The following is a 143,737-nucleotide window of genomic DNA, read 5'->3' as shown; positions in this document are numbered from 1 at the left end:
ACCCCCTCCAGCCCCTACACCCCTCCCTATCTCTGTAACCTCCTCCAGTCCCTACACACCTCCCTATCTCTGTAATCTCCTCCAGCCCCTTCACCCCTCCCTATCTCTGTAACCCCCTCCAACCCCTACACCCCTCCCTATCTCTGTAACCTCCTCTCGCCCCGAAACCCCTCCCTATCTCTAACCCCCTCCAGTCCCTACACCACTCCCTATCTCTGTAACCTCCTCCAGTCCCTACACACCTTCCTATCTCTGTAACCCCCTCCAGCCCCTACACCCCTCCCGATCTATGTAACCTCCTCCAGTCCCTACACCCCTCCCGATCTCTGTAACCTCCGCCAGTCCCTACACCCCTCCCTATCTCAGTAACCCCCTCCAGCCCCTACACCCCTCCCTATCTATGTAACCTCCTCCAGTCCCTACACCCCTCCCGATCTCTGTAACCTCCTCCAGTCCCTACACCCCTCCCTATCTCTGTAACCCCCTCCAGTCCCTACACCCCTCCCTATCTCTGTAACCTCCTCCAGCCCCTACACCCCTCCCTATCTCTGTAACCACCTCCAGCCCCTACACCCCTCCCTATCTCTGTAACCTCCTCCAGCCCCTACACCACTCCCTATCTCTGTAACCCCCTCCAGCCCCTACACCCCTCCCTATCTCTGTAACCTCTTCCAGCCCCTACACCCCTCCCTATCTCCTCCAGCCCCTACACCCCTCCCTATCTCTGTAACCTCCTCTCGCCCCAAAACCCCTCCCTATCTCTGTACATCCTCAAGTCCCTACACCCCTCCCTATCTCTGTAACCTCCTCCAGCCCCTACACCCCTCCCTATCTCTGTAATCTCCTCCAGCCCCTATACCCCTCCCTATCTCTGTAACCTCCTCCAGCCCCTACACCCCTCCCTATCTCTGTAACCTCCTCCAGTCCCTACACCCCTCCCTATCTCTGTAACTCCTCCAGCCCCTACACCCCTCCCTATCTCTGTAACCTCCTCCAGTCCCTACACCCCTCCCTATCTCTGTAACCTCCTCCAGTCCCTACACCCCTCCCTATCTCTGTACCCTCTTCCAGCCCCTACACCCCTTCCTATCTCTGTAACCTCCTCCAGCCCTTACACCCCTCCCTATCTCCTCCAGCCCCTACACCCCTCCCTATCTCTGTAACCTCCTCCAGCCCCTACACCCCTCCCTATCTCCTCCAGCCCATACACCCCCCCCTATCTCTGTAATCTCCTCCAGCCCCTACACCCCTCCCTATCTCCTCCAGACCCTACACCCCTCCCTATCTCTGTAACCTCCTCCAGCCCCTACACCTCTCCCTATCACTGTAACCTCCTCCAGCCCCTACACCCCTCCCTATCTCTGTAACCTCCTCCAGTCCTAACACCCCTCCCTATCTCTGTAACCTCCAGCCCCTACACCCCTCCCTATCTCTGTAACCTCCTCCAGTCCCTACACCCCTCCCTATCTCTGTAACTCCTCCAGGCCCTACACCCCTCCCTATCTCTGTAACCTCCTCCAGTCCCTACACCCCTCCCTATCTCTGTAACCTCCTCCAGTCCCTACACCCCTCCCTATCTCTGTAACCTCCTCCAGCCCCTACACCCCTCCCTATCTCTGTAACCTCCTCCAGCCCCTACACCACTCCCTATCTCTGTAACCTCCTCTCGCCCCGAAACCCCTCCCTATCTCTGTAACCTCCTCCAGCCCCTACACCCCTCCATATCTCTGTAACCTCCTCCAGCACCTACACCCCTCCCTATCTCTGTAACCTCCTCCAGCCCCTACAACCCTCCCTATCTCTGTAACCTCCTCCAGCCCCTACACCCCTCCCTATCTCTGTAACCCCCTCCAGCCCCTACACCCCTCCCTATCTCTGTAACCTCTTCCAGCCCCTACACCCCTCCCTATCTCCTCCAGCCCCTACACCCCTCCCTATCTCTGTAACCTCCTCTCGCCCCGAAACCTCTCCCTATCTCTGTAACATCCTCAAGTCCCGACACCCCTCCCTATCTCTGTAACCTCCTCCAGCCCCTACACCCCTCCCTATCTCTGTAACCTCCTCCAGTCCCTACACCCCTAACTATCTCTGTAACTCCTCCAGCCCCTACACCCCTCCCTATCTCTATAACCTCCTCCAGTCCCTACACCCCTCCCTATCTCTGTAACCTCCTCCAGTCTCTACACCCCTCCCTATCTCTGTAACCTCCTCCAGCCCCTACACCCCTCCCTATCTCTGTAACCTCCTCCAGCCCTTACACCCCTCCCTATCTCCTCCAGCCCCTACACCCCTCCCTATCTCTGTAACCTCCTCCAGCCCCTACACCACTCCCTATCTCCGTAACCTCCTCCAGCCCCTACACCCCTCCCTATCTCTGTAACCTCCTCTCGCCCCGAAACCCCTCCCTATCTCTGTAACCTCCTCCAGCCCCTACACCCCTCCATATCTCTGTAACCTCCTCCAGCCCCTACACCCCTCCCTATCTCTGTAACCTCCTCCAGTCCCTACACCCCTCCCTATCTTTGTAACCTCCTCTCGCCCCGAAACCCCTCCCTATCTCTGTAACATCCTCCAGCCCCTACATCCCTCCCTATCTCTGTAATCCCCTCCAGTCCCTACACCCCTCCCTATCTCCTCCAGCCCCTACACCCCTCCCTATCTCTGTAACCTCCTCAAGCCCCTACACCCCTCCCTATCTCTGTAACCTCCTCCAGCCCCTACACCCCTCCACCCCTCCCTATCTCTGTAACCTCCTCCAGCCCCTACACCCCTCCCTATCTCTGTAACCCCCTCCAGCCCCTACACCCCTCCCTATCTCTGTAACCCCCTCCAGCCCCTACACCCCTCCCTATCTCTGTAACCTCCTCCAGCCCCTACACCCCTCCCTATCTCTGTAACCCCCTCCAGCCCCTACACCCCTCCCTATCTCTGTAACCTCTTCCAGCCCCTACACCCCTCCCTATCTCCTCCAGCCCCTACACCCCTCCCTATCTCTGTAACCTCCTCTCGCCCGAAACCTTCCCTATCTCTGTAACATCCTCAAGTCCCGACACCCCTCCCTATCTCTGTAACCTCCTCCAGCCCCTACACCCCTCCCTATCTCTGTAACCTCCTCCAGTCCCTACACCCCTAACTATCTCTGTAACTCCTCCAGCCCCTACACCCCTCCCTATCTCTATAACCTCCTCCAGTCCCTACACCCCTCCCTATCTCTGTAACCTCCTCCAGTCTCTACACCCCTCCCTATCTCTGTAACCTCCTCCAGCCCCTACACCCCTCCCTATCTCTGTAACCTCCTCCAGCCCTTACACCCCTCCCTATCTCCTCCAGCCCCTACACCCCTCCCTATCTCTGTAACTCCTCCAGTCCCTACACCCCTCCCTATCTCCTCCAGTCCCTACACCCCTCCCTATCTCTGTAACCTCCTCCAGCCCCTACACCCCTCCCTATCTCTGTAACCTCCTCCAGCCCCTACACCCCTCCCTATCTCTGTAACCTCCTCTCGCCCCGAAACCCCTCCCTATCTCTGTAACCTCCTCCAGCCCCTACACCCCTCCATATCTCTGTAACCTCCTCCAGCCCCTACACCCCTCCCTATCTCTGTAACCACCTCCAGTCCCTACACCCCTCCCTATCTTTGTAACCTCCTCTCGCCCCGAAACCCCTCCCTATCTCTGTAACATCCTCCAGCCCCTACACCCCTCCCTATCTCTGTAATCCCCTCCAGTCCCTACACCCCTCCCTATCTCCTCCAGCCCCTACACCCCTCCCTATCTCTGTAACCTCCTCAAGCCCCTACACCCCTCCCTATCTCTGTAACCTCCTCCAGCCCCTACACCCCTCCACCCCTCCCTATCTCTGTAACCTCCTCCAGCCCCTACACCCCTCCCTATCTCTGTAACCCCCTCCAGCCCCTACACCCCTCCCTATCTCTGTAACCCCCTCCAGCCCCTACACCCCTCCCTATCTCTGTAACCTCCTCCAGCCCCTACACCCCTCCCTATCTCTGTAACCCCCTCCAGCCCCTACACCCCTCCCTATCTCTGTAACCTCCTCCAGTCCCTACACACTTCCCTATCTCTGTAACCTGCTCCAGCCCCTTCACCCCTCCCTATCTCTGTAACCCCCTCCAACCCCTACACCCCTCCCTATCTCTGTAACCTCCTCTCGCCCCGAAACCCCTCCCTATCTCTAACCCCCTCCAGTCCCTACACCACTCCCTATCTCTGTAACCTCCTCCAGTCCCTACACCCCTCCCTATCTCTGTAACCTCCTCCAGTCCCTAAATCCGCCCTATCTCTGTAACCTCTTCCCGCCACTACACCCCTCCCTATCTCTGTAACCTCCTCCAGCCCCTACACCCCTCCCTATCTCTATAACCTCCTCCAGCCTCTACACCCCTCCCTATCTCTGTAACCTCCTCCAGCCCCTACACCCCTCCCTATCTCTGTAACCTCCTCCAGCCCCTACACCCCTCCCTATCTCCTCCAGCCCCTACACCCCTCCCTATCTCTGTAACCTCCTCTCGCCCCGAAACCCCTCCCTATCTCTGTAACCTCTTCTAGCCCCTACACCCCTCCCTATCTCTGTAATCCCCTCCAGCCCCTACACCCCTCCCTATCTCTGTAACCCCCTCCAGCCCCTACACCCCTCCCTATCTCTGTAACCCCCTCCAGCCCCTACACCCCTCCCTATCTCTGTAACCCCCTGCAGCCCCTACACCCCTCCCTATCTCTGTAACCTCCTCCAGCCCCTACACCCCTCTCTATCTCTGTAACCTCCTCCAGCCCCTACATCCCTCCCTATCTCTGTACCCTCCTCCAGCCCCTACACCCGTCCCTATCTCTGTAACCTCCTCCAGTCCCTACACCCTTCCCTATCTCTGTAACCTCCTCCAGCCCCAACACCCCTCCCTATCTCTGTAACCTCCTCCAGCCCTGACACCCCTCCCTATCTCTGTAACCTCCTCCAGCCCCGACACCCCTCCCTATCTCTGTAACCTCCTCCAGCCCCTACACCCCTCCCTATCTCTGTAACCTCCTCCAGCCCCTACACCCCTCCCTATCTCTGTAACCTCCTCTCGCCCCGAAACCCCTCCCTATCTCTGTAACCTCCTCCAGCCCCTACACCCCTCCATATCTCTGTAACCTCCTCCAGCCCCTACACCCCTCCCTATCTCTGTAACCTCCTCCAGCCCCTACACCCCTCCCTATCTCTGTAACCTCCTCCAGCCCCTACACCCCTCCCTATCTCTGTAACCTCCTCCAGCCCCTACACCCCTCCATATCTCTGTAACCCCCTCCAGCCCCTACACCCCTCCCTATCTCTGTAACCTCTTCCAGCCCCTACACCCCTCCCTATCTCCTCCAGCCCCTACACCCCTCCCTATCTCTGTAACCTCCTCTCGCCCCGAAACCCCTCCCTATCTCTGTAACATCCTCAAGTCCCGACACCCCTCCCTATCTCTGTAACCTCTTCCAGCCCCTACACCCTTCCCTATCTCTGTAATCTCCTCCAGCCCCTACACCCCTCCCTATCTCTGTAACCTCCTCCAGTCCCTACACCCCTCCCTATCTCTGTAACCTCCTCCAGTCTCTACACCCCTCCCTATCTCTGTCACCTCCTCCAGCCCCTACACCCCTCCCTATCTCTGTAACCACCTCCAGCTCTTACACCCCTCCCTATCTCCTCCAGCCCCTACACCCCTCCCTATCTCTGTAACCTCCTCCAGCCCCTACACCCCTCCCTATCTCCTCCAGCCCATACATCCCTCCCTATCTCTGTAATCTCTTCCAGCCCCTACACCCCTCCCTATCTCCTCCAGACCCTACACCCCTCCCTATCTCTGTAACCTCCTCCAGCCCCTACACCTCTCCCTATCTCTGTAACCTCCTCCAGCCCCTACACCCCTCCCTATCTCCTCCAGCCCCTACACCCCTCCCTATCTCTGTAACCTCCTCCAGTCCTAACACCCCTCCCTATCTCTGTAACCTCCAGCCCCTACACCCCTCCCTATCTCTGTAACCTCCTCCAGTCCCTACACACCTCCCTATCTCTGTAACCTTCTCCAGCCCCTACACCCCTCCCTATCTCTGTAACCTCCTCCAGCCCCTACACCCCTCCCTATCTCTGTAACCTCCTCTCGCCCCGAAACCCCTCCCTATCTCTGTAACATCCTCCAGTCCCTACACCCCTCCCTATCTCTGTAATCCCCTCCAGTCCCTACACCCCTCCCTATCTCCTCCAGCCCCTACACCCCTCCCTATCTCTGTAACCTCCTCCAGCCCCTACACCCCTCCACCCCTCCCTATCTCTGTAACATCCTCCAGCCCCTACACCCCTCCCTATCTCTGTAACCCCCTCCAGCGCCTACACCCCTCCCTATCTCTGTAACCTCCTCCAGCCCCTACACCCCTCCCTATCTCTGTAACCCCCTCCAGCCCCTACACCCCTCCCTATCTCTGTAACCTCCTCCAGTCCCTACACACCTCCCTATCTCTGTAATCTCCTCCAGCCCCTTCACCCCTCCCTATCTCTGTAACCCCCTCCAACCCCTACACCCCTCCCTATCTCTGTAACCTCCTCTCGCCCTGAAACCCCTCCCTATCTCTAACCCCCTCCAGTCCCTACACCACTCCCTATCTCTGTAACCTCCTCCAGTCCCTACACCCCTTCCTATCTCTGTAACCCCCTCCAGCCCCTACACCCCTCCCGATCTATGTAACCTCCTCCAGTCCCTACACCCCTCCCGATCTCTGTAACCTCCGCCAGTCCCTACACCCCTCCCTATCTCAGTAACCCCCTCCAGCCCCTACACCCCTCCCTATCTATGTAACCTCCTCCAGCCCCTACACCCCTCCCGATCTCTGTAACCTCCTCCAGTCCCTACACCCCTCCCTATCTCTGTAACCCCCTCCAGTCCCTACACCCCTCCCTATCTCTGTAACCTCCTCCAGCCCCTACACCCCTCCCTATCTCTGTAACCACCTCCAGCCACTACACCCCTCCCTATCTCTGTAACCTCCTCCAGCCCCTACACCACTCCCTATCTCTGTAACCCCCTCCAGCCCCTACACCCCTCCCTATCTCTGTAACCTCTTCCAGCCCCTACACCCCTCCCTATCTCCTCCAGCCCCTACACCCCTCCCTATCTCTGTAACCTCCTCTCGCCCCAAAACCCCTCCCTATCTCTGTAACATCCTCAAGTCCCTACACCCCTCCCTATCTCTGTAACCTCCTCCAGTCTCTACACCCCTCCCTATCTCTGTAACCTCCTCCAGCCCCTACACCCCTCCCTATCTCTGTAACCACCTCCAGCCCTTACACCCCTCCCTATCTCCTCCAGCCCCTACACCCCTCCCTATCTCTGTAACCTCCTCCAGCCCCTACACCCCTCCCTATCTCCTCCAGCCCATACATCCCTCCCTATCTCTGTAATCTCTTCCAGCCCCTACACCCCTCCCTATCTCCTCCAGACCCTACACCCCTCCCTATCTCTGTAACCTCCTCCAGCCCCTACACCTCTCCCTATCTCTGTAACCTCCTCCAGCCCCTACACCCCTCCCTATCTCCTCCAGCCCCTACACCCCTCCCTATCTCTGTAACCTCCTCCAGTCCTAACACCCCTCCCTATCTCTTTAACCTCCAGCCCCTACACCCCTCCCTATCTCTGTAACCTCCTCCAGTCCCTACACACCTCCCTATCTCTGTAACCTTCTCCAGCCCCTACACCCCTCCCTATCTCTGTAACCTCCTCCAGCCCCTACACCCCTCCCTATCTCTGTAACCTCCTCTCGCCCCGAAACCCCTCCCTATCTCTGTAACATCCTCCAGTCCCTACACCCCTCCCTATCTCTGTAATCCCCTCCAGTCCCTACACCCCTCCCTATCTCCTCCAGCCCCTACACCCCTCCCTATCTCTGTAACCTCCTCCAGCCCCTACACCCCTCCCTATCTCTGTAACCTCCTCCAGCCCCTACACCCCTCCACCCCTCCCTATCTCTGTAACCTCCTCCAGCCCCTACACCCCTCCCTATCTCTGTAACCCCCTCCAGCCCCTACACCCCTCCCTATCTCTGTAACCTCCTCTCGCCCCGAAACCTTCCCTATCTCTGTAACATCCTCAAGTCCCGACACCCCTCCCTATCTCTGTAACCTCCTCCAGCCCCTACACCCCTCCCTATCTCTGTAACCTCCTCCAGTCCCTACACCCCTAACTATCTCTGTAACTCCTCCAGCCCCTACACCCCTCCCTATCTCTATAACCTCCTCCAGTCCCTACACCCCTCCCTATCTCTGTAACCTCCTCCAGTCTCTACACCCCTCCCTATCTCTGTAACCTCCTCCAGCCCCTACACCCCTCCCTATCTCTGTAACCTCCTCCAGCCCTTACACCCCTCCCTATCTCCTCCAGCCCCTACACCCCTCCCTATCTCTGTAACTCCTCCAGTCCCTACACCCCTCCCTATCTCCTCCAGTCCCTACACCCCTCCCTATCTCTGTAACCTCCTCCAGCCCCTACACCCCTCCCTATCTCTGTAACCTCCTCCAGCCCCTACACCCCTCCCTATCTCTGTAACATCCTCTCGCCCCGAAACCCCTCCCTATCTCTGTAACCTCCTCCAGCCCCTACACCCCTCCATATCTCTGTAACCTCCTCCAGCCCCTACACCCCTCCCTATCTCTGTAACCTCCTCCAGTCCCTACACCCCTCCCTATCTTTGTAACCTCCTCTCGCCCCGAAACCCCTCCCTATCTCTGTAACATCCTCCAGCCCCTACACCCCTCCCTATCTCTGTAATCCCCTCCAGTCCCTACACCCCTCCCTATCTCCTCCAGCCCCTACACCCCTCCCTATCTCTGTAACCTCCTCAAGCCCCTACACCCCTCCCTATCTCTGTAACCTCCTCCAGCCCCTACACCCCTCCACCCCTCCCTATCTCTGTAACCTCCTCCAGCCCCTACACCCCTCCCTATCTCTGTAACCCCCTCCAGCCCCTACACCCCTCCCTATCTCTGTAACCCCCTCCAGCCCCTACACCCCTCCCTATCTCTGTAACCTCCTCCAGCCCCTACACCCCTCCCTATCTCTGTAACCCCCTCCAGCCCCTACACCCCTCCCTATCTCTGTAACCTCCTCCAGTCCCTACACACTTCCCTATCTCTGTAACCTGCTCCAGCCCCTTCACCCCTCCCTATCTCTGTAACCCCCTCCAACCCCTACACCCCTCCCTATCTCTGTAACCTCCTCTCGCCCCGAAACCCCTCCCTATCTCTAACCCCCTCCAGTCCCTACACCACTCCCTATCTCTGTAACCTCCTCCAGTCCCTACACCCCTCCCTATCTCTGTAACCTCCTCCAGTCCCTAAATCCGCCCTATCTCTGTAACCTCTTCCCGCCACTACACCCCTCCCTATCTCTGTAACCTCCTCCAGCCCCTACACCCCTCCCTATCTCTATAACCTCCTCCAGCCTCTACACCCCTCCCTATCTCTGTAACCTCCTCCAGCCCCTACACCCCTCCCTATCTCTGTAACCTCCTCCAGCCCCTACACCCCTCCCTATCTCCTCCAGCCCCTACACCCCTCCCTATCTCTGTAACCTCCTCTCGCCCCGAAACCCCTCCCTATCTCTGTAACCTCTTCTAGCCCCTACACCCCTCCCTATCTCTGTAATCCCCTCCAGCCCCTACACCCCTCCCTATCTCTGTAACCCCCTCCAGCCCCTACACCCCTCCCTATCTCTGTAACCCCCTCCAGCCCCTACACCCCTCCCTATCTCTGTAACCCCCTGCAGCCCCTACACCCCTCCCTATCTCTGTAACCTCCTCCAGCCCCTACACCCCTCTCTATCTCTGTAACCTCCTCCAGACCCTACATCCCTCCCTATCTCTGTAACCTCCTCCAGCCCCTACACCCGTCCCTATCTCTGTAACCTCCTCCAGTCCCTACACCCTTCCCTATCTCTGTAACCTCCTCCAGCCCCAACACCCCTCCCTATCTCTGTAACCTCCTCCAGCCCTGACACCCCTCCCTATCTCTGTAACCTCCTCCAGCCCCGACACCCCTCCCTATCTCTGTAACCTCCTCCAGCCCCTACACCCCTCCCTATCTCTGTAACCTCCTCCAGCCCCTACACCCCTCCCTATCTCTGTAACCACCTCTCGCCCCGAAACCCCTCCCTATCTCTGTAACCTCCTCCAGCCCCTACACCCCTCCATATCTCTGTAACCTCCTCCAGCCCCTACACCCCTCCCTATCTCTGTAACCTCCTCCAGCCCCTACACCCCTCCCTATCTCTGTAACCTCCTCCAGCCCCTACACCCCTCCCTATCTCTGTAACCTCCTCCAGCCCCTACACCCCTCCATATCTCTGTAACCCCCTCCAGCCCCTACACCCCTCCCTATCTCTGTAACCTCTTCCAGCCCCTACACCCCTCCCTATCTCCTCCAGCCCCTACACCCCTCCCTATCTCTGTAACCTCCTCTCGCCCCGAAACCCCTCCCTATCTCTGTAACATCCTCAAGTCCCGACACCCCTCCCTATCTCTGTAACCTCTTCCAGCCCCTACACCATTCCCTATCTCTGTAATCTCCTCCAGCCCCTACACCCCTCCCTATCTCTGTAACCTCCTCCAGTCCCTACACCCCTCCCTATCTCTGTAACCTCCTCCAGTCTCTACACCCCTCCCTATCTCTGTCACCTCCTCCAGCCCCTACACCCCTCCCTATCTCTGTAACCACCTCCAGCTCTTACACCCCTCCCTATCTCCTCCAGCCCCTACACCCCTCCCTATCTCTGTAACCTCCTCCAGCCCCTACACCCCTCCCTATCTCCTCCAGCCCATACATCCCTCCCTATCTCTGTAATCTCTTCCAGCCCCTACACCCCTCCCTATCTCCTCCAGACCCTACACCCCTCCCTATCTCTGTAACCTCCTCCAGCCCCTACACCTCTCCCTATCTCTGTAACCTCCTCCAGCCCCTACACCCCTCCCTATCTCCTCCAGCCCCTACACCCCTCCCTATCTCTGTAACCTCCTCCAGTCCTAACACCCCTCCCTATCTCTGTAACCTCCAGCCCCTACACCCCTCCCTATCTCTGTAACCTCCTCCAGTCCCTACACACCTCCCTATCTCTGTAACCTTCTCCAGCCCCTACACCCCTCCCTATCTCTGTAACCTCCTCCAGCCCCTACACCCCTCCCTATCTCTGTAACCTCCTCTCGCCCCGAAACCCCTCCCTATCTCTGTAACATCCTCCAGTCCCTACACCCCTCCCTATCTCTGTAATCCCCTCCAGTCCCTACACCCCTCCCTATCTCCTCCAGCCCCTACACCCCTCCCTATCTCTGTAACCTCCTCCAGCCCCTACACCCCTCCACCCCTCCCTATCTCTGTAACATCCTCCAGCCCCTACACCCCTCCCTATCTCTGTAACCCCCTCCAGCGCCTACACCCCTCCCTATCTCTGTAACCTCCTCCAGCCCCTACACCCCTCCCTATCTCTGTAACCCCCTCCAGCCCCTACACCCCTCCCTATCTCTGTAACCTCCTCCAGTCCCTACACACCTCCCTATCTCTGTAATCTCCTCCAGCCCCTTCACCCCTCCCTATCTCTGTAACCCCCTCCAACCCCTACACCCCTCCCTATCTCTGTAACCTCCTCTCGCCCCGAAACCCCTCCCTATCTCTAACCCCCTCCAGTCCCTACACCACTCCCTATCTCTGTAACCTCCTCCAGTCCCTACACCCCTTCCTATCTCTGTAACCCCCTCCAGCCCCTACACCCCTCCCGATCTATGTAACCTCCTCCAGTCCCTACACCCCTCCCGATCTCTGTAACCTCCGCCAGTCCCTACACCCCTCCCTATCTCAGTAACCCCCTCCAGCCCCTACACCCCTCCCTATCTATGTAACCTCCTCCAGCCCCTACACCCCTCCCGATCTCTGTAACCTCCTCCAGTCCCTACACCCCTCCCTATCTCTGTAACCCCCTCCAGTCCCTACACCCCTCCCTATCTCTGTAACCTCCTCCAGCCCCTACACCCCTCCCTATCTCTGTAACCACCTCCAGCCCCTACACCCCTCCCTATCTCTGTAACCTCCTCCAGCCCCTACACCACTCCCTATCTCTGTAACCCCCTCCAGCCCCTACACCCCTCCCTATCTCTGTAACCTCTTCCAGCCCCTACACCCCTCCCTATCTCCTCCAGCCCCTACACCCCTCCCTATCTCTGTAACCTCCTCTCGCCCCAAAACCCCTCCCTATCTCTGTAACATCCTCAAGTCCCTACACCCCTCCCTATCTCTGTAACCTCCTCCAGTCTCTACACCCCTCCCTATCTCTGTAACCTCCTCCAGCCCCTACACCCCTCCCTATCTCTGTAACCACCTCCAGCCCTTACACCCCTCCCTATCTCCTCCAGCCCCTACACCCCTCCCTATCTCTGTAACCTCCTCCAGCCCCTACACCCCTCCCTATCTCCTCCAGCCCATACATCCCTCCCTATCTCTGTAATCTCTTCCAGCCCCTACACCCCTCCCTATCTCCTCCAGACCCTACACCCCTCCCTATCTCTGTAACCTCCTCCAGCCTCTACACCTCTCCCTATCTCTGTAACCTCCTCCAGCCCCTACACCCCTCCCTATCTCCTCCAGCCCCTACACCCCTCCCTATCTCTGTAACCTCCTCCAGTCCTAACACCCCTCCCTATCTCTTTAACCTCCAGCCCCTACACCCCTCCCTATCTCTGTAACCTCCTCCAGTCCCTACACACCTCCCTATCTCTGTAACCTTCTCCAGCCCCTACACCCCTCCCTATCTCTGTAACCTCCTCCAGCCCCTACACCCCTCCCTATCTCTGTAACCTCCTCTCGCCCCGAAACCCCTCCCTATCTCTGTAACATCCTCCAGTCCCTACACCCCTCCCTATCTCTGTAATCCCCTCCAGTCCCTACACCCCTCCCTATCTCCTCCAGCCCCTACACCCCTCCCTATCTCTGTAACCTCCTCCAGCCCCTACACCCCTCCCTATCTCTGTAACCTCCTCCAGCCCCTACACCCCTCCACCCCTCCCTATCTCTGTAACCTCCTCCAGCCCCTACACCCCTCCCTATCTCTGTAACCCCCTCCAGCGCCTACACCCCTCCCTATCTCTGTAACCTCCTCCAGCCCCTACACCCCTCCCTATCTCTGTAACCTCCTCCAGTCCCTACACCCCTCCCTATCTCTGTAACCCCCTCCAGTCCCTACACCCCTCCCTATCTCTGTAACCTCCTCCAGCCCCTACACCCCTCCCTATCTCTGTAACCACCTCCAGCCCCTACACCCCTCCCTATCTCTGTAACCTCCTCCAGCCCCTACACCACTCCCTATCTCTGTAACCCCCTCCAGCCCCTACACCCCTCCCTATCTCTGTAACCTCCTCCAGTCCCTACACACCTTCCTATCTCTGTAACCCCCTCCAGCCCCTACACCCCTCCCGATCTATGTAACCTCCTCCAGTCCCTACACCCCTCCCGATCTCTGTAACCTCCGCCAGTCCCTACACCCCTCCCTATCTCAGTAACCCCCTCCAGCCCCTACACCCCTCCCTATCTATGTAACCTCCTCCAGCCCCTACACCCCTCCCGATCTCTGTAACCTCCTCCAGTCCCTACACCCCTCCCTATCTCTGTAACCCCCTCCAGTCCCTACACCCCTCCCTATCTCTGTAACCTCCTCCAGCCCCTACACCCCTCCCTATCTCTGTAACCACCTCCAGCCCCTACACCCCTCCCTATCTCTGTAACCTCCTCCAGCCCCTACACCACTCCCTATCTCTGTAACCCCCTCCAGCCCCTACACCCCTCCCTATCTCTGTAACCTCTTCCAGCCCCTACACCCCTCCCTATCTCCTCCAGCCCCTACACCCCTCCCTATCTCTGTAACCTCCTCTCGCCCCAAAACCCCTCCCTATCTCTGTAACATCCTCAAGTCCCTACACCCCTCCCTATCTCTGTAACCTCCTCCAGCCCCTACACCCCTCCCTATCTCTGTAATCTCCTCCAGCCCCTACACCCCTCCCTATCTCTGTAACCTCCTCCAGCCCCTACACCCCTCCCTATCTCTGTAACCTCCTCCAGTCCCTACACCCCTCCCTATCTCTGTAACTCCTCCAGCCCCTACACCCCTCCCTATCTCTGTAACCTCCTCCAGTCCCTACACCCCTCCCTATCTCTGTAACCTCCTCCAGTCCCTACACCCCTCCCTATCTCTGTACCCTCTTCCAGCCCCTACACCCCTTCCTATCTCTGTAACCTCCTCCAGCCCTTACACCCCTCCCTATCTCCTCCAGCCCCTACACCCCTCCCTATCTCTGTAACCTCCTCCAGCCCCTACACCCCTCCCTATCTCCTCCAGCCCATACACCCCCCCCTATCTCTGTAATCTCCTCCAGCCCCTACACCCCTCCCTATCTCCTCCAGACCCTACACCCCTCCCTATCTCTGTAACCTCCTCCAGCCCCTACACCTCTCCCTATCACTGTAACCTCCTCCAGCCCCTACACCCCTCCCTATCTCTGTAACCTCCTCCAGTCCTAACACCCCTCCCTATCTCTGTAACCTCCAGCCCCTACACCCCTCCCTATCTCTGTAACCTCCTCCAGTCCCTACACCCCTCCCTATCTCTGTAACTCCTCCAGGCCCTACACCCCTCCCTATCTCTGTAACCTCCTCCAGTCCCTACACCCCTCCCTATCTCTGTAACCTCCTCCAGTCCCTACACCCCTCCCTATCTCTGTAACCTCCTCCAGCCCCTACACCCCTCCCTATCTCTGTAACCTCCTCCAGCCCCTACACCACTCCCTATCTCTGTAACCTCCTCTCGCCCCGAAACCCCTCCCTATCTCTGTAACCTCCTCCAGCCCCTACACCCCTCCATATCTCTGTAACCTCCTCCAGCACCTACACCCCTCCCTATCTCTGTAACCTCCTCCAGCCCCTACAACCCTCCCTATCTCTGTAACCTCCTCCAGCCCCTACACCCCTCCCTATCTCTGTAACCCCCTCCAGCCCCTACACCCCTCCCTATCTCTGTAACCTCTTCCAGCCCCTACACCCCTCCCTATCTCCTCCAGCCCCTACACCCCTCCCTATCTCTGTAACCTCCTCTCGCCCCGAAACCTCTCCCTATCTCTGTAACATCCTCAAGTCCCGACACCCCTCCCTATCTCTGTAACCTCCTCCAGCCCCTACACCCCTCCCTATCTCTGTAACCTCCTCCAGTCCCTACACCCCTAACTATCTCTGTAACTCCTCCAGCCCCTACACCCCTCCCTATCTCTATAACCTCCTCCAGTCCCTACACCCCTCCCTATCTCTGTAACCTCCTCCAGTCTCTACACCCCTCCCTATCTCTGTAACCTCCTCCAGCCCCTACACCCCTCCCTATCTCTGTAACCTCCTCCAGCCCTTACACCCCTCCCTATCTCCTCCAGCCCCTACACCCCTCCCTATCTCTGTAACCTCCTCCAGCCCCTACACCCCTCCCTATCTCCGTAACCTCCTCCAGCCCCTACACCCCTCCCTATCTCTGTAACCTCCTCTCGCCCCGAAACCCCTCCCTATCTCTGTAACCTCCTCCAGCCCCTACACCTCTCCATATCTCTGTAACCTCCTCCAGCCCCTACACCCCTCCCTATCTCTGTAACCTCCTCCAGTCCCTACACCCCTCCCTATCTTTGTAACCTCCTCTCGCCCCGAAACCCCTCCCTATCTCTGTAACCTCCTCCAGTCTCTACACCCCTCCCTATCTCTGTAACCTCCTCCAGCCCCTACACCCCTCCCTATCTCTGTAACCTCCTCCAGCCCTTACACCCCTCCCTATCTCCTCCAGCCCCTACACCCCTCCCTATCTCTGTAACTCCTCCAGTCCCTACACCCCTCCCTATCTCCTCCAGTCCCTACACCCCTCCCTATCTCTGTAACCTCCTCCAGCCCCTACACCCCTCCCTATCTCTGTAACCTCCTCCAGCCCCTACACCCCTCCCTATCTCTGTAACCTCCTCTCGCCCCGAAACCCCTCCCTATCTCTGTAACCTCCTCCAGCCCCTACACCCCTCCATATCTCTGTAACCTCCTCCAGCCCCTACACCCCTCCCTATCTCTGTAACCTCCTCCAGTCCCTACACCCCTCCCTATCTTTGTAACCTCCTCTCGCCCCGAAACCCCTCCCTATCTCTGTAACATCCTCCAGCCCCTACACCCCTCCCTATCTCTGTAATCCCCTCCAGTCCCTACACCCCTCCCTATCTCCTCCAGCCCCTACACCCCTCCCTATCTCTGTAACCTCCTCAAGCCCCTACACCCCTCCCTATCTCTGTAACCTCCTCCAGCCCCTACACCCCTCCACCCCTCCCTATCTCTGTAACCTCCTCCAGCCCCTACACCCCTCCCTATCTCTGTAACCCCCTCCAGCCCCTACACCCCTCCCTATCTCTGTAACCCCCTCCAGCCCCTACACCCCTCCCTATCTCTGTAACCTCCTCCAGCCCCTACACCCCTCCCTATCTCTGTAACCCCCTCCAGCCCCTACACCCCTCCCTATCTCTGTAACCTCCTCCAGTCCCTACACACTTCCCTATCTCTGTAACCTGCTCCAGCCCCTTCACCCCTCCCTATCTCTGTAACCCCCTCCAACCCCTACACCCCTCCCTATCTCTGTAACCTCCTCTCGCCCCGAAACCCCTCCCTATCTCTAACCCCCTCCAGTCCCTACACCACTCCCTATCTCTGTAACCTCCTCCAGTCCCTACACCCCTCCCTATCTCTGTAACCTCCTCCAGTCCCTAAATCCGCCCTATCTCTGTAACCTCTTCCCGCCACTACACCCCTCCCTATCTCTGTAACCTCCTCCAGCCCCTACACCCCTCCCTATCTCTATAACCTCCTCCAGCCTCTACACCCCTCCCTATCTCTGTAACCTCCTCCAGCCCCTACACCCCTCCCTATCTCTGTAACCTCCTCCAGCCCCTACACCCCTCCCTATCTCCTCCAGCCCCTACACCCCTCCCTATCTCTGTAACCTCCTCCAGTCCTAACACCCCTCCCTATCTCTGTAACCTCCAGCCCCTACACCCCTCCCTATCTCTGTAACCTCCTCCAGTCCCTACACACCTCCCTATCTCTGTAACCTTCTCCAGCCCCTACACCCCTCCCTATCTCTGTAACCTCCTCCAGCCCCTACACCCCTCCCTATCTCTGTAACCTCCTCTCGCCCCGAAACCCCTCCCTATCTCTGTAACATCCTCCAGCCCCTACACCCCTCCCTATCTCTGTAACCTCCTCCAGCCCCTACACCCCTCCACCCCTCCCTATCTCTGTAACATCCTCCAGCCCCTACACCCCTCCCTATCTCTGTAACCCCCTCCAGCGCCTACACCCCTCCCTATCTCTGTAACCTCCTCCAGCCCCTACACCCCTCCCTATCTCTGTAACCCCCTCCAGCCCCTACACCCCTCCCTATCTCTGTAACCTCCTCCAGTCCCTACACACCTCCCTATCTCTGTAATCTCCTCCAGCCCCTTCACCCCTCCCTATCTCTGTAACCCCCTCCAACCCCTACACCCCTCCCTATCTCTGTAACCTCCTCTCGCCCCGAAACCCCTCCCTATCTCTAACCCCCTCCAGTCCCTACACCACTCCCTATCTCTGTAACCTCCTCCAGTCCCTACACCCCTTCCTATCTCTGTAACCCCCTCCAGCCCCTACACACCTCCCGATCTATGTAACCTCCTCCAGTCCCTACACCCCTCCCGATCTCTGTAACCTCCGCCAGTCCCTACACCCCTCCCTATCTCAGTAACCCCCTCCAGCCCCTACACCCCTCCCTATCTATGTAACCTCCTCCAGCCCCTACACCCCTCCCGATCTCTGTAACCTCCTCCAGTCCCTACACCCCTCCCTATCTCTGTAACCCCCTCCAGTCCCTACACCCCTCCCTATCTCTGTAACCTCCTCCAGCCCCTACACCCCTCCCTATCTCTGTAACCACCTCCAGCCCCTACACCCCTCCCTATCTCTGTAACCTCCTCCAGCCCCTACACCACTCCCTATCTCTGTAACCCCCTCCAGCCCCTACACCCCTCCCTATCTCTGTAACCTCTTCCAGCCCCTACACCCCTCCCTATCTCCTCCAGCCCCTACACCCCTCCCTATCTCTGTAACCTCCTCTCGCCCCAAAACCCCTCCCTATCTCTGTAACATCCTCAAGTCCCTACACCCCTCCCTATCTCTGTAACCTCCTCCAGTCTCTACACCCCTCCCTATCTCTGTAACCTCCTCCAGCCCCTACACCCCTCCCTATCTCTGTAACCACCTCCAGCCCTTACACCCCTCCCTATCTCCTCCAGCCCCTACACCCCTCCCTATCTCTGTAACCTCCTCCAGCCCCTACACCCCTCCCTATCTCCTCCAGCCCATACATCCCTCCCTATCTCTGTAATCTCTTCCAGCCCCTACACCCCTCCCTATCTCCTCCAGACCCTACACCCCTCCCTATCTCTGTAACCTCCTCCAGCCCCTACACCTCTCCCTATCTCTGTAACCTCCTCCAGCCCCTACACCCCTCCCTATCTCCTCCAGCCCCTACACCCCTCCCTATCTCTGTAACCTCCTCCAGTCCTAACACCCCTCCCTATCTCTTTAACCTCCAGCCCCTACACCCCTCCCTATCTCTGTAACCTCCTCCAGTCCCTACACACCTCCCTATCTCTGTAACCTTCTCCAGCCCCTACACCCCTCCCTATCTCTGTAACCTCCTCCAGCCCCTACACCCCTCCCTATCTCTGTAACCTCCTCTCGCCCCGAAACCCCTCCCTATCTCTGTAACATCCTCCAGTCCCTACACCCCTCCCTATCTCTGTAATCCCCTCCAGTCCCTACACCCCTCCCTATCTCCTCCAGCCCCTACACCCCTCCCTATCTCTGTAACCTCCTCCAGCCCCTACACCCCTCCCTATCTCTGTAACCTCCTCCAGCCCCTACACCCCTCCACCCCTCCCTATCTCTGTAACCTCCTCCAGCCCCTACACCCCTCCCTATCTCTGTAACCCCCTCCAGCGCCTACACCCCTCCCTATCTCTGTAACCTCCTCCAGCCCCTACACCCCTCCCTATCTCTGTAACCCCCTCCAGCCCCTACACCCCTCCCTATCTCTGTAACCTCCTCCAGTCCCTACACACCTCCCTATCTCTGTAATCTCCTCCAGCCCCTTCACCCCTCCCTATCTCTGTAACCCCCTCCAACCCCTACACCCCTCCCTATCTCTGTAACCTCCTCTCGCCCCGAAACCCCTCCCTATCTCTAACCCCCTCCAGTCCCTACACCACTCCCTATCTCTGTAACCTCCTCCAGTCCCTACACACCTTCCTATCTCTGTAACCCCCTCCAGCCCCTACACCCCTCCCGATCTATGTAACCTCCTCCAGTCCCTACACCCCTCCCGATCTCTGTAACCTCCGCCAGTCCCTACACCCCTCCCTATCTCAGTAACCCCCTCCAGCCCCTACACCCCTCCCTATCTATGTAACCTCCTCCAGCCCCTACACCCCTCCCGATCTCTGTAACCTCCTCCAGTCCCTACACCCCTCCCTATCTCTGTAACCCCCTCCAGTCCCTACACCCCTCCCTATCTCTGTAACCTCCTCCAGCCCCTACACCCCTCCCTATCTCTGTAACCACCTCCAGCCCCTACACCCCTCCCTATCTCTGTAACCTCCTCCAGCCCCTACACCACTCCCTATCTCTGTAACCCCCTCCAGCCCCTACACCCCTCCCTATCTCTGTAACCTCTTCCAGCCCCTACACCCCTCCCTATCTCCTCCAGCCCCTACACCCCTCCCTATCTCTGTAACCTCCTCTCGCCCCAAAACCCCTCCCTATCTCTGTAACATCCTCAAGTCCCTACACCCCTCCCTATCTCTGTAACCTCCTCCAGCCCCTACACCCCTCCCTATCTCTGTAATCTCCTCCAGCCCCTACACCCCTCCCTATCTCTGTAACCTCCTCCAGCCCCTACACCCCTCCCTATCTCTGTAACCTCCTCCAGTCCCTACACCCCTCCCTATCTCTGTAACTCCTCCAGCCCCTACACCCCTCCCTATCTCTGTAACCTCCTCCAGTCCCTACACCCCTCCCTATCTCTGTAACCTCCTCCAGTCCCTACACCCCTCCCTATCTCTGTACCCTCTTCCAGCCCCTACACCCCTTCCTATCTCTGTAACCTCCTCCAGCCCTTACACCCCTCCCTATCTCCTCCAGCCCCTACACCCCTCCCTATCTCTGTAACCTCCTCCAGCCCCTACACCCCTCCCTATCTCCTCCAGCCCATACACCCCCCCCTATCTCTGTAATCTCCTCCAGCCCCTACACCCCTCCCTATCTCCTCCAGACCCTACACCCCTCCCTATCTCTGTAACCTCCTCCAGCCCCTACACCTCTCCCTATCACTGTAACCTCCTCCAGCCCCTACACCCCTCCCTATCTCTGTAACCTCCTCCAGTCCTAACACCCCTCCCTATCTCTGTAACCTCCAGCCCCTACACCCCTCCCTATCTCTGTAACCTCCTCCAGTCCCTACACCCCTCCCTATCTCTGTAACTCCTCCAGGCCCTACACCCCTCCCTATCTCTGTAACCTCCTCCAGTCCCTACACCCCTCCCTATCTCTGTAACCTCCTCCAGTCCCTACACCCCTCCCTATCTCTGTAACCTCCTCCAGCCCCTACACCCCTCCCTATCTCTGTAACCTCCTCCAGCCCCTACACCACTCCCTATCTCTGTAACCTCCTCTCGCCCCGAAACCCCTCCCTATCTCTGTAACCTCCTCCAGCCCCTACACCCCTCCATATCTCTGTAACCTCCTCCAGCACCTACACCCCTCCCTATCTCTGTAACCTCCTCCAGCCCCTACAACCCTCCCTATCTCTGTAACCTCCTCCAGCCCCTACACCCCTCCCTATCTCTGTAACCCCCTCCAGCCCCTACACCCCTCCCTATCTCTGTAACCTCTTCCAGCCCCTACACCCCTCCCTATCTCCTCCAGCCCCTACACCCCTCCCTATCTCTGTAACCTCCTCTCGCCCCGAAACCTCTCCCTATCTCTGTAACATCCTCAAGTCCCGACACCCCTCCCTATCTCTGTAACCTCCTCCAGCCCCTACACCCCTCCCTATCTCTGTAACCTCCTCCAGTCCCTACACCCCTAACTATCTCTGTAACTCCTCCAGCCCCTACACCCCTCCCTATCTCTATAACCTCCTCCAGTCCCTACACCCCTCCCTATCTCTGTAACCTCCTCCAGTCTCTACACCCCTCCCTATCTCTGTAACCTCCTCCAGCCCCTACACCCCTCCCTATCTCTGTAACCTCCTCCAGCCCTTACACCCCTCCCTATCTCCTCCAGCCCCTACACCCCTCCCTATCTCTGTAACCTCCTCCAGCCCCTACACCCCTCCCTATCTCCGTAACCTCCTCCAGCCCCTACACCCCTCCCTATCTCTGTAACCTCCTCTCGCCCCGAAACCCCTCCCTATCTCTGTAACCTCCTCCAGCCCCTACACCTCTCCATATCTCTGTAACCTCCTCCAGCCCCTACACCCCTCCCTATCTCTGTAACCTCCTCCAGTCCCTACACCCCTCCCTATCTTTGTAACCTCCTCTCGCCCCGAAACCCCTCCCTATCTCTGTAACATCCTCCAGCCCCTACACCCCTCCCTATCTCTGTAATCCCCTCCAGTCCCTACACCCCTCCCTATCTCCTCCAGCCCCTACACCCCTCCCTATCTCTGTAACCTCCTCAAGCCCCTACACCCCTCCCTATCTCTGTAACCTCCTCCAGCCCCTACACCCCTCCACCCCTCCCTATCTCTGTAACCTCCTCCAGCCCCTACACCCCTCCCTATCTCTGTAACCCCCTCCAGCCCCTACACCCCTCCCTATCTCTGTAACCCCCTCCAGCCCCTACACCCCTCCCTATCTCTGTAACCTCCTCCAGCCCCTACACCCCTCCCTATCTCTGTAACCCCCTCCAGCCCCTACACCCCTCCCTATCTCTGTAACCTCTTCCAGCCCCTACACCCCTCCCTATCTCCTCCAGCCCCTACACCCCTCCCTATCTCTGTAACCTCCTCTCGCCCCGAAACCTCTCCCTATCTCTGTAACATCCTCAAGTCCCGACACCCCTCCCTATCTCTGTAACCTCCTCCAGCCCCTACACCCCTCCCTATCTCTGTAACCTCCTCCAGTCCCTACACCCCTAACTATCTCTGTAACTCCTCCAGCCCCTACACCCCTCCCTATCTCTATAACCTCCTCCAGTCCCTACACCCCTCCCTATCTCTGTAACCTCCTCCAGTCTCTACACCCCTCCCTATCTCTGTAACCTCCTCCAGCCCCTACACCCCTCCCTATCTCTGTAACCTCCTCCAGCCCTTACACCCCTCCCTATCTCCTCCAGCCCCTACACCCCTCCCTATCTCTGTAACTCCTCCAGTCCCTACACCCCTCCCTATCTCCTCCAGTCCCTACACCCCTCCCTATCTCTGTAACCTCCTCCAGCCCCTACACCCCTCCCTATCTCTGTAACCTCCTCCAGCCCCTACACCCCTCCCTATCTCTGTAACCTCCTCTCGCCCCGAAACCCCTCCCTATCTCTGTAACCTCCTCCAGCCCCTACACCCCTCCATATCTCTGTAACCTCCTCCAGCCCCTACACCCCTCCCTATCTCTGTAACCTCCTCCAGTCCCTACACCCCTCCCTATCTTTGTAACCTCCTCTCGCCCCGAAACCCCTCCCTATCTCTGTAACATCCTCCAGCCCCTACACCCCTCCCTATCTCTGTAATCCCCTCCAGTCCCTACACCCCTCCCTATCTCCTCCAGCCCCTACACCCCTCCCTATCTCTGTAACCTCCTCAAGCCCCTACACCCCTCCCTATCTCTGTAACCTCCTCCAGCCCCTACACCCCTCCACCCCTCCCTATCTCTGTAACCTCCTCCAGCCCCTACACCCCTCCCTATCTCTGTAACCCCCTCCAGCCCCTACACCCCTCCCTATCTCTGTAACCCCCTCCAGCCCCTACACCCCTCCCTATCTCTGTAACCTCCTCCAGCCCCTACACCCCTCCCTATCTCTGTAACCCCCTCCAGCCCCTACACCCCTCCCTATCTCTGTAACCTCCTCCAGTCCCTACACACTTCCCTATCTCTGTAACCTGCTCCAGCCCCTTCACCCCTCCCTATCTCTGTAACCCCCTCCAACCCCTACACCCCTCCCTATCTCTGTAACCTCCTCTCGCCCCGAAACCCCTCCCTATCTCTAACCCCCTCCAGTCCCTACACCACTCCCTATCTCTGTAACCTCCTCCAGTCCCTACACCCCTCCCTATCTCTGTAACCTCCTCCAGTCCCTAAATCCGCCCTATCTCTGTAACCTCTTCCCGCCACTACACCCCTCCCTATCTCTGTAACCTCCTCCAGCCCCTACACCCCTCCCTATCTCTATAACCTCCTCCAGCCTCTACACCCCTCCCTATCTCTGTAACCTCCTCCAGCCCCTACACCCCTCCCTATCTCTGTAACCTCCTCCAGCCCCTACACCCCTCCCTATCTCCTCCAGCCCCTACACCCCTCCCTATCTCTGTAACCTCCTCTCGCCCCGAAACCCCTCCCTATCTCTGTAACCTCTTCTAGCCCCTACACCCCTCCCTATCTCTGTAATCCCCTCCAGCCCCTACACCCCTCCCTATCTCTGTAACCCCCTCCAGCCCCTACACCCCTCCCTATCTCTGTAACCCCCTCCAGCCCCTACACCCCTCCCTATCTCTGTAACCCCCTGCAGCCCCTACACCCCTCCCTATCTCTGTAACCTCCTCCAGCCCCTACACCCCTCTCTATCTCTGTAACCTCCTCCAGCCCCTACATCCCTCCCTATCTCTGTAACCTCCTCCAGCCCCTACACCCGTCCCTAGCTCTGTAACCTCCTCCAGTCCCTACACCCTTCCCTATCTCTGTAACCTCCTCCAGCCCCAACACCCCTCCCTATCTCTGTAACCTCCTCCAGCCCTGACACCCCTCCCTATCTCTGTAACCTCCTCCAGCCCCGACACCCCTCCCTATCTCTGTAACCTCCTCCAGCCCCTACACCCCTCCCTATCTCTGTAACCTCCTCCCGCCCGACACCCCTCCCTATCTCTGTAACTATTATGTAGAAGAACTGCACGAGGCTGAGTGCTGTGAGCTAAAACTAATGTGAGCTTAGTCTTGTTTATTATAACTCCGGAGTGCCTCAACAACAAGGCAGCCGACCTTTTATACTGGCCTGACACGAGGTGTCCCGGTGACCATTAGGGCTCCAACTGTCGCGCCTTCTGGTGGCAAGTATGATATAGTTACATACATAACATCACTCCCCCCCCAAAGTCTTTGGTACAAGTTATTCACAAGTTGAGGCGATTCGGGGCCCTTCTCTCCCTGGTTGATCGTCTAAGTGAGTGTGTGTGAGTTGGTTGGAACATTGTTGTACTGCACCACGGCTGGTCTGACCGGACTGTCAGGAACGGTGGCTTCATCGTTGTGATTGACAGCGAGGTCGATTGCTGGTTGGGTGTGTGTTGGCGGATCGTCGATGGTGATGTCCTCTTCAAGTCGTTCCTGGTTGTCAGCAAATCGCAATTTGGTCTGATCCAGATGCTTTCTGCACGTTTGGCCATCTAACAGTTTGACTATCAAGACCCTGGTCCCCTCCTTGGCCAAGACCGTGCCCGCAACCCACTTGGGACCATGACCGTAATTCAGGACAAACACAGGGCCGTTAACATCAACGTCCGCAATACAGCCGCGCGATCGTGGTACATGTTCTGCCCGTGTCGCTGGGTTTCCACGTGATCATTGAGATCCAGGTGGATTAATGGGAAAGCGGGTTGTGGAGAGGACACAGAGAGGCTGCAGAGAGATTTGGATAGGTTAAGCGAATGGGCGAAGGTTTGGCAGATGGAATACAATGTCGGAAAATGTGAGGTCATCCACCTTGGGGAAAAAAAACAGTAAAAGAGAATATTATTTGAGAAATTACAACATGCTGCGGTGCAGAGGGACCTGGGGGTCCTTGTGCATGAATCCCAAATAGTTAGTTTTCAGGTGCAGCAGGTAATCAGGAAGGCGAATGGGATGTTGGCCTTCATTGAGAGAGGGATGGAGTACAAAAGCAGGGAGGTCCTGCTGCAACTGTACAGGGTATTGGTGAGGCCGCACCTGGAGTACTGCGTGCAGTTTTGGTCACCCTACTTAAGGAAGGATATACTAGCTTTGGAGGGGGTACAGAGACGATTCACTCGGCTGATTCCGGAGATGAGGGGGTTACCTTATGATGATAGATTGAGCAGACTGGGTCTTTACTCGTTGGAGTTCAGAAAGATGAGGGGTGATCTTATACAAACATTTAAAATAATGAAAGGGATAGACAAGATAGAGGCGGAGAGGTTGTTTCTACTGGTCGGGGAGACTAGAACTAGGGGGCACAACCTCAAAATACGGGGGAGCCAATTTAAAACCGAGTTGAGAAGGAATTTCTTCTCCCAGAGGGTTGTGAATCTGTGGAATTCTCTGCCCAGGGAAGCAGTTGAGGCTAGCTCATTGAATGTATTCAAGTCACAGATAGATAGATTTTTAACCAATAAGGGAATTAAGGGTTACGGGGAGCGGGCGGGTAAAGTGGAGCTGAGTCCACGGCCAGATCAGCCGTGATCTTGTTGAGTGGCGGAGCAGGCTCGAGGGGCTAGACGGCCTCCTCCTGTTCCTAATTCTTATGTTCGTATGGACTAGGGAGAGGCTGGTTTTGAGGGCTCTCTTCATTAACAATTGTGCCGGGGGAACCCCGGTGAGCGAGTGGGGTCGCGTCCGGTCACGGAGCAGAACGCGAGACACGCGGGAATGCAGGGAGCCGTCCGTCCGGTGCTCCGGGCTCTGCTTGATGGTTCTGACTGCCCGCTCCACTGGCCGTTGGACGCGGCCTTAAACGGGGCAGACCTGGCATTGCCTGATGCCGTTGCTGGTCCTGAACTCGTTGAATCCCGAGCTGGCCAAACACGGTCCACTGACACTGACAAGGACGTCGGGCAAGCCATGGGCGGCGAACGCGGCCCGGAGGTTTTCAATGGTGGCGATGATATCGTTACACGTTCGATCCATTTGGAGTAAGCGTCCACTGCGACTGGGGACATCTTTCCGAGAAAGAGGCCAGCGAAATCTACGTGGATCCTGGACCACGGTTTGGTGGGCCATGACCACAGACTCATCGGGGCCTCCCTTGGTGCATTGCCCAACTGCGAGCAAGTGTTACACTGGTGTGCGCATGACTGCAAGTCCGAGTCAATGCCGGGCCACCAAACGTGCGGCCTGGCGAGAGCCTTCATCATGACAATGCCTGGGTGGGCACTGTGTAGGTCGCGTATAAACGCTTCCCAGCCTCTTTCTTTTGGCAAAACCACCCGACTACCCCGAAAAGAGCCAATCCGGCTGGATGGACGTTTCTCCTTCGCCTCGGTGAAACGGCTTAATTCCACCTTGCATTTCCCCGGGAACGGCCGACCAGCTCCCATTTAGGACGCGACTTTTTACTCGTGATGGCACAGGATCCAGGCAAGAGGCAAATCAGCGGGGCTGCGCCATTTCAACCCCGAGAGCATCGGCACAGTTCCCGGTGCCTGGTCTGTGGCGGGTAACGTAGTCATAAGTGGACGATGTTAGTGCCCATCTTTGGATGCGGGATGATGCATCGATGTTTGTTCCTTTGCTCTCTGGAAACAGCGAACTCAAAGGCTTGTGGTCAGTTTCAAGCTCAAACCTCAGTCCAACGAGGTATTGGTGCATTTTCTTAACCCCATATACACAAGCTAACGCCTCTTTCTTGACCACACTATAGGCTCTTTCAGCCTTAGACAGACTTCGAGACGCGTATGCAACTGGTTGGAGTTTGCCCGATACATTGGCTTGCCGTAACACACAGCCGATCTCGTACGATGAGGCCGTCACAAGCCAGCACTAAACGCTGACATGGGTCATAGTGCACAAGTAACTTATTTGAACATGGCAGGTTCCTGGCCGCCTCAAAAGCTGTGTCTCGAGATTTGCCCCAAGCCCAATTGTCACCCTTCCGTGGCAACATGTGCAATGGCTCCAGCAAAGTGCTCAACCCGGTTAGAAAGTTACCGAAACAGTTGAGGAGTCCCAGGAACGAACGCAGCTCCGTCACATTTCTGTGGTCTGGGTGCATCCTTGATGGCCTCTGTCTTTGAGCCCGCGGGGCCTGATGCCGTCTGCTGCAATCTTTCTCCCCAAGAATTCGGCTGCGGGCGCCAGGAAAACACACTTGGAGCGTTTCAGCCCGAGTCCCACCCTGTCTCGGCGACTCAGAACCGTTTCCAGGTTGTGCAGGAGTTCGATGGTGTCACGCCCGGTGGTCAGGATGCCATCTTGAAACACAACGGCGCACGGAACAGATTTCAGCAAACTCTCCATGTTTCTCTGGAAAATGGCTGCAGCTGAGCGCATCCCAAAAGGGCACCTGTGGTAGATAAACAGTCCTTTGTGCGGGTTGATGCACGTCAGTCTTTTCGAAGATTCAGCCAGCTCCTGTGCCATGTAGGCAGAGGTTAGGTCCAACTTGGCGAACGACATCCCCTCCCCCCGCTAACGTTGCGAACAGGTCATCCGCCTTGGGTAGTGGGTACTGGTCCTGTAACAAGACTCGGTTGATCGTTACCTTGTAGTGTCCGCCGATTCTGACCGTGCCATCGCTTTTCAGCACCGGAACGATCGGACTGCCCCACTCGTTGAACTTGACTGCCGATATGATTCCTTCTCGTTGCAATCTGTCCAGTTCGATCTCGACTCTCTCCCTCATCATGTACGGAACCTCACCGAGCCTTGTGATGGACGGGCCGTGCATCGGGGCCGAGATGGATCTGTACCTTGGCACCTGTGAAGTTGCTGATGCCTGGTCCGAACAGCGAGGGAAACTTGCTCAGCACTTGAGCACACGAGGCGTTATCCACTGAAGACAGGGCTTTGATGTCGTTCCGGCTCCATCTAATCTTTTCTAGCCAGCCTCTGCTGAACAGCGTTGGGCTATCGACTGGAACAATCCACAATGATAGGTCACGCACAGCTCCATCATACGATACCTTCACTGCCACCCTTCCAATAACTGGTACGAGCTCTTTGGTGAAGGTGCGCAGCTTTGTGTTAAGCGGGCTCAGTTTGGGCCTTTGTGCCTTGCTACCCCACAGATCCTCGAAAGCCTTCTGACCCATTATTGACTGACTCGCGTCCGTGTCCGACGCCATGGATCCTGGAACTCCATTTCATTTGACTTTCAGCATTATCGGGGGGCTCTTGGTGGTGAAGGTTACGTACCCCGTACACTTCTTCCTCGGGTCGAGTTGCCTGTGCTGCGTGGTCGACGCCGGATCGATCGTCCTCTGCCACGTGGTGTGTCGCAGCACGCTTGCTCGATCGCTGGACGTGCCCCATCATTGTGCAGCCTTTGCACACGCGGTGCTTGAATCGACATTGATGGGCCCGATGATTAACCCCCCCACCCCGCCCCCGCAGGGCCAACACGCTGCTAATGGATTCACATTCACCCCCGACGGCGGACTCTTGAGCCATCGCAGGTCCTGCGGCCCCAGACGTGTAGGCCCTGCCGGACGCAGTTCGGCCTGCCAGCGACGTCAATTTATGCACAGTACCTGCCGGTGAGCTTCAACGTTTGGTCTTATCGACCCGCGGCCACGCACGCCTGGGCGGTCGCGATGGCCCCGCGCAGGGCCAAGGGTTTCGGCAACCAGCAGCTTTCGAAGGACGACCTCGTGGCCGATGCCCAGCACGGAAAAGTCCCGCAGCATTTGCCCTCAACGCAGCTCCAGAACCGCACGGTCCCGCGAGGCCTCCCAGGTCGGCGACATAATCCGCCACGCCCTGGCTCCCGGAGCCATGGTGCGTGTAACAACGATAGCTGGCCATGAGGGGACTCCCCTTCGGCTTGAGGTGGCCCCGAACCAGTGTGCACAGCTCTGTATATTCCTACTCCGTCGGTGCGAGCAGATTCTTGATGAGGCCGTGTACTTTAGGCCCACAGACAGTGAGGAGAACCGCCCTGCACTTGGCCACGTTAGTGTCTCCCCCCAGCTCGTTGGCCACGAAGTACTGGTCGAAACCCTCGTCGAAGGCGTCCCAGTCATCACCCTCTACCAATCTCTCTAATATTCCAACGGCAGCCATGGTTGCGTGAAGGTTTGTATTCTGTTACTCGTCGCCAATTGTTACGTACAGAAGAACTCCACGAGGCTGAGTACTGTGAGCTAAACGTAGTGAGACCTTAGTCTTTATTACAACTCCAGAGTGCCTAAACAACATGGCAGCGCACCTTTTATACTGGCCCTGCACGTGTGTGCGTAGGTGACCATTAGGACTCCAACAGTCGCGCCCTCTGGTGGCCAGTATTACATAGTTACATACATAACATCGGGCAAGTGCTGAGGGAGTGTGCACTGTCGGAGGGGCAGTACTGAGGGAGCGCCGCACTGTCGGAGGGGCAGTACTGAGGGAGTGCTGCACTGTTGGAGGGGCAGTACTGAGGGAGTGCTGCACTGTCGGAGGTGCCAGCTTTCGGACGAAATGTTAAACCGAGGCCCCACAATGCAGGGACACCAGGGGAAGGCCCGAGGCCCCACGGTGCAGGGGAAGGCCCGAGGCCCCACGGTGCAGGGGAAGGCCCGAGGCCGCACGGTGCAGGGGAAGGGCCGAGGCCCCACGGTGCAGGGGAAGGCCCGAGGCCCCACGGTGCAGGGGAAGGGCCGAGGCCCCACGGTGCAGGGGAAGGCCCGAGGCCCCACGATGCAGGGGAAGGCCCGAGGCCCCCACGGTGCAGGGGAAGGCCCGAGGCCCCACGGTGCAGGGGAAGGGCCGAGGCCCCACGGTGCAGGGGAAGGCCCTAGGCCCCACGGTGCAGGGGAAGGCCCGAGGCCCCACGGTGCAGGGGAAGGGCCCGAGGCCCCACGGTGCAGGGGAAGGCCCGAGGCCCCACGATGCAGGGGAAGGGCCCGAGGCCCCACGGTGCAGGGGAAGGCCCGAGGCCCCACGATGCAGGGGAAGGGCCCGAGGCCCCACGGTGCAGGGGAAGGGCCCGAGGCCCCACGGTGCAGGGGAAGGGCCCGAGGCCCCACGGTGCAGGGGAAGGGCCCGAGGCCCCACGGTGCAGGGGAAGGCCCGAGGCCCCACGGTGCAGGGGAAGGGCCGAGGCCCCATGGTGCAGGGGAAGGGCCCGAGGCCCCACGATGCAGGGGAAGGGCCGAGGCCCCACGGTGCAGGGGAAGAGCCCGAGGCCCCACGGTGCAGGGGAAGGGCCGAGGCCCCACGGTGCAGGGGAAGGGCCCGAGGCCCCATGGTGCAGGGGAAGGCCCGAGGCCCCACGGTGCAGGGGAAGGCCCGAGGCCCCACGGTGCAGGGGAAGGCCCGAGGCCCCACGGTGCAGGGGAAGGCCCGAGGCCCCACGGTGCAGGGGAAGGGCCCGAGGCCCCACGGTGCAGGGGAAGGGCCGAGGCCCCACGGTGCAGGGGAAGGGCCCGAGGCCCCACGATGCAGGGGAAGGGCCGAGGCCCCACGGTGCAGGGGAAGGCCCGAGGCCCCACGATGCAGGGGAAGGCCCGAGGCCCCACGGTGCAGGGGAAGGGCCCGAGGCCCCACGATGCAGGGGAAGGCCCGAGGCCCCACGATGCAGGGCGTCCATTAGATGTGCAGGCGGAACCTGAGCGAGCACTGCCCCATTTTGCGGCGGTAATCTGCTTCAAAGGCCTCGCTCTCAGCCACGGTGAAGTGAGTTTTCCAATCGCCAACCACTCCTGGATCGGGAGTAGGGAAAGACAGAGCGTTACCATGGTGATCGGTTCTACAGGGAGAGAGAGAGCGAGGGAGAGACGGACAGAGAGAGAGAGACAGACGGACAGAGTGAGAGAGAGAGCGAGGGAGAGAGAGAGAGAGCGAGACAGTGAGAGAGATAGAGGGAGACAAAGAGAGGGAGAGAGAGAGAGAGAGACAGAGAGAGAGATAGAAGGAGACAAAGAGAGGGAGAGAGAGAGAGAGAGAGACAGAGAGAGAGATAGAAGGAGACAAAGAGAGGGAGAGAGAGAGAGAGAGAGACAGAGAGAGAGATAGAAGGAGACAAAGAGAGCGAGAGAGAGAGAGGGAGAGACAGTGAGAGGGAGAGACAGAGAGCGAGACAGTGAGAGAGATAGAGGGAGACAAAGAGAGCGAGAAAGAGAGAGACAAAGAGCAAGAGACAGAGTGAGAGACAGAGAGTGAGAGACAAACACAGAGAGAGAGAGAGAGAGACAGTGAGAGGGAGAGACAGAGAGAGAGGGAGCGACAGAGAAAGACAGAGAGAGAAAGAGAAAGAGTGACAGACAGAGAGACACACAGATAGATAGAGAGAGATAGAGAGAGACAGAGAGGGAGAGAGACAGAGAGAGAGAGACAAAGATAGATAGATAGAGAGAGATAGAGAGAGAGAGAGAGAGAGAGAGACAAGGATAGATAGATAGAGAGAGATAGATAGAGAAAGAGAAAAAGACAAAGATAGATAGAGAGAGATAGAGAGAGACAGAGAGAGAGACAAAGATAGATAGATAGAGAGACAGAGAGAGACAGATAGATAGATAGAGAGAGAGAGAGAGACAGAGACAGAGAGTGAGACAGAGAGAGACAGAGAGCGAGAGGCAGAGACAGAGAGAGAGACAGAGAGCGAGAGACAGAGATAGATAGATAGAGAGAGAGCGAGAGATCCTGACCTTTCCTCATGAAGGGCGAGATACTGTGATCGAGGATGGCGGGGGGGAAGGAGCTGTAATTGGCCATGGGGTTGTCTTTCATCACCTGGAAGGAGGTATTCTGAGTAATGATTTTAATCTTCTCATCCGATAAATCCTTCCCCATGAACTGCATCACCTTCAGTATTTCCCTCTTCGGGTCCTGGAAAACAAGTTACAGTCAGACACTGGGGCAGCCTGTTCCCTATCGGAGGGGATTAACCCTCTCACCCCCCTCTCCCCAGTTACACACACCGGGCAGCCTGTTCCCTATCGGAGGGGATTAACCCTCTCACCCCCCTCTCCCCAGTTACACACACTGGGCAGCCTGTTCCCTATCGGAGGGGATTAACCCTCTCACCCCCCTCTCCCCAGTTACACACACCGATCAGTCTGTTCCCTATCGGAAGGGATTAACCCTCTCACCCCCCTCTCCCAGTTACACACACCGGGCAGCCTGTTCCCTATCGGAGGGGATTAACCCTCTCACCCCCCTCTCCCAGTTACACACACCGAGCAGTCTGTTCCCTATCGGAGGGGATTAACCCTCTCACCCCCCTCTCCCCAGTTACACACACCGAGCAGTCTGTTCCCTATCGGAGGGGATTAACCCTCTCACCAGTTACACACACCGAGCAGTCTGTTCCCTATCGGAAGGGATTAACCCTCTCACCCCCCTCTCCCAGTTACACACACCGGGCAGTCTGTTCCCTATCGGAGGGGATTAACCCTCTCACCCCCCTGTCCCAGTTACACACATCGAGCAGCCTGTTCCCTATCGGAGGGGATTAACCCTCTCACCCCCCTCTCCCCAGTTACACACACCGAGCAGTCTGTTCCCTATCGGAGAGGATTAATCCTCTCACCCCCCTCTCCCCAGTTACACACACCGAGCAGTCTATTCCCTATCGGAGGGGATTAACCCTCTCACCCCCCTCTCCCAGTTACACACACCGAGCAGTCTGTTCCCTATCGGAGGGGATTAACCCTCTCACCCCCCTCTCCCCAGTTACACACATCGAGCAGTCTGTTCCCTATTGGAGGGGATTAACCCTCTCACCCCCCTCTCCCAGTTACACACACCGAGCAGTCTGTTCCCTATCGGAGGGGATTAACCCTCTCACCCCCCTCTCCCCAGTTACACACACCGAGCAGTCTGTTCCCTATCGGAGGGGATTAACCCTCTCACCCCCCTCTCCCAGTTACACACACCGAGCAGTCTGTTCCCTATCGGAGGGGATTAACCCTCTCACCCCCCTCTCCCAGTTACACACATCGAGCAGTCTGTTCCCTATCGGAGGGGATTAACCCTCTCACCCCCCTCTCCCCAGTTACACACACCGAGCAGTCTGTTCCCTATCGGAGGGGATTAACCCTCTCACCCCCCTCTCCCCAGTTACACACACCGAGCAGTCTGTTCCCTATCGGAGGGGATTAACCCTCTCACCCCCCTCTCCCAGTTATACACACCGAGCAGTCTGTTCCCTATCGGAGGGGATTAACCCTCTCACCCCCCTCTCCCCAGTTACACACACCGAGCAGTCTGTTCCCTATCGGAGGGGATTAACCCTCTCACCCCCCTCTCCCCAGTTACACACACCGAGCAGTCTGTTCCCTATCGGAGGGGATTAACCCTCTCACCCCCCTCTCCCCAGTTACACACACCGAGCAGTCTGTTCCCTATCGGAGGGGATTAACCCTCTCACCCCCCTCTCCCCAGTTACACACACCGAGCAGTCTGTTCCCTATCGGAGGGGATTAACCCTCTCACCCCCCTCTCCCCAGTTACACACACCGAGCAGTCTGTTCCCTATCGGAGGGGATTAACCCTCTCACCCCCCTCTCCCCAGTTACACACACCGAGCAGTCTGTTCCCTATCGGAGGGGATTAACCCTCTCACCCCCCTCTCCCCAGTTACACACACCGAGCAGTCTGTTCCCTATCGGAGGGGATTAACCCTCGCACCCCCCTCTCCCCAGTTACACACACCGAGCAGTCTGTTCCCTATCGGAGAGGATTAACCCTCTCACCCCCCTCACCCCAGTTACACACACTGGGCAGCCTTGCAATTAAGTCTTGCTGCAGTTATATAAGGTATTGTTGAGGCCACACCTGGAGTACTGCGTGCACTTTTGGTTTCCGTATTTACGAAAGGATATACTTGCTTTGGAGGCAGTTCAGAGAAGGTTCACTCGGTTGATTCCGGGGATGAGGGGGTTGACTTATGAGGAAAGGTTGAGGAGGTTGGGCCTCTACTCATTGGAATTCAGAAGAATGAGAGGTGATCTTATCGAAACGTATAAGATTATGAGGGGGCTTGACAAGGTGGATGCAGAGAGGATGTTCCCACTGATGGGGGAGACTAGAACTAGGGGGCATGGTCTTAGAATAAGGGGCCGCCCATTTAAAACTGAGATGAGGAGGAATTTCTTCTCTCAGAGGGTTGTAAATCTGTGGAATTCTCTGCCCCAGAGAGCTGTGGAGGCTGGGACACTGAATATACTTAAGGCCGAAATAGACAGTTTCTTAACTGATAAGGGGATAAGGGGTTATGGGGAGTGGGCGGGGAAGTGGAGCTGAGTCCATGATCAGATCAGCCATGATCGTATTAAATGGTGGAGCAGGCTCGAGGGGCCAAAAGGCCGACTCCTGCTCCTATTTCTTATGTCCTGATGTCCCACCTCTTTCATGTCTTCAAAGAACACGTAGAGAATCCGATGCTTTTTCCTCTGTTCCCAGAATCCCTTCACGTGGTCATACCAAGAGCCCCAGGCCACTGAGAATGGAGAGGGGAAAGAGAGCCAAATTAGTGGCAGGATCGAAGGGGAAAAACAGGCTTTTCCCACAGGCACCGACTCTCCCCAGGGTACAGGTCCCCAGTGCACTGACTCTCCCCGGGGTACAGGTCCCCAGTGCACTGACTCTCCCCGGGGTACAGGTCCCTGGGGCACCGACTCTCCCCAGGGTACAGGTCCCCAGTGCACTGACTCTCCCCAGGGTACAGGTCCCCGGGGCACTGACTCTCCCCAGGGTACATGTCCCCAGTGCACTGACTCTCCCCGGGGTACAGGTCCCTGGGGCACCGACTCTCCCCAGGGTACAGGTCCCTGGGGCACCGACTCTCCCCGGGGTACAGGTCCCTGGGGCACTGACTCTCCCCAGGGTACAGGTCCCTGGGGCACCGACTCTCCCCGGGGTACAGGTCCCCAGTGCACTGACTCTCCCTGGGGTACAGGTCCCCAGTGCACTGACTCTCCCCAGGGTACAGGTCCCTGGGGCACCGACTCTCCCCGGGGTACAGGTCCCCAGTGCACTGACTCTCCCCAGGGTACAGGTCCCCAGTGCACCGACTCTCCCCAGGGAACAGGTCCCCAGTGCACTGACTCTCCCCAGGGTACAGGTCCCCGGGGCACCGACTCTCCCCAGGGTACATGTCCCCAGTGCACTGACTCTCCCCAGGGTACAGGTCCCCAGTGCACTGACTCTCCCCGGGGTACGGGTCCCCAGTGCACTGACTCTCCCAGGGTACAGGTCCCCAGTGCACTGACTCTCCCCAGGGTACAGGTTCCCAGTGCACTGACTCTCCCCGGGGTACGGGTCCCCAGTGCACTGACTCTCCCAGGGTACAGGTCCCCGGGGCACTGACTCTCCCCGGGGTATGGGTCCCCAGTGCACTGTCTCTCCCCAGGGTACAGGTCCCGGGGCACTGACTCTCCCCAGGGTACAGGTCCCCAGTGCACTGACTCTCCCCGGGGTACAGGTCCCCAGTGCACTGACTCTCCCCGGGGTACATAGAAACATAGAAACATAGAAAATAGGTGCAGGAGTAGGCCATTCAGCCCTTCTAGCCTGCACCGCCATTCAATGAGTTCATGGCTGAACATGAAACTTCAGTACCCCCTTCCTGCTTTCTCGCCATAACCCTTGATCCCCCGAGTAGTAAGGACTTCATCTAACTCCCTTTTGAATATATTTAGTGAATTGGCCTCAACTACTTTCTGTGGTAGAGAATTCCACAGGTTCACCACTCTCTGGGTGAAGAAGTTTCTCCTCATCTCGGTCCTAAATGGCTTACCCCTTATCCTCAGACTGTGACCCCTGGTTCTGGACTTCCCCAACATTGGGAACATTCTTTCTGCATCTAACCTGTCTAAACCCGTCAGAATTTTAAACGTTTCTATGAGATCCCCTCTCATTCTTCTGAACTCCAGTGAATACAAGCCCAGTTGATCCAATCTTTCTTGATAGGTCAGTCCCGCCATCCCGGGAATCAGTCTGGTGAACCTTCGCTGCACTCCCTCAATAGCAAGAATGTCCTTCCTCAAGTTAGGAGACCAAAACTGTACACAATATTCCAGGTGTGGCCTCACCAAGGCCCTGTACAACTGTATCAACACCTCCCTGCCCCTGTATTCAAATCCCCTCGCTATGAAGGCCAACATGCCATTTGCTTTCTTAACCGCCTGCTGTACCTGCATGCCAACCTTCAATGACTGATGTACCATGACACCCAGGTCTCGTTGCACCTTCCCTTTTCCTAATCTGTCACCATTCAGATAATAGTCTGTCTCTCTGTTTTTACCACCAAAGTGGATAACCTCACATTTATCCACATTATACTTCATCTGCCATGCATTTGCCCACTCACCTAACCTATCCAAGTCACTCTGCAGCCTAATAGCATCCTCCTCGCAGCTCACACTGCCACCCAACTTAGTATCATCTGCAAATTTGGAGATACTGCATTTAATCCCCTCGTCTAAATCATTAATGTACAATGTAAACAGCTGGGGCCCCAGCACAGAACCTTGCGGCACTCCACTAGTCACTGCCTGCCATTCTGAAAAGTACCCATTTACTCCTACTCTTTGCTTCCTGTCTGACAACCAGTTCTCAATCCACATCAGCACACTACCCCCAATCCCATGTGCTTTAACTTTGCACATTAATCTCTTGTGTGGGACCTTGTCGAAAGCCTTCTGAAAGTCCAAATATACCACATCAACTGGTTCTCCTTTGTCCACTTTACTGGAAACATCCTCAAAAAATTCCAGAAGATTTGTCAAGCATGATTTCCCTTTCACAAATCCATGCTGACTTGGACCTATCATGTCACCATTTTCCAGATGCACTGCTATGACATCCTTAATAATTGATTCCATCATTTTACCCACTACTGAGGTCAGGCTGACCGGTCTATAATTCCCTGTTTTCTCTCTCCCTCCTTTTTTAAAAAGTGGGGTTACATTGGCTACCCTCCACTCCATAGGAACTGATCCAGAGTCAATGGAATGTTGGAAAATGACTGTCAATGCATCCGCTATTTCCAAGGCCACCTCCTTAAGTACTCTAGGATGCAATCCATCAGGCCCTGGGGATTTATCGGCCTTCAATCCCATCAATTTCCCCAACACAATTTCCCGACTAATAAAGATTTCCCTCAGTTCCCCCTCCTTACTAGACCCTCTGACCCCTTTTATATCCGGAAGGTTGTTTGTATCCTCCTTAGTGAATACCGAACCAAAGTACTTGTTCAATTGGTCCGCCATTTCTTTGTTCCCCGTTATGACTTCCCCTGATTCTGACTGCAGGGGACCTACGTTTGTCTTTACTAACCTCTTTCTCTTTTCATACCTATAGAAACTTTTGCAATCCGCCTTAATGTTCCCTGCAAGCTTCTTCTCGTACTCCATTTTCCCTGTCCTAATCAAACCCTTTGTCCTCCTTTGCTGAGTTCTAAATTTCTCCCAGTCCCCAGGTTCGCTGCTATTTCTGGCCAATTTGTATGCCACTTCCTTGGCTTTAATACTATCCCTGATTTCCCTAGATAGCCACGGTTGAGCCACCTTCCCCTTTTTATTTTTACGCCAGACAGGAATGTACAATTGTTGTACTTCATCCATGCGGTCTCTAAATGTCTGCCATTGCCCATCCACAGTCAACCCCCTAAGTATCATTCGCCAATCTATCCTAGCCAATTCACGCCTCATACCTTCAAAGTTACCCTTCTTTAAGTTCTGGACCATGGTCTCTGAAATTACTGTTTCATTCTCCATCCTAATGCAGAATTCCACCATATTATGGTCACTCTTCCCCAAGGGGCCTCGCACAATGAGATTGCTAATTAATCCTCTCTCATTACACAACACCCAGTCTAAGATGGCCTCCCCCCTAGTTGGTTCCTCAACATATTGGTCTAGAAAACCATCCCTTATGCACTCCAGGAAATCCTCCTCCACCGTATTGCTTCCAGTTTGGCTAGCCCAATCTATGTGCATATTAAAGTCACCCATTATAACTGCTACACCTTTATTGCATGCACCCCTAATTTCCTGTTTGATGCCCTCCCCAACATCCCTATTACTGTTTGGAGGTCTGTACACAACTCCTACTAACGTTTTTTGCCCTTTGGTGTTCTGCAGCTCTACCCATATAGATTCCACATCATCCAAGCTAATGTCTTTCCTAACTATTGCATTAATCTCCTCTTTAACCAGCAATGCTACCCCACCTCCTTTTCCTTTTATTCTATCCTTCCTGAATGTTGAATACCCCTGAATGTTGAGTTCCCAGCCCTGATCATCCTGGAGCCACGTCTCCGTAATCCCAATCACATCATATTTGTTAACATCTATTTGCACAATTAATTCATCCACCTTATTGCGGATACTCCTTGCATTAAGACACAAAGCCTTCAGGCTTGTTTTATTAACACCCTTTGTCCTTTTAGAATTTTGCTGTACAGTGGCCCTTTTTGTTTTTTGCCATGGGTTTCTCTGCCCTCCACTTTTCCTCATCTCCTTTCTGTCTTTTGCTTTTGTCTCCTTTTTGTTTCCCTCTGTCTCCCTGCATTGGTTCCCATCCCCCTGCCATATTAGTTTAAATCCTCCCCAACAGCACTAGCAAACACTCCCCCTAGGACATTGGTTCCAGTCCTGCCCAGGTGCAGACCATCCGGTTTGTACTGGTCCCACCTCCCCCAGAACCGGTCCCAATGCCCCAGGAATTTGAATCCCTCCCTGCTGCACCACTGCTCAAGCCACGTATTCATCTGCGCTATCCTGCGATTCCTACTCTGACTATCACGTGGCACTGGTAGCAATCCCGAGATTACTACTTTTGAGGTCCTACTTTTTAATTTAGCTCCTAGCTCCTTAAATTCGTTTCGTAGGACCTCATCCCTTTTTTTGCCTATGTCGTTGGTACCAATGTGCACCACGACAACTGGCTGTTCTCCCTCCCATTTCAGAATGTCCTGCACCCGCTCCGAGACATCCTTGACCCTTGCACCAGGGAGGCAACATACCATCCTGGAGTCTCGGTTGCGGCCGCAGAAACGCCTATCTATTCCCCTCACAATTGAATCCCCTATCACTATTGCTCTCCCACTCTTTTTCTTGCCCTCCTGTGCAGCAGAGCCAGCCATGGTGCCATGAACTTGGCTGCTGCTGCCCTCCCCTGATGAGTCATTCCCCTCAACAGTACCCAAAGCGGTGTATCTGTTTTGCAGGGGGATGACCGCAGGGGACCCCTGCACTACCTTCCTTGCTCTACTCTTCCTGCTGGTCTTCCATTCCCTATCTGGCTGTGGACCCTTTCCCTGCGGTAAGACCAACTCACTACACGTGATACTCACGTCATTCTCAGCATCGTGGATGCTCCAGAGTGAATCCACCCTCAGCTCCAACTCCGCAACGCGGGCCGTCAGGAGCTGGAGGTGGACACACTTCCCGCACACGTAGTCGTCAGGGACACCGGAAGTGTCCCTGAGTTCCCACATGGTACAGGAGGAGCATAACACCCGACCGAGCTCTCCTGCCATGTCTTAACCCTTAGATACACTTAAACTGGTAATAACAATGTTAAAAGTTACTGACCAATATAAGAAGAAAAAGAAAAGCTACTCACCAATCACCAGCCAATCACTTACCCCCTAGGCTGTGACGTCACCTTTGTATCTTTGCCTTCTCCCTGTAGCTGCACCGGCACGCCTCTCGCCGACCCCGGACTCGAGCTGCTCCGAGCTCCCGCCTCCTCGACTGACTACAGGTCCCCAGTGCACTGACTCTCCCCAGGGTACAGGTCCCCAGTGCACTGACTCTCCCCAGGGTACAGGTCCCCAGTGCACTGACTCTCCCCAGGGTACAGGTCCCCAGTGCACTGACTCTCCCCAGGGTACAGGTCCCCAGTGCACTGACTCTCCCCAGGGTCCAGGTCCCCAGTGCACTGACTCTCCCCGGGGTACATGTCCCCAGTGCACTGACTCTCCCCAGGGTACAGGTCCCCGGGGCACTGACTCTCCCCGGGGTACGGGTCCCCAGGGCACTGACTCTCCCCAGGGTACAGGTCCCCGGGGCACTGACTCTCCCCAGGGTACAGGTCCCCAGTGCACTGACTCTCCCCGAGATACAGGTCCCCAGTGCACTGACTCTCCCCGGGGTACATGTCCCCAGTGTACTGACTCTCCCCGGGGTACAGGTCCCCAGTGCACTGACTCTCCCCAGGGTACAGGTCCCCGGGGCACCGACTCTCCCCAGGGTACGGGTCCCCAGTGCACTGACTCTCCCCAGTGCACTGACTCTCCCCGTGGTACGGGTCCCCGGGGCACCGACTCTCCCCGGGGTACAGGTCACTCACTCACCCTTCCCTTCCATGAAGCTCACGATGAACTCCTCCCACAGTCCGGGATCGGGTTGCGTCTTGTTCATCCGGTGGAAGTGGTAATAAGACACGGCATTGTCCTTGGCGTTGCGAGCGACATAGATCAACTAAGAACAGAAGAACAGAAGAATTAGGAGCAGGAGTCGACCATTCGGCCCCTCGAGCCTGTTACGCCATTTAATACGATCGCGGCTGACCTTCGATCTCAACTCCACTTTCCTGCACTGTTCCCATATCCCTCGATTCCCTTAATACCCAAAAATCTATCCACCTCGGCCTTGAATATACTCAAAGACGGAGCCTCCACAGCCCTCTGGGGCAGAGAATTCCAAAGATTCACCCCGCTCTGAGTGAAGAAGTTTCTCCTCATCTCAGTCCTCAATGGCCGACCCCTGACCCTGAGACTGTGTGACCCCTGGCTCTAGACTCCCCAGCCCCGGGGGGGAAACACCCTCCCTGTATCTACCCTGTCAAGCCCTGTAAGGATTTTGAGAACCTAAGAAATAGGAGCAGGAGTAGGCCATACGGCCCCTCGAGCCTGCTCCGCCATTCAATAAGATCACGGCTGATCTGATCATGGACTCAGCTCCACTTCCCCGCCCGCTGCCCATAACCCCAGTATGTTTCAATCACCTCTCATTCTTGAAACTCCAAGGTGGCCCGAGGCCCCACGGTGCAGGAGAAGGGCCCAGGCCCCACGGTGCAGGGGAAGGGCCCAGGCTCCACAGTGCAGGGGTAGGCCCAGGCCCCACAGTGCAGGGGTAGGCCCGAGACCCCACAGTGCAGTGGATGGGCCCAGGCCCCACAGTGCAGGGGAAGGGCCCAGGCCCCACAGTGCAGGGGAAGGGCCCAGGCCCCACGGTGCAGGGGAAGGGCCCAGGCCCCACGGTGCAGGGGAAGGGCCCAGGCTCCACAGTGCAGGGGTAGGCCCAGGCCCCACAGTGCAGGGGTAGGCCCGAGACCCCACAGTGCAGTGGATGGGCCCAGGCCCCACAGTGCAGGGGAAGGGCCCAGGCCCCACAGTGCAGGGGAAGGGCCCAGGCCCCACGGTGCAGGGGAAGGGCCCAGGCCCCACGGTGCAGGGGTAGGCCCAGGCCCCACAGTGCAGGGGTAGGCCCGGGGCCCCACAGTGCAGGGGAAGGGCCCAGGCCCCACAGTGCAGGGGTAGGCCCGGGGCCCCACAGTGCAGGGGTAGGCCCAGACCCCACGGTGCAGGGGTAGGCCCAGGCCCCACGATGCAGGAGAAGGGCCCTGGCCCCACAGTGCAGGGGAAGGGCCCAGGCCCCACAGTGCAGGGGTAGGCTCGGGGCCCCACAGTGCAGGGGAAGGGCCCAGGCCCCACAGTGCAGGGGTAGGCCCGGGGCCCCACAGTGCAGGGAAAGGGCCCAGGCCCCACAGTGCAGGGGTAGGCCCGGGGCCCCACAGTGCAGGGAAAGGGCCCAGGCCCCACAGTGCAGGGGTAGGCCCGGGGCCCCACAGTGCAGGGGAAGGGCCCAGGCCCCACAGTGCATTGGTAGGCCCGGGGCCCCACAGTGCAGGGAAAGGGCCCAGGCCCCACAGTGCAGGGGTAGGCCCGGGGCCCCACAGTGCAGGGGTAGGCCCGGGGCCCCACAGTGCAGGGGAAGGGCCCAGGCCCCACAGTGCATTGGTAGGCCCGGGGCCCCACAGTGCAGGGGAAGGGCCCAGGCCCTAGAATGGGCAAGGCGGGCGGGACTGGTAGTAGCCGTGTCTCTCGGGTACCATACCTTACAGCCCTGCTCCCAGAAGGACTTGGGGATGAGCTGGATGGGGAGATGCGTTTTGATCATCCTGGGAGACGTTGCTTTAGACAGTTGCTCCACCCCTGTGAAAGAACATTAACGCAAGAACATAAGGATTAGGAGCAGCAGTCGGCCATTCAGCCCCTCGAGCCTGCTCCGACACTCAATGAGATCAACGCTGACCTTCGACCTCAACTCCACTTTCCCGCCCGATCCCCATATCCCTCGATTCCCTTAATATCCAAAAATCTATCGAATTCTGTCTTGAATATGCTCAAAGACTGAGCCTCCACAGCCCTCTGGGGCAGAGAGTTCCAAAGATTCACCCCCCTCTGAGTGAAGAAGTTTCTCCTCATCTCAGTCCCCAATGGCCGACCCCTGACCCTGAGACTGTGTGACCCCTGGTTCTAGACTCCCCAGCCCCGGGGGGGAAACACCCTCCGTGTATCTACCCTGTCAAGCCCCCTCAGAACCTTTACATGTTTCAATGAGATCACCTCATTCTTCTAAACTCCAGAGAGTACAGACACAATCTACACAGTCGCTCCTTCTAGGACAATCCCCCCATCCCAGGAATCAGTCCGGTGAACCTTCGCTGCTCTCCCTCTGGGGCAAGTATATCCTTCCTTAGGTAAGGAGACCAGAACGGTGCACAATACTCCAGGTGTGGTCTCACCAGGCCCGATATAAGTGTAGCATGACTTATTTACTCTTATAAAACTTCCACCTCCGTAACATCACCCGTCTCCGCCCCTTGCCTCAGCTCATCCGCTGCTGAAGCCCTCATCCCTGCCTTTGTTACCTCTAGACTTGACCATTCCAACGCACTCCTGGGTGGCCTCCCACGTTCTACCCCACGTAAACTAGAGGTGATCCAAAACTCGGCTGCCCCCGTGTCCTAACTCGCACTGAGTCCCACTCACCCATCACCCCCTGTGCTCACTGCCCCCGTGTCCTAACTCACACCCAGTCCCACTCACCCATCACCCGCTGTGCTCACTGCCCCGTGTCCTAACTCACACCGAGTCCCGCTCACCCATCACCCCCTGTGCTCACTGCCCCGTGTCCTAACTCACACCCAGTCCCGCTCACCCATCACCCCCTGTGCTCACTGCCCTGTGTCCTAACTCACACCGGGTCCCACTCACCCGTCACCCACTGTGCTCACTGCCCTGTGTCCTAACTCACACCGAGTCCCGCTCACCCTTCACCCCCTGTGCTCAATGCCCCGTGTCCTAACTCGCACCCAGTCCCGCTCACCCATCACCCCCTGTGCTCAGTGCCCCGTGTCCTAACTCACACCCAGTCCCGCTCACCCATCACCCACTGTGCTCAGTGCCCCGTGTCCTAACTCACACCCAGTCCCACTCACCCATCACCCCCTGTGCTCAGTGCCCCGTGTCCTAACTCATACCCAGTCCCGCTCACCCATCACCCCCTGTGCTCACTGCCCCGTGTCCTAACTCGCACCGAGTCCCGCTCACCCATCACCCCCTGTGCTCACTGCCCCGTGTCCTAACTCACACCCAGTCCCACTCATCCATCACCCCCTGTGCTCACTGCCCTGTGTCCTAACTCACACCCAGTCCCACTCACCCATCACCCCCTGTGCTCACTGCCCCCGTGTCCTAACTCACACCCAGTCCCGCTCACCCATCACCCACTGTGCTCAGTGCCCCGTGTCCTAACTCACACCCAGTCCCACTCACCCATCACCCCCTGTGCTCAGTGCCCCGTGTCCTAACTCATACCCAGTCCCACTCACCCATCACCCCCTGTGCTCACTGCCCCGTGTCCTAACTCGCACCGAGTCCCGCTCACCCATCACCCCCTGTGCTCACTGCCCCGTGTCCTAACTCACACCCAGTCCCACTCATCCATCACCCCCTGTGCTCACTGCCCTGTGTCCTAACTCACACCCAGTCCCACTCACCCATCACCCCCTGTGCTCACTGCCCCCGTGTCCTAACTCACACCCAGTCCCACTCACCCATCACCCGCTGTGCTCACTGCCCCGTGTCCTAACTCACACCGAGTCCCGCTCACCCATCACCCCCTGTGCTCACTGCCCCGTGTCCTAACTCACACCCAGTCCCACTCACCCATCACCCCCTGTGCTCACTGCCCCGTGTCCTAACTCACACCGAGTCCCGCTCATCCGTCACCCACTGTGCTCACTGCCCTGTGTCCTAACTCACACCGGGTCCCACTCACCCGTCACCCACTGTGCTCACTGCCCTGTGTCCTAACTCACACCGAGTCCCGCTCACCCTTCACCCCCTGTGCTCAATGCCCCGTGTCCTAACTCGCACCCAGTCCCGCTCACCCATCACCCCCTGTGCTCAGTGCCCCGTGTCCTAACTCACACCCAGTCCCGCTCACCCATCACCCACTGTGCTCAGTGCCCCGTGTCCTAACTCACACCCAGTCCCACTCACCCATCACCCCCTGTGCTCAGTGCCCCGTGTCCTAACTCATACCCAGTCCCGCTCACCCATCACCCCCTGTGCTCAGTGCCCCGTGTCCTAACTCATACCCAGTCCCGCTCACCCACCACCCTCTGTGCTCACTGCCCCGTGTCCTAACTCACACCGAGTCCCGCTCAACCATTACCCCCTGTGCTCGCTGACCTACATTGGCTTCCGGTTAAGCAACGCCTCAATTTCAAAATTCTCCTCCGTGTTGACAAATCCCTCCATGGCCCTCGCCCCTCTCTAATCCCCTCCAGCCCCACAACCCCTGAGATGTCTGCGCTCCTCTAATTCTGCCCTCTCGAGCATCCCTGACTACAGTCGCTCAACCATCGGTGGCTCTGCCTTCTGTTGACTGGACCTGTAAGGGTACAACTATTTTCATGGAACAAGGCACAGGAAGAGGCCATGAACAAACTGTTTTAAAGTAAAAACATTTGGACTACCTGGGAGGCGAAAAGGCCCCAGCCTGAACAAGCGATGACTCATCGCCCATTAACAGCAGTCCCTGTGATCAAGGACTAAACTTTGGTTGTGCGCACAGACAAAGAGACCGATACTATCTATCTGAGCAGCCTTGGAGTTGATTGGCCGCAGGGGGTAAAACAGTTCACCCCAGAGACTACAAGTCTGCAAGAAACCAGGACAACAAAGGACCCGACGAAATGCACATTTTTGGATAACAAGGGCATTCAGGATAAGGAGTTATCTTTTGCACTGTCGACTCCGTGTGCAAATTAGTAGCCTCTCAACCTCATCAGCACAGCCAGTTGGACCAATCACCGCATCGATGCAGGCGCATTAATCGGACCCCGGCCCAGCGGGAAACTTATTCATACTATGGATATAAATATACGGACACAGAAACCCAAGGGGACAGAGAGACAGAAGGACAGGAACACTGCAGAGAATGGACAGAAGAACCACCAATCGGTCACGGAATCGACGACCACGGGCCTACAATAGCTACAGCCAGGAATGGTGATTGTATGTCTTCAGTCGATTTCTCTCAGAAGTCTAGTCCTGTAGTTTTTAGTCGGTTTTTGTTGCGTAATATAACCGACGCTGGGTTAAGCCTAAATTTTGTGCCACGTGTTGTCCTTTTGCACTATAAGTTCCGAGGTCTGAGAATCAGGTACAGTAAACAACAAACACCCTACAGGCCCCAAGCTCTGGAACTCAATCTCCGCCTCACTTTCCTGCTTTATGTTGCTCCTTAAAACCGACCTCTTTGAACAAGCTTTCAGCCACCTGTCCTAATTTCACCTTAAGCGGCTCGGTGTCAGAATGTTGAATCTCATAATACTCCTGCGAAGCTCCTTGGGATGTTGCACTACGTTGGAGGCACTATATGAATTCAAGTTGTTGTTGCACACCAACCTCCTTGCAGTAAAGGCCACGAGGCCATTTGCCGCATGGCACCACCCCAACACCGCACCGTGCAAGCTCTAAGCGCGGACCTACCTGAAAGTACACGAGCGGGAGAACAGATCTCCAGGAAGGGGCACCTCAGGTGCGTCGGAGCCCGTCGGCTTTTCAACAGGTCCCCGTCGGTGGCGATCAGGTCGACGATCTCCTGCATCCAGGTGGTACCTGGTGGAGAGAGTTTCCATCAAGGACTTTACCGGCAGGGCGGCGAGTCAGGACCAGTGCAAGGCTCTCCAATAGAGTGGGGCAGGAGTCCACAATTGTAAACTGTTTGGCTCCATTGGGATTGTGTACAGTGGGAGTGAAGGGGAAGGGGATTGGGTCCATTGGGATTGTGTACAATGGGAGTGAATGGGAAGGGGTTGCGTCCATTGGGATTGTGTCCAATGGGAGTGAATGGGAAGGGGTTTGTGTCCATTGGGATGGTGTCCAATGGGAGTGAATGGGAAGGGGTTGGGTCCATTGAGATGGTGTACAGTGGGAGTGAATGGGAAAGGGTTGGGTCCATTGGGATTGTGTACAATGGGAGTGAATGGGAAGGGTTTGGGTCCATTGGGATTGTGTCCAATGGGAGTGAATGGGAAGGGGTTGTGTCCATTGGGATTGTGTACAATGGGAGTGAATGGGAAGGGGTTGTGTCCATTGGGATTGTGTACAATGGGAGTGAATGGGAAGGGGTTTGGTCCATTGGGATTGTGTACAGTGGGAGTGAATGAGAAGGGGTTGGGTCCATTGGGACGGTGTACAATGGGAGTGAATGGGAAGGGTTTGGGTCCATTGGGATGGTGTACAATGGGAGTGAATGCGAAGGGTTTGAGTCCATTGGGACTGTGTACAACTTGAGTGAATGGGAAGGGTTTGGGTCCATTAGGATTGTGTACAATGGGAGTGAATGGGAAGGAGTTGTGTCCATTGGGATTGTGTACAGTGGGAGTGAATGGGAAGGAATTGGGTCCATTGGGGAAGTGTACAATGGGAGTTAATGGGAAGGGGTTGTGTCCATTGGGATTGTGTACAGTGGGAGTGAATGGGAAGGGGTTTGATCCATTGGCATTGTGTACAGTGGGAGTGAATGGGAAGGGGTTGGATCCATTGGGATGGTGTACAATGGGAGTGAATGGGAAGGGGTTTGGGTCCATTGGGATTGTGTCCAATGGGAGTGAATGGGAAGGGTTTTAGGTCCATTGGGATTATGAACAATGGAAGTGAATGGGAAGGGGTTTGGTCCATTGGGATTGTGTACAGTGGGGGTGAATGAGAAGGGGTTGGGTCCATTGGGACGGTGTACAATGGGAGTGAATGGAAAGGGTTTGGGTCCATTGGGACTGTGTACAATGAGAGTGAATGGGAAGGGTTTGGGTCCATTGGGAATGTGTACAATGGGAGAGAATGGGAAGGGATTGTGTCCATTGGGATTGTGTACAGTGGGAGTGAATTGGAAGGGGTTGTGTCCATTGGGACGGTGTACAATGGGAGTGAATGGGAAAGGTTTGGGTCCATTGGGATTGTGTACAGTGGGAGCGAATGGGAAGGGGTTTGGGTCCATTGGGATTGTGTACAGTGGGAGTGAATGGGAAGGGATTTGGGTCCATTGGGATTGTGTACAGTGGGAGTGAATGGGAAGGGGTTGTGTCCATTGGGACGGTGTACAATGGGAGTGAATGGGAAGGGGTTTGGGTCCATTGGGACGGTGTACAATGGGTGTGAATGGGAAGGGGTTGGGTCCATTGGAATTGTGTACAATGGGAGTGAATGGGAAGGGATTTCGTCCATTGGGATTATGAACAATGGAAATGAATGGGAAGGGGTTTGGGTCCATTGGGAGTGTGTACAATGGGAGTGAATGGGAAGGGGTTGGGTCCATTGGGATTGTGTACAATGGGAGTGAATGGGAAGGGGTTGGGTCCATTGGGATTGTGCCCAATGGGAGTGAATGGGAAGGGGTTGTGTCCATTGGGATTGTGTCCAATGGGAGTGAATGGGAAGGGGTTGTGTCCATTGGGATTGTGTACAGTGGGAGTGAATGGGAAGGGGTTGGGTCCATTGGAATTGTGTACAATGGGAGTGAATGGGAAGGAATTGGGTCCATTGGTACTGTGAACAGTGGGAGTGAATGGGAAGGGGTTGGGTCCATTGGGATTGTGTACAATGGGAGTGAATGGGAAGGAATTGGGTCCATTGGGACTGTGAACAGTGGGAGTGAATGGGAAGGAATTGGATCCATTGGGATTGTGGACATTGGGAGTGAATGGGAAGGGGTTGGGTCCATTGGGATTGTGTACAGTGGGAGTGAATCGGAAGGAATTGGGTCCATTCGGACTGTGTAGAGTGGGAGTGAATGGGAATGGGTTTGGTCCATTGGGATTGTGTACAATGGGAGTGAATGGGAAGGGGTTGGGTCCATTGGGATTGTGTACAATGGGAGTGAATGGGAAGGGGTTGGGTCCATTGAGATTGTGTACAATGGGAGTGAATGGGAAGGGGTTGGGTCCATTGGGATTGTATACAGTGGGAGTGAATGGGAAGGGGTTGGGTCCATTGGGATTTTTTACAATGGGAGTGAATGGGAAGGGGTTGGGTCCATTGGGATTGTGTACAATGGGAGTGAATGGGAAGGGGTTGGGTCCATTGGGATTGTGTACAGTGGAAGTGAATGGGAAGGGGTTGGGTCCATTGGGAATGTGTACAATGGGAGTGAATGGGAAGGGGTTGGGTCCATTGAGACTGTGAACAGTGGAAGTGAATGGGAAGGGGTTGGGTCCATTGGGATTGTGTACAATGGGAGTGAATGGGAAGGGGTTGGGTCCATTGGGATTGTGTACAATGGGAGTGAATGGGAAGGGGTTGGGTCCATTGGGATTGTGTCCAATGGGAGTGAATGGGATGGGGTTGTGTCCATTGGGATTGTGTCCAATGGGAGTGAATGGGAAGGGGTTGTGTCCATTGGGATTGTGTACAGTGGGAGTGAATGGGAAGGGGTTGGGTCCATTGGAATTGTGTACAATGGGAGTGAATGGGAAGGGGTTGGGTCCATTGGGACTGTGTACAGTGAGAGTGAATGGGAAGGAATTATGTGCATTGGGACTATGTAGAGTGGGAGTGAATGGGAAGAGTTTTGGTCCATTGGGATTGTGTACAGTGGGAGTGAATGGGAAGGGGGTGGGTCCATTGGGATTGTGAACAGTGGGAGTGAATGGGAAGGGGTTGTGTCCATTGGGATTGTGTACAATGGGAGTGAATGGGAAGGGGTTGGGTCCATTGGGATTGTGTACAATGGGAGTGAATGGGAAGGGGTTGGGTCCATTGGGATTGTGTACAGTGGGAGTGAATGGGAAGGGGTTGGGTCCATTGGGATTGTGTACAATGGGAGTGAATGGGAAGGGGTTGGGTCCATTGAGACTGTGAACAGTGGAAGTGAATGGGAAGGGGTTGGGTCCATTGGGATTGTGTACAATGGGAGTGCATGGGAAGGGGTTGGGTCCATTGGGATTGTGTACAATGGGAGTGAATGGGAAGGGGTTGGGTCCATTGGGATTGTGTCCAATGGGAGTGAATGGGAAGGGGTTGGGTCCATTGGGATTGTGTACAGTGGGAGTGAATGGGAAGGGGTTTAGGTCCATTGGGATTGTGTCCAATGGGAGTGAATGGGAAGGGATTGTGTCCATTGGGATTGTGTACAGTGGGAGTGAATGGGAAGGGGTTGGGTCCATTGGAATTGTGTACAATGGGAGTGAATGGGAAGGGGTTGGGTCCATTGGGATTGTATACAGTGAGAGTGAATGGGAAGGAATTATGTGCATTGGGACTATGTAGAGTGGGAGTGAATGGGAAGGGTTTTGGTCCATTGGGATTGTGTACAGTGGGAGTGAATGGGAAGGGGTTGGGTCCATTGGGATTGTGAACAGTGGGAGTGAATGGGAAGGGGTTGTGTCCATTGGGATTGTGTACAATGGGAGTGAATGGGAATGGGTTGGGTCCATTGGGATTGTGTACAATGGGAGTGAATGGGAAAGGGTTGGGTCCATTGGGATTGTGTACAGTGGGAGTGAATGGGAAGGGGTTGGGTCCATTGGGATTGTGTACAATGGGAGTGAATGGGAAGGGGTTGGGTGCATTGAGACTGTGAACAGTGGAAGTGAATGGGAAGGGGTTGGGTCCATTGGGATTGTGTACAATGGGAGTGCATGGGAAGGGGTTGGGTCCATTGGGATTGTGTACAATGGGAGTGAATGGGAAGGGGTTGGGTCCATTGGGATTGTGTCCAATGGGAGTGAATGGGAAGGGGTTGGGTCTATTGGGATTGTGTACAGTGGGAGTGAATGGGAAGGGGTTTAGGTCCATTGGGATTGTGTCCAATGGGAGTGAATGGGAAGGGATTGTGTCCATTGGGATTGTGTACAGTGGGAGTGAATGGGAAGGGGTTGGGTCCATTGGGACTGTGAACAGTGCGAGTGAATGGGAAGGGGTTGGGTCCATTGGGATTGTGTACAATGGGAGTGAATGGGAAGGGGTTGGGTCCATTGGGATTGTGTACAGTGAGAGTGAATGGGAAGGAATTATGTGCATTGGGACTATGTAGAGTGGGAGTGAATGGGAAGGGGTTTGGTCCATTGGGATTGTGTACAATGGGAGTGAATGGGAAGGAATTGGGTCCATTGGGACTGTGAACAGTGGGAGTGAATGGGAAGGAATTGGATCCATTGGGATTGTGTACAGTGGGAGTGAATGGGAAGGGTTTGGGTCCATTGGGATGGTGAACAGTGGGAGTGAATCGGAAGGAATTGGGTCCATTCGGAACTGTGTAGAGTGGGAGTGAATCGGAAGGGGTTTGGTCCATTTGGATTGTGTACAATGGGAGTGAATGGGAAGGGGTTGGGTCCATTGGGATTGTGTACAATGGGAGTGAATGGGAAGGGGTTGGGTCCATTGAGATTGTGTACAATGGGAGTGAATGGGAAGGGGTTGGGTCCATTGGGATTGTATACAGTGGGAGTGAATGGGAAGGGGTTGGGTCCATTGGGATTGTGAACAGTGGGAGTGAATGGCAAGGGGTTGGGTCCTTTGGGATTGTGTACAATGGGAGTGAATGGGAAGGGGTTGGGTCCATTGGGATTGTGTACAATGGGAGTGAATGGGAAGGGGTTGGGTCCATTGGGATTGTGTACAGTGGGAGTGAATGGGAAGGGGTTGGGTCCATTGGGATTGTGTACAATGGGAGTGAATGGGAAGGGGTTGGGTCCATTGAGACTGTGAACAGTGGAAGTGAATGGGAAGGGGTTGGGTCCATTGGGATTGTGTACAATGGGAGTGCATGGGAAGGGGTTGGGTCCATTGGGATTGTGTACAGTGAGAGTGAATAGGAAGGAATTAGCTCCATTGGGACTGTGTAGAGTGGGAGTGAATGGGAAGGGGTTTGGTCCATTGGGATTGTGTACAATGGGAGTGAATGGGAAGGAATTGGGTCCATTGGGACTGTGTACAGTGGGAGTAAATGGGAAGGAATTGGATCCATTGGGATTGTGTACAGTGAGAGTGAATGGGAAGGAGTTGGGTCCATTGGGACTGTGAACAGTGGGAGTGAATGGGAAGGAATTGGGTCCATTGGGATTGTGTACAGTGGGAGTGAATGGGAAGGGGTTTAGGTCCATTGGGATTGTGTACAGTGGGAGTGAATGGGAAGGGGTTTAGGTCCATTGGGATTTTGTACAATGGGAGTGAATGAGAAGGGGTTGGGTCCATTGGGATTGTGTACAGTGGGAGTGAATGGGAAGGGGTTGGGTCCATTGGGATTGTGTACAATGGGAGTGAATGGGAAGTGGTTGGGTTCATTGCAATTGTATACAGTGGGAGTGAATGGGAAGGATTTGGATCCATTGGACTTGTGTACAGTGGGAGTGAATGGGAAGGGGTTTTGTCCATTGGGATTGTGTACAGTGGGAGTGCATGGGAAGGGGTTTGGGTCCATTGGGACTGAGAATAGTGGGAGTGAATGGGACAGAATTGGGTCCATTGGGATTGTGTACAGTGGGAGTGAATGGGAAGGATTTGGATCCATTGGACTTGTGTACAGTGGGAGTGAATGGGAAGGGGTTGGGTCCATTGGGATTGTGTACAATGGGAGTGAATGGGAAGGGGTTGGGTCCATTGGGATTGTGTACAGTGAGAGTGAATGGGAAGGAATTATGTGCATTGGGACTATGTAGAGTGGGAGTGAATGGGAAGGGGTTTGGTCCATTGGGATTGTGTACAATGGGAGTGAATGGGAAGGAATTGGGTCCATTGGGACTGTGAACAGTGGGAGTGAATGGGAAAGAATTGGATCCATTGGGATTGTGTACAGTGGGAGTGAATGGGAAGGGTTTGGGTCCATTGGGATTGTGAACAGTGGGAGTGAATCGGAAGGAATTGGGTCCATTCGGAACTGTGTAGAGTGGGAGTGAATCGGAAGGGGTTTGGTCCATTTGGATTGTGTACAATGGGAGTGAATGGGAAGGGGTTGGGTCCATTGGGATTGTGTACAATGGGAGTGAATGGGAAGGGGTTGGGTCCATTGAGATTGTGTACAATGGGAGTGAATGGGAAGGGGTTGGGTCCATTGGGATTGTATACAGTGGGAGTGAATGGGAAGGGGTTGGGTCCATTGGGATTGTGAACAGTGGGAGTGAATGGGAAGGGGTTGGGTCCTTTGGGATTGTGTACAATGGGAGTGAATGGGAAGGGGTTGGGTCCATTGGGATTGTGTACAATGGGAGTGAATGGGAAGGGGTTGGGTCCATTGGGATTGTGTACAGTGGGAGTGAATGGGAAGGGGTTGGGTCCATTGGGATTGTGTACAATGGGAGTGAATGGGAAGGGGTTGGGTCCATTGAGACTGTGAACAGTGGAAGTGAATGGGAAGGGGTTGGGTCCATTGGGATTGTGTACAATGGGAGTGCATGGGAAGGGGTTGGGTCCATTGGGATTGTGTACAGTGAGAGTGAATAGGAAGGAATTAGCTCCATTGGGACTGTGTAGAGTGGGAGTGAATGGGAAGGGGTTTGGTCCATTGGGATTGTGTACAATGGGAGTGAATGGGAAGGAATTGGGTCCATTGGGACTGTGAACAGTGGGAGTAAATGGGAAGGAATTGGATCCATTGGGATTGTGTACAGTGAGAGTGAATGGGAAGGAGTTGGGTCCACTGGGACTGTGAACAGTGGGAGTGAATGGGAAGGAATTGGGTCCATTGGGATTGTGTACAGTGGGAGTGAATGGGAAGGGGTTTAGGTCCATTGGGATTGTGTACAGTGGGAGTGAATGGGAAGGGGTTTAGGTCCATTGGGATTTTGTACAATGGGAGTGAATGAGAAGGGGTTGGGTCCATTGGGATTGTGTACAGTGGGAGTGAATGGGAAGGGGTTGGGTCCATTGGGATTGTGTACAATGGGAGTGAATGGGAAGTGGTTGGGTTCATTGCAATTGTATACAGTGGGAGTGAATGGGAAGGATTTGGATCCATTGGACTTGTGTACAGTGGGAGTGAATGGGAAGCGGTTTTGTCCATTGGGATTGTGTACAGTGGGAGTGCATGGGAAGGGGTTTGGGTCCATTGGGACTGTGAATAGTGGGAGTGAATGGGACAGAATTGGGTCCATTGGGATTGTGTACAGTGGGAGTGAATGGGAAGGGGTTGGCTCCATTGGGATTGTGTACAGTGGGAGTGAATGGGAAGGGGTTGGGTCCATTGGGACTGTGAACAGTTGGAGTGAATGGGAAGGAATTGGGTCCATTGGGACTGTGAACAGTGGGAGTGAATGGGAAGGGGTTGGGTCCATTGGGATTGTTTACAGTGGGAGTGAATGTGAAGGGGTTGGGTCCATTGGGATTGTGTACAATGGGAGTGAATGGGAAGGGGTTGGGTCCATTGGGATTGTGTACAGTGGGAGTGAATGGGAAGGGGATTGGTCCATTGGGATTGTGTACAGCGGGAGTGAATGGGTAGGGGTTGGGTCCATTGGGATTGTGTACAGTGGGAGTGAATGGGAAGGGCTTGGGTCCATTGGGACTGTGAACAGTGGGAGTAAATGGGAAGGAATTGTGTCCATTGGGATTGTGTACAGTGGGAGTGAATGAGAAGGGGTTGGGTCCATTGGGACGGTGTACAATGGGAGAGGATGGGAAGGGTTTTGGTCCATTGGGACTGTGTAGAATGGGAGTGAATGGGAAGGGTTTGGGTCCATTGGGATTGTGTACAGTGGGAGTGAATGGGAAGGGGTTGGATCCATTGGGATGGTGTACAATGGGAGTGAATGGGAAGGGGTTTGGGTCCATTGGGATTCTGTCCAATGTGAGTGAATGGGAAGGGGTTTAGGTCCATTGGGATTGTGTACAGTGGGAGTGAATGGGAAGCGATTTGGTCCATTGGGATTATGAACAATGGAAGTGAATGGGAAGGGGTTTGGTCCATTGGGATTGTGTACAGTGGGGGTGAATGAGAAGGGGTTGGGTCCATTGGGACGGTGTACAATGGGAGTGAATGGAAAGGGTTTGGGTCCATTGGGACTGTGTACAATGGGAGTGAATGGGAAGGGGTTGTGTCCATTGGGATTGTAAACAGTGGGAGTGAATGGGAAGGAATTGGGTCCATTGAGATTGTGTACAGTGGGAGTGAATGGGAAGGGGTTTAGGTCCATTGGGATTTTGTACAATGGGAGTGAATGAGAAGTGGTTGGGTCCATTGGGATTATGTACAGTGGGAATGAATGGGAAGGGGTTGGGTCCATTGGGATTGTGTACAATGGGAGTGAATGGGAAGGGGTTGGGTACATTGGGATTGTGTACAATGGGAGTGAATGGGAAGGAATTGGGTCCATTGGGACTGTGAACAGTGGGAGTGAATGGGAAGGAATTGGATCCATTGGGATTGTGTACAGTGGGAGTGAATGGGAAGGGGTTGGGTCCATTGGGATTGTGTACAGTGGGAGTGAATCGGAAGGAATTGGGTCCATTGGGATTGTGTCCAATGGGAGTGAATGGGAAGGGGTTGTGTCCATTGGGACGGTGTACAATGGGAGTGAATGGGAAAGGTTTGGGTCCATTGGGATTGTGAACAGTGGGAGCGAATGGGAAGGGGTTTGGGTCCATTGGGATTGTGTACAGTGGGAGTGAATGGGAAGGGATTTGGGTCCATTGGGATTGTGTACAGTGGGAGTGAATGGGAAGGGGTTGTGTCCATTGGGACGGTGTACAATGGGAGTGAATGGGAAGGGGATTGGTCCATTGGGATTGTGTATAGCGGGAGTGAATGGGAAGGGGTTGGGTCCATTGGGATTGTGTACAGTGGGAGTGAATGGGAAGGGCTTGGGTCCATTGGGACTGTGAACAGTGGGAGTAAATGGGAAGGAATTGTGTCCATTGGGATTGTGTACAGTGGGAGTGAATGAGAAGGGGTTGGGTCCATTGGGACGGTGTACAATGGGAGAGGATGGGAAGGGTTTTGGTCCATTGGGACTGTGTAGAATGGGAGTGAATGGGAAGGGTTTGGGTCCATTGGGATTGTGTACAGTGGGAGTGAATGGGAAGGGGTTGGATCCATTGGGATGGTGTACAATGGGAGTGAATGGGAAGGGGTTTGGGTCCATTGGGATTCTGTCCAATGGGAGTGAATGGGAAGGGGTTTAGGTCCATTGGGATTGTGTACAGTGGGAGTGAATGGGAAGCGATTTGGTCCATTGGGATTTTGAACAATGGAAGTGAATGGGAAGGGGTTTGGTCCATTGGGATTGTGTACAGTGGGGGTGAATGAGAAGGGGTTGGGTCCATTGGGACGGTGTACAATGGGAGTGAATGGAAAGGGTTTGGGTCCATTGGGATTTTGTACAATGGGAGTGAATGAGAAGTGGTTGGGTCCATTGGGATTATGTACAGTGGGAATGAATGGGAAGGGGTTGGGTCCATTGGGATTGTGTACAATGGGAGTGAATGGGAAGGGGTTGGGTACATTGGGATTGTGTACAATGGGAGTGAATGGGAAGGAATTGGGTCCATTGGGACTGTGAACAGTGGGAGTGAATGGGAAGGAATTGGATCCATTGGGATTGTGTACAGTGGGAGTGAATGGGAAGGGGTTGGGTCCATTGGGATTGTGTACAGTGGGAGTGAATCGGAAGGAATTGGGTCCATTGGGATTGTGTCCAATGGGAGTGAATGGGAAGGGGTTGTGTCCATTGGGACGGTGTACAATGGGAGTGAATGGGAAAGGTTTGGGTCCATTGGGATTGTGTACAGTGGGAGCGAATGGGAAGGGGTTTGGGTCCATTGGGATTGTGTACAGTGGGAGTGAATGGGAAGGGATTTGGGTCCATTGGGATTGTGTACAGTGGGAGTGAATGGGAAGGGGTTGTGTCCATTGGGACGGTGTACAATGGGAGTGAATGGGAAGGGGTTTGGGTCCATTGGGTCGGTGTACAATGGGTGTGAATGGGAAGGGGTTGGGTCCATTGGAATTGTGTACAATGGGAGTGAATGGGAAGGGATTTGGTCCATTGGGATTATGAACAATGGAAATGAATGGGAAGGGGTTTGGGTCCATTGGGAGTGTGTACAATGGGAGTGAATGGGAAGGGGTTGGGTCCATTGGGATTGTGTACAATGGGAGTGAATGGGAAGGGGTTGTGTCCATTGGGACGGTGTACAATGGGAGTGAATGGGAAGGGGTTGTGTCCATTGGGATTGTGTCCAATGGGAGTGAATGGGAAGGGGTTGTGTCCATTGGGATTGTGTACAGTGGGAGTGAATGGGAAGGGGTTGTGTCCATTGGGACGGTGTACAATGGGAGTGAATGGGAAGGGGTTTGGGTCCATTGGGACGGTGTACAATGGGTGTGAATGGGAAGGGGTTGGGTCCATTGGAATTGTGTACAATGGGAGTGAATGGGAAGGGATTTGGTCCATTGGGATTATGAACAATGGAAATGAATGGGAAGGGGTTTGGGTCCATTGGGAGTGTGTACAATGGGAGTGAATGGAAAGGGGTTGGGTCCATTGGGATTGTGTACAATGGGAGTGAATGGGAAGGGGTTGGGTCCATTGGGATTGTGCCAAATGGGAGTGAATGGGAAGGGGTTGTGTCCATTGGGATTGTGTCCAATGGGAGTGAATGGGAAGGGGTTGTGTCCATTGGGATTGTGTACAGTGGGAGTGAATGGGAAGGGGTTGGGTCCATTGGAATTGTGTACAATGGGAGTGAATGGGAAGGAATTGGGTCCATTGGTACTGTGAACAGTGGGAGTGAATGGGAAGGGGTTGGGTCCATTGGGATTGTGTACAATGGGAGTGAATGGGAAGGAATTGGGTCCATTGGGACTGTGAACAGTGGGAGTGAATGGGAAGAAATTGGGTCCATTGGGACTGTGAACAGTGGGAGTGAATGGGAAGGGGTTGGGTCCATTGGGATTGTTTACAGTGGGAGTGAATGTGAAGGGGTTGGGTCCATTGGGATTGTGTACAATGGGAGTGAATGGGAAGGGGTTGGGTCCATTGGGATTGTGTACAGTGGGAGTGAATGGGAAGGGGATTGGTCCATTGGGATTGTGTACAGCGGGAGTGAATGGGAAGGGGTTGGGTCCATTGGGATTGTGTACAGTGGGAGTGAATGGGAAGGGCTTGGGTCCATTGGGACTGTGAACAGTGGGAGTAAATGGGAAGGAATTGTGTCCATTGGGATTGTGTACAGTGGGAGTGAATGAGAAGGGGTTGGGTCCATTGGGACGGTGTACAATGGGAGAGGATGGGAAGGGTTTTGGTCCATTGGGACTGTGTAGAATGGGAGTGAATGGGAAGGGTTTGGGTCCATTGGGATTGTGTACAGTGGGAGTGAATGGGAAGGGGTTGGATCCATTGGGATGGTGTACAATGGGAGTGAATGGGAAGGGGTTTGGGTCCATTGGGATTCTGTCCAATGGGAGTGAATGGGAAGGGGTTTAGGTCCATTGGGATTGTGTACAGTGGGAGTGAATGGGAAGCGATTTGGTCCATTGGGATTATGAACAATGGAAGTGAATGGGAAGGGGTTTGGTCCATTGGGATTGTGTACAGTGGGGGTGAATGAGAAGGGGTTGGGTCCATTGGGACGGTGTACAATGGGAGTGAATGGAAAGGGTTTGGGTCCATTGGGACTGTGTACAATGGGAGTGAATGGGAAGGGGTTGTGTCCATTGGGATTGTAAACAGTGGGAGTGAATGGGAAGGAATTGGGTCCATTGAGATTGTGTACAGTGGGAGTGAATGGGAAGGGGTTTAGGTCCATTGGGATTTTGTACAATGGGAGTGAATGAGAAGTGGTTGGGTCCATTGGGATTATGTACAGTGGGAATGAATGGGAAGGGGTTGGGTCCATTGGGATTGTGTACAATGGGAGTGAATGGGAAGGGGTTGGGTACATTGGGATTGTGTACAATGGGAGTGAATGGGAAGGAATTGGGTCCATTGGGACTGTGAACAGTGGGAGTGAATGGGAAGGAATTGGATCCATTGGGATTGTGTACAGTGGGAGTGAATGGGAAGGGGTTGGGTCCATTGGGATTGTGTACAGTGGGAGTGAATCGGAAGGAATTGGGTCCATTGTGATTGTGTCCAATGGGAGTGAATGGGAAGGGGTTGTGTCCATTGGGACGGTGTACAATGGGAGTGAATGCGAAAGGTTTGGGTCCATTGGGATTGTGTACAGTGGGAGCGAATGGGAAGGGGTTTGGGTCCATTGGGATTGTGTACAGTGGGAGCGAATGGGAAGGGATTTGGGTCCATTGGGATTGTGTACAGTGGGAGTGAATGGGAAGGGGTTGTGTCCATTGGGACGGTGTACAATGGGAGTGAATGGGAAGGGGATTGGTCCATTGGGATTGTGTACAGCGGGAGTGAATGGGAAGGGGTTGGGTCCATTGGGATTGTGTACAGTGGGAGTGAATGGGAAGGGCTTGGGTCCATTGGGACTGTGAACAGTGGGAGTAAATGGGAAGGAATTGTGTCCATTGGGATTGTGTACAGTGGGAGTGAATGAGAAGGGGTTGGGTCCATTGGGACGGTGTACAATGGGAGAGGATGGGAAGGGTTTTGGTCCATTGGGACTGTGTAGAATGGGAGTGAATGGGAAGGGTTTGTGTCCATTGGGATTGTGTACAGTGGGAGTGAATGGGAAGGGGTTGGATCCATTGGGATGGTGTACAATGGGAGTGAATGGGAAGGGGTTTGGGTCCATTGGGATTCTGACCAATGGGAGTGAATGGGAAGGGGTTTAGGTCCATTGGGATTGTGTACAGTGGGAGTGAATGGGAAGCGATTTGGTCCATTGGGATTTTGAACAATGGAAGTGAATGGGAAGGGGTTTGGTCCATTGGGATTGTGTACAGTGGGGGTGAATGAGAAGGGGTTGGGTCCATTGGGACGGTGTACAATGGGAGTGAATGGAAAGGGTTTGGGTCCATTGGGACTGTGTACAATGGGAGTGAATGGGAAGGGGTTGTGTCCATTGGGATTGTAAACAGTGGGAGTGAATGAGAAGGAATTGGGTCCATTGAGATTGTGTACAGTGGGAGTGAATGGGAAGGGGTTTAGGTCCATTGGGATTTTGTACAATGGGAGTGAATGAGAAGTGGTTGGGTCCATTGGGATTATGTACAGTGGGAATGAATGGGAAGGGGTTGGGTCCATTGGGATTGTGTACAATGGGAGTGAATGGGAAGGGGTTGGGTACATTGGGATTGTGTACAATGGGAGTGAATGGGAAGGAATTGGGTCCATTGGGACTGTGAACAGTGGGAGTGAATGGGAAGGAATTGGATCCATTGGGATTGTGTACAGTGGGAGTGAATGGGAAGGGGTTGGGTCCATTGGGATTGTGTACAATGGGAGTGAATGGGAAAGGTTTGGGTCCATTGGGATTGTGTACAGTGGGAGTGAATGGGAAGGGATTTGGGTCCATTGGGATTGTGTACAGTGGGAGTGAATGGGAAGGGGTTGTGTCCATTGGGACGGTGTACAATGGGAGTGAATGGGAAGGGGTTTGGGTCCATTGGGTCGGTGTACAATGGGTGTGAATGGGAAGGGGTTGGGTGCATTGGAATTGTGTACAATGGGAGTGAATGGGAAGGGATTTGGTCCATTGGGATTATGAACAATGGAAATGAATGGGAAGGGGTTTGGGTCCATTGGGAGTGTGTACAATGGGAGTGAATGGGAAGGGGTTTGGGTCCATTGGGATTCTGTCCAATGGGAGTGAATGGGAAGGGGTTTAGGTCCATTGGGATTGTGTACAGTGGGAGTGAATGGGAAGCGATTTGGTCCATTGGGATTTTGAACAATGGAAGTGAATGGGAAGGGGTTTGGTCCATTGGGATTGTGTACAGTGGGGGTGAATGAGAAGGGGTTGGGTCCATTGGGACGGTGTACAATGGGAGTGAATGGAAAGGGTTTGGGTCCATTGGGATTTTGTACAATGGGAGTGAATGAGAAGTGGTTGGGTCCATTGGGATTATGTACAGTGGGAATGAATGGGAAGGGGTTGGGTCCATTGGGATTGTGTACAATGGGAGTGAATGGGAAGGGGTTGGGTACATTGGGATTGTGTACAATGGGAGTGAATGGGAAGGAATTGGGTCCATTGGGACTGTGAACAGTGGGAGTGAATGGGAAGGAATTGGATCCATTGGGATTGTGTACAGTGGGAGTGAATGGGAAGGGGTTGGGTCCATTGGGATTGTGTACAGTGGGAGTGAATCGGAAGGAATTGGGTCCATTGGGATTGTGTCCAATGGGAGTGAATGGGAAGGGGTTGTGTCCATTGGGACGGTGTACAATGGGAGTGAATGGGAAAGGTTTGGGTCCATTGGGATTGTGTACAGTGGGAGCGAATGGGAAGGGGTTTGGGTCCATTGGGATTGTGTACAGTGGGAGTGAATGGGAAGGGATTTGGGTCCATTGGGATTGTGTACAGTGGGAGTGAATGGGAAGGGGTTGTGTCCATTGGGACGGTGTACAATGGGAGTGAATGGGAAGGGGTTTGGGTCCATTGGGTCGGTGTACAATGGGTGTGAATGGGAAGGGGTTGGGTCCATTGGAATTGTGTACAATGGGAGTGAATGGGAAGGGATTTGGTCCATTGGGATTATGAACAATGGAAATGAATGGGAAGGGGTTTGGGTCCATTGGGAGTGTGTACAATGGGAGTGAATGGGAAGGGGTTGGGTCCATTGGGATTGTGTACAATGGGAGTGAATGGGAAGGGGTTGTGTCCATTGGGACGGTGTACAATGGGAGTGAATGGGAAGGGGTTGTGTCCATTGGGATTGTGTCCAATGGGAGTGAATGGGAAGGGGTTGTGTCCATTGGGATTGTGTACAGTGGGAGTGAATGGGAAGGGGTTGTGTCCATTGGGACGGTGTACAATGGGAGTGAATGGGAAGGGGTTTGGGTCCATTGGGACGGTGTACAATGGGTGTGAATGGGAAGGGGTTGGGTCCATTGGAATTGTGTACAATGGGAGTGAATGGGAAGGGATTTGGTCCATTGGGATTATGAACAATGGAAATGAATGGGAAGGGGTTTGGGTCCATTGGGAGTGTGTACAATGGGAGTGAATGGAAAGGGGTTGGGCCCATTGGGATTGTGTACAATGGGAGTGAATGGGAAGGGGTTGGGTCCATTGGGATTGTGCCAAATGGGAGTGAATGGGAAGGGGTTGTGTCCATTGGGATTGTGTCCAATGGGAGTGAATGGGAAGGGGTTGTGTCCATTGGGATTGTGTACAGTGGGAGTGAATGGGAAGGGGTTGGGTCCATTGGAATTGTGTACAATGGGAGTGAATGGGAAGGAATTGGGTCCATTGGTACTGTGAACAGTGGGAGTGAATGGGAAGGGGTTGGGTCCATTGGGATTGTGTACAATGGGAGTGAATGGGAAGGAATTGGGTCCATTGGGACTGTGAACAGTGGGAGTGAATGGGAAGAAATTGGGTCCATTGGGACTGTGAACAGTGGGAGTGAATGGGAAGGGGTTGGGTCCATTGGGATTGTTTACAGTGGGAGTGAATGTGAAGGGGTTGGGTCCATTGGGATTGTGTACAATGGGAGTGAATGGGAAGGGGTTGGGTCCATTGGGATTGTGTACAGTGGGAGTGAATGGGAAGGGGATTGGTCCATTGGGATTGTGTACAGCGGGAGTGAATGGGAAGGGGTTGGGTCCATTGGGATTGTGTACAGTGGGAGTGAATGGGAAGGGCTTGGGTCCATTGGGACTGTGAACAGTGGGAGTAAATGGGAAGGAATTGTGTCCATTGGGATTGTGTACAGTGGGAGTGAATGAGAAGGGGTTGGGTCCATTGGGACGGTGTACAATGGGAGAGGATGGGAAGGGTTTTGGTCCATTGGGACTGTGTAGAATGGGAGTGAATGGGAAGGGTTTGGGTCCATTGGGATTGTGTACAGTGGGAGTGAATGGGAAGGGGTTGGATCCATTGGGATGGTGTACAATGGGAGTGAATGGGAAGGGGTTTGGGTCCATTGGGATTCTGTCCAATGGGAGTGAATGGGAAGGGGTTTAGGTCCATTGGGATTGTGTACAGTGGGAGCGAATGGGAAGCGATTTGGTCCATTGGGATTATGAACAATGGAAGTGAATGGGAAGGGGTTTGGTCCATTGGGATTGTGTACAGTGGGGGTGAATGAGAAGGGGTTGGGTCCATTGGGACGGTGTACAATGGGAGTGAATGGAAAGGGTTTGGGTCCATTGGGACTGTGTACAATGGGAGTGAATGGGAAGGGGTTGTGTCCATTGGGATTGTAAACAGTGGGAGTGAATGGGAAGGAATTGGGTCCATTGAGATTGTGTACAGTGGGAGTGAATGGGAAGGGGTTTAGGTCCATTGGGATTTTGTACAATGGGAGTGAATGAGAAGTGGTTGGGTCCATTGGGATTATGTACAGTGGGAATGAATGGGAAGGGGTTGGGTCCATTGGGATTGTGTACAATGGGAGTGAATGGGAAGGGGTTGGGTACATTGGGATTGTGTACAATGGGAGTGAATGGGAAGGAATTGGGTCCATTGGGACTGTGAACAGTGGGAGTGAATGGGAAGGAATTGGATCCATTGGGATTGTGTACAGTGGGAGTGAATGGGAAGGGGTTGGGTCCATTGGGATTGTGTACAGTGGGAGTGAATCGGAAGGAATTGGGTCCATTGTGATTGTGTCCAATGGGAGTGAATGGGAAGGGGTTGTGTCCATTGGGACGGTGTACAATGGGAGTGAATGCGAAAGGTTTGGGTCCATTGGGATTGTGTACAGTGGGAGCGAATGGGAAGGGGTTTGGGTCCATTGGGATTGTGTACAGTGGGAGCGAATGGGAAGGGATTTGGGTCCATTGGGATTGTGTACAGTGGGAGTGAATGGGAAGGGGTTGTGTCCATTGGGACGGTGTACAATGGGAGTGAATGGGAAGGGGATTGGTCCATTGGGATTGTGTACAGCGGGAGTGAATGGGAAGGGGTTGGGTCCATTGGGATTGTGTACAGTGGGAGTGAATGGGAAGGGCTTGGGTCCATTGGGACTGTGAACAGTGGGAGTAAATGGGAAGGAATTGTGTCCATTGGGATTGTGTACAGTGGGAGTGAATGAGAAGGGGTTGGGTCCATTGGGACGGTGTACAATGGGAGAGGATGGGAAGGGTTTTGGTCCATTGGGACTGTGTAGAATGGGAGTGAATGGGAAGGGTTTGTGTCCATTGGGATTGTGTACAGTGGGAGTGAATGGGAAGGGGTTGGATCCATTGGGATGGTGTACAATGGGAGTGAATGGGAAGGGGTTTGGGTCCATTGGGATTCTGACCAATGGGAGTGAATGGGAAGGGGTTTAGGTCCATTGGGATTGTGTACAGTGGGAGTGAATGGGAAGCGATTTGGTCCATTGGGATTTTGAACAATGGAAGTGAATGGGAAGGGGTTTGGTCCATTGGGATTGTGTACAGTGGGGGTGAATGAGAAGGGGTTGGGTCCATTGGGACGGTGTACAATGGGAGTGAATGGAAAGGGTTTGGGTCCATTGGGACTGTGTACAATGGGAGTGAATGGGAAGGGGTTGTGTCCATTGGGATTGTAAACAGTGGGAGTGAATGAGAAGGAATTGGGTCCATTGAGATTGTGTACAGTGGGAGTGAATGGGAAGGGGTTTAGGTCCATTGGGATTTTGTACAATGGGAGTGAATGAGAAGTGGTTGGGTCCATTGGGATTATGTACAGTGGGAATGAATGGGAAGGGGTTGGGTCCATTGGGATTGTGTACAATGGGAGTGAATGGGAAGGGGTTGGGTACATTGGGATTGTGTACAATGGGAGTGAATGGGAAGGAATTGGGTCCATTGGGACTGTGAACAGTGGGAGTGAATGGGAAGGAATTGGATCCATTGGGATTGTGTACAGTGGGAGTGAATGGGAAGGGGTTGGGTCCATTGGGATTGTGTACAATGGGAGTGAATGGGAAAGGTTTGGGTCCATTGGGATTGTGTACAGTGGGAGTGAATGGGAAGGGATTTGGGTCCATTGGGATTGTGTACAGTGGGAGTGAATGGGAAGGGGTTGTGTCCATTGGGACGGTGTACAATGGGAGTGAATGGGAAGGGGTTTGGGTCCATTGGGTCGGTGTACAATGGGTGTGAATGGGAAGGGGTTGGGTGCATTGGAATTGTGTACAATGGGAGTGAATGGGAAGGGATTTGGTCCATTGGGATTATGAACAATGGAAATGAATGGGAAGGGGTTTGGGTCCATTGGGAGTGTGTACAATGGGAGTGAATGGGAAGGGGTTGGGTCCATTGGGACGGTGTACAATGGGAGTGAATGGGAAGGGGTTGTGTCCATTGGGATTGTGTCCAATGGGAGTGAATGGGAAGGGGTTGTGTCCATTCGGATTGTGTACAGTGGGAGTGAATGGGAAGGGGTTGTGTCCATTGGGACGGTGTACAATGGGAGTGAATGGGAAGGGGTTTGGGTCCATTGGGACGGTGTACAATGGGTGTGAATGGGAAGGGGTTGGGTCCAATGGGAATTGTGTACAATGGGAGTGAATGGGAAGGGATTTGGTCCATTGGGATTATGAACAATGGAAATGAATGGGAAGGGGTTTGGGTCCATTGGGAGTGTGTACAATGGTAGTTAATGGAAAGGGGTTGGGTCCATTGGGATTGTGTACAATGGGAGTGAATGGGAAGGGGTTGGGTCCATTGGGATTGTGCCAAATGGGAGTGAATGGGAAGGGGTTGTGTCCATTGGGATTGTGTCCAATGGGAGTGAATGGGAAGGGGTTGTGTCCATTGGGATTGTGTACAGTGGGAGTGAATGGGAAGGGGTTGGGTCCATTGGAATTGTGTACAATGGGAGTGAATGGGAAGGAATTGGGTCCATTGGTACTGTGAACAGTGGGAGTGAATGGGAAGGGGTTGGGTCCATTGGGATTGTGTACAATGGGAGTGAATGGGAAGGAATTGGGTCCATTGGGACTGTGAACAGTGGGAGTGAATGGGAAGGAATTGGATCCATTGGGATTGTGTACATTGGGAATGAATGGGAAGGGGTTGGGTCTATTGGGATTGTGTACAGTGGGAGTGAATCGGAAGGAATTGGGTCCATTCGGACTGTGTAGAGTGGGAGTGAATGGGAATGGGTTTGGTCCATTGGGATTGTGTACAATGGGAGTGAATGGGAAGGGGTTGGGTCCATTGGGATTGTGCACAATGGGAGTGAATGGGAAGGGGTTGGGTCCATTGAGATTGTGTACAATGGGAGTGAATGGGAAGGGGTTGGGTCCATTGGAATTGTGTACAATGGGAGTGAATGGGAAGGGGTTGTGTCCATTGGGACTGTGAACAGTGGGAGTGAATGGGAAGGGGTTGGGTCCATTGGGATTGTGTACAATGGGAGTGAATGGGAAGGGGTTGGGTCCATTGGGATTGTGTACAGTGAGAGTGAATGGGAAGGAATTATGTGCATTGGGACTATGTAGAGTGAGAGTGAATCTGAAGGGTTTTGGTCCATTGGGAATGTGTACAGTGGGAGTGAATGGGAAGGGGTTGGGTCCATTGGGATTGTGAACAGTGGGAGTGAATGGGAAGATTTTGGGTCCATTGGGATTGTGTACAATGGGAGTGAATGGGAAGGGGTTGTGTCCATTGGGATTGTGTACAATGGGAGTGAATGGGAAGGGGTTGGGTCCATTGGGATTGTGTACAGTGGGAGTGAATGGGAAGGGGTTGGGTCCATTGGGATTGTGTACAATGGGAGTGAATGGGAAGGGGTTGGGTCCATTGAGACTGTGAACAGTGGAAGTGAATGGGAAGGGGTTGGGTCCATTGGGATTGTGTACAATGGGAGTGCATGGGAAGGGGTTGGGTCCATTGGGATTGTGTACAATGGGAGTGAATGGGAAGAGGTTGGGTCCATTGGGATTGTGTCCAATGGGAATGAATGGGAAGGGGTTGTGTCCATTGGGATTGTGTACAGTGGGAGTGAATGGGAAGGGGTTTAGGTCCATTGGGATTGTGTCCAATGGGAGTGAATGGGAAGGGATTGTGTCCATTGGGATTGTGTACAGTGGGAGTGAATGGGAAGTTGTTGGGTCCATTGGAATTGTGTACAATGGGAGTGAATGGGAAGGGGTTGGGTCCATTGGGACTGTGAACAGTGGGAGTGAATGGGAAGGGGTTGGGTCCATTGGGACTGTGTACAATGGGAGTGAATGGGAAGGGGTTGGGTCCATTGGGATTGTGTACAGTGAGAGTGAATGGGAAGGAATTATGTGCATTGGGACTATGTAGAGTGGGAGTGAATGGGAAGGGGTTTGGTCCATTGGGATTGTGTACAATGGGAGTGAATGGGAAGGAATTGGGTCCATTGGGACTGTGAACAGTGGGAGTGAATGGGAAGGAATTGGATCCATTGGGATTGTGTACAGTGGGATGAATGGGAAGGGGTTGGGTCCATTGGGATTGTGAACAGTGGGAGTGAATCGGAAGGAATTGGGTCCATTCGGACTGTGTAGAGTGGGAGTGAATCGGAAGGGGTTTGGTCCATTTGGATTGTGTACAATGGGAGTGAATGGGAAGGGGTTGGGTCCATTGGGATTGTGTACAATGGGAGTGAATGGGAAGGGGTTGGGTCCATTGAGATTGTGTACAATGGCAGTGAATGGGAAGGGGTTGGGTCCATTGGGATTGTGTACAGTGGGAATGAATGGGAAGGGGTTGGGTCCATTGGGATTGTGTACAATGGGAGTGAATGGGAAGGGGTTGAGTCCATTGAGACTGTGAACAGTGGAAGTGAATGGGAAGGGGTTGGGTCCATTGGGATTGTGTACAATGGGAGTGCATGGGAAGGGGTTGGGTCCATTGTGATTTTGTACAGTGAGAGTGAATGGGAAGGAATTAGCTCCATTGGGACTGTGTAGAGTGGCAGTGAATGGGAAGGGGTTTGGTCCATTGGGATTGTGTACAATGGGAGTGAATGGGAAGGAATTGGGTCCATTGGGACTGTGAACAGTGGGAGTGAATGGGAAGGAATTGGGTCCATTGGGATTGTGTACAGTGGGAGTGAATGGGAAGGGGTTTAGGTCCATTGGGATTGTGTACAGTGGGAGTGAATGGGAAGGTGTTTAGGTCCATTGGGATTTTGTACAATGGGAGTGAATGAGAAGGGGTTGGGTCCATTGGGATTGTGTACAGTGGGAGTGAATGGGAAGGGGTTGGGTCCATTGGGATTGTGTACAATGGGAGTGAATGGGAAGTGGTTGGGTTCATTGCATTTGTATACAGTGGGAGTGAATGGGAAGGATTTGGATCCATTGGACTTGTGTACAGTGGGAGTGAATGGGAAGGGGTTTTGTCCATTGGGATTGTGTACAGTGGGAGTGCATGGGAAGGGGTTTGGGTCCATTGGGACTGTGAATAGTGGGAGTGAATGGGACAGAATTGGGTCCATTGGTATTGTGTACAGTGGGAGTGAATGGGAAGGGGTTGGGTCCATTGGGATTGTTTACAGTGGGAGTGAATGTGAAGGCGTTGGGTCCATTGGGATTGTGTACAGTGGGAGTGAATGGGAAGGGCTTGGGTCCATTGGGACTGTGAACAGTGGGAGTAAATGGGAAGGAATTGTGTCCATTGGGATTGTGTACAGTGGGAGTGAATGAGAAGGGGTTGGGTCCATTGAGACGGTGTACAATGGGAGAGGATGGGAAGGGTTTTGGTCCATTGGGACTGTGTAGAATGGGAGTGAATGGGAAGGGTTTGGGTCCATTGGGATTGTGTACAGTGGGAGTGAATGGGAAGGGGTTGGATCCATTGGGATGGTGTACAATGGGAGTGAATGGGAAGGGGTTTGGGTCCTTTGGGATTGTGTCCAATGGGAGTGAATGGGAAGGGGTTTAGGTCCATTGGGATTGTGTACAGTGGGAGTGAATGGTAAGCGATTTGGTCCATTGGGATTATGAACAATGAAAGTGAATGGGAAGGGGTTTGGGTCCATTGGGATTGTGTACAGTGGGAGTGAATGGGAAGGGGTTTAGGTCCATTGGGATTTTGTACAATGGGAGTGAATGAGAAGTGGTTGGGTCCATTGGGATTATGTACAGTGTGAATGAATGGGAAGGGGTTGGGTCCATTGGGATTGTGTACAATGGGAGTGAATGGGAAGGGGTTGGGTACATTGGGATTGTGTACAATGGGAGTGAATGGGAAGGAATTGGGTCCATTGGGATTGTGTACAATGGGAGTGAATGGGAAGGGGTCGGGTCCATTGGGATTGTATACAGTGAGATTGAATGGGAAGGGGTTGGGTCCATTGGGATGGTGTACAATGGGAGTGAATGGGAAGGGGTTTGGGTCCTTTGGGATTGTGTCCAATGGGAGTGAATGGGAAGGGGTTTAGGTCCATTGGGATTGTGTACAGTGGGAGTGAATGGTAAGCGATTTGGTCCATTGGGATTATGAACAATGAAAGTGAATGGGAAGGGGTTTGGGTCCATTGGGATTGTGTACAGTGGGAGTGAATGGGAAGGGGTTTAGGTCCATTGGGATTTTGTACAATGGGAGTGAATGAGAAGTGGTTGGGTCCATTGGGATTATGTACAGTGGGAATGAATGGGAAGGGGTTGGGTCCATTGGGATTGTGTACAATGGGAGTGAATGGGAAGGGGTTGGGTACATTGGGATTGTGTACAATGGGAGTGAATGGGAAGGAATTGGGTCCATTGGGATTGTGTACAATGGGAGTGAATGGGAAGGGGTCGGGTCCATTGGGATTGTATACAGTGAGATTGAATGGGAAGGGGTTGGGTCTATTGGGACTGTGAACAGTGGGAGTGAATGGGAAGGGGTTGGGTCCATTGGGATTGTGTACAATGGGAGTGAATGGGAAGGGGTTGGGTCCATTGGGATTGTGTACAATGGGAGTGAATGAGAAGGGGTTGGGTCCATTGGGATTATGTACAGTGGGAGTGAATGGGAAGGGGTTGGGTCCTTTGTGATTGTGTACAATGGGAGTGAATGGGAAGGGGTTGGGTCCATTGGTACTGTGAACAGTGGGAGTGAATGGGAAGGGGTTGGGTCCATTGGGATTGTGTACAATGGGAGTGAATGGGAAGGAGTTGGGTTCATTGGGATTGTGTACACTGGGAGTGAATGGGAAGGGGTTGGGTCCATTGGGATTATGTACAGTGGGAGTGAATGGGAAGGGGTTGGGTCCATTGGGACTGTGAACAGTGGGAGTAAATGGGAAGGGGTTGGGTCCATTGGGACTGTGAACAGTGGGAGTGAATGGGAAGGAATTGGGACCATTGGGATTGTGTACAGTGGGAGTGAATGGGAAGGGTTTTAGGTCCATTGGGATTGTGTACAGTGGGAGTGAATGGGAAGGGATTGGGTCCATTGGGATTGTGTACAATGGGAGTGAATGGGAAGGGGTTGGGTCCATTGGGACTGAGAACAGTGGGAGTGAATGGGAAGGAATTGGGTCCATTGGGACTGTGAACAGTGGGAGTGAATGGGAAGGAATTGTGTTCATTGGGATTGTGTACAGTGGGAGTGAATGGGAAGGGGTTTAGGTCCATTGGGATTGTGTACAGTGGGAGTGAATGGGAAGGGGTTTAGGTCCATTGGGATTTTGTACAATGGGAGTGAATGAGAAGGGGTTGGGTCCATTGGGATTGTGTACAGTGGGTGTGAATGGGAAGGGGTTGGGTCCATTGGGATTGTGTACAATGGGAGTGAATGGGAAGGGGTTGGGTCCATTGGGATTGTATACAGTGGGAGTGAATGGGAAGGAATTGGATCCATTGGGATTGTGTACAGTGGGAGTGAATGGGAAGGGGTTTGGTGCATTGGGATGGTGTACAGTGGGAGTGCATGGGAAGGGGTTTGGGTCCATTAGGACCGTGAACAGTGGGAGTGAATGGGAAGGAATTGGTTCCATTGGGATTGTGTACAGTGGGAGTGAATGGGAAGGGCTTGGGTCCATTGGGATTGTGTACAGTGGGAGTGAATGGGAAGGGGTTGGGTCCATTGGGACTTTGAACAGTGGGAGTGAATTGGAAGGAATTGGGTCCATTGGGAATGTGAACAGTGGGAGTGAATGGGAAGGAATTGTGTCCATTTCGATTGTGTACAGTGGGAGTGAATGGGAAGGAATTGGGTCCATTGGGATTGTGTACAGTGGGAGTGAATGGGAAGGAATTGGGTCCATTGGGATTGTATACAGTGGGAGTGAATGGGAAGGAATTGGGTCCATTGGGATTGTGTACAGTGGGAGTGAATGGGAAGCGGTTGTGTCCATTGGTATTGTGTACAGTGGGAGTGAATGGGAAGGGGATGTGTCCATTGGGATTGTGTAAAGCGGGAGTGAATGGGAAGGGGTTGGGTCCATTGGGATTGTGTACAGTGGGAGTGAATGGGAAGGGGTTGGGTCCATTGGGATTGTGTACAATGGGAGTGAATGGGAAAGTGTTGGGTCCATTGGGATTGTGTAGAGTCGGAGTGAATGGGAAGGGGTTTGGTCCATTGGGATTGTGTACAATGGGAGTGAATGGGAAGGAATTGGGTCCATTGGGACTGTGAACAGTGGGAGCAAATGGGAAGGAATTGGATCCATTGGGATTGTGTACAGTGAGAGTGAATGGGAAGGGGTTGGGTCCATTGGGACTGTGTACAATGGGAGTGAATGGGAAGGGGTTGGGTCCATTGGGATTGTATACAGTGGGAGTGAATTGGGAAGGAATTGGTTCCATTGGGATTGTGCACAGTGGGAGTGAATGGGAAGGGGTTTGGTCCATTGGGATTGTGTACAGTGGGAGTGCATGGGAAGGGGTTTGGGTCCATTGGGACTGTGAACAATGGCAGTGAATGGGAAGGAATTGGGTCCATTGGGATTGTATACAGTGGGAGTCAATGGGAAGGAATTGGGTCCATTGGGACTGTGAACAGTGGGAGTGAATGGGAAGGAATTGTGTCCATTGGGATTGTGTACAGTCGGAGTGAATGGGAAGGTATTGGTTCCGTTGGGATTGTATACAGTGGGAGTGAATGGGAAGGAATTGGGTCCATTGGGATTGTGTACAGTGGGAGTGAATGGGAAGGGGTTGGGTCCATTGGGACTGTGAACAGTGGGAGTGAATGGGAAGGGGTTGGGTCCATTGGGATTGTGTACAATGGGAGTGAATGGGAAGGGGTTGGGTCCATTGGGATTGTGTACAGTGGGAGTGAATGGGAAGGGGACGGGTCCATTGGGATTGTGAACACTGGGAGTGAATGGGAAGGGGTTGGGTCCATTGGGACTGTGTACAGTGGGAGTGAATGGGAAGGGGTTGGGTCCATTGGGATTGTGTACAGTGGGAGTGAATGGGAAGTTGTTGGGTCCATTGGGATTGTGTACAGTGGGAGTGAATGGGAAGGGGTTGTGTCCATTGGGATTGTGTACAGTGCGAGTGAATGGGAAGGGGTTGGGTCCATTGGGATTGTGTACAATGGGAGTGAATTGGAAGGGGTTGTGTCCATTGGGACTGTGAACAGTGGGAGTGCATGGGAAGGGGTTGGATCCATTGGGATTGTGTACAATGGGAGTGAATGGGAAGGGGTTGGGTCCATTGGGATTGTGTACAGTAAGAGTGAATGGGAAGGAATTAGGTCCATTGGGACTGTGTAGAGTGGGAGTGAATGGGAAGGGGTTTGGTACATTGGGATTGTGTACAATGGGAGTGAATGGGAAGGAATTGGGTCCATTGGGACTGTGAACAGTGGGAGTGAATGGGAAGGAATTGGATCCATTGGGATTGTGTACAGTGGGAGTGAATGGGAAGGGGTTGGGTCCATTGGGATTGTGTACAGTGGGAGTGAATCGGAAGGAATTGGGTCCATTGGGACTGTGTCGAGTGGGAGTGAATGGAAAGGGGTTTGGTCCATTGGGATTGTGTACAATGGGAGTGAATGGGAAGGGGTTGGGTCCATTGGGATTTTGTACAATGGGAGTGAATGGGAAGGGGTTGCGACCATTGGGATTGTATACAGTGAGAGTGAATGGGAAGGGGTTGGGTCCATTGGGACTGTGAACAGTGGGAGTGAATGGGAAGTGGTTGGGTCCATTGGGATTGTGTACAATGGGAGTGAATGGGAAGTGGTTGGGTCCATTGGTACTGTGAACAGTGGGAGTGAATGGGAAGGGGTTGGGTCCATTGGGATTGTGTACAATGGGAGTGAATGGGAAGGGGTTGGGTCCATTGGGATTGTGTACAGTGAGAGTGAATGGGAAGGAATTAGGTCCATTGGGACTGTATAGAGTGGGAGTGAATGGGAACGGGTTTGGTCCATTGGGATTGTGAACAATGGGAATGAATGGGAAGGAATTGTGTCCATTGGGACTGTGAACAGTGGGAGTAAATGGGAAGGAATTGGGACCATTGGGATTGTGTACAGTGGGAATGAATGGGAAGGGGTTTAGGTCCATTGGGATTGTGTACAGTGGGAGTGAATGGGAAGGGATTTAGGTCCATTGGGATTTTGTACAATGGGAGTGAATGAGAAGGGGTTGGGTCCATTGGGATTGTGTACAGTGGGAGTGAATGGGAAGGGGTTGGGTCCATTGGGATTGTGTACAGTGGCAGTGCATGGGAAGGAATTGGGACCATTGGGATTGTGTACAGTGGGAGTGAATGGGAAGGAATTGGGTCCATTGGGATTGTATACAGTGGGAGTGAATGGGAAGGAATTGGGTCCATTGGGATTGTGTACAGTGGGAGTGAATGGGAAGGGGTTGGGTCCATTGGGATTGTGTACAGTGGGAGTGAATGGGAAGGGGATGGGTCCATTGTGATTGTGTACAGCGGGAGTGAATGGGAAGGGGTTGGGTCCATTGGGATTGTGTACTGTGGGAGTGAATGGGAAGTGGTTGGGTCCATTGGGACTGTGAACAGTGGGAGTAAATGGGAAGGAATTGTGTCCATTGGGATTGTGTACAATGGGAGTGAATGGGAAGGGGTTGTATCCATTGGGACTGTGTACAGTGGGAGTGAATGGGAAGGGGTTGGGTCCATTGGGATTGTGTACAATGGGAGTGAATGGGAAGGGGTTGGGTTCATTGGGACTGTGAACAGTGGGAGTGAATGGGAAGGAATTGGGTCCATTGGGATTGTGTACAGTGGGAGTGAATGGGAAGGGGTTTAGGTCCATTGGGATTGTGTACAGTGGGAGTGAATGGGAAGCGGTTTAGGTCCATTGGGATTTTGTACAATGGGAGTGAATGAAAAGGGGTTGGGTCCATTGGGATTGTGTACAGTGTGAATGAATGGGAAGGGGTTGGGTCCATTGGGATTGTGTACAATGGGAGTGAATGGGAAGGGGTTGGGTCCATTGGGATTGTATACAGTGGGAGTGAATGGGAAGGAAATGGATCCATTGGGATTGTGCACAGTGGGAGTGAATGGGAAGGGGTTTGGTCCATTGGGATTGTGTACAGTGGGAGTGCATGGGAAGGGGTTTGGGTCCATTGGGACTGTGAACAGTGGGAGTGAATGGGATGGAATTGGGTTCATTGGGATTGTGTACAGTGGGAGTGAATGGGAAGGAATTGTGTCCATTGGGATTGTGTACAGTGGGAGTGAATGGGAAGGAATTGGGTCCATTTGGATTGTATACAGTGGGAGTGAATGGGAAGGAATTGGGTCCATTGGGATTGTGTACAGTGGGAGTGAATGGGAAGGGGTTTAGGTCCATTGGGATTGTGTACAGTGGGAGTGAATGGGAAGGGGTTTCGTTCCATTGGGATTTTGTACAATGGGAGTGAATGAGAAGTGGTTGGGTCCATTGGGATTATGTACAGTGGGAATGAATGGGAAGGGGTTGGGTCCATTGAGACTGTGAACAGTGGAAGTGAATGGGAAGGGGTTGGGTCCATTGGGATTGTGTACAGTGGGAGTGAATGGGAAGGGGTTGGGTCCATTGGGATTGTGTACAGTGGCAGTGCATGGGAAGGAATTGGGTCCATTGGGATTGTGTACAGTGGGAGTGAATGGGAAGGAATTGGGTCCATTGGGATTGTATACAGTGGGAGTGAATGGGAAGGAATTGGCTCCATTGGGATTGTGTACAGTGGGAGTGAATGGCAGGGGTTGGGTCCATTGGGATTGTGTACAGTGGGAGTGAATGGGAAGGGGATGGGTCCATTGTGATTGTGTACAGCGGGAGTGAATGGGAAGGGGTTGGGTCCATTGGGATTGTGTACTGTGGGAGTGAATGGGAAGTGGTTGGGTCCATTGGGACTGTGAACAGTGGGAGTAAATGGGAAGGAATTGTGTCCATTGGGATTGTGTACAGTGGGAGTGAATGGGAAGGGGTTGTATCCATTGGGACTGTGTACAGTGGGAGTGAATGGGAAGGGGTTGGGTCCATTGGGATTGTGTGCAATGGGAGTGAATGGGAAGGGGTTGGGTCCATTGGGACTGTGAACAGTGGAAGTGAATGGGAAGGAATTGTGTCCATTGGGATTGTGTACAGTGGGAGTGAATGGGAAGGGGTTTAGGTCCATTGGGATTTTGTACAATGGGAGTGAATGAGAAGGGGTTGGGTCCATTGGGATTGTGTACAGTGGGAGTGAATGGGAAGGGGTTGGGTCCATTGGGATTGTGTACAGTGGCAGTGCATGGGAAGGAATTGGGTCCATTGGGATTGTGTACAGTGGGAGTGAATGGGAAGGAATTGGGTCCATTGGGATTGTATACAGTGGGAGTGAATGGGAAGGAATTGGGTCCATTGGGATTGTGTACAGTGGGAGTGAATGGGAAGGGGTTGGGTCCATTGGGATTGTGTACAGTGGGAGTGAATGGGAAGGGGATGGGTCCATTGGGATTGTGTACAGCGGGAGTGAATGGGAAGTGGTTGGGTCCATTGGGACTGTGAACAGTGGGAGTAAATGGGAAGGAATTGTGTCCATTGGGATTGTGTACAGTGGGAGTGAATGGGAAGGGGTTGTATCCATTGGGACTGTGTACAGTGGGAGTGAATGGGAAGGGGTTGGGTCCATTGGGATTGTGTACAATGGGAGTGAATGGGAAGGGGTTGGGTCCATTGGGACTGTGAACAGTGGGTGTGAATGGGAAGGAATTGGGTCCATTGGGATTCTGTACAGTGAGAGTGAATGGGAAGGGGTTTAGGTCCATTGGGATTGTGTACAGTGGGAGTGAATGGGAAGCGGTTTAGGTCCATTGGGATTTTGTACAATGGGAGTGAATGAAAAGGGGTTGGGTCCATTGGGATTGTGTACAGTGGGAATGAATGGGAAGGGGTTGGGTCCATTGGGATTGTGTACAATGGGAGTGAATGGGAAGGGGTTGGGTCCATTGGGATTGTATACAGTGGGAGTGAATGGGAAGGAATTGGATCCATTGGGATTGTGCACAGTGGGAGTGAATGGGAAGGGGTTTGGTCCATTGGGATTGTGTACAGTGGGAGTGCATGGGAAGGGGTTTGGGTCCATTGGGACTGTGAACAGTGGGAGTGAATGGGATGGAATTGGGTTCATTGGGATTGTGTACAGTGGGAGTGAATGGGAAGGAATTGTGTCCATTGGGATTGTGTACAGTGGGAGTGAATGGGAAGGAATTGGGTCCATTTGGATTGTATACAGTGGGAGTGAATGGGAAGGAATTGTGTCCATTGGGATTGTGTACAGTGGGAGTGAATGGGAAGGGGTTTAGGTCCATTGGGACTGTGTACAGTGGGAGTGAATGGGAAGGGGTTTCGTTCCATTGGGATTTTGTACAATGGGAGTGAATGATCAGTGGTTGGGTCCATTGGGATTATGTACAGTGGGAATGAATGGGAAGGGGTTGGGTCCATTGAGACTGTGAACAGTGGAAGTGAATGGGAAGTGGTTGGGTCCATTGGGATTGTGTACAATGGGAGTGAATGGGAAGGGGTTGGGTCCATTGGGATTGTGTACAATGGGAGTGAATGGGAAGGGGTTGGGTCCATTGGGATTGTGTCCAATGGGAGTGAATGGGATGGGGTTGTGTCCATTGGGATTGTGTCCAATGGGAGTGAATGGGAAGGGGTTGTGTCCATTGGGATTGTGTTCAGTGGGAGTGAATGGGAAGGGGTTGGGTCCATTGGGATTGTGTACAATGGGAGTGAATGGGAAGGGGTTGGGTTCATTGGGATTGTGTACAATGGGAGTGAATGGGAAGGGGTTGGGTCCATTGGGATTGTGTACAGTGGGAGTGAATGGGAAGGGGTTGGGTCCATTGGGATTGTGTACAATGGGAGTGAATGGGAAGGGGTTGGGTCCATTGAGACTGTGAACAGTGGAAGTGAATGGGAAGGGGTTAGGTCCATTGGGATTGTGTACAATGGGAGTGCATGGGAAGGGGTTGGGTCCATTGGGATTGTGTGCAATGGGAGTGAATGGGAAGGGGTTGTGTCCATTGAGATTGTGTACAGTGGGATTGAATGGGAAGGGGTTTAGGTCCATCGGGATTGTGTCCAATGGGAGTGAATGGGAAGGGGTTGGGTCCATTGGAATGGTATACAATGGGAGTGAACGGGAAGGGGTTGGGTCCATTGGGACTGTGAACAGTGGGAGTGAATGGGAAGGGGTTGGGTCCATTGGGATTGTGTACAATGGGAGTGAATGGGAAGGGGTTGGGTCCATTGGGATTGTGTACAGTGGGAGTGAATGGGAAGGGGTTTAGGTCCTTTGGGATTGTGTACAGTGGGAGTGAATGGGAAGGGGTTGGGTCCATTGGAATTGTGTACAATGGGAGTGAATGGGAAGGGGTTGGGTCCATTGGGACTGTGAACATTGGGAGTGAATGGGAAGGGGTTGGGTCCATTGGGATTGTGTACAATGGGAGTGAATGGGAAGGGGTTGGGTCCATTGGGATTGTGTACAGTGAGAGTGAATGGGAAGGAATTATGTGCATTGGGACTATGTAGAGTGGGAGTGAATGGGAAGGGGTTTGGTCCATTGGGATTGTGTACAATGGGAGTGAATGGGAAGGAATTGGGTCCATTGGGACTGTGAACAGTGGGAGTGAATGGGAAGGAATTTGATCCAATGGGATTGTGTACAGTGGGAGTGAATGGGAAGTGGTTGGGTCCATTGGGATTGTGAACAGTGGGAGTGAATCGGAAGGAATTGGTTCCATTCGGACTGTGTAGAGTGGGAGTGAATCGGAAGGGGTTTGGTCCATTTGGATTGTGTACAATGGGTGTGAATTGGAAGGGGTTGGGTCCATTGGGATTGTGTACAATGGGAGTGAATGGGAAGGGGTTGGGTCCATTGAGATTGTGTACAATGGGAGTGAGTGGGAAGGGGTTGGGTCCATTGGGATTGTATACAGTGGGAGTGAATGGGACGGGGTTGGGTCCATTGGGATTGTGAACAGTGGGAGTGAATGGGAAGGGGTTGGGTCCATTGGGATTGTGTACAATGGGAGTGAATGGGAAGGGGTTGGGTCCATTGGGATTGTGTACAATGGGAGTGAATGGGAAGGGATTGGGTCCATTGGGATTGTGTACAGTGGGAGTGAATGGGAAGGGGTTGGGTCCATTGGGATTGTGTACAATGGGAGTGAATGGGATGGGGTTGGGTCCATTGAGACTGTGAGCAGTGGAAGTGAATGGGAAGGGGTTGGGTCCATTTGGATTGTGTACAATGGGAGTGCATGGGAAGGGGTTGGGACCATTGGGATTGTGTACAGTGAGAGTGAATGGGACGGAATTAGCTCCATTGGGACTGTGTAGAGTGGGAGTGAATGGGAAGGGGTTTGGTCCATTGGGATTGTGTACAATGGGAGTGAATGGGAAGGAATTGGGTCCATTGGGACTGTGAACAGTGGGAGTAAATGGAAAGGAATTGGATCCATTGGGATTGTGTACAGTGAGAGTGAATGGGAAGGAGTTGGGTCCATTGGGACTGTGAACAGTGGGAGTGAATGGGAAGGAATTGGGTACATTGGGATTGTGTACAGTGGGAGTGAATGGGAAGGGGTTGGGTCCATTGGGATTGTGTCCAATGGGAGTGAATGGGAAGGGGTTGTGTCCATTGAGATTGTGTACAGTGGGAGTGAATGGGAAGGGGTTGAGGTCCATTGGGATTGTGTCCAATGGGAGTGAATGGGAAGGGGTTGGGTCCATTGGAATTGTGTACAATGGGAGTGAATGGGAAGGGGTTGGGTCCATTGGGACTGTGAACAGTGGGAGTGAATGGGAAGGGGTTGGGTCCATTGGAATTGTGTACAATGGGAGTGAATGGGAAGGGGTTGGGTCCATTGGGACTGTGAACAGTGGGAGTGAATGGGAAGGGGTTGGGTCCATTGGGATTGTGTACAATGGGAGTGAATGGGAAGGGGTTGGGTCCATTGGGATTGTGTACAGTGAGAGTGAATGGGAAGGAATTATGTGCATTGGGACTATGTAGAGTGGGAGTGAATGGGAAGGGGTTTGGTCCATTGGGATTGTGTACAATGGGAGTGAATGGGAAGGAATTGGGTCCATTGGGACTGTGAACAGTGGGAGTGAATGGGAAGGAATTGGATCCAATGGGATTGTGTACAGTGGGAGTGAATGGGAAGTGGTTGGGTCCATTGGGATTGTGAACAGTGGGAGTGAATCGGAAGGAATTGGGTCCATTCGGACTGTGTAGAGTGGGAGTGAATCGGAAGGGGTTTGGTCCATTTGGATTGTGTACAATGGGTGTGAATTGGAAGGGGTTGGGTCCATTGGGATTGTGTACAATGGGAGTGAATGGGAAGGGGTTGGGTCCATTGAGATTGTGTACAATGGGAGTGAATGGGAAGGGGTTGGGTCCATTGGGATTGTATACAGTGGGAGTGAATGGGAAGGGGTTGGGTCCATTGGGATTGTGAACAGTGGGAGTGAATGGGAAGGGGTTGGGTCCATTGGGATTGTGTACAATGGGAGTGAATGGGAAGGGGTTGGGTCCATTGGGATTGTGTACAATGGGAGTGAATGGGAAGGGATTGGGTCCATTGGGATTGTGTACAGTGGGAGTGAATGGGAAGGGGTTGGGTCCATTGGGACTGTGAACAGTGGGAGTGAATGGGAAGGAATTGGGTCCATTGGGACTGTGAACAGTGGGAGTAAATGGAAAGGAATTGGATCCATTGGGATTGTGTACAGTGAGAGTGAATGGGAAGGAGTTGGGTCCATTGGGACTGTGAACAGTGGGAGTGAATGGGAAGGAATTGGGTCCATTGGGATTGTGTACAGTGGGAGTGAATGGGAAGGGGTTGGGTCCATTGGGATTGTGTCCAATGGGAGTGAATGGGAAGGGGTTGTGTCCATTGAGATTGTGTACAGTGGGAGTGAATGTGAAGGGGTTTAGGTCCATTGGGATTGTGTCCAATGGGAGTGAATGGGAAGGGGTTGGGTCCATTGGAATTGTGTACAATGGGAGTGAATGGGAAGGGGTTGGGTCCATTGGGACTGTGAACAGTGGGAGTGAATGGTAAGGGGTTGGGTCCATTGGAATTGTGTACAATGGGAGTGAATGGGAAGGGGTTGGGTCCATTGGGACTGTGAACAGTGGGAGTGAATGGGAAGGGGTTGGGTCCATTGGGATTGTGTACAATGGGAGTGAATGGGAAGGGGTTGGGTCCATTGGGATTGTGTACAGTGAGAGTGAATGGGAAGGAATTATGTGCATTGGGACTATGTAGAGTGGGAGTGAATGGGAAGGGGTTTGGTCCATTGGGATTGTGTACAATGGGAGTGAATGGGAAGGAATTGGGTCCATTGGGACTGTGAACAGTGGGAGTGAATGGGAAGGAATTGGATCCAATGGGATTGTGTACAGTGGGAGTGAATGGGAAGTGGTTGGGTCCATTGGGATTGTGAACAGTGGGAGTGAATCGGAAGGAATTGGGTCCATTCGGACTGTGTAGAGTGGGAGTGAATCGGAAGGTGTTTGGTCCATTTAGATTGTGTACAATGGGTGTGAATTGGAAGGGGTTGGGTCCATTGGGATTGTGTACAATGGGAGTGAATGGGAAGCGGTTGGGTCCATTGAGATTGTGTACAATGGGAGTGAATGGGAAGGGGTTGGGTCCATTGGGATTGTATACAGTGGGAGTGAATGGGAAGGGGTTGGGTCCATTGGGATTGTGAACAGTGGGAGTGAATGGGAAGGGGTTGGGTCCATTGGGATTGTGTACAATGGGAGTGAATGGGAAGGGGTTGGGTCCATTGGGATTGTGTACAATGGGAGTGAATGGGAAGGGATTGGGTCCATTGGGATTGTGTACAGTGGGAGTGAATGGGAAGGGGTTGGGTCCATTGGGATTGTGTACAATGGGAGTGAATGGGAAGGGGTTGGGTCCATTGGGACTGTGAACAGTGGGAGTGAATGGGAAGGAATTGTGTTCATTGGGATTGTGTACAGTGTGAGTGAATGGGAAGGGGTTTAGGTCCATTGGGATTGTGTACAGTGGGAGTAAATGGGAAGGGGTTTAGGTCCATTGGGATTTTGTACAATGGGAGTGAATGAGAAGGGGTTGGGTCCATTGGGATTGTGTACAGTGGGTGTGAATGGGAAGGGGTTGGGTCCATTGGGATTGTGTACAATGGGAGGGAATGGGAAGGGGTTGGGTCCATTGGGATTGTATACAGTGGGAGTGAATGGGAAGGAATTGGATCCATTGGGATTGTGTACAGTGGGAGTGAATGGGAAGGGGTTTGGTGCATTGGGATTGTGTACAGTGGGAGTGCAGGGGAAGGGGTTTGGGTCCATTAGGACCGTGAACAGTGGGAGTAAATGGGAAGGAATTGGGTCCATTGGGATTGTGTACAGTGGGAGTGAATGGGAAGGGGTTGGGTCCATTGGGATTGTATACAGTGGGAGTGAATCGGAAGGAATTGGGTCCATTGGGATTGTGTACAGTGGGAGTGAATGGGAAGCGGTTGTGTCCATTGGGATTGTGTACAGTGGGAGTGAATGGGAAGGGGATGTGTCCATTGGGATTGTGTAAAGCGGGAGTGAATGGGAAGGGGTTGGGTCCATTGGGATTGTGTACAGTGGGAGTGAATGGGAAGGGGTTGGGTCCATTGGGATTGTGTACAATGGGAGTGAATGGGAAAGGGTTGGGTCCATTGGGATTGTGTAGAGTGGGAGTGAATGGGAAGGGGTTTGGTCCATTGGGATTGTGTACAAGGGGAGTGAATGGGAAGGAATTGGGTCCAATGGGACTGTGAACAGTGGGAGCAAATGGGAAGGAATTGGATCCATTGGGATTGTGTGCAGTGAGAGTGAATGGGAAGGGGTTGGGTCCATTGGGACTGTGAACAGTGGGAGTGAATGGGAAGGAATTGGGTCCATTGGGATTGTGTACAGTGGGAGTGAATGGGAAGGGGTTTAGGTCCATTGGGATTGTGTACAGTGCGAGTGAATGGGAAGGGATTTAGGTCCATTGGGATTTTGTACAAAGGGAGTGAATGAGAAGGGGTTGGGTCCATTGGGATTGTGTACAGTGGGAATGAATGGGAAGGGGTTGGGTCCATTGTGACTGTGTACAATGGGAGTGAATGGGAAGGGGTTGGGTCCATTGGGATTGTATACAGTGGGAGTGAATTGGGAAGGAATTGGTTCCATTGGGATTGTGCACAGTGGGAGTGAATGGGAAGGGGTTTGGTCCATTGGGATTGTGTACAGTGGGAGTGCATGGGAAGGGGTTTGGGTCCATTGGGACTGTGAACAGTGGGAGTGAATGGGAAGGAATTGGGTCCATTGGGATTGTATACAGTGGGAGTGAATGGGAAGGAATTGGGTCCATTGGGACTGTGAACAGTGGGAGTGAATGGGAAGGAATTGTGTCCATTGGGATTGTGTACAGTCGGAGTGAATGGGAAGGTATTGGGTCCGTTGGGATTGTATACAGTGGGAGTGAATGGGAAGGAATTGGGTCCATTGGGATTATATACAGTGGGAGTGAATGGGAAGGAATTGGGTCCATTGGGATTGTGTACAGTGGGAGTGAATGGGAAGGGGTTGGGTCCATTGGGACTGTGAACAGTGGGAGTGAATGGGAAGGGGTTGGGTCCATTGGGATTGTGTACAATGGGAGTGAATGGGAAGGGGTTGGGTCCATTGGGATTGTGTACAGTGGGAGTGAATGGGAAGGGGACGGGTCCATTGGGATTGTGAACAGTGGGAGTAAATGGGAAGGAATTGTGTCCATTGGGATTGTGTACAGTGGGAGTGAATGGGAAGGGGTTGGGTCCATTGGGACTGTGTACAGTGGGATTGAATGGGAAGGGGTTGGGTCCATTGGGATTGTGTACAGTGGGAGTGAATGGGAAGTTGTTGGGTCCATTGGGATTGTGTACAGTGTGAGTGAATGGGAAGGGGTTGTGTCCATTGGGATTGTGTACAGTGGGAGTGAATGGGAAGGGGTTGCGTCCATTGGGATTGTGTACAATGGGAGTGAATGGGAAGGGGTTGGGTGCATTGGGACTGTGAACAGTGGGAGCAAATGGAAAGGAATTGGATCCATTGGGATTGTGTACAATGGGAGTGAATGGGAAGGGGTTGTGTCCATTGGGATTGTGTACAGTGGGAGTGAATGGGAAGGGGTTGCGTCCATTGGGATTGTGTACAATGGGAGTGAATGGGAAGGGGTTGTGTCCATTGGGATTGTGTACAGTGGGAGTGAATGGGAAGGGGTTGCGTCCATTGGGATTGTGTACAATGGGAGTGAATGGGAAGGGGTTGGGTCCATTGGGATTGTGTACAGTGGGAGTGAATGGGAAGGGGTTGGGTCCATTGGGATTGTGTACAATGGGAGTGAATGGGAAAGGGTTGGGTCCATTGGGATTGTGTAGAGTGGGAGTGAATGGGAAGGGGTTTGGTCCATTGGGATTGTGTACAATGGGAGTGAATGGGAAGGAATTGGGTGCATTGGGACTGTGAACAGTGGGAGCAAATGGAAAGGAATTGGATCCATTGGGATTGGTTACAGTGAGAGTGAATGGGAAGGGGTTGGGTCCATTGGGACTGTGAACAGTGGGAGTGAATGGGAAGGAATTGAGTCCATTGGGATTGTGTACAGTGGGAGTGAATGGGAAGGGGTTTAGGTCCATTGGGATTGTGTACAGTGCGAGTGAATGGGAAGGGATTTAGGTCCATTGGGATTTTGTACAATGGGAGTGAATGAGAAGGGGTTGGGTCCATTGGGATTGTGTACAGTGGGAATGAATGGGAAGGGGTTGGGTCCATTGGAACTGTGTACAATGGGAGTGAATGGGAAGGGGTTGGGTCCATTGGGATTGTATACAGTGGGAGTGAATGGGAAGGGGTTGGGTCCATTGGGATTGTGAACAGTGGGAGTGAATGGGAAGGGGTTGGGTCCATTGGGATTGTGTACAATGAGAGTGAATGGGAAGGGGTTGGGTCCATTGGGATTGTGTACAATGGGAGTGAATGGGAAGGGATTGGGTCCATTGGGATTGTGTACAGTGGGAGTGAATGGGAAGGGGTTGGGTCCATTGGGATTGTGTACAATGGGAGTGAATGGGATGGGGTTGGGTCCATTGGGATTGTGTACAGTGAGAGTGAATGGGAAGGAATTAGCTCCATTGGGACTGTGTAGAGTGGGAGTGAATGGGAAGGAATTGGGTCCATTGGGACTGTGAACAGTGGGAGTAAATGGAAAGGAATTGGATCCATTGGGATTGTGTACAGTGAGAGTGAATGGGAAGGAGTTGGGTCCATTGGGACTGTGAACAGTGGGAGTGAATGGGAAGGAATTGGGTCCATTGGGATTGTGTACAGTGGGAGTGAATGGGAAGGGGTTGGGTCCATTGGGATTGTGTCCAATGGGAGTGAATGGGAAGGGGTTGGGTCCATTGGGACTGTGAACAGTGGGAGTGAATGGGAAGGGGTTGGGTCCATTGGGATTGTGTACAATGGGAGTGAATGGGAAGGGGTTGGGTCCATTGGGATTGTGTACAGTGAGAGTGAATGGGAAGGAATTATGTGCATTGGGACTATGTAGAGTGGGAGTGAATGGGAAGGGGTTTGGTCCATTGGGATTGTGTACAATGGGAGTGAATGGGAAGGAATTGGGTCCATTGGGACTGTGAACAGTGGGAGTGAATGGGAAGGAATTGGATCTAATGGGATTGTGTACAGTGGGAGTGAATGGGAAGGTATTGGGTCCGTTGGGATTGTGTACAGTGAGAGTGAATGGGAAGGAATTATGTGCATTGGGACTATGTAGAGTGGGAGTGAATGGGAAGGGGTTTGGTCCATTGGGATTGTGTACAATGGGAGTGAATGGGAAGGGGTTGGGTCCATTGGAATTGTGTACAATGGGAGTGAATGGGAAGGGGTTGGGTCCATTGGGACTGTGAACAGTGGGAGTGAATGGGAAGGGGTTGGGTCCATTGGAATTGTGTACAATGGGAGTGAATGGGAAGGGGTTGGGTCCATTGGGATTGTGAAGAGTGGGAGTAAATGGGAAGGAATTGTGTCCATTGGAATTGTGTACAATGGGAGTGAATGGGAAGGAGTTGGGTCCATTGGGACTGTGAACAGTGGGAGTGAATGGGAAGGGGTTGGGTCCATTGGGATTGTGTACAATGGGAGTGAATGGGAAGGGGTTGGGTCCATTGGGATTGTGTACAGTGAGAGTGAATGGGAAGGAATTATGTGCATTGGGACTATGTAGAGTGGGAGTGAATGGGAAGGGGTTTGGTCCATTGGGATTGTGTACAATGGGAGTGAATGGGAAGGAATTGGGTCCATTGGGACTGTGAACAGTGGGAGTGAATGGGAAGGAATTGGATCTAATGGGATTGTGTACAGTGGGAGTGAATGGGAAGGTATTGGGTCCGTTGGGATTGTATACAGTGGGAGTGAATGGGAAGGAATTGGGTCCATTGGGATTATATACAGTGGGAGTGAATGGGAAGGAATTGGGTCCATTGGGATTGTGTACAGTGGGAGTGAATGGGAAGGGGTTGGGTCCATTGGGACTGTGAACAGTGGGAGTGAATGGGAAGGGGTTGGGTCCATTGGGATTGTGTACAATGGGAGTGAATGGGAAGGGGTTGGGTCCATTGGGATTGTGTACAGTGGGAGTGAATGGGAAGGGGACGGGTCCATTGGGATTGTGAACAGTGGGAGTAAATGGGAAGGAATTGTGTCCATTGGGATTGTGTACAGTGGGAGTGAATGGGAAGGGGTTGGGTCCATTGGGACTGTGTACAGTGGGATTGAATGGGAAGGGGTTGGGTCCATTGGGATTGTGTACAGTGGGAGTGAATGGGAAGTTGTTGGGTCCATTGGGATTGTGTACAGTGTGAGTGAATGGGAAGGGGTTGTGTCCATTGGGATTGTGTACAATGGGAGTGAATGGGAAGGGGTTGCGTCCATTGGGATTGTGTACAATGGGAGTGAATGGGAAGGGGTTGGGTCCATTGGGATTGTGTACAGTGGGAGTGAATGGGAAGGGGTTGGGTCCATTGGGATTGTGTACAATGGGAGTGAATGGGAAAGGGTTGGGTCCATTGGGATTGTGTAGAGTGGGAGTGAATGGGAAGGGGTTTGGTCCATTGGGATTGTGTACAATGGGAGTGAATGGGAAGGAATTGGGTCCATTGGGACTGTGAACAGTGGGAGCAAATGGAAAGGAATTGGATCCATTGGGATTGGTTACAGTGAGAGTGAATGGGAAGGGGTTGGGTCCATTGGGACTGTGAACAGTGGGAGTGAATGGGAAGGAATTGGGTCCATTGGGATTGTGTACAGTGGGAGTGAATGGGAAGGGGTTTAGGTCCATTGGGATTGTGTACAGTGCGAGTGAATGGGAAGGGATTTAGGTCCATTGGGATTTTGTACAATGGGAGTGAATGAGAAGGGGTTGGGTCCATTGGGATTGTGTACAGTGGGAATGAATGGGAAGGGGTTGGGTCCATTGGGACTGTGTACAATGGGAGTGAATGGGAAGGAGTTGGGTCCATTGGGACTGTGAACAGTGGGAGTGAATGGGAAGGGATTGGGTCCATTGGGATTGTGTACAGTGGGAGTGAATGGGAAGGAATTGGGTCCATTGGGACTGTGAACAGTGGGAGTAAATGGAAAGGAATTGGATCCATTGGGATTGTGTACAGTGAGAGTGAATGGGAAGGAGTTGGGTCCATTGGGACTGTGAACAGTGGGAGTGAATGGGAAGGAATTGGGTCCATTGGGATTGTGTACAGTGGGAGTGAATGGGAAGGGGTTGGGTCCATTGGGATTGTGTCCAATGGGAGTGAATGGGAAGGGGTTGTGTCCATTGAGATTGTGTACAGTGGGAGTGAATGGGAAGGGGTTTAGGTCCATTGGGATTGTGTCCAATGGGAGTGAATGGGAAGGGGTTGGGTCCATTGGAATTGTGTACAATGGGAGTGAATGGGAAGGGGTTGGGTCCATTGGGACTGTGAACAGTGGGAGTGAATGGGAAGGGGTTGGGTCCATTGGAATTGTGTACAATGGGAGTGAATGGGAAGGGGTTGAGTCCATTGGGACTGTGAACAGTGGGAGTGAATGGGAAGGGGTTGGGTCCATTGGGATTGTGTACAATGGGAGTGAATGGGAAGGGGTTGGGTCCATTGGGATTGTGTACAGTGAGAGTGAATGGGAAGGAATTATGTGCATTGGGACTATGTAGAGTGGGAGTGAATGGGAAGGGGTTTGGTCCATTGGGATTGTGTACAATGGGAGTGAATGGGAAGGAATTGGGTCCATTGGGACTGTGAACAGTGGGAGTGAATGGGAAGGAATTGGATCCAATGGGATTGTGTACAGTGGGAGTGAATGGGAAGTGGTTGGGTCCATTGGGATTGTGAACAGTGGGAGTGAATCGGAAGGAATTGGGTCCATTCGGACTGTGTAGAGTGGGAGTGAATCGGAAGGGGTTTGGTCCATTTGGATTGTGTACAATGGGTGTGAATTGGAAGGGGTTGGGTCCATTGGGATTGTGTACAATGGGAGTGAATGGGAAGGGGTTGGGTCCATTGAGATTGTGTACAATGGGAGTGAATGGGAAGGGGTTGGGTCCATTGGGATTGTATACAGTAGGAGTGAATGGGAAGGGGTTGGGTCCATTGGGATTGTGAACAGTGGGAGTGAATGGGAAGGGGTTGGGTCCATTGGGATTGTGTACAATGGGAGTGAATGGGAAGGGGTTGGGTCCATTGGGATTGTGTACAATGGGAGTCAATGGGAAGGGATTGGGTCCATTGGGATTGTGTACAGTGGGAGTGAATGGGAAGGGGTTGGGTCCATTGGGATTGTGTACAATGGGAGTGAATGGGAAGGGGTTGGGTCCATTGAGACTGTGAACAGTGGAAGTGAATGGGAAGGGGTTGGGTCCATTGGGATTGTGTACAATGGGAGTGCATGGGAAGGGGTTGGGTCCATTGGGATTGTGTACAGTGAGAGTGAATGGGAAGGAATTAGCTCCATTGGGACTGTGTAGAGTGGGAGTGAATGGGAAGGGGTTTGGTCCATTGGGATTGTGTACAATGGGAGTGAATGGGAAGGAATTGGGTCCATTGGGACTGTGAACAGTGGGAGTAAATGGAAAGGAATTGGATCCATTGGGATTGTGTACAGTGAGAGTGAATGGGAAGGAGTTGGGTCCATTGGGACTGTGAACAGTGGGAGTGAATGGGAAGGAATTGGGTCCATTGGGATTGTGTACAGTGGGAGTGAATGGGAAGCGGTTGTGTCCATTGGGATTGTGTACAGTGGGAGTGAATGGGAAGGGGATGTGTCCATTGGGATTGTGTAAAGCGGGAGTGAATGGGAAGGGGTTGGGTCCATTGGGATTGTGTACAGTGGGAGTGAATGGGAAGGGGTTGGGTCCATTGGGATTGTGTACAATGGGAGTGAATGGGAAAGGGTTGGGTCCATTGGGATTGTGTAGAGTGGGAGTGAATGGGAAGGGGTTTGGTCCATTGGGATTGTGTACAATGGGAGTGAATGGGAAGGAATTGGGTCCATTGGGACTGTGAACAGTGGGAGCAAATGGGAAGGAATTGGATCCATTGGGATTGTGTGCAGTGAGAGTGAATGGGAAGGGGTTGGGTCCATTGGGACTGTGAACAGTGGGAGTGAATGGGAAGGAATTGGGTCCATTGGGATTGTGTACAGTGGGAGTGAATGGGAAGGGGTTTAGGTCCATTGGGATTGTGTACAGTGCGAGTGAATGGGAAGGGATTTAGGTATATTGGGATTTTGTACAAAGGGAGTGAATGAGAAGGGGTTGGGTCCATTGGGATTGTGTACAGTGGGAATGAATGGGAAGGGGTTGGGTCCATTGTGACTGTGTACAATGGGAGTGAATGGGAAGGGGTTGGGTCCATTGGGATTGTATACAGTGGGAGTGAATTGGGAAGGAATTGGTTCCATTGGGATTGTGCACAGTGGGAGTGAATGGGAAGGGGTTTGGTCCATTGGGATTGTGTACAGTGGGAGTGCATGGGAAGGGGTTTGGGTCCATTGGGACTGTGAACAGTCGGAGTGAATGGGAAGGAATTGGGTCCATTGGGATTGTATACAGTGGGAGTGAATGGGAAGGAATTGGGTCCATTGGGACTGTGAACAGTGGGAGTGAATGGGAAGGAATTGTGTCCATTGGGATTGTGTACAGTCGGAGTAAATGGGAAGGTATTGGGTCCGTTGGGATTGTATACAGTGGGAGTGAATGGGAAGGAATTGGGTCCATTGGGATTATATACAGTGGGAGTGAATGGGAAGGAATTGGGTCCATTGGGATTGTGTACAGTGGGAGTGAATGGGAAGGGGTTGGGTCCATTGGGACTGTGAACAGTGGGAGTGAATGGGAAGGGGTTGGGTCCATTGGGATTGTGTACAATGGGAGTGAATGGGAAGGGGTTGGGCCCATTGGGATTGTGTACAGTGGGAGTGAATGGGAAGGGGACGGGTCCATTGGGATTGTGAACAGTGGGAGTAAATGGGAAGGAATTGTGTCCATTGGGATTGTGTACAGTGGGAGTGAATGGGAAGGGGTTGGGTCCATTGGGACTGTGTACAGTGGGATTGAATGGGAAGGGGTTGGGTCCATTGGGATTGTGTACAGTGGGAGTGAATGGGAAGTTGTTGGGTCCATTGGGATTGTGTACAGTGTGAGTGAATGGGAAGGGGTTGTGTCCATTGGGATTGTGTACAGTGGGAGTGAATGGGAAGGGGTTGCGTCCATTGGGATTGTGTACAATGGGAGTGAATGGGAAGGGGTTGGGTCCATTGGGATTGTGTACAGTGGGAGTGAATGGGAAGGGGTTGGGTCCATTGGGATTGTGTACAATGGGAGTGAATGGGAAAGGGTTGGGTCCATTGGGATTGTGTAGAGTGGGAGTGAATGGGAAGGGGTTTGGTCCATTGGGATTGTGTACAATGGGAGTGAATGGGAAGGAATTGGGTCCATTGGGACTGTGAACAGTGGGAGCAAATGGAAAGGAATTGGATCCATTGGGATTGGTTACAGTGAGAGTGAATGGGAAGGGGTTGGGTCCATTGGGACTGTGAACAGTGGGAGTGAATGGGAAGGAATTGGGTCCATTGGGATTGTGTACAGTGGGAGTGAATGGGAAGGGGTTTAGGTCCATTGGGATTGTGTACAGTGCGAGTGAATGGGAAGGGATTTAGGTCCATTGGGATTTTGTACAATGGGAGTGAATGAGAAGGGGTTGGGTCCATTGGGATTGTGTACAGTGGGAATGAATGGGAAGGGGTTGGGTCCATTGGGACTGTGTACAATGGGAGTGAATGGGAAGGGGTTGGGTCCATTGGGATTGTATACAGTGGGAGTGAATTGGGAAGGAATTGGTTCCATTCGGATTGTGCACAGTGGGAGTGAATGGGAAGGGGTTTGGTGCATTGGGATTGTGTACATTGGGAGTGCATGGGAAGGGTTTTGGGTCCATTAGGACCGTGAACAGTGGGAGTGAATGGGAAGGAATTGGGTCCATTGGGATTGTGTACAGTGGGAGTGAATGGGAAGGGGTTGGGTCCATTGGGATTGTGTACAGTGGGAGTGAATGGGAAGGGGTTGGGTCCATTTCGATTGTGTACAGTGGGAGTGAATGGGAAGGAATTGGGTCCATTGGGATTGTGTACAGTGGGAGTGAATGGGACGGAATTGGGTCCATTGGGATTGTATACAGTGGGAGTGAATCGGAAGGAATTGGGTCCATTGGGATTGTGTACAGTGGGAGTGAATGGGAAGCGGTTGTGTCCATTGGGATTATGTACAGTGGGAGTGAATGGGAAGGGGATGTGTCCATTGGGATTGTGTAAAGCGGGAGTGAATGGGAAGGGGTTGGGTCCATTGGGATTGTGTACAGTGGGAGTGAATGGGAAGGGGTTGGGTCCATTGGGATTGTGTACAATGGGAGTGAATGGGAAAGGGTTGGGTCCATTGGGATTGTGTAGAGTGGGAGTGAATGGGAAGGGGTTTGGTCCATTGGGATTGTGTACAGTGGGAGTGAATGGGAAGGGGTTGGGTCCATTGGGATTGTGTCCAATGGGAGTGAATGGGAAGGGGTTGTGTCCATTGAGATTGTGTACAGTGGGAGTGAATGGGAAGGAATTGGGTCCATTGGGACTGTGAACAGTGGGAGTAAATGGAAAGGAATTGGATCCATTGGGATTGTGTACAGTGAGAGTGAATGGGAAGGAGTTGGGTCCATTGGGACTGTGAACAGTGGGAGTGAATGGGAAGGAATTGGGTCCATTGGGATTGTGTACAGTGGGAGTGAATGGGAAGGGGTTGGGTCCATTGGGATTGTGTCCAATGGGAGTGAATGGGAAGGGGTTGTGTCCATTGAGATTGTGTACAGTGGGAGTGAATGGGAAGGGGTTTAGGTCCATTGGGATTGTGCCCAATGGGAGTGAATGGGAAGGGGTTGGGCCCATTGGAATTGTGTACAATGGGAGTGAATGGGAAGGGGTTGGGTCCATTGGGACTGTGAACAGTGGGAGTGAATGGGAAGGGGTTGGGTCCATTGGAATTGTGTACAATGGGAGTGAATGGGAAGGGGTTGGGTCCATTGGGACTGTGAACAGTGGGAGTGAATGGGAAGGGGTTGGGTCCATTGGGATTGTGTACAATGGGAGTGAATGGGAAGGGGTTGGGTCCATTGGGATTGTGTACAGTGAGAGTGAATGGGAAGGAATTATGTGCATTGGGACTATGTAGAGTGGGAGTGAATGGGAAGGGGTTTGGTCCATTGGGATTGTGTACAATGGGAGTGAATGGGAAGGAATTGGGTCCATTGGGACTGTGAACAGTGGGAGTGAATGGGAAGGAATTGGATCCAATGGGATTGTGTACAGTGGGAGTGAATGGGAAGTGGTTGGGTCCATTGGGATTGTGAACAGTGGGAGTGAATCGGAAGGAATTGGGTCCATTCGGACTGTGTAGAGTGGGAGTGAATCGGAAGGGGTTTGGTCCATTTGGATTGTGTACAATGGGTGTGAATTGGAAGGGGTTGGGTCCATTGGGATTGTGTACAATGGGAGTGAATGGGAAGGGGTTGGGTCCATTGAGATTGTGTACAATGGGAGTGAATGGGAAGGGGTTGGGTCCATTGGGATTGTATACAGTGGGAGTGAATGGGAAGGGGTTGGGTCCATTGGGATTGTGAACAGTGGGAGTGAATGGGAAGGGGTTGGGTCCATTGGGATTGTGTACAATGGGAGTGAATGGGAAGGGGTTGGGTCCATTGGGATTGTGTACAATGGGAGTGAATGGGAAGGGATTGGGTCCATTGGGATTGTGTACAGTGGGAGTGAATGGGAAGGGGTTGGGTCCATTGGGATTGTGTACAATGGGAGTGAATGGGAAGGGGTTGGGTCCATTGAGACTGTGAACAGTGGAAGTGAATGGGAAGGGGTTGGGTCCATTGGGATTGTGTACAATGGGAGTGCATGGGAAGGGGTTGGGTCCATTGGGATTGTGTACAGTGAGAGTGAATGGGAAGGAATTAGCTCCATTGGGACTGTGTAGAGTGGGAGTGAATGGGAAGGGGTTTGGTCCATTGGGATTGTGTACAATGGGAGTGAATGGGAAGGAATTGGGTCCATTGGGACTGTGAACAGTGGGAGTAAATGGAAAGGAATTGGATCCATTGGGATTGTGTACAGTGAGAGTGAATGGGAAGGAGTTGGGTCCATTGGGACTGTGAACAGTGGGAGTGAATGGGAAGGAATTGGGTCCATTGGGATTGTGTACAGTGGGAGTGAATGGGAAGGGGTTTAGATCCATTGGGATTGTGTACAGTGGGAGTGAATGGGAAGGGGTTTAGGTCCATTGGGATTTTGTACAATGGGAGTGAATGAGAAGGGGTTGGGTCCATTGGGATTGTGTACAGTGGGAGTGAATGGGAAGGGGTTGGGTCCATTGGGATTGTGTATAATGGGAGTGAATGGGAAGTGGTTGGGTTCATTGCAATTGTATACAGTGGGAGTGAATGGGAAGGATTTGGATCCATTGGACTTGTGTACAGTGGGAGTGCATGGGAAGGGGTTTGGGTCCATTGGGACTGTGAATAGTGGGAGTGAATGGGACAGAATTGGGTCCATTGGGATTGTGTACAGTGGGAGTGAATGGGAAGGGGCTGGGTCCATTGGGACTGTGAACAGTGGGAGTGAATGGGAAGGAATTGGGTCCATTGGGACTGTGAACAGTGGGAGTGAATGGGAAGGGGTTGGGTCCATTGGGATTGTTTACAGTGGGAGTGAATGTGAAGGGTTGGGTCCATTGGGATTGTGTACAATGGGAGTGAATGGGAAGGGGTTGGGTCCATTGGGATTGTGTACAGTGGGAGTGAATGGGAAGGGGATTGGTCCATTGGGATTGTGTACAGCGGGAGTGAATGGGAAGGGGTTGGGTCCATTGGGATTGTGTACAGTGGGAGTGAATGGGAAGGGCTTGGGTCCATTGGGACTGTGAACAGTGGGAGTAAATGGGAAGGAATTGTGTCCATTGGGATTGTGTACAGTGGGAGTGAATGAGAAGGGGTTGGGTCCATTGGGACGGTGTACAATGGGAGAGGATGGGAAGGGTTTTGGTCCATTGGGACTGTGTAGAATGGGAGTGAATGGGAAGTGTTTGGGTCCATTGGGATTGTGTACAGTGGGAGTGAATGGGAAGGGGTTGGATCCATTGGGATGGTGTACAATGGGAGTGAATGGGAAGGGGTTTGGGTCCATTGGGATTGTGTCCAATGGGAGTGAATGGGAAGGGGTTGGGTCTATTGGGATTGTGAACAGTGGGAGTGAATGGGAAGGGGTTGGGTCCATTGGGATTGTGTACAATAGGAGTGAATGGGAAGTGGTTGGGTCCATTGGGATTGTGTACAATGGGAGTGAATGGGAAGGGGTTGGGTCCATTGGGATTGTGTACAGTGGGAGTGAATGGGAAGGGGTTGGGTCCTTTGTGATTGTGTACAATGGGAGTGAATGGGAAGGGGTTGGGTCCATTGGGATTGTGTACAATGGGAGTGAATGGGAAGGGGTTGGATCCATTGGGATTGTGTACAGTGAGAGTGAATGGGAAGGAATTAGGTTCATTGGGACTGTGTAGAGTGGGAGTGAATGGGAAGAGGTTTGGTCCATTGGGAATGTGTACAATGGGAATGAATGGGAAGGGGTTGGGTCCATTGGGACTGTGAACAGTGGGAGTGAATGGGAAGGAATTGGGACCATTGGGATTGTGTACAGTGGGAGTGAATGGGAAGGGTTTTAGGTCCATTGGGATTGTGTACAGTGGGAGTGAATGGGAAGGGGTTTAGGTCCATTGGGATTTTTTACAATGGGGGTGAATGAGAAGGGGTTGGGTCCATTGGGATTGTGTACAGTGGGAGTGAATGGGAAGGGGTTGGGTCCATTGGGATTGTGTACAATGGGAGTGAATGGGAAGGGGTTGGGTCCATTGGGACTGTGAACAGTGGGAGTGAATGGGAAGGAATTGTGTTCATTGGGATTGTGTACAGTGTGAGTGAATGGGAAGGGGTTTAGGTCCATTGGGATTGTGTACAGTGGGAGTGAATGGGAAGGGGTTTAGGTCCATTGGGATTTTGTACAATGGGAGTGAATGAGAAGGGGTTGGGTCCATTGGGATTGTGTACAGTGGGTGTGAATGGGAAGGGGTTGGGTCCATTGGGATTGTGTACAGTGGGAGTGAATGGGAAGGGGTTGGGTCCATTGGGATTGTGTACAATGGGAGTGAATGGGAAAGGGTTGGGTCCATTGGGATTGTGTAGAGTGGGAGTGAATGGGAAGGGGTTTGGTCCATTGGGATTGTGTACAATGGGAGTGAATGGGAAGGAATTGGGTCCATTGGGACTGTGAACAGTGGGAGCAAATGGAAAGGAATTGGATCCATTGGGATTGGTTACAGTGAGAGTGAATGGGAAGGGGTTGGGTCCATTGGGACTGTGAACAGTGGGAGTGAATGGGAAGGAATTGGGTCCATTGGGATTGTGTACAGTGGGAGTGAATGGGAAGGGGTTTAGGTCCATTGGGATTGTGTACAGTGCGAGTGAATGGGAAGGGATTTAGGTCCATTGGGATTTTGTACAATGGGAGTGAATGAGAAGGGGTTGGGTCCATTGGGATTGTGTACAGTGGGAATGAATGGGAAGGGGTTGGGTCCATTGGGACTGTGTACAATGGGAGTGAATGGGAAGGGGTTGGGTCCATTGGGATTGTATACAGTGGGAGTGAATTGGGAAGGAATTGGTTCCATTCGGATTGTGCACAGTGGGAGTGAATGGGAAGGGGTTTGGTGCATTGGGATTGTGTACATTGGGAGTGCATGGGAAGGGTTTTGGGTCCATTAGGACCGTGAACAGTGGGAGTGAATGGGAAGGAATTGGGTCCATTGGGATTGTGTACAGTGGGAGTGAATGGGAAGGGGTTGGGTCCATTGGGATTGTGTACAGTGGGAGTGAATGGGAAGGGGTTGGGTCCATTTCGATTGTGTACAGTGGGAGTGAATGGGAAGGAATTGGGTCCATTGGGATTGTGTACAGTGGGAGTGAATGGGACGGAATTGGGTCCATTGGGATTGTATACAGTGGGAGTGAATCGGAAGGAATTGGGTCCATTGGGATTGTGTACAGTGGGAGTGAATGGGAAGCGGTTGTGTCCATTGGGATTATGTACAGTGGGAGTGAATGGGAAGGGGATGTGTCCATTGGGATTGTGTAAAGCGGGAGTGAATGGGAAGGGGTTGGGTCCATTGGGATTGTGTACAGTGGGAGTGAATGGGAAGGGGTTGGGTCCATTGGGATTGTGTACAATGGGAGTGAATGGGAAAGGGTTGGGTCCATTGGGATTGTGTAGAGTGGGAGTGAATGGGAAGGGGTTTGGTCCATTGGGATTGTGTACAGTGGGAGTGAATGGGAAGGGGTTGGGTCCATTGGGATTGTGTCCAATGGGAGTGAATGGGAAGGGGTTGTGTCCATTGAGATTGTGTACAGTGGGAGTGAATGGGAAGGAATTGGGTCCATTGGGACTGTGAACAGTGGGAGTAAATGGAAAGGAATTGGATCCATTGGGATTGTGTACAGTGAGAGTGAATGGGAAGGAGTTGGGTCCATTGGGACTGTGAACAGTGGGAGTGAATGGGAAGGAATTGGGTCCATTGGGATTGTGTACAGTGGGAGTGAATGGGAAGGGGTTGGGTCCATTGGGATTGTGTCCAATGGGAGTGAATGGGAAGGGGTTGTGTCCATTGAGATTGTGTACAGTGGGAGTGAATGGGAAGGGGTTTAGGTCCATTGGGATTGTGTCCAATGGGAGTGAATGGGAAGGGGTTGGGTCCATTGGAATTGTGTACAATGGGAGTGAATGGGAAGGGGTTGGGTCCATTGGGACTGTAAACAGTGGGAGTGAATGGGAAGGGGTTGGGTCCATTGGAATTGTGTACAATGGGAGTGAATGGGAAGGGGTTGGGTCCATTGGGACTGTGAACAGTGGGAGTGAATGGGAAGGAATTGGATCCAATGGGATTGTGTACAGTGGGAGTGAATGGGAAGTGGTTGGGTCCATTGGGATTGTGAACAGTGGGAGTGAATCGGAAGGAATTGGGTCCATTCGGACTGTGTAGAGTGGGAGTGAATCGGAAGGGGTTTGGTCCATTTGGATTGTGTACAATGGGTGTGAATTGGAAGGGGTTGGGTCCATTGGGATTGTGTACAATGGGAGTGAATGGGAAGGGGTTGGGTCCATTGAGATTGTGTACAATGGGAGTGAATGGGAAGGGGTTGGGTCCATTGGGATTGTATACAGTGGGAGTGAATGGGAAGGGGTTGGGTCCATTGGGATTGTGAACAGTGGGAGTGAATGGGAAGGGGTTGGGTCCATTGGGATTGTGTACAATGGGAGTGAATGGGAAGGGGTTGGGTCCATTGGGATTGTGTACAATGGGAGTGAATGGGAAGGGATTGGGTCCATTGGGATTGTGTACAGTGGGAGTGAATGGGAAGGGGTTGGGTCCATTGGGATTGTGTACAATGGGAGTGAATGGGAAGGGGTTGGGTCCATTGAGACTGTGAACAGTGGAAGTGAATGGGAAGGGGTTGGGTCCATTGGGATTGTGTACAATGGGAGTGCATGGGAAGGGGTTGGGTCCATTGGGATTGTGTACAGTGAGAGTGAATGGGAAGGAATTAGCTCCATTGGGACTGTGTAGAGTGGGAGTGAATGGGAAGGGGTTTGGTCCATTGGGATTGTGTACAATGGGAGTGAATGGGAAGGAATTGGGTCCATTGGGACTGTGAACAGTGGGAGTAAATGGAAAGGAATTGGATCCATTGGGATTGTGTACAGTGAGAGTGAATGGGAAGGAGTTGGGTCCATTGGGACTGTGAACAGTGGGAGTGAATGGGAAGGAATTGGGTCCATTGGGATTGTGTACAGTGGGAGTGAATGGGAAGGGGTTTAGATCCATTGGGATTGTGTACAGTGGGAGTGAATGGGAAGGGGTTTAGGTCCATTGGGATTTTGTACAATGGGAGTGAATGAGAAGGGGTTGGGTCCATTGGGATTGTGTACAGTGGGAGTGAATGGGAAGGGGTTGGGTCCATTGGGATTGTGTATAATGGGAGTGAATGGGAAGTGGTTGGGTTCATTGCAATTGTGTACAGTGGGAGTGAATGGGAAGGATTTGGATCCATTGGACTTGTGTACAGTGGGAGTGCATGGGAAGGGGTTTGGGTCCATTGGGACTGTGAATAGTGGGAGTGAATGGGACAGAATTGGGTCCATTGGGATTGTGTACAGTGGGAGTGAATGGGAAGGGGCTGGGTCCATTGGGACTGTGAACAGTGGGAGTGAATGGGAAGGAATTGGGTCCATTGGGACTGTGAACAGTGGGAGTGAATGGGAAGGGGTTGGGTCCATTGGGATTGTTTACAGTGGGAGTGAATGTGAAGGGTTGGGTCCATTGGGATTGTGTACAATGGGAGTGAATGGGAAGGGGTTGGGTCCATTGGGATTGTGTACAGTGGGAGTGAATGGGAAGGGGATTGGTCCATTGGGATTGTGTACAGCGGGAGTGAATGGGAAGGGGTTGGGTCCATTGGGATTGTGTACAGTGGGAGTGAATGGGAAGGGCTTGGGTCCATTGGGACTGTGAACAGTGGGAGTAAATGGGAAGGAATTGTGTCCATTGGGATTGTGTACAGTGGGAGTGAATGAGAAGGGGTTGGGTCCATTGGGACGGTGTACAATGGGAGAGGATGGGAAGGGTTTTGGTCCATTGGAACTGTGTAGAATGGGAGTGAATGGGAAGTGTTTGGGTCCATTGGGATTGTGTACAGTGGGAGTGAATGGGAAGGGGTTGGATCCATTGGGATGGTGTACAATGGGAGTGAATGGGAAGGGGTTTGGGTCCATTGGGATTGTGTCCAATGGGAGTGAATGGGAAGGGGTTGGGTCTATTGGGACTGTGAACAGTGGGAGTGAATGGGAAGGGGTTGGGTCCATTGGGATTGTGTACAATGGGAGTGAATGGGAAGGGGTTGGGTCCATTGGGATTGTGTACAGTGGGAGTGAATGGGAAGGGGTTGGGTCCTTTGTGATTGTGTACAATGGGAGTGAATGGGAAGGGGTTGGGTCCATTGGGATTGTGTACAATGGGAGTGAATGGGAAGGGGTTGGATCCATTGGGATTGTGTACAGTGAGAGTGAATGGGAAGGAATTAGTTTCATTGGGACTGTGTAGAGTGCGAGTGAATGGGAAGGGGTTTGGTCCATTGGGAATGTGTACAATGGGAATGAATGGGAAGGGGTTGGGTCCATTGGGACTGTGAACAGTGGGAGTGAATGGGAAGGAATTGGGACCATTGGGATTGTGTACAGTGGGAGTGAATGGGAAGGGTTTTAGGTCCATTGGGATTGTGTACAGTGGGAGTGAATGGGAAGGGGTTTAGGTCCATTGGGATTTTTTACAATGGGGGTGAATGAGAAGGGGTTGGGTCCATTGGGATTGTGTACAGTGGGATTGAATGGGAAGGGGTTGGGTCCATTGGGATTGTGTACAATGGGAGTGAATGGGAAGGGGTTGGGTCCATTGGGACTGTGAACAGTGGGAGTGAATGGGAAGGAATTGTGTTCATTGGGATTGTGTACAGTGTGAGTGAATGGGAAGGGGTTTAGGTCCATTGGGATTGTGTACAGTGGGAGTGAATGGGAAGGGGTTTAGGTCCATTGGGATTTTGTACAATGGGAGTGAATGAGAAGGGGTTGGGTCCATTGGGATTGTGTACAGTGGGTGTGAATGGGAAGGGGTTGGGTCCATTGGGATTGTGTACAATGGGAGGGAATGGGAAGGGGTTGGGTCCATTGGGATTGTATACAGTGGGAGTGAATGGGAAGGAATTGGATCCATTGGGATTGTGTACAGTGGGAGTGAATGGGAAGGGGTTTGGTGCATTGGGATTGTGTACAGTGGGAGTGCATGGGAAGGGGTTTGGGTCCATTACGACCGTGAACAGTGGGAGTAAATGGGAAGGAATTGGGTCCATTGGGATTGTGTACAGTGGGAGTGAATGGGAAGGGGTTGGGTCCATTGGGATTGTATACAGTGGGAGTGAATCGGAAGGAATTGGGTCCATTGGGATTGTGTACAGTGGGAGTGAATGGGAAGCGGTTGTGTCCATTGGGATTGTGTACCGTGGGAGTGAATGGGAAGGGGATGTGTCCATTGGGATTGTGTAAAGCGGGAGAGAATGGGAAGGGGTTGGGTCCATTGGGATAGTGTACAGTGCGAGTGAATGGGAAGGGATTTAGGTCCATTGGGATTTTGTACAAAGGGAGTGAATGAGAAGGGGTTGGGTCCATTGGGATTGTGTACAGTGGGAATGAATGGGAAGGGGTTGGGTCCATTGTGACTGTGTACAATGGGAGTGAATGGGAAGGGGTTGGGTCCATTGGGATTGTATACAGTGGGAGTGAATTGGGAAGGAATTGGTTCCATTGGGATTGTGCACAGTGGGAGTGAATGGGAAGGGGTTTGGTCCATTGGGATTGTGTACAGTGGGAGTGCATGGGAAGGGGTTTGGGTCCATTGGGACTGTGAACAGTGGGAGTGAATGGGAAGGAATTGGGTCCATTGGGATTTTATACAGTGGGAGTGAATGGGAAGGAATTGGGTCCATTGGGACTGTGAACAGTGGGAGTGAATGGGAAGGAATTGTGTCCATTGGGATTGTGTACAGTCGGAGTGAATGGGAAGGTATTGGGTCCGTTGGGATTGTATACAGTGGGAGTGAATGGGAAGGAATTGGGTCCATTGGGATTATATACAGTGGGAGTGAATGGGAAGGAATTGGGTCCATTGGGATTGTGTACAGTGGGAGTGAATGGGAAGGGGTTGGGTCCATTGGGACTGTGAACAGTGGGAGTGAATGGGAAGGGGTTGGGTCCATTGGGATTGTGTACAATGGGAGTGAATGGGAAGGGGTTGGGTCCATTGGGATTGTGTACAGTGGGAGTGAATGGGAAGGGGACGGGTCCATTGGGATTGTGAACAGTGGGAGTAAATGGGAAGGAATTGTGTCCATTGGGATTGTGTACAGTGGGAGTGAATGGGAAGGGGTTGGGTCCATTGGGACTGTGTACAGTGGGATTGAATGGGAAGGGGTTGGGTCCATTGGGATTGTGTACAGTGGGAGTGAATGTGAAGTTGTTGGGTCCATTGGGATTGTGTACAGTGTGAGTGAATGGGAAGGGGTTGTGTCCATTGGGATTGTGTACAGTGGGAGTGAATGGGAAGGGGTTGCGTCCATTGGGATTGTGTACAATGGGAGTGAATGGGAAGGGGTTGGGTCCATTGGGATTGTGTACAGTGGGAGTGAATGGGAAGGGGTTGGGTCCATTGGGATTGTGTACAATGGGAGTGAATGGGAAAGGGTTGGGTCCATTGGGATTGTGTAGAGTGGGAGTGAATGGGAAGGGGTTTGGTCCATTGGGATTGTGTACAATGGGAGTGAATGGGAAGGAACTGGGTCCATTGGGACTGTGAACAGTGGGAGCAAATGGAAAGGAATTGGATCCATTGGGATTGGTTACAGTGAGAGTGAATGGGAAGGGGTTGGGTCCATTGGGACTGTGAACAGTGGGAGTGAATGGGAAGGAATTGGGTCCATTGGGATTGTGTACAGTGGGAGTGAATGGGAAGGGGTTTAGGTCCATTGGGATTGTGTACAGTGCGAGTGAATGGGAAGGGATTTAGGTCCATTGGGATTTTGTACAATGGGAGTGAATGAGAAGGGGTTGGGTCCATTGGGATTGTGTACAGTGGGAATGAATGGGAAGGGGTTGGGTCCATTGGGACTGTGTACAATGGGAGTGAATGGGAAGGGGTTGGGTCCATTGGGATTGTATACAGTGGGAGTGAATTGGGAAGGAATTGGTTCCATTCGGATTGTGCACAGTGGGAGTGAATGGGAAGGGGTTTGGTGCATTGGGATTGTGTACATTGGGAGTGCATGGGAAGGGTTTTGGGTCCATTAGGACCGTGAACAGTGGGAGTGAATGGGAAGGAATTGGGTCCATTGGGATTGTGTACAGTGGGAGTGAATGGGAAGGGGTTGGGTCCATTGGGATTGTGTACAGTGGGAGTGAATGGGAAGGGGTTGGGTCCATTTCGATTGTGTACAGTGGGAGTGAATGGGAAGGAATTGGGTCCATTGGGATTGTGTACAGTGGGAGTGAATGGGACGGAATTGGGTCCATTGGGATTGTATACAGTGGGAGTGAATCGGAAGGAATTGGGTCCATTGGGATTGTGTACAGTGGGAGTGAATGGGAAGCGGTTGTGTCCATTGGGATTATGTACAGTGGGAGTGAATGGGAAGGGGATGTGTCCATTGGGATTGTGTAAAGCGGGAGTGAATGGGAAGGGGTTGGGTCCATTGGGATTGTGTACAGTGGGAGTGAATGGGAAGGGGTTGGGTCCATTGGGATTGTGTACAATGGGAGTGAATGGGAAAGGGTTGGGTCCATTGGGATTGTGTAGAGTGGGAGTGAATGGGAAGGGGTTTGGTCCATTGGGATTGTGTACAATGAGAGTGAATGGGAAGGAATTGGGTCCATTGGGACTGTGAACAGTGGGAGCAAATGGGAAGGAATTTGATCCATTGGGATTGTGTACAGTGAGAGTGAATGGGAAGGGGTTGGGTCCATTGGGACTGTGAACAGTGGGAGTGAATGGGAAGGAATTGGGTCCATTGGGATTGTGTACAGTGGGAGTGAATGGGAAGGGGTTTAGGTCCATTGGGATTGTGTACAGTGCGAGTGAATGGGAAGGGATTTAGGTCCATTGGGATTTTGTACAATGGGAGTGAATGAGAAGGGGTTGGGTCCATTGGGATTGTGTACAGTGGGAATGAATGGGAAGGGGTTGGGTGCATTGTGACTGTGTACAATGGGAGTGAATGGGAAGGGGTTGGGTCCATTGTGATTGTATACAGTGGGAGTGAATTGGGAAGGAATTGGTTCCATTGGGATTGTGCACAGTGGGAGTGAATGGGAAGGGGTTTGGTCCATTGGGATTGTGTACAGTGGGAGTGCATGGGAAGGGGTTTGGGTCCATTGGGACTGTGAACAGTGGGAGTGAATGGGAAGGAATTGGGTCCATTGGGATTGTATACAGTGGGAGTGAATGGGAAGGAATTGGGTCCATTGGGACTGTGAACAGTGGGAGTGAATGGGAAGGAAATGTGTCCATTGGGATTGTGTACAGTCGGAGTGAATGGGAAGGTATTGGGTCCGTTGGGATTGTATACAGTGGGAGTGAATGGGAAGGAATTGGGTCCATTGGGATTATATACAGTGGGAGTGAATGGGAAGGAATTGGGTCCATTGGGATTGTGTACAGTGGGAGTGAATGGGAAGGGGTTGGGTCCATTGGGACTGTGAACAGTGGGAGTGAATGGGAAGGGGTTGGGTCCATTGGGATTGTGTACAATGGGAGTGAATGGGAAGGGGTTGTGTCCATTGGGATTGTGTACAGTGGGAGTGAATGGGAAGGGGACGGGTCCATTGGGATTGTGAACACTGGGAGTGAATGGGAAGGGGTTGGGTCCATTGGGATTGTGTACAGTGGGAGTGAATGGGAAGGGGTTGGGTCCATTGGGACTGTGTACAGTGGGATTGAATGGGAAGGGTTTGGGTCCATTGGGATTGTGTACAGTGGGAGTGAATGGGAAGTTGTTGGGTCCATTGGGATTGTGTACAGTGGGAGTGAATGGGAAGGGGTTGTGTCCATTGGGATTGTGTACAGTGGGAGTGAATGGGAAGGGGTTGCGTCCATTGGGATTGTGTATAATGGGAGTGAATGGGAAGGGGTTGGGTCCATTGGGATTGTGTACAGTGGGAGTGAATGGGAAGGGGTTGGGTCCATTGGGATTGTGTACAATGGGAGTGAATGGGAAAGGGTTGGGTCCATTGGGATTGTGTAGAGTGGGAGTGAATGGGAAGGGGTTTGGTTCATTGGGATTGTGTACAATGGGAGTGAATGGGAAGGAATTGGGTCCATTGGGACTGTGAACAGTGGGAGCAAATGGGAAGGAATTGGATCCATTGGGATTGGGTACAGTGAGAGTGAATGGGAAGGGGTTGGGTCCATTGGGACTGTGAACAGTGGGAGTGAATGGGAAGGAATTGGGTCCATTGGGATTGTGTACAGTGGGAGTGAATGGGAAGGGGTTAAGTCCATTGGGATTGTGTACAGTGCGAGTGAATGGGAAGGGATTTACGTCCATTGGGATTTTGTACAATGGGAGTGAATGAGAAGGGGTTGGGTCCATTGGGATTGTGTACAGTGGGAATGAATGGGAAGGGGTTGGGTCCATTGGGACTGTGTACAATGGGAGTGAATGGGAAGGGGTTGGGTCCATTGGGATTGTATACAGTGGGAGTGAATTGGGAAGGAATTGGTTCCATTGGGATTGTGCACAGTGGGAGTGAATGGGAAGGGGTTTGGTCCATTGGGATTGTGTACAGTGGGAGTGCATGGGAAGGGGTTTGGGTCCATTGGGACTGTGAACAGTGGGAGTGAATGGGAAGGAATTGGGTCCATTGGGATTGTATACAGTGTGAGTGAATGGGAAGGAATTGGGTCCATTGGGACTGTGAACAGTGGGAGTGAATGGGAAGGAATTGTGTCCATTGGGATTGTGTACAGTCGGAGTGAATGGGAAGGTATTGGGTCCGTTGGGATTGTATACAGTGGGAGTGAATGGGAAGGAATTGGGTCCATTGGGATTATATACAGTGGGAGTGAATGGGAAGGAATTGGGTCCATTGGGATTGTGTACAGTGGGAGTGAATGGGAAGGGGTTGGGTCCATTGGGACTGTGAACAGTGGGAGTGAATGGGAAGGGGTTGGGTCCATTGGGATTGTGTACAATGGGAGTGAATGGGAAGGGGTTGGGTCCATTGGGATTGTGTACAGTGGGAGTGAATGGGAAGGGGACGGGTCCATTGGGATTGTGAACACTGGGAGTGAATGGGAAGGGGTTGGGTCCATTGGGATTGTGTACAGTGGGAGTGAATGGGAAGGGGTTGGGTCCAATTGGACTGTGAACAGTGGGAGTAAATGGGAAGGAATTGTGTCCATTGGGATTGTGTACAGTGGGAGTGAATGGGAAGGGGTTGGGTCCATTGGGACTGTGTACAGTGGGATTGAATGGGAAGGGGTTGTGTCCATTGGGATTGTGTACAGTGGGAGTGAATGGGAAGTTGTTGGGTCCATTGGGATTGTGTACAGTGGGAGTGAATGGGAAGGGGTTGTGTCCATTGGGATTGTGTACAGTGGGAGTGAATGGGAAGGGGTTGCGTCCATTGGGATTGTGTACAATGGGAGTGAATGGGAAGGGGTTGGGTCCATTGGGATTGTGTACAGTGGGAGTGAATGGGAAGGGGTTGGGTCCATTGGGATTGTGTACAATGGGAGTGAATGGGAAAGGGTTGGGTCCATTGGGATTGTGTAGAGTGGGAGTGAATGGGAAGGGGTTTGGTTCATTGGGATTGTGTACAATGGGAGTGAATGGGAAGGAATTGGGTCCATTGGGACTGTGAACAGTGGGAGCAAATGGGAAGGAATTGGATCCATTGGGATTGGGTACAGTGAGAGTGAATGGGAAGGGGTTGGGTCCATTGGGACTGTGAACAGTGGGAGTGAATGGGAAGGAATTGGGTCCATTGGGATTGTGTACAGTGGGAGTGAATGGGAAGGGGTTTAGGTCCATTGGGATTGTGTACAGTGCGAGTGAATGGGAAGGGATTTAGGTCCATTGGGATTTTGTACAATGGGAGTGAATGAGAAGGGGTTGGGTCCATTGGGATTGTGTACAGTGGGAATGAATTGGAAGGGGTTGGGTCCATTGGGACTGTGTACAATGGGAGTGAATGGGAAGGGGTTGGGTCCATTGGGATTGTATACAGTGGGAGTGAATTGGGAAGGAATTGGTTCCATTGGGATTGTGCACAGTGGGAGTGGATGGGAAGGGGTTTGGTCCATTGGGATTGTGTACAGTGGGAGTGCATGGGAAGGGGTTTGGGTCCATTGGGACTGTGAACAGTGGGAGTGAATGGGAAGGAATTGGGTCCATTGGGATTGTATACAGTGTGAGTGAATGGGAAGGGGTTGGGTCCATTGAGACTGTGAACAGTGGAAGTGAATGGGAAGGGGTTGGGTCCATTGGGATTGTGTACAATGGGAGTGCATGGGAAGGGGTTGGGTCCATTGGGATTGTGTACAGTGAGAGTGAATGGGAAGGAATTAGCTCCATTGGGACTGTGTAGAGTGGGAGTGAATGGGAAGGGGTTTGGTCCATTGGGATTCTGTACAATGGGAGTGAATGGGAAGGAATTGGGTCCATTGGGACTGTGAACAGTGGGAGTAAATGGAAAGGAATTGGATCCATTGGGATTGTGTACAGTGAGAGTGAATGGGAAGGAGTTGGGTCCATTGGGACTGTGAACAGTGGGAGTGAATGGGAAGGAATTGGGTCCATTGGGATTGTGTACAGTGGGAGTGAATGGGAAGGGGTTTAGATCCATTGGGATTGTGTACAGTGGGAGTGAATGGGAAGGGGTTTAGGTCCATTGGGATTTTGTACAATGGGAGTGAATGAGAAGGGGTTGGGTCCATTGGGATTGTGTACAGTGGGAGTGAATGGGAAGGGGTTGGGTCCATTGGGATTGTGTATAATGGGAGTGAATGGGAAGTGGTTGGGTTCATTGCAATTGTATACAGTGGGAGTGAATGGGAAGGATTTGGATCCATTGGACTTGTGTACAGTGGGAGTGCATGGGAAGGGGTTTGGGTCCATTGGGACTGTGAATAGTGGGAGTGAATGGGACAGAATTGGGTCCATTGGGATTGTGTACAGTGGGAGTGAATGGGAAGGGGCTGGGTCCATTGGGACTGTGAACAGTGGGAGTGAATGGGAAGGAATTGGGTCCATTGGGACTGTGAACAGTGGGAGTGAATGGGAAGGGGTTGGGTCCATTGGGATTGTTTACAGTGGGAGTGAATGTGAAGGGTTGGGTCCATTGGGATTGTGTACAATGGGAGTGAATGGGAAGGGGTTGGGTCCATTGGGATTGTGTACAGTGGGAGTGAATGGGAAGGGGATTGGTCCATTGGGATTGTGTACAGCGGGAGTGAATGGGAAGGGGTTGGGTCCATTGGGATTGTGTACAGTGGGAGTGAATGGGAAGGGCTTGGGTCCATTGGGACTGTGAACAGTGGGAGTAAATGGGAAGGAATTGTGTCCATTGGGATTGTGTACAGTGGGAGTGAATGAGAAGGGGTTGGGTCCATTGGGACGGTGTACAATGGGAGAGGATGGGAAGGGTTTTGGTCCATTGGGACTGTGTAGAATGGGAGTGAATGGGAAGTGTTTGGGTCCATTGGGATTGTGTACAGTGGGAGTGAATGGGAAGGGGTTGGATCCATTGGGATGGTGTACAATGGGAGTGAATGGGAAGGGGTTTGGGTCCATTGGGATTGTGTCCAATGGGAGTGAATGGGAAGGGGTTGGGTCTATTGGGACTGTGAACAGTGGGAGTGAATGGGAAGGGGTTGGGTCCATTGGGATTGTGTACAATAGGAGTGAATGGGAAGTGGTTGGGTCCATTGGGATTGTGTACAATGGGAGTGAATGGGAAGGGGTTGGGTCCATTGGGATTGTGTACAGTGGGAGTGAATGGGAAGGGGTTGGGTCCTTTGTGATTGTGTACAATGGGAGTGAATGGGAAGGGGTTGGGTCCATTGGGATTGTGTACAATGGGAGTGAATGGGAAGGGGTTGGATCCATTGGGATTGTGTACAGTGAGAGTGAATGGGAAGGAATTAGGTTCATTGGGACTGTGTAGAGTGGGAGTGAATGGGAAGGGGTTTGGTCCATTGGGAATGTGTACAATGGGAATGAATGGGAAGGGGTTGGGTCCATTGGGACTGTGAACAGTGGGAGTGAATGGGAAGGAATTGGGACCATTGGGATTGTGTACAGTGGGAGTGAATGGGAAGGGTTTTAGGTCCATTGGGATTGTGTACAGTGGGAGTGAATGGGAAGGGGTTTAGGTCCATTGGGATTTTTTACAATGGGGGTGAATGAGAAGGGGTTGGGTCCATTGGGATTGTGTACAGTGGGAGTGAATGGGAAGGGGTTGGGTCCATTGGGATTGTGTACAATGGGAGTGAATGGGAAGGGGTTGGGTCCATTGGGACTGTGAACAGTGGGAGTGAATGGGAAGGAATTGTGTTCATTGGGATTGTGTACAGTGTGAGTGAATGGGAAGGGGTTTAGGTCCATTGGGATTGTGTACAGTGGGAGTGAATGGGAAGGGGTTTAGGTCCATTGGGATTTTGTACAATGGGAGTGAATGAGAAGGGTTTGGGTCCATTGGGATTGTGTACAGTGGGTGTGAATGGGAAGGGGTTGGGTCCATTGGGATTGTGTACAATGGGAGGGAATGGGAAGGGGTTGGGTCCATTGGGATTGTATACAGTGGGAGTGAATGGGAAGGAATTGGATCCATTGGGATTGTGTACAGTGGGAGTGAATGGGAAGGGGTTTGGTGCATTGGGATTGTGTACAGTGGGAGTGCATGGGAAGGGGTTTGGGTCCATTAGGACCGTGAACAGTGGGAGTAAATGGGAAGGAATTGGGTCCATTGGGATTGTGTACAGTGGGAGTGAATGGGAAGGGGTTGGGTCCATTGGGATTGTATACAGTGGGAGTGAATCGGAAGGAATTGGGTCCATTGGGATTGTGTACAGTGGGAGTGAATGGGAAGCGGTTGTGTCCATTGGGATTGTGTACAGTGGGAGTGAATGGGAAGGGGATGTGTCCATTGGGATTGTGTAAAGCGGGAGTGAATGGGAAGGGGTTGGGTCCATTGGGATTGTGTACAGTGGGAGTGAATGGGAAGGGGTTGGGTCCATTGGGATTGTGTACAATGGGAGTGAATGGGAAAGGGTTGGGTCCATTGGGATTGTGTAGAGTGGGAGTGAATGGGAAGGGGTTTGGTCCATTGGGATTGTGTACAATGGGAGTGAATGGGAAGGAATTGGGTCCATTGGGACTGTGAACAGTGGGAGCAAATGGGAAGGAATTGGATCCATTGGGATTGTGTGCAGTGAGAGTGAATGGGAAGGGGTTGGGTCCATTGGGACTGTGAACAGTGGGAGTGAATGGGAAGGAATTGGGTCCATTGGGATTGTGTATAGTGGGAGTGAATGGGAAGGGGTTTAGGTCCATTGGGATTGTGTACAGTGCGAGTGAATGGGAAGGGATTTAGGTCCATTGGGATTTTGTACAAAGGGAGTGAATGAGAAGGGGTTGGGTCCATTGGGATTGTGTACAGTGGGAATGAATGGGAAGGGGTTGGGTCCATTGTGACTGTGTACAATGGGAGTGAATGGGAAGGGGTTGGGTCCATTGGGATTGTATACAGTGGGAGTGAATTGGGAAGGAATTGGTTCCATTGGGATTGTGCACAGTGGGAGTGAATGGGAAGGGGTTTGGTCCATTGGGATTGTGTACAGTGGGAGTGCATGGGAAGGGGTTTGGGTCCATTGGGACTGTGAACAGTGGGAGTGAATGGGAAGGAATTGGGTCCATTGGGATTGTATACAGTGGGAGTGAATGGGAAGGAATTGGGTCCATTGGGACTGTGAACAGTGGGAGTGAATGGGAAGGAATTGTGTCCATTGGGATTGTGTACAGTCGGAGTGAATGGGAAGGTATTGGGTCCGTTGGGATTGTATACAGTGGGAGTGAATGGGAAGGAATTGGGTCCATTGGGATTATATACAGTGGGAGTGAATGGGAAGGAATTGGGTCCATTGGGATTGTGTACAGTGGGAGTGAATGGGAAGGGGTTGGGTCCATTGGGACTGTGAACAGTGGGAGTGAATGGGAAGGGGTTGGGTCCATTGGGATTGTGTACAATGGGAGTGAATGGGAAGGGGTTGGGTCCATTGGGATTGTGTACAGTGGGAGTGAATGGGAAGGGGACGGGTCCATTGGGATTGTGAACAGTGGGAGTAAATGGGAAGGAATTGTGTCCATTGGGATTGTGTACAGTGGGAGTGAATGGGAAGGGGTTGGGTCCATTGGGACTGTGTACAGTGGGATTGAATGGGAAGGGGTTGGGTCCATTGGGATTGTGTACAGTGGGAGTGAATGGGAAGTTGTTGGGTCCATTTGGATTGTGTACAGTGTGAGTGAATGGTAAGGGGTTGTGTCCATTGGGATTGTGTACAGTGGGAGTGAATGGGAAGGGGTTGCGTCCATTGGGATTGTGTACAATGGGAGTGAATGGGAAGGGGTTGGGTCCATTGGGATTGTGTACAGTGGGAGTGAATGGGAAGGGGTTGGGTCCATTGGGATTGTGTACAATGGGAGTGAATGGGAAAGGGTTGGGTCCATTGGGATTGTGTAGAGTGGGAGTGAATGGGAAGGGGTTTGGTCCATTGGGATTGTGTACAATGGGAGTGAATGGGAAGGAATTGGGTCCATTGGGACTGTGAACAGTGGGAGCAAATGGAAAGGAATTGGATCCATTGGGATTGGTTACAGTGAGAGTGAATGGGAAGGGGTTGGGTCCATTGGGACTGTGAACAGTGGGAGTGAATGGGAAGGAATTGGGTCCATTGGGATTGTGTACAGTGGGAGTGAATGGGAAGGGGTTTAGGTCCATTGGGATTGTGTACAGTGCAAGTGAATGGGAAGGGATTTAGGTCCATTGGGATTTTGTACAATGGGAGTGAATGAGAAGGGGTTGGGTCCATTGGGATTGTGTACAGTGGGAATGAATGGGAAGGGGTTGGGTCCATTGGGACTGTGTACAATGGGAGTGAATGGGAAGGGGTTCGGTCCATTGGGATTGTATACAGTGGGAGTGAATTGGGAAGGAATTGGTTCCATTCGGATTGTGCACAGTGGGAGTGAATGGGAAGGGGTTTGGTGCATTGGGATTGTGTACATTGGGAGTGCATGGGAAGGGTTTTGGGTCCATTAGGACCGTGAACAGTGGGAGTGAATGGGAAGGAATTGGGTCCATTGGGATTGTGTACAGTGGGAGTGAATGGGAAGGGGTTGGGTCCATTGGGATTGTGTACAGTGGGAGTGAATGGGAAGGGGTTGGGTCCATTTCGATTGTGTACAGTGGGAGTGAATGGGAAGGAATTGGGTCCATTGGGATTGTGTACAGTGGGAGTGAATGGGACGGAATTGGGTCCATTGGGATTGTATACAGTGGGAGTGAATCGGAAGGAATTGGGTCCATTGGGATTGTGTACAGTGGGAGTGAATGGGAAGTGGTTGTGTCCATTGGGATTATGTACAGTGGGAGTGAATGGGAAGGGGATGTGTCCATTGGGATTGTGTAAAGCGGGAGTGAATGGGAAGGGGTTGGGTCCATTGGGATTGTGTACAGTGGGAGTGAATGGGAAGGGGTTGGGTCCATTGGGATTGTGTACAATGGGAGTGAATGGGAAAGGGTTGGGTCCATTGGGATTGTGTAGAGTGGGAGTGAATGGGAAGGGGTTTGGTCCATTGGGATTGTGTACAATGAGAGTGAATGGGAAGGAATTGGGTCCATTGGGACTGTGAACAGTGGGAGCAAATGGGAAGGAATTTGATCCATTGGGATTGTGTACAGTGAGAGTGAATGGGAAGGGGTTGGGTCCATTGGGACTGTGAACAGTGGGAGTGAATGGGAAGGAATTGGGTCCATTGGGATTGTGTACAGTGGGAGTGAATGGGAAGGGGTTTAGGTCCATTGGGATTGTGTACAGTGCGAGTGAATGGGAAGGGATTTAGGTCCATTGGGATTTTGTACAATGGGAGTGAATGAGAAGGGGTTGGGTCCATTGGGATTGTGTACAGTGGGAATGAATGGGAAGGGGTTGGGTCCATTGTGACTGTGTACAATGGGAGTGAATGGGAAGGGGTTGGGTCCATTGTGATTGTATACAGTGGGAGTGAATTGGGAAGGAATTGGTTCCATTGGGATTGTGCACAGTGGGAGTGAATGGGAAGGGGTTTGGGTCCATTGGGACTGTGAACAGTGGGAGTGAATGGGAAGGAATTGGGTCCATTGGGATTGTATACAGTGGGAGTGAATGGGAAGGAATTGGGTCCATTGGGACTGTGAACAGTGGGAGTGAATGGGAAGGAAATGTGTCCATTGGGATTGTGTACAGTCGGAGTGAATGGGAAGGCATTGGGTCCGTTGGGATTGTATACAGTGGGAGTGAATGGGAAGGAATTGGGTCCATTGGGATTATATACAGTGGGAGTGAATGGGAAGGAATTGGGTCCATTGGGATTGTGTACAGTGGGAGTGAATGGGAAGGGGTTGGGTCCATTGGGACTGTGAACAGTGGGAGTGAATGGGAAGGGGTTGGGTCCATTGGGATTGTGTACAATGGGAGTGAATGGGAAGGGGTTGTGTCCATTGGGATTGTGTACAGTGGGAGTGAATGGGAAGGGGACGGGTCCATTGGGATTGTGAACACTGGGAGTGAATGGGAAGGGGTTGGGTCCATTGGGATTGTGTACAGTGGGAGTGAATGGGAAGGGGTTGGGTCCAATTGGACTGTGAACAGTGGGAGTAAATGGGAAGGAATTGTGTCCATTGGGATTGTGTACAGTGGGAGTGAATGGGAAGGGGTTGGGTCCATTGGGACTGTGTACAGTGGGATTGAATGGGAAGGGGTTGGGTCCATTGGGATTGTGTACAGTGGGAGTGAATGGGAAGTTGTTGGGTCCATTGGGATTGTGTACAGTGGGAGTGAATGGGAAGGGGTTGTGTCCATTGGGATTGTGTACAGTGGGAGTGAATGGGAAGGGGTTGCGTCCATTGGGATTGTGTATAATGGGAGTGAATGGGAAGGGGTTGGGTCCATTGGGATTGTGTACAGTGGGAGTGAATGGGAAGGGGTTGGGTCCATTGGGATTGTGTACAATGGGAGTGAATGGGAAAGGGTTGTGTCCATTGGGATTGTGTAGAGTGGGAGTGAATGGGAAGGGGTTTGGTTCATTGGGATTGTGTACAATGGGAGTGAATGGGAAGGAATTGGGTCCATTGGGACTGTGAACAGTGGGAGCAAATGGGAAGGAATTGGATCCATTGGGATTGGGTACAGTGAGAGTGAATGGGAAGGGGTTGGGTCCATTGGGACTGTGAACAGTGGGAGTGAATGGGAAGGAATTGGGTCCATTGGGATTGTGTACAGTGGGAGTGAATGGGAAGGGGTTAAGTCCATTGGGATTGTGTACAGTGCGAGTGAATGGGAAGGGATTTAGGTCCATTGGGATTTTGTACAATGGGAGTGAATGAGAAGGGGTTGGGTCCATTGGGATTGTGTACAGTGGGAATGAATGGGAAGGGGTTGGGTCCATTGGGACTGTGTACAATGGGAGTGAATGGGAAGGGGTTGGGTCCATTGGGATTGTATACAGTGGGAGTGAATTGGGAAGGAATTGGTTCCATTGGGATTGTGCACAGTGGGAGTGAATGGGAAGGGGTTTGGTCCATTGGGATTGTGTACAGTGGGAGTGCATGGGAAGGGGTTTGGGTCCATTGGGACTGTGAACAGTGGGAGTGAATGGGAAGGAATTGGGTCCATTGGGATTGTATACAGTGTGAGTGAATGGGAAGGAATTGTGTCCATTGGGACTGTGAACAGTGGGAGTGAATGGGAAGGAATTGTGTCCATTGGGATTGTGTACAGTCGGACTGAATGGGAAGGTATTGGGTCCGTTGGGATTGTATACAGTGGGAGTGAATGGGAAGGAATTGGGTCCATTGGGATTATATACAGTGGGAGTGAATGGGAAGGAATTGGGTCCATTGGGATTGTGTACAGTGGGAGTGAATGGGAAGGGGTTGGGTCCATTGGGACTGTGAACAGTGGGAGTGAATGGGAAGGGGTTGGGTCCATTGGGATTGTGTACAATGGGAGTGAATGGGAAGGGGTTGGGTCCATTGGGATTGTGTACAGTGGGAGTGAATGGGAAGGGGACGGGTCCATTGGGATTGTGAACACTGGGAGTGAATGGGAAGGGGTTGGGTCCATTGGGATTGTGTACAGTGGGAGTGAATGGGAAGGGGTTGGGTCCAATTGGACTGTGAATAGTGGGAGTAAATGGGAAGGAATTGTGTCCATTGGGATTGTGTACAGTGGGAGTGAATGGGAAGGGGTTGGGTCCATTGGGACTGTGTACAGTGGGATTGAATGGGAAGGGGTTGTGTCCATTGGGATTGTGTACAGTGGGAGTGAATGGGAAGTTGTTGGGTCCATTGGGATTGTGTACAGTGGGAGTGAATGGGAAGGGGTTGTGTCCATTGGGATTGTGTACAGTGGGAGTGAATGGGAAGGGGTTGCGTCCATTGGGATTGTGTACAATGGGAGTGAATGGGAAGGGGTTGGGTCCATTGGGATTGTGTACAGTGGGAGTGAATGGGAAGGGGTTGGGTCCATTGGGATTGTGTACAATGGGAGTGAATGGGAAAGGGTTGGGTCCATTGGGATTGTGTAGAGTGGGAGTGAATGGGAAGGGGTTTGGTTCATTGGGATTGTGTACAATGGGAGTGAATGGGAAGGAATTGGGTCCATTGGGACTGTGAACAGTGGGAGCAAATGGGAAGGAATTGGATCCATTGGGATTGGGTACAGTGAGAGTGAATGGGAAGGGGTTGGGTCCATTGGGACTGTGAACAGTGGGAGTGAATGGGAAGGAATTGGGTCCATTGGGATTGTGTACAGTGGGAGTGAATGGGAAGGGGTTTAGGTCCATTGGGATTGTGTACAGTGCGAGTGAATGGGAAGGGATTTAGGTCCATTGGGATTTTGTACAATGGGAGTGAATGAGAATGGGTTGGGTCCATTGGGATTGTGTACAGTGGGAATGAATTGGAAGGGGTTGGGTCCATTGGGACTGTGTACAATGGGAGTGAATGGGAAGGGGTTGGGTCCATTGGGATTGTATACAGTGGGAGTGAATTGGGAAGGAATTGGTTCCATTGGGATTGTGCACAGTGGGAGTGGATGGGAAGGGGTTTGGTCCATTGGGATTGTGTACAGTGGGAGTGCATGGGAAGGGGTTTGGGTCCATTGGGACTGTGAACAGTGGGAGTGAATGGGAAGGAATTGGGTCCATTGGGATTGTATACAGTGGGAGTGAATGGGAAGGAATTGGGTCCATTGGGACTGTGAACAGTGGGAGTGAATGGGAAGGAATTGTGTCCATTGGGATTGTGTTCAGTCGGAGTGAATGGGAAGGTATTGGGTCCGTTGGGATTGTATACAGTGGGAGTGAATGGGAAGGAATTGGGTCCATTGGGATTATATACAGTGGGAGTGAATGGGAAGGAATTGGGTCCATTGGGATTGTGTACAGTGGGAGTGAATGGGAAGGGGTTGGGTCCATTGGGACTGTGAACAGTGGGAGTGAATGGGAAGGGGTTGGGTCCATTGGGATTGTGTACAATGGGAGTGAATGGGAAGAGGTTGGGTCCATTGGGATTGTGTACAGTGGGAGTGAATGGGAAGGGGACGGGTCCATTGGGATTGTGAACACTGGGAGTGAATGGGAAGGGGTTGTGTCCATTGGGATTGTGTACAGTGGGAGTGAATGGGAAGGGGTTGGGTCCAATTGGACTGTGAACAGTGGGAGTAAATGGGAAGGAATTGTGTCCATTGGGATTGTGTACAGTGGGAGTGAATGGGAAGGGGTTGGGTCCATTGGGACTGTGTACAGTGGGAGTGATTGGGAAGGGGTTGGGTCCATTGGGATTGTGTACAGTGGGAGTGAATGGGAAGTTGTTGGGTCAATTGGGATTGTGTACAGTGGGAGTGAATGGGAAGGGGTTGTGTCCATTGGGATTGTGTACAGTGGGAGTGAATGGGAAGGGGTTGGGTCCATTGGGATTGTGTACAATGGGAGTGAATGGGAAGGGGTTGGGTCCATTGGGATTGTGTACAATGGGAGTGAATGGGAAGGGGTTGGGTCCATTGGGATTGTGTACAGTAAGAGTGAATGGGAAGGAATTAGGTCCATTGGGACTGTGTATAGTGGGAGTGAATGGGAAGGGGTTTGGTACATTGGGATTGTGTACAATGGGAGTGAATGGGAAGGAATTGGGTCCATTGGGTCTGTGAACAGTGGGAGTGAATGGGAAGGAATTGGATCCATTGGGATTGTGTACAGTGGGAGTGAATGGGAAGGGGTTGGGTCCATTGGGATTGTGTACAGTGGGAGTGAATCGGAAGGAATTGGGTCCATTGGGACTGTGCAGAGTGGGAGTGAATGGAAAGGGGTTTGGTCCATTGGGATTGTGTACAATGGGAGTGAATGGGAAGGTGTTGGGTCCATTGGGATTGTGTACAATGGGAGTGAATGGGAAGGGGTTGGGTCCATTGGGATTGTATACAGTGAGAGTGAATGGGAAGGGGTTGGGTCCATTGGGACTGTGAACAGTGGGAGTGAATGGGAAGTGGTTGGGTCCATTGGGATTGTGTACAATGGGAGTGAATGGGAAGGGGTTGGGTCCATTGGGATTGTGTACAATGGGAGTGAATGGGAAGGGGTTGGGTCCATTGGGATTGTGTACAGTGAGAGTGAATGGGAAGGAATTAGGTCCATTGGGACTATATCGAGTGGGAGTGAATGGGAACGGGTTTTGTCCATTGGGATTGTGTACAATGGGAATGAATGGGAAGGAATTGTGTCCTTTGGGACCGTGAACAGTGGGAGTAAATGGGAAGGAATTGGGTCCATTGGGATTGTGTACAGTGGGAGTGAATGGGAAGGGGTTTAGGTCCATTGGGATTGTGTACAGTGGGAGTGAATGGGAAGGGGTTTAGGTCCATTGGGATTTTGTACAATGGGAGTGAATGAGAAGGGGTTGGGTCCATTGGGATTGTGTACAGTGGGAGTGAATGGGAAGGGGTTGGGTCCATTGGGATTGTGTACAGTGGCAGTGCATGGGAAGGAATTGGGTCCATTGGGATTGTGTACAGTGGGAGTGAATGGGAAGGAATTGGGTCCATTGGGATTGTATACAGTGGGAGTGAATGGGAAGGAATTGGGTCCATTGGGATTATGTACAGTGGGAGTGAATGGGAAGGGGTTGGGTCCATTGGGATTGTGTACAGTGGGAGTGAATGGGAAGGGGATGGGTCCATTGTGATTGTGTACAGCGGGACTGAATGGGAAGGGGTTGGGTCCATTCGGATTGTGTACTGTGGGAGTGAATGGGAAGGGGTTGGGTGCATTGGGACTGTGAACAGTGGGAGTAAATGGGAAGGAATTGAGTCCATTGGGATTGTGTACAGTGGGAGTGAATGGGAAGGGGTTGTATCCATTGGGACTGTGTACAGTGGGAGTGAATGGGAAGGGGTTGGGTCCATTGGGATTGTGTACAATGGGAGTGAATGGGAAGGGGTTGGGTCCATTGGGACTGTGAACAGTGGGAGTGAATGGGAAGGAATTGGGTCCATTGGGATTGTGTACAGTGGGAGTGAATGGGAAGGGGTTTAGGTCCATTGGGATTGTGTACAGTGGGAGTGAATGGGAAGCGGTTTAGGTCCATTGGGATTTTGTACAATGGGAGTGAATGAAAACGGGTTGGGTCCATTGGGATTGTGTACAGTGGGAATGAATGGGAAGGGGTTGGGTCCATTGGGATTGTGTACAATGGGAGTGAATAGGAAGGGGTTGGGTCCATTGGGATTGTATACAGTGGGAGTGAATAGGAAGGAATTGGATCCATTGGGATTGTGCACAGTGGGAGTGAATGGGAAGGGATTTGGTCCATTGGGATTGTGTACAGTGGGAGTGCATGGGAAGGGGTTTGGGTCCATTGGGACTGTGAACAGTGGGAGTGAATGGGATGGAATTGGGTTCATTGGGATTGTGTACAGTGGGAGTGAATGGGAAGGAATTGTGTCCATTGGGATTGTGTACAGTGGGAGTGAATGGGAAGGAATTGGGTCCATTGGGATTGTATACAGTGGGAGTGTATGGGAAGGAATTGGGTCCATTGGGATTGTATACAGTGGGAGTGAATGGGAAGGAATTGGGTCCATTGGGATTGTGTACAGTGGGAGTGAATGGGAAGGGGTTTAGGTCCATTGGGATTGTGTACAGTGGGAGTGAATGGGAAGGGGTTTAGTTCCATTGGGATTTTGTACAATGGGAGTGAATGAGAAGTGGTTGGGTCCATTGGGATTATGTACAGTGGGAATGAATGGGAAGGGGTTGGGTCCATTGGGATTGTGTACAATGGGAGTGAATGGGAAGGGGTTGGGTACATTGGGATTGTGTACAATGGGAGTGAATGGGAAGGAATTGGGTCCATTGGGACTGTGAACAGTGGGAGTGAATGGGAAGGAATTGGATCCATTGGGATTGTGTACAGTGGGAGTGAATGGGAAGGGGTTGGGTCCATTGGGATTGTGTACAGTGGGAGTGAATCTGAAGGAATTGGGTCCATTGGGACTATGTAGAGTGGGAGTGAATGGAAAGCGGTTTGGCCCATTGGGATTGTGTACAATGGGAGTGAATGGGAAGGTGTTGGGTCCACTGGGATTGTGTACAATGGGAGTGAATGGGAAGGGGTCGGGTCCATTGGGATTGTATACAGTGAGAGTGAATGGGAAGGGGTTGGGTCCATTGGGACTGTGAACAGTGGGAGTGAATGGGAAGGGGTTGGGTCCATTGGGATTGTGTACAATGGGAGTGAATGGGAAGGGGTTGGGTCCATTGGGATTGTGTACAATGGGAGTGAATGGGAAGGGGTTGTGTCCATTGGGATTGTGTACAGTGGGAGTGAATGGGAAGGGGTTGGGTCCATTGTGATTGTGTACAATGGGAGTGAATGGGAAGGGGTTGGGTCCATTGGTACTGTGAACAGTGGGAGTGAATGGGAAGGGGTTAGGTCCATTGGGATTGTGTACAATGGGAGTGAATGGGAAGGGGTTGGATCCATGGGGATTGTGTAGAGTGGGAGTGAATGGGAAGGGGTTTAGGTCCCTTGGGATTTTGTACAATGGGTGTGAATGGGAAGGGGTTGGGTCCATTGGGTTTGTGTACAGTGGCAGTGAATGGGAAGGGGTTGGGTCCATTGGGATTGTGTACAGTGGCGGTGCATGGGAAGGAATTGGGTCCATTGGGATTGTGTACAGTGGGAGTGAATGGGAAGGAATTGGGTCCATTGGGATTGTGTACAGTGGGAGTGAATGGGAAGGGGTTGGGTCCATTGGGATTGTGTACAGTGGGAGTGAATGGGAAGAGGATGAGTCCATTGCGATTGTGTACAGCGGGAGTGAATGGGAAGGGGTTGGGTCCATTGGGATTGTGTACTGTGGGAGTGAATGGGAAGGCGTTGGGTCCATTGGGACTGTGAACAGTGGGAGTAAATGGGAAGGAATTGTGTCCATTGGGATTGTGTACAGTGGGAGTGAATGGGAAGGGGTTGTATCCATTGGGACTGTGTACAGTGGGATTGAATGGGAAGGGGTTGGGTCCATTGGGATTGTGTACAATGGGAGTGAATGGGAAGGTGTTGGGTCCATTGGGACTGTGAACAGTGGGAGTGAATGGGAAGGAATTGGGTCCATTGGGATTGTGTACAGTGGGAGTGAATGGGAAGGGGTTTAGGTCCATTGGGATTGTGTACAGTGGGAGTGAATGGGAAGCGGTTTAGGTCCATTGGGATTTTGTACAATGGGAGTGAATGAAAAGGGGTTGGGTCCATTGGGATTGTGTACAGTGGGAATGAATGGGAAGGGGTTGGGTCCATTGGGATTGTGTACAATGGGAGTGAATGGGAAGGGGTTGGGTCCATTGGGATTGTATACAGTGGGAGTGAATGGGAAGGAATTGGATCCATTGGGATTGTGCACAGTGGGAGTGAATGGGAAGGGGTTTGGTCCATTGGGATTGTGTACAGTGGGAGTGCATGGGAAGGGGTTTGGGTCCATTGGGACTGTGAACAGTGGGAGTGAATGGGATGGAATTGGGTTCATTGGGATTGTGTACAGTGGGAATGAATGGGAAGGAATTGTGTCCATTGGGATTGTGTACAGTGGGAGTGAATGGGAAGGAATTGGGTCCATTTGGATTGTATACAGTGGGAGTGAATGGGAAAGAATTGGGTCCATTGGGATTGTATACAGTGGGAGTGAATGGGAAGGGGTTTAGGTCCATTGGGATTGTGTACAGTGGGAGTGAATGGGAAGGGGTTTAGGTCCATTGGGATTTTGTACAATGGGAGTGAATGAGAAGTGGTTGGGTCCATTGGGATTATGTACAGTGGGAATGAATGGGAAGGGGTTGGGTCCATTGGGATTGTGTACAATGGGAGTGAATGGGAAGGGATTGGGTACATTGGGATTGTGTACAATGGGAGTGAATGGGAAGGAATTGGGTCCATTGGGACTGTGAACAGTGGGAGTGAATGGGAAGGAATTGGATCCATTGGGATTGTGTACAGTGGGAGTGAATGGGAAGGGGTTGGGTCCATTGGGATTGTGTACAGTGGGAGTGAATGGGAAGGGATTTAGGTCCATTGGGATTTTGTACAATGGGAGTGAATGAGAAGGGGTTGGGTCCATTGGGATTGTGTACAGTGGGAATGAATGGGAAGGGGTTGGGTCCATTGGGACTGTGTACAATGGGAGTGAATGGGAAGGGGTTGGGTCCATTGGGATTGTATACAGTGGGAGTGAATTGGGAAGGAATTGGTTCCATTGGGATTGTGCACAGTGGGAGTGAATGGGAAGAGGTTTGGTCCATTGGGATTGTGTACAGTGGGAGTGCATGGGAAGGGGTTTGGGTCCATTGGGACTGTGAACAGTGGGAGTGAATGGGAAGGAATTGGGTCCATTGGGATTGAGTACAGTGGGAGTGAATGGGAAGGGGTTGGGTCCATTGGGATTGTGAACAGTGGGAGTGAATGGGAAGGGGTTGGGTCCATTGGGACTGTGAACAGTGCTAAGTGAATGGGAAGGAATTGTTTTCGTTGGGACTGTGTAGAGTGGGAGTGAATGGGAAGGAATTGTGTCCAGTGGGATTGTGTACAGTGGGAGTGAATGGGAAGGAATTGGGTCCATTGGGATTGTATACAGTGGGAGTGAATGGGAAGGAATTGGGTCCATTGGGATTGTGTACAGTGGGAATGAATGGGAAGGGGCCGGGTCAATTGGGATTGTGTACAATGGGAGTGAATGGGAAGGGGTTGGGTACATTGGGATTGTGTACAATGGGAGTGAATGGGAAGGAATTGGGTCCATTGGGATTGTGTACAGTGGGAGTGAATGGGAAGGGGTTGGGTCCATTGGGATTGTGTAGAGTGGGAGTGAATGGAAAGGGGTTTGGTCCATTGGGATTGTGTACAATGGGAATGAATGGGAAGGAATTGTGTCCATTGGGGTTGTATACAGTGGGAGTGAATGGGAAGGAATTGGATCCATTGGGATTGTGTACAGTGGGAATGAATGGGAAGGGGTTTGGTCCATTGGGATTGTGTTCAGTGGGAGTGCATGGGAAGGGATTTGGGTCCATTGGGATTTTGTACAATGGGAGTGAATGAGAAGGGGTTGGGTCCATTGGGATTGTGTACAGTGGGAATGAATGGGAAGGGGTTGCGTCCATTGGGATTGTGTACAATGGGAGTGAATGGGAAGGGGTTGGGTCCATTGGGATTGTATACAGTGGGAGTGAATGGGAAGGAATTGGATCCATTGGGATTGTGCACAGTGGGAGTGAATGGGAAGAGGTTTGTTCCATTGGGATTGTGTACAGTGGGAGTGCATGGGAAGGGGTTTGGGTCCATTGGGACTGTGAACAGTGGGTGTGAAAGGGAAGGAATTGGATCCATTGGGATTGTGCACAGTGGGAGTGAATGGGAAGGGGTTTGGTCCATTGGGATTGTGTACAGTGGGAGTGCATGGGAACGGGTTGGGTCCATTGGGACTGTGAACATTGTGAGTGAATGGGAAGGAATTGGGTCCATTGGGATTGTGTACAGTGGGAGTGAATGGGAAGGGGTTGGGTCAATTGGGATTGTGTACAGTGGGAGTGAATGGGAAGGGGTTGGGTCCATTGGGACTGTGAACAGTGGAAGTGAATGGGAAGGAATTGGGTCCATTGGGACTGTGTAGAGTGGGAGTGAATGGGAAGGAATTGTGTCCATTGGGATTGTGTACAGTGGGAGTGAATGGGAAGGAATTGGGTCCATTGGGATTGTATACAGTGGGAGTGAATGGGAAGGAATTGGGTCCATTTGGACTGTATACAGTGGGAGTGAATGGGAAGGAATTGGGTCCATTGGGATTGTGTACAGTGGGAGTGAATGGGAAGGGGTTTAGGTCCATTGGGATTGTATACAGTGGGAGTGAATGGGAAGGAATTGGGTCCATTGGGATTGTGTACAGTGGGAATGAATGGGAAGGGGTTGGGTCCATTGGGATTGTGTACAATGGGAGTGAATGGGAAGGGGTTGGGTTCATTGGGATTGTATACAGTGGGAGTGAATGGGAAGGGGTTGGGTTCATTGGGATTGTATACAGTGGGAGTGAATGGGAAGGAATTGGATCCATTGGGATTGTGCACAGTGGGAGTGAATGGGAAGGGGTTTGGTCCATTGGGATTGTGTACAGTGGGAGTGCATGGGAAGGGGTTTGGGTCCATTGGGACTGTGAACAGTGGGAGTGAATGGGAAGGGGTTTGGGTCCATTGGGACTGTGAACAGTGGGTGTGAAAGGGAAGGAATTGGATCCATTGGGATTGTGCACAGTGGGAGTGAATGGGAAGGGGTTTGGTCCATTGGGATTGTGTACAGTGGGAGTGCATGGGAACGGGTTGGGTCCATTGGGACTGTGAACATTGTGAGTGAATGGGAAGGAATTGGGTCCATTGGGATTGTGTACAGTGGGAGTGAATGGGAAGGGGTTGGGTCAATTGGGATTGTGTACAGTGGGAGTGAATGGGAAGGGGTTGGGTCCATTGGGACTGTGAACAGTGGAAGTGAATGGGAAGGAATTGGGTCCATTGGGACTGTGTAGAGTGGGAGTGAATGGGAAGGAATTGTGTCCATTGGGATTGTGTACAGTGGGAGTGAATGGGAAGGAATTGGGTCCATTGGGATTGTATACAGTGGGAGTGAATGGGAAGGAATTGGGTCCATTTGGACTGTATACAGTGGGAGTGAATGGGAAGGAATTGGGTCCATTGGGATTGTGTACAGTGGGAGTGAATGGGAAGGGGTTTAGGTCCATTGGGATTGTATACAGTGGGAGTGAATGGGAAGGAATTGGGTCCATTGTGATTGTGTACAATGGGAGTGAATGGGAAGGGGTTGGGTCCATTGGGATTGTGTACAGTGGGAATGAATGGGAAGGGGTTGGGTCCATTGGGATTGTGTACAATGGGAGTGAATGGGAAGGGGTTGGGTTCATTGGGATTGTATACAGTGGGAGTGAATGGGAAGGAATTGGATCCATTGGGATTGTGCACAGTGGGAGTGAATGGGAAGGGGTTTGGTCCATTGGGATTGTGTACAGTGGGAGTGCATGGGAAGGGGTTTGGGTCCATTGGGACTGTGAACAGTGGGAGTGAATGGGAAGGAATTGTGTCCATTGGGATTGTGTACAGTGGGAATGAATGGGAAGGGGTTGGGTCCATTGGGATTGTGTACAGTGGGAGTGAATGGGAAGGGGTTGGGTCCATTGGGACTGTATACAGTGGGAGTGAATGGGAAGGAATTGGGTCCATTGGGATTGTGTACAGTGGGAGTGAATGGGAAGGGGTTGGGTCCATTGGGACTGTGAACAGTGCTAAGTGAATGGGAAGGAATTGTTTTCGTTGGGACTGTGTAGAGTGGGAGTGAATGGGAAGGAATTGTGTCCAGTGGGATTGTGTACAGTGGGAGTGAATGGGAAGGAATTGGGTCCATTGGGATTGTATACAGTGGGAGTGAATGGGAAGGAATTGGGTCCATTGGGATTGTGTACAGTGGGAATGAATGGGAAGGGGTCGGGTCAATTGGGATTGTGTACAATGGGAGTGAATGGGAAGGGGTTGGGTACATTGGGATTGTGTACAATGGGAGTGAATGGGAAGGAATTGGGTCCATTGGGATTTTGTACAATGGGAGTGAATGAGAAGGGGTTGGGTCCATTGGGATTGTGTACAGTGGGAATGAATGGGAAGGGGTTGCGTCCATTGGGATTGTGTACAATGGGAGTGAATGGGAAGGGGTTGGGTCCATTGGGATTGTTTACAGTGGGAGTGAATGGGAAGGAATTGGATCCATTGGGATTGTGCACAGTGGGAGTGAATGGGAAGAGGTTTGTTCCATTGGGATTGTGTACAGTGGGAGTGCATGGGAAGGGGTTTGGGTCCATTGGGACTGTGAACAGTGGGTGTGAAAGGGAAGGAATTGGATCCATTGGGATTGTGCACAGTGGGAGTGAATGGGAAGGGGTTTGGTCCATTGGGATTGTGTACAGTGGGAGTGCATGGGAACGGGTTGGGTCCATTGGGACTGTGAACATTGGGAGTGAATGGGAAGGAATTGGGTCCATTGGGATTGTGTACAGTGGGAGTGAATGGGAAGGGGTTGGGTCAATTGGGATTGTGTACAGTGGGAGTGAATGGGAAGGGGTTGGGTCCATTGGGACTGTGAACAGTGGAAGTGAATGGGAAGGAATTGGGTCCATTGGGACTGTGTAGAGTGGGAGTGAATGGGAAGGAATTGTGTCCATTGGGATTGTGTACAGTGGGAGTGAATGGGAAGGAATTGGGTCCATTGGGATTGTATACAGTGGGAGTGAATGGGAAGGAATTGGGTCCATTTGGACTGTATACAGTGGGAGTGAATGGGAAGGAATTGGGTCCATTGGGATTGTGTACAGTGGGAGTGAATGGGAAGGGGTTTAGGTCCATTGGGATTGTATACAGTGGGAGTGAATGGGAAGGAATTGGGTCCATTGTGATTGTGTACAATGGGAGTGAATGGGAAGGGGTTGGGTCCATTGGGATTGTGTACAGTGGGAATGAATGGGAAGGGGTTGGGTCCATTGGGATTGTGTACAATGGGAGTGAATGGGAAGGGGTTGGGTTCATTGGGATTGTATACACTGGGAGTGAATGGGAAGGAATTGGATCCATTGGGATTGTGCACAGTGGGAGTGAATGGGAAGGGGTTTGGTCCATTGGGATTGTGTACAGTGGGAGTGCATGGGAAGGGGTTTGGGTCCATTGGGACTGTGAACAGTGGGAGTGAATAGGAAGGAATTGTGTCCATTGGGATTGTGTACAGTGGGAATGAATGGGAAGGGGTTGGGTCCATTGGGATTGTGTACAGTGGGAGTGAATGGGAAGGGGTTGGGTCCATTGGGACTGTATACAGTGGGAGTGAATGGGAAGGAATTGGGTCCATTGGGATTGTGTACAGTGGGAGTGAATGGGAAGGGGTTGGGTACATTGGGACTGTGAACAGTGGGAGTGAATGGGAAGGGGTTGGGTCCATTGGGATTGTGTACAATGGGAGTGAATGTGAAGGGGTTGGGTCCATTGGGATTGCGTACAGTGGGAGTGAATGAGAAGGGGATGGGTCCATTGGGATTGTGTACAGTGGGAGTGAATGGGAAAGGGTTGGGTCCATTGGCATTGTGTACAATGGGAGTGAATGGGAAGGAATTGGGTCCATTGGGATTGTGTACAATGGGAGTGAATGGGAAGGGGTTGGGGCCATTGGGACTGTGAACAGTGGGAGTGAATGGGAAGGGGTTGGGTCCATTGTGATTGTGTACAATCTAAGTGAATGGGAAGGGGTTGGGTCCATTGGGATTGTGTACAGTGAGAGTGAATGGGAAGGAATTAGGTCCATTGGGACTGCGTAGAGTGGGAGTGAATGGGAAGGGGTTGGGTCCATTGGGATTGTGTCCAATGCGAGTGAATGGGAAGGGGTTGTGTCCATTGGGATTGTGTACAGTGGGAGTGAATGTGAAGGTGTTGGGTCCATTGGGATTGTGTACAATGGGAGTGAATGGGAAGGGGTTGGGTCCATTGGGACTGTGAACAGTGGGAGTGAATGGGAAGGGGTTGGGTCCATTGGGACTGTGAACAGTGGGAGTGAATGGGAAGGGGTTGGGTCCATTGGGATTGTGTACAATGGGAGTGCATGGGAAGGGGTTGGGTCCATTGGGATTGTGTACATTGAGAGTGAATGGGAAGGAATTAGGTCCATTGGGACTGTGTAGAGTGGGAGTGAATGGGAAGGGGTTTGGTCCATTGGGATTGTGTACAATGGGAGTGAATGGGAAGGAATTGTGTCCATTGGGCCTGTGAACAGTGGGAGTGAATGTGAAGGAATTGGATCCATTGGGATTGTGTACAGTGGGAGTGAATGTGAAGGGGTTGGGTCCATTGGGATTGTGTACAATGGGAGTGAATGGGAAGGGGTTGGGTCCATTGGGATTGTGTACAATGGGAGTGAATGGGAAGGGGTTGGGTCCATTGGGATTGTATACAGTGGGAGTGAATGGGAAGGGTTTGGGTCCATTGGAACTGTGAACAGTGGGGGTGAATGGGAAGGGGTTGGGTCCATTGGGATTGTGTACAGTGGGAGTGAATGGGAAGGGGTTGGGTCCATTGTGATTGTGTACAATCTAAGTGAATGGGAAGGGGTTGGGTCCATTGGGATTGTGTACAGTGAGAGTGAATGGGAAGGAATTAGGTCCATTGGGACTGCGTAGAGTGGGAGTGAATGGGAAGGGGTTGGGTCCATTGGGATTGTGTACAATGGGAGTGAATGGGAAGGGGTTGTGTCCATTGGGATTGTGTACAGTGGGAGTGAATGTGAAGGTGTTGGGTCCATTGGGATTGTGTACAATGGGAGTGAATGGGAAGGGGTTGGGTCCATTGGGACTGTGAACAGTGGGAGTGAATGGGAAGGGGTTGGGTCCATTGGGACTGTGAACAGTGGGAGTGAATGGGAAGGGGTTGGGTCCATTGGGATTGTGTACAATGGGAGTGCATGGGAAGGGGTTGGGTCCATTGGGATTGTGTACATTGAGAGTGAATGGGAAGGAATTAGGTCCATTGTGACTGTGTAGAGTGGGAGTGAATGGGAAGGGGTTTGGTCCATTGGGATTGTGTACAATGGGAGTGAATGGGAAGGAATTGTGTCCATTGGGACTGTGAACAGTGGGAGTGAATGTGAAGGAATTGGATCCATTGGGATTGTGTACAGTGGGAGTGAATGTGAAGGGGTTGGGTCCATTGGGATTGTGTACAATGGGAGTGAATGGGAAGGGGTTGGGTCCATTGGGATTGTGTACAATGGGATTGAATGGGAAGGGGTTGGGTCCATTGGGATTGTATACAGTGGGAGTGAATGGGAAGGGTTTGGGTCCATTGGAACTGTGAACAGTGGGGGTGAATGGGAAGGGGTTGGGTCCATTGGGATTGTGTACAGTGGGAGTGAATGGGAAGGGGTTGGGTCCATTGGGATTGTGTACAATGGGAGTGAATGGGAAGGGGTTGGGTCCATTGGGACTGTGAACAGTGGGAGTGAATTGGAAGGGGTTGGGTCCATTGGGATTGTGTACAGTGGGAGTGAATGGAAAGGGGTTGGGTCCATTGGGATTGTGTATAGTGAGAGTGAATGGGAAGGAATTAGGTCCATTGGGACTGTGTAGAGTGGGAGTGAATGGGAAGGAATTGGGTCCATTGGGACTGTGAACAGTGGGAGTAAATGGGAAGGAATTGGTTCCATTGGGATTGTGTACAGTGAGAGTGAATGGGAAGGGGTTGGGTCCATTAAGACTGTGAACAGTGGCAGTGAATGGGAAGGAATTGGGTCCATTGGGATTGTGTACAGTGGGAGTGAATGGGAAGGGGTTTAGGTCCATTGGGATTTTGTACAATGGGAGTGAATGAGAAGGGGTTGGGTCCATTGGGATTTTGTACAGTGGGAGTGAATGGGAAGGGGTTGGGTCCATTGTGATTGTGTACAATGGGAGTGAATGGGAAGGGGTTGGGTCCATTGGGATAGTATACAGTGGGAGTGAATGGGAAGGAATTGGATTCATTGGGATTGTGTACAGTGGGACTGAATGGGAAGGGGTTTTGTCCATTCGGATTGTGTACAGTGGGAGTGAATGGGAAGGGGTTTCGGTCCATTGGGATTTTGTACAGTGGGAGTGAATGAGAAGGGGTTGAGTCCATTGGGATTGTGTACAATGGGAGTGAATGGGAAGGAATTGGATCCATTGGGATTGTGTACAGTGGGAGTGAATGGGAAGGGGTTGGGATGATTGCAACAGTAATACGCTGGGATCAGACTCTTGCTCTGCTTCCTCTGGCGTGTCTCACCTGCCTTCGGGTAGGTAGCGATGAGGAGATCATCGGGGAGAGCCTCGAAGGAGGCCACCTGCGCCCAGTTGTCCGCGATGGGCTCCATTAGCGGGACGCCCTCCACGAGCTTGAGCGGGAAGCGTTTCCAGACGTTGGCCGGAATCCCGCTCAGCGGGTCTTCGAGCGACATCGCTGCTGCTGCTGATTGAGAGGGAACATGGTGTTAGGGGCTGATCGCTCGGGCGATGGTACCCACAGGGAACGCCGAGGAACTGTGATCCGAGCGGGCTTTAACCGCACCGGGTGTGGGATCGGATTCCGGCCCACACCGGACTGGATCCAAGTCTGCCCCTTTCCAGCGAGGCGGTGAAATGGTTAAGCCACTCTCCACGCCTGATTGCACAAGTGTCTACATCGGAATCCGATCTTTGATTCCCCAGAGCTGTTGGGCAATCTGAGTTCAGCCAGAGTTCAGGCCGTCGGCACTCGCTCAAATTGGCAAACCCCCCCCTCACAACGGCCCCCGCCCGCCCGTCCACTCTCCTACGATGGGCCCCCCGACTCTGGCAACGCCCCGATTTACAGGATCGGCATTCTCAACTGCGTTCTCAGTCACAAGGTCGTGGGTTCGAGTCCCACCCCAAGAACTTCAGCACAAGGAATCGAGGCGAGCACTCCTCCGCAGTGCTGAGGGAGTGCCGCACTGTCGGAGGGGCAGTACTGAGGGAGTGCCGCACTGTCGGAGGGGCAGTACTGAGGGAGTGCCGCACTGTCAGAGGGGCAGTACTGAGGGAGTGCTGCATTGTCGGAGGGGCAGTACTGAGGGAGTGCCGCACTGTCAGAGGGGCAGTACTGAGGGAGTGCCACACTGTCGGAGGGGCAGTACTGAGGGAGTGCCGCACTGTCGGAGGGGCAGTACTGAGGGAGTGCCGCACTGTCAGAGGGCAGTGCTGAGTGAGCGCCGCACTGTCAGAGGGGCAGTACTGAGGGAGTGCCGCACTGTCGGAGGGGCAGTACTGAGGGAGTGCCGCACTGTCAGAAGGGCAGTACTGAGGGAGTGCCGCACTGTTGGAGGGCAGTACTGAGGGAGTGCCGCACTGTCAGAGGGCAGTGCTGAGGGAGTGCCGCACTGTCGGAGGGACAGTACTGAGGGAGTGCCGCACTGTCAGAGGGGCAGTACTGAGGGAGTGCTGCACTGTCAGAGGGTAGTACTGAGGGAGTGCCGCACTGTCAGAGGGCAGTACTGAGGGAGTGCTGCACTGTCAGAGGGTAGTACTGAGGGAGTGCCGCACTGTCGGAGGGGCAGTACTGAGGGAGCGCCGCACTGTCGGAGGGGCAGTACTGAGGGAGCACCGCACTGTCGGAGGGGCAGTACTGAGGGAGCGCCGCACTGTCGGAGGGGCAGTACTGAGGGAGCGCCGCACTGTCGGAGGGGCAGTACTGAGGGAGCGCCGCACTGTCGGAGGGGCAGTACTGAGGGAGTGCCGCACTGTCGGAGGGGCAGTACTGAGGGAGCGCCGCACTGTCGGAGGGGCAGTACTGAGGGAGTGCCGCACTGTCGGAGGGGCAGTACTGAGGGAGAGCCGCACTGTTGGAGGGGCAGTACTGAGGGAGCGCCGCACTGTCGGAGGGGCAGTACTGAGGGAGTGCCGCACTGTCAAGGGGCAGTACTGAGGGAGCGCTGCACTGTCAGAGGGTAGTACTGAGGGAGTGCCGCACTATCGGAGGGGCAGTACTGAGAGAGTGCCGCACTGTCAGAGGGCAGTGCTGAGGGAGCGCCGCACTGTCAGAGGGTAGTACTGAGGGAGTGCCGCACTGTCAGAGGGCAGTGCTGAGCGAGTGCCGCACTGTCGGAGGGACAGTACTGAGGGAGTGCCGCACTGTCAGAGGGGCAGTACTGAGGGAGTGCCGCTCTGTCAGAGGGCAGTACTGAGGGAGAGCCGCACTGTCGGAGCGGCAGTACTGAGGGAGAGCCGCACTGTCGGAGGGGCAGTACTGAGGGAGCGCCGCATTGTCGGAGGGGCAGTACTGAGGGAGTGCCGCACTGTCAGAGGGTAGTACTGGGGGAGTGCTGCACTGTCAGAGGGTAGTACTGAGGGAGTGCTGCACTGTCAGAGGGTAGTACTGAGGGAGTGCTGCACTGTCAGAGGGTAGTACTGAGGGAGTGCCGCACTGTCAGAGGGGCAGTACTGAGGGAGTGCCGCACTGTCAGAGGGTAGTACTGAGGGAGTGCCGCACTGTTCGAGGGCAGTACTGAGGGAGTGCCGCACTGTCAGAGGGTCAGTACTGAGGGAGTGCCGCACTGTCAGAGGGCAGTACTGAGGGAGCGCCGCACTGTCAGAGGGTAGTACTGGGGGAGTGCTGCACTGTCAGAGGGTAGTACTGAGGGAGTGCTGCACTGTCAGAGGGCAGTACTGAGGGAGTGCCGCACTGTCGGAGGGGCAGTCCTGAGGGAGCGCCGCACTGTCGGAGGGGCAGTACTGAGGGAGCGCCGCACTGTCGGAGGGGCAGTACTGAGGGAGCGCCGCACTGTCGGAGGGGCAGTACTGAGGGAGCGCCGCACTGTCGGAGGGGCAGTACTGAGGGAGCGCCGCACTGTCGGAGGGGCAGTACTGAGGGAGCGCCGCACTGTCGGAGGGGCAGTACTGAGGGAGCGCCGCACTGTCGGAGGGGCAGTACTGAGGGAGTGCCGCACTGTCGGAGGGGCAGTACTGAGGGAGTGCCGCACTGTCGGAGGGGCAGTACTGAGGGAGTGCTGCACTGTCAGAGGGTAGTACTGAGGGAGTGCCGCACTGTCGGAGGGACAGTACTGAGGGAGTGCTGCACTGTCGGAGGTGCCCTCCTTCGGATGAGACATTAAACAGCCTCTCAGATGGACGTAAAAGTTCCCATGGCCAATATTTCGAAGAAGAGCAGAGGAGTGTCCCATTGTCCTGGGCCAATATTTATACTTCAATCAACATCACTAAAAACAAATTACTTGGTAAATATGAGAATGCTGTTTGTGGGAGCTTGTGCACAAATAGGCTGCCGCGTTTCGTATATTACTGCAGAGACTGCACCTCAAAAAGTACTTCATTGGAATTCCCGAGGTCTTGAATTGTGCTGTAGAAATTTGTCTTTCTTTGTTCTTCATATCCCTCAATGATCCCCGACACCCCTCCCTATCTCTGTAACCTCCTCCAGCCCCTACACCCTCCCTATCTCTATACCCTCCTCCAGCCCCTACACCCCTCCCTATCTCTGTAACCTCCTCCAGCCCCTACACCCTCCCTATCTCTATACCCTCCTCCAGCCCCTACACCCCTCCCTATCTCTATAACCTCCTCCAGCCCCAACACCCCTCCCTATCTCTGTAACCTACTCCAGCCCCTTCACCCCTCCCTATCTCTGTAACCTCCTCCAGCCCCTACACCCCTCCCTATCTCTGTAACCCCCTCCAGTCCCTACACCCCTCCCTATCTCTGTAACCTCCTCCAGCCCCTACCCCCCTCCCTATCTCTGTAACTTCCTCCAGCCCCTACACCCCTCCCTATCTCGGTAACCTCCTCCAGCCCCTACACCCCTCCCTATCTCTGTAACCTCCTCCAGCACCTACACCTCTCCCTATCTCTGTAACCTCCTCCAGCCCATACACCTCTCCCAATCTCTGTAACCTCCTCCAGTCCCTACACCCCTCCCTATCTATGTAACCTCCTCCAGCCCCGACAGCACTCCCTATCTCCGCAACCTCCTCCAGCCCATACACCGCTCCCTATCACTGTAACCTCCTTCAGCCCCTACACCCCTCACTGTCTCTGTAACCTCCTCCAGCCCCTACACCCCTCCCTATCTCTGTAACCTCCTGCAGCCCCGACACCTCTCCCTATCTCTGTAACCTCCTCCAGCCCCTACACCCCTCCCTATCTCTGTAACCTCCTCCAGTCCCTACACCCCTCCCTATATCTGTAACCTCCTCCAATCCCTACACCCCTCCCTATCTCTGTAACCTCCTCCAGTCCCTACTCCCCTCCCTATCTCTGAAACCTCCTCCAGCCCCTACACCCCTCCCTATCTCTGTAACCTCCTCCAGCCCCTACACCCCTCATTATCTCTGAAACCTCCTCCAGTCTCTACACCCCTCCCTATCTCTGTAACCTCCTCCAGCCCCTACACCACTCACTATCTCTGTAACCTCCTCCAGTCCCTACTCCCCTCCCTATCTCTGTAACCTCCTCCAGTCCCAACACCCCTCCCTATCTCTGTAACCTCTTCCAGCCCCTACCCCTCTTCCTATCACTGTAACCTCCAGTCCCTACACCCCTCCCTATCTCTGTAACCTCCTCCAGTCCCTACACCCCTCCCTATCTCTGTAACCTCCTCCAGTCCCTACACCCCTCCCTATCTCTGTAACCCCCACCAGTCCCTACACACCTCCATATCTCTGTAACCTCATCAAGCCCCTACACCCTTTCCTATCTCTGTAACCTCCAGTCCCTACACCCCTCCCTATCTCTGTAACCTCCTCCAGTCCCTACACCCCTCCCTATCTCTGTAACCTCCAGTCCCTACACCCCTCCCTATCTCTGTAATCTCTTCCAGTCCCTACTCCCCTCCCTATCTCTGTAACCTCCTCCAGCCCCGACACCCTTCCCTATCTCTGTAACCTCCTCCAGCCCCTACACCCCTCCCTATCTCTGTAACCTCCTCCAGCTGCTACACCCCTCCCTATCTCTGTAACCTCCTCCAGCCCCTACACCCCTCCCTATCTCTGTAACCTCCTACAGCACCTACACCCCTCCCTATCTCTGTAACCTCCTCCAGCCCCTACACCCCTCCCTATCTCTGTAACCTACTCCAGCCCCTACACCCCTCCCTATCTCTGTAACTTCCTCCAGCCCCTACAACCCTCCCTATCTCTGTCACCTTCTCCAGCCCCTACACCCCTCCCTATCTCTGTAACCTCCTCCAGCCCCTACACCTCTCCCTATCTCTGTAACCTCCTCCAGCCCCAACACCCCTCCCTATCTCTGTAACCTCCTCCAGCCCCTACACCACTCCCTATCTCTGTAACCTCCTCCAGCCCCTACACCCCTCACTATCTCTGTAACCTCCTCCAGTCTCTACACCCTTCCCTATCTCTGTAAAACCCTCCAGCCCCTACACCCCACCCTATCTCTGTTACCGCCTCCAGCCCCTACACCCCTCACTATCTCTGTAACCTCCTCCAGTCTCTACACCCCTCCCTATCTCTGTAACCCCCTCCAGCCCCTACACCCCTCCCTATCTCTGTAACCCCCTCCAGCCCCGACACCCCTCCCTATCTCTGTAACCTCCTCCAGTCCCTACAACCCTCCCTATCTCTGTAACCGCCTCCAGTCCCTATACCTCCTCCCTATCTCTGTAAACTCCTCCAGCCCCTGCATCCCTCCCTATCTCTGCAATATCCTCCAGCCCCTACACACCTCCCTATCTCTGTAACCTCCTCCAGCCCCTACACCCCTCCCTATCTCTGTAAACTCCTCCAGCCCCTACACGCCTCCCTATCTCTGTAACCTCCTCCAGTCCCTACACCCCTCCCTATCTCTGTAACCTCCTCGAGCCCCTACACCCCTCCCTATCTCTGTAACCTCCTCCAGTCCCTACACCCCTCCCTATCTCTGTAACCTCCTCCAGCCCCGACACCCCTCCCGATCTCTGTAACCTCCTCCAGCCCCTACACACCTCCCTATCTCTGTAACCTCCTGCAGCCCCTACATCCCTCCCTAGCTCTGTAGCCTCCTCCAGCCCCTGCACCCCTCCCTATCTCTGTAACCTCCTCCAGCCCCTACACCCCTCCCTATCTCTGTAACTTCCTCCAGTCCCTACACCCCTCCCTATCTCTATAACCTCCTCCAGCCCCAACACACCTCCCTATCTCTGTAACCTCCTCCAGCCCCTACACCCCTCCCTATGTCTGTAACCTCCTCCAGCCCCTACACCCCTTCCTATCTCGGTAACCTCCTCCAGTCCCTACACCCCTCCCTATCTCTGTAACCTCCTCCAGTCCCTACACCCCTCCCTATCTCTATAACCTCCTCCAGCCCCAACACACCTCCCTATCTCTGTAACCTCCTCCAGACCCTACACCCCTCCCTATCTCTGTAACCTCCTCCAGCCCCTACACCCCTTCCTATCTCTGTAACCTCCACCAGTCCCTACACCCCTCCCTATCTCTGTAACATCCTCCAGCCGCAACACACCTCCCTATCTCTGTAACCTTCTCCAGCCCCTACACCCCTCCCTATCTCTATAACCTCCTCCAGCCCCTACACCTTTCCCTATCTCTGTAACCTCCTCCAGCCCCTACACCCCTCCCTATCTCTGTAACCTCCTCCAGTCCCTACACCCCTCCCTATCTCTATAACCTCCTCCAGCCCCTACACCCCTCCCTATCTCTGTAACCTCCTCGAGCCCCTACACACCTACCTATCTCTGTAACCTCCTCCAGTCCCTACAGCCCTCCCTATCTCTGTAACCTCCTCCAGCCCTACACCCCTCCCTATCTCTGTAACCTCCTCGTGCCCCTACATCCCTCCCTATCTCTGTAACCTCCTCCAGTCCCTACACCCCTCCCTATCTCTGTAACCTCCTCCAGCCCCTACACCCCTCCCTATCTCTGTAACCTCCTCCATTCCCTACACCCATCCCTATCTCTGTAACCTCCTCGTGCCCCTACTCCCCTCCCTTTCTCTGTAACCTCCTCGTGCCCCTACTCCCCTCCCTATCTCTGTAACCTCCTCCAGCCCCTACACCCCTCCCTATCTCTGTAACCTCCTCCAGTCCCTACACCCCTCCCTATCTCTGTAACCCCCTCCAGCCCCTACACCCTTCCCTATCTCTGTAACCTTCTCCAGCCCCGACACCACTCCCTATCTCTGTAACCTCCTCAAATCCCAACACCCCGCCCTATCTCTGTAACCTCCTCCAGCCCCTACACCCGTCCCTATCTCTGTAACCTCCTCCAGTCCCTACACCCCGCCCTATCTCTGTAACCTCCTCCAGTCCCTACACCCCTTCCTAGCTCTGTAACCTCCTCCAGTCCCTACACCCCTCCCTATCTCTGTAACCCCCTACAGCCCCGACACCCCTCCCTATCTCTGTCACCTTCTCCAGCCCCGACACCCCTCCCTATCTCTGTAACTCCCTCCTGCCCCAACACCCCTCCCTATCTCTGTAACCTCCTCCAGCCCCTACACCCCTCCCTATCTCTGTAACCTCCTCCAGCCCCTACACCAATCCCTATCTCTGTAACCTCCTCCAGTCCATACACCCCGCCCTATCTCTGTAACCTCCTCCAGTCCCTACACCCCTCCCTATCTCTGTAACCTACTCCAGCCCCTACACCCCTCCCTATCTCTGTAACCCCCTACAGCCCCTACACCCCTCCCTATCTCTGTAACCTTCTCCAGCCTCTACACCCCTCCCTATCTCTGTAACTCCCTCCTGCCCCTACACCCCTCCCTATCTCTGTAACCTCCTCCAGCCCCTACACCCCTCCCTCTCTCTGTAATCTCCTCCAGCCCCAACACTCCTCCCTCTCTCTGTAACCTCCTCCAGCCCCTACAACCCTCCCTATCTCTGTAACCTCTTCCAGCCCCTACACCCCTCCCTATCTCTGTAACCTCCTCCAGCCCCTGCACCCCTCCCTATCTCTGTAACCTCCTCCAGCCCATACACCCCTCCCTCTCTCTGTAACCTCCTTCAGCCCCTACACCCCTCCCTATCTCTGTAACCTCCTCCAGCCCCTACACCCCTCCCTATCTCTGTAACCTCTTCCAGCCCCTGCACCCCTCCCTGTCTCTGTAACCTCCTCCAGCCCTATAACCCTCCCTATCTCTGTAACCACTTCCAGCCCCTGCACCCCTCCCTATCTCTGTAACCTCCTCCTGCCCCTACACCCCTCCCTATCTCTGTAACCTCCTCCAGCCCCTACACCCCTCCCTCTCTCTGTAATCTCCTCCAGCCCCAACACTCCTCCCTCTCTCTGTAACCTCCTCCAGCCCCTACAACCCTCCCTATCTCTGTAACCTCTTCCAGCCCCTACACCCCTCCCTATCTCTGTAACCTCCTCCAGCCCCAACACCCCTCCCTATCTCTGTAATCTCCTCCAACCCCTCACCCCTCCACATCTCTGTAACCTCTTCCAGTCCCGAGACCCCTCCCTATCTCTGTAGCCTCCTCCAGCCCCTACACCCCTCCCTATCTCTGTAACCTCCTCCAGTCCCTACACCCCTCCCTATCTCTGTAACCTCCTCCAGCCCCTACACCCCTCCCTATCTCTGTAACCTCCTCCAGTCCCTACACCCCTCCCTATCTCTGTAACCTCCTCCAGCCCCTACACCCCTCCCTATCTCTGTAACCTCCTCGAGCCTCTACACCCCACCCTATCTCTGTAACCTCCTCCAGTCCCTACAGCCCTCCCTATCTCTGTAACCTCCTCCAGCCCTACACCCCTCCTTATCTCTGTAACCTCCTCGTGCCCCTACATCCCTCCCTATCTCTGTAACCTCCTCCAGTCCCTACACCCCTCCCTATCTCTGTAGCCTCCTCGTGCCCCTACACCCCTCCCTATCTCTGTAACCTCCTCCATTCCCTACACCCATCCCTATCTCTGTAACCTCCTCGTGCCCCTACTCCCCTCCCTTTCTCTGTAACCTCCTCGTGCCCCTACTCCCCTCCCTATCTCTGTAACCTCCTCCATCCCGTACACCTCTCCCACTCTCTGTAACCTCCTCCAGCCCCTACAACCCTCCCTATTTCTGTAACCTCCTCCAGCCCCTACACCCCTCCCTATCTCTGTAACCTCCTCCAGTCCCTACACCCCTCCCTATCTCTGTAACCCCCTCCAGCCCTACACCCCTCCCTATCTCTGTAAACTTCTCCAGCCCCGACACCACTCCCTATCTCTGTAACCTCCTCAAATCCCAACACCCCGCCCTATCTCTGTAACCTCCTCCAGCCCCTACACCCGTCCCTATCTCTGTAACCTCCTCCAGTCCCTACACCCCGCCCTATCTCTGTAACCTCCTCCAGTCCCTACACCCCTCCCTATCTCTGTAACCTCCTCCAGTCCCTACACCCCTCCCAATCTCTGTAACCCCCTACAGCCCCGACACCCCTCCCTATCTCTGTAACCTCCTCCAGTCCCTACACCCCGCCCTATCTCTGTAACCTCCTCCAGTCCCTACACCCCTCCCTATCTCTGTAACCTCCTCCAGTCCCTACACCCCTCCCTATCTCTGTAACCTTCTCCAGCCCCTACACCCCTCCCTATCTCTGTAACTCCCTCCTGCCCCAACACCCCTCCCTATCTCTGTAACCTCCTCCAGCCCCTACACCCCTCCCTATCTCTGTAACCTCCTCCAGCCCCTACACCAATCCCTATCTCTGTAACCTCCTCCAGTCCATACACCCCGCCCTATCTCTGTAACCTCCTCCAGTCCCTACACCCCTCCCTATCTCTGTAACCTCCTCCAGTCCCTACACCCCTCCCTATCTCTGTAACCCCCTACAGCCCCTACACCCCTCCCTATCTCTGTAGCCTTCTCCAGCCCCTACACCCCTCCCTATCTCTGTAACCCCCTACAGCCCCTACACCCCTCCCTATCTCTGTAACCTTCTCCAGCCCCTACACCCCTCCCTATCTCTGTAACTCCCTCCTGCCCCTACACCCCTCCCTATCTCTGTAACCTCATCCAGCCCCTACACCCCTCCCTCTCTCTGTAATCTCCTCCAGCCCCAACACTCCTCCCTCTCTCTGTAACCTCCTCCAGCCCCTACAACCCTCCCTATCTCTGTAACCTCCTCCAGCCCCTACACCCCTCCCTATCTCTGTAACCTCCTCCAGCCCCTGCACCCCTCCCTGTCTCTGTAACCTCCTCCAGCCCTATAACCCTCCCTATCTCTGTAACCACTTCCAGCCCCTGCACCCCTCCCTATCTCTGTAACCTCCTCCAGCCCCTACACCCCTCCCTATCTCTGTCACCTCCTCCAGCCCTATAACCCTCCCTATCTCTGTAACCTCCTCCAGCCCATACACCAATCCCTATCTCTGTAACCTCCTCCAGCCCTATAACCCTCCCTATCTCTGTAACCCCCTCCAGCCCCTACACCCCTCCCTATCTCTGTAACCTTCTCCAGCCCCTACACCCCTCCCTATCTCTGTAACCTACTCCAGCCCTATAACCCTCCCTATCTCTGTAACCTCCTCCAGCCCCTACAACCCTCCCTATCTCTGTAACCTCCTCCAGCCCCTACACCCCTCCCTATCTCTGTAACCTCCTCCAGCCCCTGCACCCCTCCCTATCTCTGTAACCTTCTCCAGCCCATACACCCCTCCCTCTTTCTGTAACCTCCTTCAGCCCCTACACCCTTCCCTATCTCTGTAACCTCCTCCAGCCCCTACACCCCTCCCTATCTCTGTAACCTCCTTCAGCCCCTACACCCCTCCCTCTCTCTGTAACCTCCCCCAGCCCCTACACCGCTCCCTTCAAGCTCTGGAATACCCCCACTAAACCTCTCCGCCGCACTCTCTACTCCTTTGAGACGTTCGATCACACCTGCCCCATTGACCGAGCTTTTGGTCACCTGCACCGGTGTCTCCCCATCGATACTGCGCGGGTGAATAAATGGGTTTTGCCTCAGCAAGAATCAGAATAATAGAATCACAGAACGGTTACAGCACAGAAGGAGGCCATTCGGCCCATCGAGCCCGTGCCGGCTCTCTGCAGGAGCACCTCAGCCAGTCCCGCTCCCCCGCCCTTTCCCCGTAGGCCTGTTAATATTTTATTCTTCAGGTACTTATCCACCTCCCTTTCACAAGCCACGATTGGGTCTGCCTCCACCACCCTTTCAGGCCCTGCTTTCCCGATCCTAATCACTCGCCGAATAAAAACGTTTCTCCTCGTGTCGCCATAAATCTGTGTCCTCTGGTTCCCGACCCTCCCGCCAATGGGAACAGTTTCTCTCTCTCCACTCTGTCCAGATTCCTCGTGTTTTTGAATACCTCGATCAAGTCACCTCTCAACCTTCGCTGCTCCATGAACAACAACACCTTTTGTCAACGCACACCCTTTGCCACTTACCTGTGTCGTCAGGGAATGCTGAACACACACAGTCCGATCCAATTATTGTGATTTCTTCAATGAGACAATCCTTTTCTCTCTCTCCCTCTCTCTCTCACTCTGTCTCTCTCTCTCTCTCTGTTTCTCTCTCTCTCACTCGCTCAGTCTTACTCTCAGTCTCTCTCTCTCTCTGTCAATCTATCTTTCTGACTCTGTGACTATCTCTCTCTCTCTCTGACTCTCTGACTCGCACTCTGTCTCACTCTCTGTCTCTTTCCCAACCTCACTCTCTCACTGTCTCTCCCTCTCGCTCTCTCTGTCTCTCTCTTAGTCTCTCTCCCTCTCTCTGTCTGACTCTCTTTCTCTGCCTCACTCTCTCGCTGTCTCTCCTTCCCTTGCACACTTACTCAGTCACCTCTCTCTCTCTCTGCGTCAATGTGAGCATTTCCTCTCTGTCACTGTTATAAATGCATAAGGCGAGTCCAGAACTGGAGCCAAGAATTTATTCAATAGAAATCAAGGTTCAGGAGGAAGTAATACAGAACTTGGTCAAAAATTAATCAGTCTGACTGGGAACTCAGTCCCTCTCCCTCAGGGAGATATCTGTACACTGACCGGTGTCTCTCAGTCCCCTCTCCCTCAGGGAGATATCTGTACACTGACTGGTGTCGCTCAGTCCCCTCTCCCTCAGGGAGATATCTGTACACTGACTGGTGTCTCTCAGTCCCCTCTCCCTCAGGGAGATATCTGTACACTGACTGGTGTCTCTCAGTCCCTCTCCCTCAGGGAGATATCTGTACACTGACTGGTGTCTCTCAGTCCCCTCTCCCTCAGGGAGATATCTGTACACTGACTGGTGTCTCTCAGTCCCCTCTCCCTCAGGGAGATATCTGTACACTGACTGGTGTCTCTCAGTCCCCTCTCCCTCAGGGAGATATCTGTACACTGACTCGTGTCTCTCAGTCCCTCTCTCTCAGGGAGATATCTGTACACTGACTGGTGTCTCTCAGTCCCCTCTCCCTCAGGGAGATATCTGTACACTGACTGGTGTCTCTCAGTCCCCTCTCCCTCAGGGAAATATCTGTACACTTACTGGTGTCTCTCAGTCCCCTCTCCCTCAGGGAGATATCTGTACACTGACTGGTGTCTCAGTCCCCTCTCCCTCAGGGAGATATTTGTACACTGACTGGTGTCTCTCAGTCCCTCTCCGTCAGGGAGATATCTGTACACTGACTGGTGTCTCTCAGTCCCTCTCCGTCAGGGAGATATCTGTACACTGACTGGTGTCTCTCAGTTCCTCTCCCTCAGGGAAATATCTGTACACTGACTGGTGTCTCTCAGTACCCTCCTCCCTCAGGGAGATATCTGTACACTGACTGGTGTCTCTCAGTCCCTCTCTCTCAGGGAGATATCTGTACACTGTCAGGTGTCTCTCAGTCCCCTCTCCCTCAGGGAGATATCTGTACACTGACTGGTGTCTCTCAGTCCCCTCTCCCTCAGGGAAATATCTGTACACTAACGGGTGTCTCTCAGTCCCTCTGTTGCAAAATTGATGGGAAAACCTCCCCAGTGTTTGGACTCATTGAAAAGGAAATTTAGTTTGGAACTATCTAGCAGAAAGTTTGAGATCCTAAAGTGCACGTGGAAGAAACTACGAACTTTAGTCGAACTTAGGATTTTACAAAGCAGATGGAGTTTGTGTGGCCAGGACTAAGACGATAACTATTCTGCAAAGGAGCCAGTTTTGAGTATTGAAGCTGTCTGGGGTATCGAAACTGAAGCAAATTGTCTGGAGAAATTGTGGATACTCAAAAGTCCTTCTCCCCAGGAGACATTAACTGAGCAACAATCAACCCAGAGATAACCTACCATCACCCTGAGCAAGAAACCAATCAAGCATATGCATAATAACAAGGGCACATCCAGCCCCACATGAAAAACCCAAGCACAGGCCGACATTGCAAATACCAAAGCTAATATTTCCATCAAGAAAACAGATTTAAAAGATCGACACATCCGAGACAGGTTAACATTTAATGAGCTCAGCAAAATACGACAGAGCTATCAAGTCCGCCAAAATTACACAAAGAACCCGGGCTGATTTGGCGCGCAGATTAGATCAGCTCCAAAGGCATAAGTGGGCCCTGCTTTCACAAAGGGTGTGCTACTGCCTCACAAGACACTGCTTGGGGCACTGAGCAGAAGGTATGCACACAGCAGCATAGCATCAGGAAGGGAGAAAGATCACCGCAGCAGTTTTAACGAGCTTCTCCAGCCTCCTGCAAACCGAAAAGGAAGGAGGAACGTCACCATCGCGGCAGCAACCGAAAAGCCACAGCTAACGTGGTACCACAAAAAGCACCGCGATCGACCAAACTCCGAAACAAGACTCCACAGGGAAGAAACTCTTTTAGAGTCTACCTGCGAAAACATAAACATTAAACTGTGCCACCCGACCTGGGTGACACTCCAGACATTTACAAGGCCCATTTTTTTCCCCCCTTTTTTGTGTTTTTTTTTTTTTTCTTTTTTTTTTGTTTTTTTTTTTTTGGGCACTAAAATCACAATTTTTCCCCAGTGCCCCCTATAAAAGGGAAGGGGACACTAAAAGCACCGGCAATTAAAACAAATTAACTTTAAAACGTAAAATCAAATTAAAATTTGGTTGCCGGGCGTGATGATGCACTCCAGTCCCTCCGGTGCCCACCTCTCGCGGAAGGCCGCGAGCGTACCGGTGGACACCGCGTGCTCCATCTCCAAGGACACCCTGGACCGGATGTAAGAGCGGAAGAGAGGCAGGCAGTCAGGTTGAACGACCCCCTCGACCGCCCGCTGCCTGGACCGGCTGATGGCACCCTTGGCCGTGCCCAGGAGCAGTCCTACGAGGAGGCCTTCGGACCTACCCGCTCCCCTCCGCACAGGGTGCCCAAAGATCAGGAGAGTGGGACTGAAGTGCAGCCAGAATTTCAGGAGCAGCCCCTTCAAATAATGGAACAGGGGCTGCAACCTTGTGCACTCAATAAAAACATGGAACACGGACTCCTCCAGACCGCAGAAATTGCAGGCGGCCTGGGAGTCCGTGAACCGGCTTAAAAATTTGTTGCACGGCACTGCTCCGTGCACCACCCTCCAGGCCAAGTCCCTCCACAGGGAAGAAACCTTGGCCTGACTACCAACAGGTGTAAACATTATCTCACAGGACTTTGGAACCTATTTCTAACGAAAGAAAAACGGGTACTTACCCCATAGGTCCAAAAACGCACCCCACCGCATCAGCGGACACCACCCAACTGAAGATTGCGTGGTAAGAAGTCTTCTCCGACGTTCGGGGTACGGCAAGCACAACCTACAGAATCCAGCGAACCCCAAAATGGCAAACTACCGCTAACTACCAGTAAAGGATTGGTGAGCATGGTCCCTGTTTGCCCTGGAGTCCAGTCGAGTCAGTGTTAGGTATCGGGAGGTGGGAGGTGTATTATTCTCTGTAACCCCTTTGAATGTGTGATGTGCTATTCTTTATTTGAGTAATTATAAGTTTGACATTGGTTTTATTAAAGACAAAGAAAATACAAAGTGCTTTTGCACCAAAGCAGTCGTCTCTTGCACTTTATCACATCCCCAAATAAATCCAGAGTCTGGAACCCAGGGAGTGAGAGCGATTCGAACCGTTCAGAAGGTGAACCTGACCCCACACAGCACCTGTTAGATCTCTTAATTCTCAATGAAATTCGAAACCTCAGGTGGTAGGCTAAAGTAACTTTATTACAGCAGCAGAGTTCCAGCTCTTTGTTACACTGGTCAACACATGGCTAAAATGGCCGAATTTATACCAGATCAATGAACTCGCCCCCCCCCCTTTGATACTATTGGCTCATCAGTATGTGTTGTTAACCCATGGTTGGCTCTCAGCCCAAAGTCCTGAGCTGTCAAGTGTGATTGATGGCTTAGTGCATCGTGCCATCTCACACGTACGCAATCTAACTGCTGTCTGTGTTTTCTCCCAACCTTGCAGCTTGCTTGAATTCTCTATCAATCCCCCCTTTGATTCTTTCACAAACTGAATCATAAAACATCAGATATCACTGGTTAAACATTCTACAAAGTAATTTTATACATGTTAATAGAGTTTCCTTCTAAAATTTGTTGATGTGTTTTGCCACATGTCCGGACTAGTAGCTTCCACACAAATTTACACCAATCCGAATTCCATCATGGCCACAATAGAAATCTGGTTTTAATAGGTTAATTAACCTCATTCCAATTTAATCCAAATCAATATCTTAATTCAACCAGTAAACAACATTCCCTTAAGCATAACATACCCCTGTGCCACGTACAGACGGTCTGCTGGGACCTGCAAGGTGTCTCACCTGTGGGACATCAGCTATAGCCGCCTGGTTGCAACAGCATTTAATCAACATAAACAAACAACATAAAAGTATG

At 52.9% G+C, this 143,737-nt stretch overlaps 1 protein-coding gene across 3 annotated transcripts; it reads right to left on the bottom strand.

Moving 5' to 3' along the window:
* Positions 1-29,419: 29,419 nt before the first annotated feature.
* On the bottom strand, positions 29,420-139,714 carry LOC139250567 (sulfotransferase 1 family member D1-like). 3 transcript variants are annotated; one of them, XM_070872958.1, is made up of 8 exons: positions 139,316-139,714; positions 128,229-128,411; positions 46,264-46,392; positions 42,314-42,411; positions 40,549-40,675; positions 34,589-34,683; positions 31,974-32,069; positions 29,420-30,943 (listed from the first exon to the last, which is right to left on the bottom strand). In XM_070872958.1, the coding sequence occupies exons 2-8, from the start codon at positions 128,398-128,400 to the stop codon at positions 29,546-29,548; spliced, it is 2,115 nt and encodes a 704-aa protein (XP_070729059.1). In that variant the 5' UTR covers positions 128,401-128,411; positions 139,316-139,714; the 3' UTR covers positions 29,420-29,545. The 3 variants fall into 3 exon arrangements, with proteins under 3 accessions (XP_070729059.1, XP_070729061.1, XP_070729062.1); XM_070872960.1 differs by having other exon boundaries at positions 128,229-128,408; XM_070872961.1 differs by having other exon boundaries at positions 30,761-30,943; positions 31,889-32,069.
* Between the last annotated feature and the right edge of the window lie 4,023 nt (positions 139,715-143,737).

The sequence above is a fragment of the Pristiophorus japonicus genome, unplaced genomic scaffold (genome assembly GCF_044704955.1).
Source record: "Pristiophorus japonicus isolate sPriJap1 unplaced genomic scaffold, sPriJap1.hap1 HAP1_SCAFFOLD_391, whole genome shotgun sequence".
Lineage (NCBI taxonomy): Eukaryota > Metazoa > Chordata > Chondrichthyes > Pristiophoridae > Pristiophorus > Pristiophorus japonicus.
The sequence above is the reverse complement of the archived record's forward strand: the minus strand, read 5'-3'. Positions and strand labels throughout refer to the sequence as shown.

Coding starts and splice junctions, on each gene's coding strand:
- LOC139250567 (XM_070872958.1), bottom strand. CDS start 128,400: ATGTCGCTCGAAGACCCGCTGAGCGGGATTCCGGCCAACGTCTGGAAA. Junction 40,676..42,313: donor TCTGGGAGCAGGGCTGTAAG/GTATGGTACCCG, acceptor TTCTGTTCTTAG/TTGATCTATGTCGCTCGCAA. Junction 32,070..34,588: donor TCTTTGAAGACATGAAAGAG/GTGGGACATCAG, acceptor CTTGTTTTCCAG/GACCCGAAGAGGGAAATACT.